At 46.1% G+C, this 144,179-nt stretch overlaps 2 protein-coding genes across 16 annotated transcripts; one reads left to right on the top strand and one right to left on the bottom strand.

Moving 5' to 3' along the window:
• The first annotated feature begins 37,885 nt into the window (after window positions 1-37,885).
• Window positions 37,886-121,204, top strand: AMPD3 (adenosine monophosphate deaminase 3). Of its 11 annotated transcripts, XM_074997403.1 has the most exons (16): window positions 37,894-47,507; window positions 61,876-62,098; window positions 66,342-66,537; window positions 69,082-69,247; window positions 76,449-76,668; window positions 83,906-84,035; window positions 91,862-92,056; window positions 92,361-92,492; window positions 95,225-95,388; window positions 100,756-100,882; window positions 102,212-102,375; window positions 110,230-110,350; window positions 112,861-113,034; window positions 114,299-114,409; window positions 116,782-116,879; window positions 119,889-121,204. In XM_074997403.1, exons 1-16 carry the CDS (start codon window positions 47,402-47,404, stop codon window positions 119,890-119,892), a joined length of 2,331 nt encoding a protein of 776 aa, XP_074853504.1. In that variant the 5' UTR covers window positions 37,894-47,401; the 3' UTR covers window positions 119,893-121,204. The 11 variants fall into 11 exon arrangements, with proteins under 11 accessions (XP_074853505.1, XP_074853504.1, XP_074853508.1 ...); XM_074997407.1 differs by having other exon boundaries at window positions 37,895-47,698; window positions 66,458-66,537; window positions 116,782-121,204; XM_074997408.1 differs by having other exon boundaries at window positions 37,895-47,698; window positions 61,873-62,098; window positions 66,458-66,537; window positions 116,782-121,204.
• Window positions 121,205-121,340: 136 nt separating this feature from the next.
• On the bottom strand, window positions 121,341-143,822 carry RNF141 (ring finger protein 141). Of its 5 annotated transcripts, none has more exons than XM_074997414.1 (6): window positions 143,658-143,822; window positions 137,765-137,967; window positions 137,128-137,236; window positions 132,172-132,353; window positions 126,957-127,064; window positions 121,341-124,825 (listed from the first exon to the last, which is right to left on the bottom strand). In XM_074997414.1, exons 2-6 carry the CDS (start codon window positions 137,905-137,907, stop codon window positions 124,675-124,677), a joined length of 693 nt encoding a protein of 230 aa, XP_074853515.1. In that variant the 5' UTR covers window positions 137,908-137,967; window positions 143,658-143,822; the 3' UTR covers window positions 121,341-124,674. The 5 variants fall into 5 exon arrangements, with proteins under 5 accessions (XP_074853515.1, XP_074853511.1, XP_074853512.1 ...); XM_074997410.1 differs by lacking the exon at window positions 143,658-143,822 and adding an exon at window positions 143,440-143,589; XM_074997411.1 differs by lacking the exon at window positions 143,658-143,822 and adding an exon at window positions 143,440-143,569 and having other exon boundaries at window positions 137,765-137,970.
• Window positions 143,823-144,179: the final 357 nt, after the last annotated feature.

Below are 144,179 nucleotides of genomic sequence, written 5' to 3'. Positions count from 1 at the left end.
CAGCCCTAAATGTATAGAAACAGACAAACATTTGTTTTGCTCTGTGTTATAAAATGATGATAAAGGAAAGTGAACATCAAGTTTCAGATCACAGAGTAGATGGTAACAGGAGTTGGGAAGGAGTTCATTGTCCTCATCATAATAAACATAGACAACTGGCCAACATTTTTTCTCTCTCTCAAACATCAGGTACTAAGACACTACCAGAGACAGAATACTGGGCTATGTAGTTCATTTTTTGTTCCAGTACAATACATCCTATGTTCCCATAAACTAGAGACTCATGGAACCAAATCAAAACCTTAGAGCTTAGCCAACCAGAAGTTTGGAAAGCTTTGTCTCAAATCTGAAGTTTGTATATTACAAGTTCCACTTTCATGGACTGTATAAGCTTGGATTGTGTGCAATCTTTTGTTATGTTTTTGTTCGGAAACTGCATAGTGTACCAGATTTCAAAAAACAGCAATTTTAAAGCTGTTTTATAGGCAATGGTCCAAGCTGGCTAACATTTTCATAGCCCTAAAACACTCAGACCGGTTTTAAGGCCATAGCCTCAATACCTCCTTTTCCAGTTTTTCTGATAAAGCCAGCTGATAACTGTTGACAGTAGTACCCATCAGGAACTGGGTTTACCCACTCCTTATACAACATTGTATATTTATATTTTAGACTTCCCAAATGCCTATGAATTGGTACACTGAGTGAGTACAACCTGAGAGTGTTATTCTGAGGTAGATGCTGTTAAGTCTCCAGTCATCACGATCCTTCAACATGTGCAGTGTTCATTCTCTCAGGACGTCTGCCCCATAGCACTGCTGCAAATTTTAGGTGTCCATTAGGCAAGATCTGCCTTCATTAATATGCTTATCTCAATTCCTTGTCCTGCAGATTAGACCAGTACAGGGAACTGCCTTCTTAAACTAGATGCATTGACAAGGCTGTATCCAGGTTCACGTGAACTTCTAATCATTTCTTGTAATTTCTGCAACTACCTTGCCAATTGTCCCTTGTGATTAGTGAATTAAAGATGCCAGTGTAAATAATATGGTATGTCCTTCACACAATTTTTCTGCTATTCCAGTACACTCATCCCTCATTATATGAGCACAATTGGTTCCCAACTTTCTGCTTGTAGGTGAAAACTCATAAGAGGGACACTAAATTCCCATTAAAATCCAGGTAAAAGTCTCTGATTGGTTCCTAGTGCTCCTAACTCAGGGAAGGAGTGGCAGCATGTGTCGCTGCTTTGGAAAGGTAAGTGAACCTTGGGGTGGCGGGGGAGGGTAAAGGCTGGGGGCAGTTTGGGGCCATGAGAGTGAGGGAGGGTTAAAACCTGGTGGTGGATTGGGCCCATGGGGTGGGCAGGGGGGTTCAGGTTGCTGCAGGTTGGGTCCATGGGGCGGGGGTTCAGGTTGCTGCAGGTTGGGCGTGCAGGCTGGGTGCGGGGGGGTGAGGCTGCTGTGGATTGGGGATGAGGGCTGGCAGGGGGCAGGCTGCCATGGTTCGGGGCTGTGGGGCTGGCAGGGGGTCAGGCTGAGGCAGATTAGGTCTGTGTGGCCAGCAGGGGGTCAGGCTGAGGCAGATTAGGTCTGCAGGGTCGGTGGGGATTCAGGCTGTCACAGATTGGGGGTGCAGGGCTGGTGGGGGAGGTCAGGCTGCAGCAGGTTGGGGCTGCAGGGCCGGGAGGGGAGGGTCAGTCTGTTGCGGGTTGTGGCTGTGGGGCCACCGGTGGAGGGGAGACCGGCTGCTGTGGGTTGGAGCTGTGGGGCCAGCTGGGGGTTCAGACTGTGGTGGGTTGGGTCTGCGGGTCTGGCGGGGGGTCAGGCTGCTGTGGGTTGGGTCTGTTGAGGCTGGCAGGGAGTTCAGAATATGACAGGCTGGAGCCGTGGGGAGGGGGTTAGGCTCGTATTAGCAGGGGAGTTCACTTGTCCAGTGAACTAATGTAAGCATATGTGTCCCTCGTTTAAGTGAGTACTTGTAAGTAAAGAGCTTGTTTAATGAGGGATGAGTATAATGGTTAACATGGTCAATAGATTTAGTTACAGCTTTTCCTGTGTAGTAATGCAATAATTTCTTTCTACAGAATTTACTTTCACCACAATATGATACCACTGAAGGCTCTCCCAAGCCCTAAATATTTTTATCTGAGTCTAAAATGAAATTGTTTTGAAACACCAGTAAGATAAATATGCAACAGTCACAAGTGTCCATTTAACTCTGCAAATGTCAAAGCACAAGAACACAAATCACACTAAACCTTCAACACATTAGCTGTGTCTACACGTGCACGCTACTTCGAAGTAGCGGCACTAACTTCAAAATAGCGCCCGTCGCGGCAACACGCGTCGGGCGCTATTTCGAAGTTAACTTCGACGTTAGGCGGCGAGACGTCGAAGTCGCTAACCTCATGAGGGGATCAGAATAGCGCCCTACTTCGACGTTCAACGTCGAAGTAGGGACCGTGTAGACGATCCGCGTCCCGCAATGTCAAAATTGTGGGGTCCTCCATGGCAGCCATCAGCTGGGGGGTTGAGAGACGCTGTCTCTCCAGCCCGTGCGGGGCTCTATGGTCACCGTGGGCAGCAGCCCTTAGCCCAGGGCTTCTGGCTGCTGCTGCTGCAGCGGGGTATTCATGCTGCATGCACAGGGTCTGCAACTCGTTGTCGGCTCTGTGTATCTTGTGCTGTTTAGTGCAAGTGTGTCTGGGAGGGGCCCTTTAAGGGAGCGGCTGGCTGTTGAGTCCGCCCTGTGACTCTGTCTGCAGCTGTGCCTGGCACCCTTATTTCGATGTGTGCTACTGTGGCGTGTAGACGTTCCCTCACTGCGCCTATTTCGATGTGGTGCTGCGCAACGTCGATGTTGAACATCGACGTTGCCAGCCCTGGAGGACGTGTAGACGTTATTCATCGAAATAGCCTATTTCGATGTCGCCACATCAAAATAGGCTACTTCGATGTAGGCTTCACGTGTAGACGTAGCCATTCTAGCTATACAAATAAATCTGGAAAGTAATGATCTTTAATAGAAGCAGAACCCCACATGACTTTTTACATCTATCTGTGATTACTCTGTATGAGATATTGAATGTGGCTGTTGAGTGGTTTCTCAAGGGATGTTCTCTGCACTGAGAGGGATTTCCTTGGGTGGAGCAATCAGCACCCTCATACGCAAACCCAGGACGCAGGATGCTGAAGAGAAATGGGAAAAGGCTGCTGCTATACTTCAGGGTGGGGTTACATGCATTTCATTTTCCATAACTGATTATTAGTGACTGATTCATTCTGTAGGTCTCTAGTCTTCCTATTGTCAACTCAACAATAGCTTAATTGTCTCTGTGTTGTCGAAGGGCCCCATTGTGCAGGGACTTATGGATATGCTTAAAATTAAGCACTGCAGTATAGAATCACAGAACACTAGAACTGGAAGGCACTTCGCGAGGTCATCGAGTCCAGTCCCCTGCACTTGTGGCAGGACCATGAACCGTCTAGACCATCCTTGATAGATGTCTGTCTAACCTGCTCCTAAATATCTCCTGTGATGGAGATTCAACTACCTCCCTAGGTAACTTATTTCAACATTTAGCCACCCTGACAGTTAGGACGTTTTTCTTTATACCCAGCCTAAACCTCCCTTGCTGCAGTTTAAGCCCATTATTTCTTGTCCTAGCCTCAGAGGCCAATAAGAAGATTTTCTTCCCCCTCCTCTTTGTCACACTCTTTTAGATACTTGTAAACTGCTATCATGTCCCCTCTCAGTCTTCTCTTGTCTAAACTAAACAAGCCCAGTTCTTTCAGCCTCACCTCATGTTCTCCAGACCTTCAGTCGAATGATTGTTGCTCTTCTCTGGACCTGCTCCAATTCCTTTACATCGTTCTTGAAACATGATGCCCAAAACTGGACACAATACTCCACTTGAGGCCTAATCAGCGCAGAGTAAAGTGGAAGAATGACTTCTCGTGTGTTGCTCAAAACACTCCTGTTAACGCATCCCAGAATCATGTTGCTTTTTTTGCAACAGCATCACACTGTTGATATTTTTAGCTTGTGGTCCACTATGACCCCTAGATCTCTGTCTGCACTACTCTCTTCTAGACCATTGCTTCCCATTCTGTATGTGTGAAACTGATTATTTGTTCCTAGGTGGTGTACTTTGCATTTGTCTTTCTTAAAGTTCATCCTGTTTACCTCAGATAATTTCTCCAATTTGTCCAGATCATTTGGAATTATGACCCTATCCTCCAAAGCAGTAAACCTACTGAAGTCATGTGAATAAGGGCTGGAGTGACAAATGTACTCAGGAGTCTCACTGCTTCTTTAGGTGCCCAAGTCCAACATTTAGGTGCTAATGACATCCTCAAGATCATTGCTCAGCGGTAGCCTAGTTCTGCTGGGCTGTGTCCACACTAGCACCCTGGTTTTGAAAGGGGGATGCTAATGAGACACTTTGGGATACACTAATGAGGCACTGCAATGAATACGCAGCACCTCATTAGCATAATGGCAGCCACGGCACTTCAAAAGTGCCGCTTTTGATCATGCATGGCGCCTCTACATGGGGTCTTTTTCGAAAGGACCCCACACGTTTCGAAATCCCCTTATTCCTATAACCAAATAGGAATAAGAGGATTTTGAAATGTGTGGGGTCCTTTCGAAAAAGACCCCGTGTAGATGAGCTGCGTGCAATTGAAAGCAGCACTTTCGAAGTGCCATGGCTCCCATTATGCTAATGAGGCACTACATATTCTTTGCAGCACCTCATTAGCATATCCTGAAGTGTCTCATTAGCATCTCCCTTTCAAAAGGGGGGTACTAGTATAGACACAGCCCTGGTGTGGAATAGCTCAAGCAGGAAAAATTGAGAATTCCAGACCAGAATGTCCAAAAGCCCAGTAGTTAAGACACTCTCCAAAGAGGCAGAAGATCTGGTTTCAAAGCCTTGTTTCACATCAAGTAAAACACAGATCTGAATCTGGATTTTTCTGTATCACAGGTGAGACCCTTAATCTTGGGCTATTGGCAATAAAGGCATCTCTGCTTTCTGTGGGAAAAAGGATGATGTAGGTCAGGTGCTTAACTTCAGTGGAGGGTTTATGTCTGAGAGCCTAGAGGTGCCTCCTTCCACCCTCATGGTCAGATGCCTCAGATCCAGATCAATGAGAGTTGGTGCTAAGTATCATTATGAATCTAGGCTCTAACCCCCAACCATTTCCTCTGCATTTGGTCTTAAGTAAATTGCTGATTAGATTGCTGGTTTCTGAGTATCCCACTCTTAGTACTTAACTCTCCCTCTTATTATATGGGGAGCCTGAGTGCTTAAACCAGGACTGAGGATTCCACTAGCTTGCAGAATGTCTAGGAGTTAGGCACTGCAATCCTAAACCCCTCTGTGGCTCTAGCTCTAAGTCTTTTCAGGATCAGCTCCCAAAACTCCAGTGCAGCTCAAGTGTTCTCTCATGGTGTCTGACATGGTGTCTGACAATTCAAAAGGATCTGGAGAAACTGGAGAAATGGGCTGAGGTAAACAGGATGAAGTTTAATAAGGACAAATGCAAAGTGCTCCACTTAGGAAGGAACAAACAGTGTCACACATACAGAATGGGAAAGGACTGCCTAGGAAGGAATACAGCAGAAAGGGATCTAGGGGTTATAGTGGACCACAAGCTAAATATGAGTCAACAGTGTGATGTTATTGCAAAAAAAGCAAACATGATTCTGGGATGCATTAACAGGTGTGTTGTGAACAAGACACGAGAGAAGTCATTCTCCCGCTCTACTCTGCGCTGGTTAGGCCTCAGCTGGAGTATTGTGTCCAGTTCTGGGCACCACAGTTCAGGAAGGATGTGGAGAAATTGAAGAGGGTCCGGAGGAGAGCAACGAGAATGATCAAAGGTCTAGAGAACATGACCTGTGAAGAAAGGCTGAAAGAATTGGGCTTGTTTAGTTTGGAAAAGAGAAGATTGAGGGGGGACATGATAGCAGTTTTCAGGTATCTAAAAGGGTGTCATAAGGCAGAGGGAGGGAACTTGTTCTTCCTTACCTCTGAGGATAGAACAAGAGGCAATGGACTTAAATTGCAGCAGGGGAGGTTCAGGTTGGACATTAGGAAAAAGTTTCTAACTGTCAGGGTGATCAAACACTGGAACGAATTGCCAAGGGAGGTGGTAGAGTCTCCATCACTGGAGATATTTAAGAAGAGGTTAGATAGATGGCTTTCAGGGATGGTCTAGAAAGTGCTTGGTCCTGCCATGAGGGCAGGGGGCTGGACTCGATGGCCTCTCGAGGTCCCTTCCAGTCCTACTCTTCTATGATTCTTGATTCTATGTCTTTATGGAAGTGCAGAAGTCAAGTGGTTTAGCTGATTCCATTTTACTTCACTTCGATTTTTATAATCAAATAGTCTATGATTTTAAAGTGCAAAATACAAGATTGGAGTTGTTTTCTTCTGAGTAAGATGTAAATATTGTGTTAGCCTTCCTTCCAGGAATAGTCCTCTTGATTCCACTAAAATTAATTGTATAAGAAAGGATTTTGTCCAAAAGGTCCTTCTTTGTTTGAGTCTCTACGATTGTTTTTTTAAAAAAATGTGAACCTTATAAGTTATAAAGGCACGTGAGAGGTGCAAAAAGCCATGCAATGAAATTATAGAGGGTTAATTTTAGGCAGCATGTCAGAAAAAATTTCTTACTATGAAATTGGTTAGGCCATGGAGTCATATCTCAGGAGAATGGATGGAAGTTCCATTGTTGGAGACACTTAAAAGTAGACTGGGGAGAACACTTGATAACAACACAGGGAGCAATCCAGATCATCAGGGACCAAAGTGTTCCCAGTGTATGGTGCCAGGAATATTTACTGATGGCTGGACACAATCTACAAGCAGTCCTGAAGCACCTTAAAGACTAACAATTTTATTTATTAGGTCTTCCCTACAAAAGCTCGTTACCTAATAAAATTGTTAATCTTTAAGGTGCTACAGGACTGCTTCTTTTTTTGTGAAGCTACAAACTAACACGGCTATCCCTCTGAGACCACTGGTCTCATGCTGTTAGCATTCCTCCTTTGGTTTTAATTTTGTTAAAATGATGCTTAATTTCATTAACATGGGTTAAACTAAATTGCTGTTGAATGGACGTAATTGTTGTTGTTGCTGTAGAGATATATGATGACAAATCAGAGGTGACAGACTACAGAATGATAAATAGCAGAGGAAGTGGTTTATGAGTCAACCAATTAAGATATGGTTTAATTATAAAAAAGCTCAAGGATTTCTAGGTTATGCTAATTTCTATTATTCAATTATTGTAGCCTTGTAGTCCCTCCACAAATATCTATTGCACTAGACCTGAACCCCTATTTAACCACAAGAGGCCTAAATCTCTTCTCATTGACACAGACATAAATCAGGAGAGTGGCTCCATGGTAATTAGTAGGCTAAAACTGGTGTAAATCAGTTTTAGGCAGAAGAGACTCAGGCCACAGGACTTTAGGTTGGGTTTTTTGTAGGATCCTAAGGAAGCAAGATGGCCAAATTCAGTTGAAAGTCAATGGGAGTTAAGTTACAGCCTTTAAACTATCCATTCTGTCTTCTGCTATTGCAACAAACTATTTTGCCTTTGCTCTGGTGTGGTTGGACTGCTTCCACCTTGACAACCTTATGCAGCTGGTGCTCAGATTTGTTAACTCTAATTTTAATCCTTTGTGGTTTTAAATTGATTGCTAACATTTTTCCATGTGTTTTGCATTTGTTTTAATTGCTGTAATGCACCTTCTGTCCTGTAGTGCTGATTTTTCTTTATACAGGTCATTGTATCAAAATGTTTCATAATAAAAATAAGCTCAGTACTTCTAGAAAATACAGCATAAATCTGTGATTTTCAGCATTGAGACTTAGATCACCGTTCCTCCAATGATACCCATCTGGAGGAGAAAAATCATGCAAGTTTCCCCCCAACTAATTAATTGGAGGGCAGTCAAGGCAGCAGTTTCATCCTCCTCACCTGCAGATATCCAGGGATTGCAAAGAACTCGAGGGATGCAAAGATCGGAGTCCTGTGTGTGCAAGGCTTGTGCCTCTGCTCTGGCTCTGGATTCTCTCTGGCAATAGCTATGCTCTAGGGGTGTCTGCAGCTGCTGCTTCAAGTCCTCATTTAGCAAGGATTTCCCTAGCACTAAATCTGTGCTACTTTTGATTCAGGAATCAGACAGCTTGCACATCTTCCACTGAGCCCAGTCTGTGCCCCCTCACCCCTGCATTGTACAGGTCACTAGCACCAAGGGAAAGGGATCCTCAGTGTCCAAGCTGCAGGTGGTGCCACAGAAGTGACTGACTCCCCTCGTGAGGGAAGGGAACATGAAAGTGGAGGGGATCCTTTGCCCTACTTCTGGTGGGTCGGATGGTTTCATAGAATCATAGCATCATAGAACACTAGAACTGGAAGGGACCTCAAGAGGTCATTGAGTCCAGTTCCCTGCTCTCTTGGCAGGACCAACCACCATCTAGATCATCCCCGATTGGTGTCTGTGTAACCTGCTCTTAAATATCTCCAGTGATGGAGATTCCACAACCTCCCTAGGTAACTTATTCCAGTGTTTAACCACCCTGACAGTTAGAAAGTTTTTCCTAATGTCTGATCTAAACCTCCCTTACTGCAGTTTAAGCCCATTGCTCCTTGTCCTATCCTCAGATGCCAAGGAGAATAATTTTGCTCTCTTCTCCTTGTAACCTTCTTTGAGGTTGATCCCAGGTGACAAACTCTGTTTTTCTGCCTCCTCTGAGAGGATCTCCCTCTTATCATTCCACCCAAGCAATTAATTTTCCTCTTCAAGGACTAAACCATTGCACTCTCCCTCTGTCCTTGTTCAAACCTCAGTTCAAAATATGCCTTTGCTTAAGAAAATAACATCATGGGACAGGCTGTGGTAACACAAACACTTATTTTGCCAGAATACATTTATACTGGATGGGTGGGTAGTTCAGATGGCCATGAACACTTAATAAAGTTCATTTTTCTAGGAATCCCCTATGGCACATTATTCTTCTTTACTAGTAAAGAGAGAGACTTTCATGCTTGGGGAAGCTTCCAGATTTAAACCAAATGTCCTGTTTTCATAGTTTTTCACCCCATTGATGATCTATGGAAGGTATTTATGTTTAAACAAGGGTTTACTCATTTCCAGCCCTTCAATCATCATTTTGGACTTTATTTTTATATCCAAAATTCTAATAGTAATCTGTAACATATTTACATACTTGTCTCTGTTTTGCTGGGTACACAGTATTTGTTCCTTTCGGAAACATTTTTTTCCCTCATTTTGACAAACAAATATTTTCAGACTGTAGTTATGCTTTAAAAAATCCCTCCCTCTGGGCATGCAGTTAAAAACGGAAGAGAAAACAAATGCAGGAGTAAAACTGTTGGAATCTAGGTTGCAAATTTCAAAGCCGTTTAAAGGAATTCACGGAGTTTAAGAGAAAAGGGATCATTCGATCACCCTGTCTATCACAGAGCCATTACTTTTCACCCTGTTTCCACTAGGTCGCCAAATGGTTTGGCTGTGGCCACACTAGGAATAAATTTCAAAAGGAGGGGAGATTTTGAAGCATGCAGCAGAGTGACTACTCACAAATCACGCCTTTTGAAGTTAATTTCAAAATAAAAAGGTGGCCATTTCAAAAGCGTTGTTCCGCTCTTGTATTGGGAACAGCGCCTCAATTTAAAGTTAATATCGAAAGGAAGTGTGTGTAGTTGCTTCCCTAGCTGCTATTTCAAAACTACAATTCCTTGATGTTGACAGCCCTCCTGGAGCACAGAGGCGCTCTGGCCAGCAAAGCAGGGTTCTATGGTTTCCAGCTCTGGCTGCCCTAAAGCTGCAGGGACCCAGAAACCCCCTGCGGGAAGCTGAGAGTGTCCTGGCAGCTACAGGCACACATGCCTGCAGCAGCACACCTTCCAACACCTCTCTGAATGCCCTGAAAGCCTCCTCCCCACCCCCCACTGGAGCCATGTCCAGCAGCCAAGACCCCTGTGAGCCCCAGGGACCTCAGGGCACTGGGTGGCAGAGCAACCAGGACCTCAGCCAGCCACATAAGAGGCAGGGCCCCATCTGGCTGGAGCCTGAGGTCTGTGACCTGCTGGCTGTCTGGGAAGATGAGGAGGTCCTTCTGCACATGGAGGGCCGGAAGTGGAATGCAGCTGCTTTCGCCCGCCTTGCGCACACCCTGACCCAAAGGGGGAACCCCTCCTGGACCCCCCGAGCAGGTGCACTCCAAAGTAAAGGAGCTGCACTAGGGAGCTATGAGAAGGCCAAGCGGAACAGTCAGGCAGTCAGGGGCAGCACCTGCCAGCTGCCCCGATACGGAAAGCTGGACCAGCTCCTCGGGGCAAAGGAGGCAGGTCCCCTGGGCACAGGCCCTGGATATGGCTGAACTAGAGAAGGAGGTCGAGGAGCCAGTGCTGGGGCTCTCTGCAACACCACCGACCCCACGTCTGGATCCCCAGCAGGAGGATGGGAACTGTGGCAGGGAGCGAGGCAGTGAGGGGACCCTCTACACTGGTGTGCCGTTGGTGTGCATGAGCTAGGCCACCTCTGGCCAGGCCTCCCCTGAGCCTCCCGAGGCACTCTCAGGTAGGACTAGGTGTGTCAGGCCACATGGCTAGCAGCGCCAGTCCAGGGGCCTCGGGATGGCTGTGGTTGCTGTCCAGGAGAGGCCCATGTGTGGGGATCTCTGCAAGAGACCATGGACAGCCATACAGGGCATGTACTTGGGAGGACAACTGAGGCCTGCACTCGTCCCACATGCAAGGACCCCTCCATGCCGGGGACGCTTCAGGGGCCCCACCCACAGGGGGAGGGAGGGATTGCTGACAGGGATGGGGCCACTGGCCCACATGGCCCGGTTGCATGACTGATGGGGTGCCCCCGTCGCCTCTTGTGTCTTCAGAGCCTTGATGTCTGGAAGCCAGCCCAGCCCCCTCAACGTCCCAGGGACCCTTGCTGCAGCTTGCAAGGGCTATAGGGTGACACCCCTGAGGACTGGGTACCACTCTGGGCAGGCACACCGATGCAGCTGCCAGGAGGACCTCAGAGCGGCATATGTCGCCACGTGGTGAGAGGAGAACTGTCTCCTGTGGAGTGCCTCTTGATGGAGCAGGTGGCTTGGGACCGGGTGGCCAGCTCCCTCGATGCCTCACCCAGGCCGTCACCACCTGCCTGGGCCAGCCACCCACTCCAGTGACAGCCCTGCCTACAGCCCCACCTACAGCCCCTCCTGCAGCCCTTCTGGCAGCCCCACCTGCAGCTCCTGCCCTTGCTGCTCTGTCCCACCCTGCCTGACCACAGCTGAATGGGAGGAAGTGGTGCAGTGGCTACCGGTGATCATGCCCACACCAGGCATGGCTCCCCCAAACCCTCTCATTGAGGCTGCGGTCGCCACATCCCAGCCATCCACGTCTGTACCTTCCCATAGTCCCGGTGCCATCCCAGCACTGCAGGGGGCACTGGACCCTGGGCGGGTGTGGCTGTCATGGGCACCATGGCTCCTGTCCCCACACCCTGTGGATAAGTAAGCCCCGCTTCCAGTGAACATAATTCTCCCCGGTCCCCATGTACAGAGTTGGAGGAAGGATCCAGAGACAGTTACATTACTGTTAACGAACAGTTATTTTATTGCTACAAGTGACCTATGTGCTGTGTGTTGGCTGGGAATGGTGAGGTATGTGTGTGCAGGCGGGGGTGATGGTGGGGCAGTGGTGAAGGGTGAGTGTGCAGGAGGGCGTTGTGGAGTGCAGGCAGGTGGCAGGTCACAGGGGCCCACAGGAAATCTTAGGATGAGCAAGGGCTTCCTGCAGATGCACCCCATCCTAGAGCACCTGGTGGCATGGGACTGCACCTGGCTGATTGTAGCGTGGCACGGCCTTGACCACCCAGTGCACCACAAAGAGCTCATGTTTGCTCTCCACTAGATTGTGGAGAGCACAACATGCACCCATGACCGCAGGCATGCTGCGGAGGCCGACCTCCAGGTGTGTCAACAAGCACCTGAAGTGCACCTTCACGTGCCTGAACACCCGCTCGACCGTGTTATGGTCCTGGTTGAGCCAGGCATTGTAGTGGTCCTGGCTCACAACAGTGCGGCCCACGTAGGGCTGCATTAGCCAGGCCTGGAACGGGTAGGCTGCATCAGTGATTATGCGCACGGGCATACTTGTGTCTCCCACTGGGAGCTCCTGTGCAGAGAGGTAGGTCCGATCAGCCAGCCTACACCTGAGCCAGCAGTTCCATAGGAGATCCTGCCCGACTAGCCCACACAAATGTCCATAGAGCACCTGCTGGCATCCACAAGGGCTGGCAGGATAACTGAATGGCAGCCCTTGTCATTGCTATACCATCTGCCACTGTGTGGCGGGGCCCGGATAGTGATATGTGTGGTGTCCAAGGCACCAAAACAGTTGGGTAACCCCAGTTGCTGGAAGCTGGCCATGGTGGCATCCACATCCCCCACATGGATGACCTGGCACAGGAGGATGCTATTGATGGCAGTGACAACCTGCATGGGGTGGAGGGCAAAAGTGCCCGTGAGCATGTGGCGGGGAGCATGGGGACACCTGGGACCCCTTCCTGTCCCCTCCCCCTGGACCCCTTCCCATCTCCCCTGCCTGGGACCCATAGTGGGTGTGTGACCCAGGAAGACTTACTTCGAGGGTGATCCCAATGGTGGCCTTCCCTACTCCAAATTAGTGGCCAACCAAGTGGTTGCTGTCTGTGATGGCCAGCTTCCACACGGCAATGGCCACCTTTTCTCAAGGGGGAGTGCAGGCCATATTCGTGTGTCCTGGTGCTGTAATCTGGGTGCCAGCCACCAGCAGAGCTCCAAGAAGGTGGCCTTGCTCATCTTAAGATTTCAGCACCACCGCTAGTCGTCCCCCTCCTGCATCACTATGTGGTTCCACCGTTCCCCACTGTTGGGGTACCACTAGAGGCGATAGCAGACCTGGGGAAGGAGATGCTTTGGTTGCAGTGTCAGGGGGCCTTCAGGATGCCAGACACATGGTGGGCCGTCTGGAGCCGCAGCTGTACAGCTGCGAATACAGCCATCAAGCTGGCCATGATCTGCAGGACGTCCTTGACCTGGAGCTGGTGCAGGTCCATGCTGCAGCGGTGTTGGGGCTGAGCAGGATCTGCTGGTGCTGGGCTGGGGGACATATGCTCCAAGCAGCCTGATCCCTCAGCATGTGCATGGGAAGGGTGTTTGGGAGGGGCTCCTTAAGGGGGCGGCTGACCTGTGCTCCAGGAAGAGCTAGTTGGCCATTCAACACTTCCTGTGCCATTTCCTGCCCCTTTATTTAGAAAGGGAGCTCTGTATTGTGCTCCATATTGAAAGGTGGCATTTAGAAATTGTTATTCAGGGTTTCCCCTTTTGAAATTAATTCCTAGTGTGGCCACAGCCTTTGTGTTGACTGAAGCATATTTTCCAAAAAGGCATCAAGAGATGGAGAATCCACCATTTCCCCAGGGAACTGGTGTCAGCAGTTAATCATCCTCACTGTTAAAAATATGTACCTTATTTTTAATTTTATCTGGCTTCAGCTTCCAGCCAATGGTTCTTCTCTGCTAGATTGAAAAACCCTTTACTACCCAACATTTTCTGCCCCAGTCAGTAATCAAGTAATGTTTTATGCTTTCATTTTTTATAAACTAAACAGATTGTGCTCTTAAAGTCTCTTTACAGAAGTGAAATCCCATTCGTTGGAGACCCCCCTAGAAACCCCGTTATTCATGTGTATTTCAAAGTCTCACATGTCTGTGTCAAGTTATGTATGTCAACCAAACTTAGCCTCAAAGAATGAAATCAGGTTTATTTGGCAAGACCTATTTTCCATAAAACCATGTTGTATTTGGCATTAATTATATTCCTATTCTTTCCTTACAAATTGAATCCTACATCAACTTTTGCATTATTTTGCTCAGGATTGTTGTCAGACTTCACCACCTACAGTTACCCAGAGATACTCCTCTTTTTTGAATGCTAGCATAACATTAGCACTCTTCTAAGTCTTCTGGTATTTTAAGATGTATTAAAGATTATCATCTGTGGGCAGGAGATATTGGCTCACTTTTGGATACAAGTTACCTGGGCCTGCTGATTGAAGAATCTTTGTCTCTAGTTGATGTTAAACACCCTCCCAGTTACTCAGGGACTGGAATTACTTCATCATCCTCATGTACTATGAGTACATCATCCTAATTCTTTCCAAATACAGAACAGGAATATTTATTAATAGAGCCTTCCCATCATTATTAGTAATTTTCTCAGTGATTTCTTTTGCTGGTATGTGCTGGTAAAGTGAACTGGCACCTCTTTTCAGAGCTCTCCCAGCTGGGGATCCTGGGGCTGGAGCTGCTGGTGGGGTTCAATGCCCTAGATGGGTCCCAGCCATGGGGCTGCAGAGTCCTCCCTGCCTCTGGCCAGGGGGTGAGCAGCGGCGGCACCTCCTTTTTTTTTCAAAACAAAAAGCACAGATTTTTCCCATCTGCACTGAGTAAAGGTCCTATAACATTAAGTTTTCTTTATTCCTAATATAACAAAAGTTCTTCTTGTTGCCCATAGCCTTGTCAGCCATAGATTTTCCACGGATGTCTTTATCATCTCCTATAAATTTTCTGCCTTTCACTACAAACTTACATCAATTGCTATGTGTTTTTCCTTGTTTCCATTTGTTATGCATGTATTTTTTATTCTATTTATTTCTAACTATTGCCTTAACTTTGCTACTGAACAAGCATAGACTTACCCCCCAAGATATTCTCTTTCCTAGTTATGGAATTTTTGCCTTTTAACCACCTAATAAACTCTTCTTATAGAAATCCCAATTTTAATTTACATTTTTCTGTCCATTCTCCTAATCAACTTTGCTCACAACTTCCACAGCTTTACAAAATTATCCCCATGATCACTGGTCCCTAGGCAACTGAGGGCCAAAATCGTTGCGTTGTGTTACAAAATCAACATCTATAATTTTTAATGATTTTACTATGACGCGGGGTCTCCAGCATATGCCACCCCCCAAATTACCCTCTTAACAGTTTCTCTTTCCATGTGTTACTTGTAACTGTTCAAGAAGCATCTTCTCTTATCTTCTGGTTTGCTTTGGTGGTCTGTAACAGTTGATGGTATCCAACTCCTGGGCTGTATTAGCTAGCACACTGTTCCCTATTAATTCAAGATCCTGTGGTTCTTAGTTATTATTATCTCTAAAACAGAAAATGGCATCTTTAATGTAGTAGAGTGCCACCCTATCCCTTGTACCCACTCTATCTTTCTTTCTTACCAAGGTTCCTAGCAGAGAAAATGTCTTCTCTTCATGTTCTTTCATCATACTGGTTGCATTTTTTCAGGATAGGCTGAATTTGAATTCTCCATATTACCAGCCTTGTCTTGCATTAGTCATTTAATTCTCGTCCTGATTGCTCCGTTTAAGAAGATTAGCCATTAAATGGAGTGTGATAGGGTGGACTAAGCCCTGATGCCATCTAAAGGAGGCCAGAGGCCTTGCCACACCCAGTGAGGAGCAAACAAGAAGTACTCCAGGGAGGAGAGAGCAGCTGTCTCAAGGGTGGCCAATCAGGGCCCTGCAAACCAATATAAAAGAAACTGCCGGGCTAGAGCCAGGAAGTTCCCTACAGGACCTTGACCTAGGGAGATGTTTGTGCTGCCTGGGAGCCCACCAATACTTGGACAGCCCAAGTGAGTGCTGAGCTTTGACTTGGGCAAGGCCCAGGCCCAGTGGCAGGAGACTGGCCACAAACTGGATAAAGAAGCTGATGGCACCCTGGGCAGGGTGTGTTGGATCCCACCCTCATGACATAGAAGACAGTGGTCAGGCCTGCATGGGATGTCCTTGGTCACAGAGGGACACCCAAGAGCAGATAAGCCCTGTTACACTGGTACCAGAAGTGGGACTCTGAACCACCCCTGTATCCGAAAGGTAATGGAGGACCTGCTTTGGGTGCTAGCCCAGCAGCAACATAATGCCACCAAAGTATAGAGGAGCTTGCAGGAAACCCAGCAAGAGGGTCAGCAAGCAGCCTTATGGCAACAGAATATACTCCTGGAGATATTCCAGATCCAGCAGGAGAGGCAGCAATGAGAGCTCCAATTTCAGAAGACTCTACTCCAGTGATTGGCAACCCCAGTCCCTGCTACCCTACCCAACTCAGGACCCAGGACACCACTGGCCAAGCTTTCGTCACATGATGACCTGAAGTTGTACCTGGTAATTTTCAAGTGCATAGCCACGACTGCTGGCTGGGCCCGAACCAGCTGGGCTGTGCGCTTGGCTCCATTCCTCTCTGGAAAGGCTCAGGCTGCCTATTGAGCTTTGGATGACAGGGCAGGAGGTGACTATAGGACAGTGACAGTGGCCATACTGAACCGCCTTGGAGTACGCCCAGACGCATATCATCACTGGTTTCGTACTGAGCCTTTCCCAGCTTGTGCCCAGCCCCAAGTGGTGGCCCAACGCCCGAAGTACCGGGCTTCCTGGTGGCTGCAGTGTGAAAGCCACATAGCTGGTGAGATTATGGACTCCATAGTCCTAGAAAAATACCTGGTGATTTTTGCCCATGCCAGCCCAGATCTGGGTGCAACGTTTTAACCTGAACTTGCCGCAGTCCAGACTACAGAGGATTTTCTTCCTGCGACTGGGCCTAGTATGCCTGCCTGGCCTTGGCCTGAAAACTGGCATGCCCAAGGTCCCAAAGATTCAACTGGGGCAAGGAAAATGGTGAGAGACCCAAATGGATGAGAAATGAAGTCTCCTGAAAGAACACCTGGAAACTGCGAGCCCTGTGAGGGTTTCCAACCCCAAGGCCGTTGTTGAGTTGCAGCCCTGATAACCTATGGGGACCACTGGTTTTCTTCCACTGTGGGAGGCCTGGACACTTCTGCCACTCCTGCCCCATGATGGAGCATGACTTTTTAGATTGTGGAGTTGTTGAAATATGTAGTGGGTTTGATGTGGAGTCTGAGTGGTGGCACAAAACCTATGTGGTGCAAGTCACTGTGGAGGGAAGAACAGTGCTTGGGCTGGTAGACTCAGGGTTCTCCCAAACCTTGGTTTGGGAGTCAGTGCTGGACCTTAGCACCCTTCAATATGATTGTCCCCTAAAATGACATGTGTACATGGGCATGTACACGCGTACCCCACAGCATGGGTCTGACTGAAGGTGATGCTAGCTGCCTTCCCTGGAATGTTATAATTAGTTGGGATTGGCAACAGTTCCCCTTGCTGGACTCTCCACTCCAGAAGATCCAACAATCCAGATGTTAGAGGATCTATTCCCCATAGTAAACTTGGACCTATGGGAGGACCTGCTCCCCCTGAGAAGGTGAGGAAGCATCAACAGCATTGGAAAGAGGATAAAATGTGGCTTCAAACTCATCTGGAAGGAGAAACTGAGTCAGAGAAGTCATCTCAGCAAGGAGATGACACCCCCTCCAAAGAAGGAGACACCCTCAGGCCCAGGGCAACCTTTGCACGAGGCTCCCTTACCTGAGTTAGATCTGGACTATTTAACCAGTCCATATGATTTTGTCCAAGGACAAAAGGAAGATGAAACCCTGAGGGAAGCATATTCCTGAATTGCAGTGATCAGTGGTGGAGCTGCCCAGGAAGCCCCAGCATCCCAATTCCTCCACTTTGAGCTGAGAAAGGATCTGCTCTATTGAGCCCACAAGAAGTCAAACTCAGGAGAAATCAGCTATCAACTCTTCGTTCCATGGGACACCTGAAGAGAGGTTCTGTGGCTGCCCATTCAGTCCTGTCTGCTGGCTATATGGGGTGGGAGGAAAATCCTAGACTGCTTGTTGGCTTGATTCTTCTGGCCAGGAATCCACAAGAAGGCTGCCAATTTCTGCGCATCATGTCCTGAATGTCAGCTAGTGGTGACAAAGGGTTCAGGGTGGGATACCCTGGTATCCTTGCCCATTGTAGGTACACCCTTTGAGAGGCTTGGGGTTGATATTGTGGGTCCCCTACAGAAAAGTGCCCAGGGCCACTAGCACATCTTGGGCATTATAGGTTATGCCACATGCTACCCAAAAGCTATCCCCTTGCACTCAACAGGGGCATGAACGGTGGCCACGGAGCTGGTATGCCTCTTCTCCCAGGTAGGCCTTCCTACAGAAATCCTGACAGATCAGGGGACAAATTTTATATCAAGACTGCTAAAAGAGGTCTGGAACCTCCTTAAAGTAAGACATCTATGGACCTCTGTGTACCAGCCTCAAATGGATGGCCTGGTTGAGAGGTTTAACAGGACCTTAAAGAATATGTTAAGAAAGTTTGTGCATACAGACCCTTGGAACTGGGATCAACTGCTGCCCCACTTGATGTTTGCTGTGTGGTAAGTGCTGTGTGGTAAGTGCTCCAGGCCTCAACAGGCTTCTCGCCCATATGTCCAATGGCCCTAAGAGATACTAGACTTGCTTAAGGAGAGCTGGGAGGAGCTAGACTCTCCATTTTGCAATGTAATCCAGTATGCAGCACAGATGCATGAATGGTTCAGGGAGGTGGCCAGGTTTGCCTGAGGAAATTTACAGAAAGCACAACAAACCCAGGCCCATCACTGTAATAAAGGAGCCCGGGAAAGGGTCTATCAACTAGGAGATTGAGTCTTGCTGCTGCTATCCAACTTGGAGAGAAACTCTTGGCCAAATGGCAGAGCCCATATGAAGTAATACAGTGGGTAGGAGACGTGGACTATGAAATCCCTTGTCTGCATAAGAAAAAGGAAAAACTAATCTTTCACTTGAATCTACTAAAACCCTGGAAAGCACAAGAAGCCCCATTGATAGATAGATGCCCTAGGAGCTACCATAGGACTTAGGCCCTGAGGTGCAACCTTCAGCAGGCCCGGCGCACGGACCAATTGCTGACTACTTACCTCCATGGTTGCAATGACAGGCCTGGAACCTGCTGGAACATTTCAAGAACCTGTTTTCTTCACAGCCAGATGAAACCCATCTTGTGGCATGAGATTCGAAACTCTCCGACAGCTAAACCCCAACACAAACTTACAGAGTACCTAAAAAGCTCCAGGAGGCCCTAGAACAAGAGGTTTGGGCCATGTTAGACTTGGGAGTTACTGAAGAGTCCCAAAGCCACTGGTGCAGTGCAGTAGTCCTGACCCCTAAACCTGATGGCACCCTTCATTTCTGTGTGGATTTCAGAACACTAAATGCCATCTCATAGTTTGATGCTTATCTTATGCCCCAGGTAGATGAATTCTTGGACCAGCTTGGGAAAGCATGCTACATCACCACGTTGGACCTAACTAAAGGCTACTGGCAAATACCATTCATGATGGACTCCAAATTAAAAACACATTCTCCACACATCTGGGTCTCTTCCAATTTACAGATATGCCCTTTGGGCTCCCTGGAAAACCCGCCACCTTTCAGCACGTGGTGGACCAGGTGATGCAACACTGTGGCCAATATTCAGTGGCCTATATAGAGGATGTAGTAGTCTTTAGCAAGGACTGGAAATCACACCTGACCCATGTCGCATTTGTCCGGCAAGCCTTGAGGGAAGCTGGGCTCACAGCGTACCCCAAGAAATGCAAATTAGGAATGCAAGAGACCAGATATTTGGGCTATCTGGCAGGGAGTGGGAAACTACAACCCTTACAAGATAAAACTAAAGCCCTAAATAAAACCCCAGTACCAACAACGAAAAAGCAAGTGTAGGCCTTCTTGGGACTAGCCAGTTATCACCGGTTCATTCCCAATTTTGCTACTCTGGCAGCCCCACTGTCAGACCTCACCAAGGCATTGGCCCCAATATGGTAGTTTGGACACAGGATTGCCTAGAAGTATTCCAGACTATAAAAGACATCCTGGGGAGTCAACCAGTTCTGTGCTGACCTGATTTTTCTTTCCCATTTATTTTACACACCTATGCTTCCACAGTAGGTCTAGGAGCTGAATTCTCCCAGAACTTCCAAGGGGTAAAGCACCCCATCCTCTATTTGACCTGATACTCCACAACACAGTGGGAATGCTTAGCCACCTGATGGGCAGTAGTGCCATGACTCTACTACCTACTAGGAGCCCCATTCCAGCCTGCTTACAGACCATGCCCTTTGAAATGGCTGCATGAAATGAAGGATACCAATCCCCGGATCACCTGGTGGTACCTAGCTCTGCAGCCTTATGCATTCACAGTTGGACATTGTCCTGGGGCAAAACATGGCAATATGGATTTCTTCTCCTGAGCAGGGATGACCCTGACCAGAACTCTTCTTTGTTGGGGGTCGGGGGGGAAGGAGTGTGATAGGGTGGACTAAGCTCTGATGCCATCTAGAGGAGGCCAGAGTCCTTGCCACACCCAACAAAGAGCAGACAAGAAGTACTCCAGGGAACGATAGAGCACCTGTCTCACTGGCAGCCAATCAGGGCCTAGCAGGCCAATATAAAAGAAGCTGCCGAGCTAGAACCAAGCAGTTCCCTACAGGAGCTTGACCTAGGGAGATGCCTATGCTGCCTGGGAGCCCAGCAATACTTGGACAGCCCAAGTGAGTGCTGAGCTTTGGCCTGGGCAAGGGAAACTGGCCACAAATTTGATAAAGGAGCTGACGGCAACCCAGGCAGGATGTGTCGGATCCCACCTTCGGGACTTAGGAGACAGTGCTCAGGACCGCATGTGGTGCTCTTGGCCACAGAGAGACACCCGAGAGCAAGCCAACCTTGTTATATGGAGACACTTACCTGCCATTAAAATTCAAGGAAGACATATGACAAAATCCTGTCTCCCAAACAGCTTTGAAAAATAAATTCTAACGTGTTTCCAAACGACTTCCATCTTCTCCGGGGCAGTAGCTAGCTGTTACATGTGGAATACTAGAGCAAACAAACGATGACCAATGATGCTTGTCTTAGAGAGAGGAAAGATGGGCATGTGATAAGGGACCATCAAAAGATCTGGGTTTGATTTGTGGCTGTGGCACATTGAGACTGTCCAAATGACTCTACATAATTCATTTAATCACTCTATGCCTCAGTTTTCCACCTGTGTAATCATTATGATGTTTCCTCCCTGCTACCTTTTGTCTGTTTTCTCCTTTTAAATCGTAAGCTCCCCAGGGTGGGGACTCCGTTACTACATTTGTGAACAGTACCTAGTTTGTTGGGGCCCCCTAGGCACTACTGTAATAGACAGGTGATAAAACTACCAGAGTTAAGCACAGTGTGTCCGTGATGGGCAACCTAAGGTAGTGAGTGAGCCTATGAGTGGCCCTCTTTCATCTCAGTGGGCGGAAAAATTCTAACCAAGATGTTCTCTGGGTATTGAGTAGTTTGCATACCTAGAATTTGTGGGGTGGACTGCCTGAACCGTAGCAGTGCTTTGATTGGATGCAGAGAGAGTGAACAGCTCTCACAAAGTTGTGTGCAATCAGCATACACCTCACGTCATGTGCCCTCGCTCTGTGTGTGTGTGTGAGAGAGAGAGAGAGAGAGAGAGAGAGAGAGAGAGAGAGAGAGAGACGACTGGTAGAAAAATAAAAATAAAGGGGATAAAACCCAGCAGAATCTGGCAACCCTGCACATGGGCAGGGGGTACACAAAATGTCTCACAGGCCACACACAGAACCCCAATGGGCTGCAGGTTGCCCACCACTGCCCGAAGTTATTGCTTATTCCTAAAATATACTCATTATCCATCACAAAACAGATTAAAATGGAACCACCAATTTATCGTTTAAGCCACATTTACACGTGCTGGCCACTTCGAAGTAGCCGCGCCAACTTCGAAATAGCGCCCGCCACGTCTACACGGGGCGACCGCTATTTCGAAGTTGACATCGATGTAAGGCGGAGAGACGTTGAAGTTGGTGTCCCCATCAGGGGATGGGAATAGCACCCTACTTCGACGTTGAACGTCGAAGTAGGGCACTGTAGCTGATCCGCGTCCCGCAACATCGAAAGAGCGGGGTCCGCCATGGCGGCCATCAGCTGAGGGGTTGAGAGACGCTCTCTCCAGCCCCTGAGCTCTATGGTTGCTGCGTGCAGCAGCCCCTTAAAGCTCCCCACCCCCTGCCTTCCTGTGCAGGAAGCTGAGAGCATGTGCAGGCAGCAGCAGTAACACGTGGCTAGCCAGCACGCCACCCTGCAGCCCCAAGACACCCCCCCTGCTGCGATGGCCGCCCGCCAGCCCACCAAGCGCCCCCAGGGCACCCCCCCCTGCAAGGGAAGCCAGGGCTCCCAGCCTGGCAGCCAGCCTGGGAAAAGGCAGCGAGGCCCCTCCTGGACGGAGGCCGAGATCCGGGACCTGCTGGGGCTCTGGAGCGAGGAGGAGGTGCTACAGGTAATGGGGAGCAAGAGGCGGAACGTGGATGCATCCGCTCGGCTGGCCGAGGGCCTGGCCGCCCGGGGTCACCCTGCCCGCACTCCTGATCATGTGAGGAGTAAGGTGAAGGAGCTGCGGCAGGGTTACGCCCGGGCCCGGGATGCGGCCAGCCGATCTGGGGCCGCCCCCGCCACTTGCCCCTTTTACAGGGAGCTCAGGGAAATCCTGGGCCCCTGGTACACCTCCTCTCCGCTGGCCACTCTTGACACCTTGGCTGATGAGCCCCAGCAGGCCCCGGAGGCGGAGTCTGCCCCGGAGGCAAGCCCTGCACCGCAGGGGGCCCCCCCCCAAGAGCCCACCCCTGGGACGCCGGAGGAGGAGGAGGAGGGGGAATCCTCCTCCAACGATGGGGGGCTCCAAATAATCCTGCTGTCCCGGAGCTCCAGCAGGACATCTGCCCAGAGGGTGTCCCCCGACCGTGGGAGCAGATCATCAGGTACGTATCCCCCATGGTGCACACCCCCGGGGTTGAGGGGCGGGGACAAGAGACATGACCAGGGCCCTCCACATGCCCAGATGACCATGGCCCCAAGGACAGCAGTGGCATGTCCCTCAGAAGAGTGCATCAGCCCCTGCCCCCGCAGCAGGACAGTGCCATGCCCCATCCCTGGGGATGGGGGGAGTGGAACCTAGGGTCCCCCGGGGGGGAGGGTGGTACACCCAGCAGCAGCAGCAGCATCTCCCGGGGATGGGGATGGGGAACCAGCAGCAGAGGGGTGGGGGGACAAGGGCCACGGCTCAGGGGCCACGCTAACAGCTGTCTCCAGTCTTCTTCCCCCCCCGTGTTCCACAGCTACACCATCGGAGGGCCCGGAGAGCGCCGGCGAGGTGTCAGCGGTTCTGGACAACCCACCGGGGCCATTGCTGAAGGCCAGCCCCTTGGTGGAACACCAACCAGCCCCAGGGCGGGGCCGACGATGGAGCCACCACCAGCAGAGGACGGCGACGGACCCCAGCTGCTCGCGACCCTCCAGTGGTAGCTTGAGGTGTTGGAGCGGCGCCTGCGGGTGGACGAGCGGTGGCTGCAATTGCAGGAGCGGGCGCTGGCCTGGCGCCAGGAAGCATGGGGGACCTTTATGCGCACTTTTGAGCGCATAGCGGACTACCTGGCCCCTCATGCCGCGCCGCCTGCCGCTCTGCCCGCCGCTCCACCTGCTGCTCCACCCGCTGCTCCGACCGCCGTCCCACCGCCGTCCGCCACCCCTGGGCCTTCCACCGACGGGGACCTGGGGCCTGCTGACACCTGCCGGCCGTATCTGCCGGTTCGCCCAGCCCCCAGCCAGCCTCGGCCAGGGCTGAGGCAGAGGTGAGAGTCGCGCCTGCCAACCCCAAGCGCTGGACAGTAGGGGGTGCGGGGCCCAGGACACGCCCCCCCCCCTTTGTACATATCTCCCATTGTATTTGTATATAGTTTGTGTTAGACCCCTGTTCTTTTATGGTACCTGCTCCCCCATGTAAATAGTTCCCCCCCTTTTGTTCCACTGTGTATATATATATATATATAGTATTAATAAGAGAATTCATTGTTTTTTGGTTTGAAAAACAACAGGTCTATTTTTATTTGCAAGAAAAGTGGGGGGGGGTGTGCTCTTGGGTGCTCTGTGGTGTGGGCGTGGGGGCAGGGATTGTTGTGGAGGATGTGGGGGGTGCAGTGGGGGGCCTGCCAGTGTTCACCCCGTGGCCTGGTCGAAATGGGCCCGCAGGGCCTCCCGGACCCAGAACCCCTCGGGGTCCACCTGGCGACTGGGGGCAGCGGGTGGCTGCACGTCAGCCCTGCCAGCCTCCACAGCCCAGCCCTGAAAGAATGCCTCCCCCTTGCTCTCGACCAGGTTGTGGAGTGCGCTACATGTGCCCACAGCCTGGGGGATGTTGGTGGGGCCTGCATCCAGGCGGGTGAGGAGACACCTTCAGCGCCCTTTGAGACAGCCAAAAGTGCGCTCAATCACCTGGTGCGCATGGTTCAGGAGCGTGTTGAAGCACTCCTGGCTGGCTGAGAGATAGCCCGTGTAAGGGTGCATGAGCCAGGGCTGGAGGGGGTACGCCGTGTCTGCGATGACACAGAGGGGCATGGTGGTGTCCCCCACAGGGATCTCCCGCTGGGGGATGTAGGTCCCCGCCTCTTGCCAGCGGCACAGGCCTGAATTCCTGAACACCCGGGTGTCGTGGGTGCTGCCAGGCCAGCCAACATAAATGTCCAGGAAGTGGCCCCGGCTGTCCACCAAGGCCTGGAGGACCACCGAGTGGTAGCCCTTCCTGTTCAGGAAGCGTCCTCCGCTGTGCTCCGGAGCTCGGATGGGGATATGGGTCCCATCCAGAGCCCCAAAGCAATTTGGGAAGCCCAGGCTGGCAAACCCCGTGATGGCGGCATCCGGGTCCCCAAGCCGCACGAGCCTGTGGAGGAGCAGGGTGTTGATGGCGCAGACGACCTGCAGGGGAAGGACATGGGAGAGCACCAGTGAGTGGTGTGCAGGGTGTGTCTGGCCCCACCCCCCAGGGCTTCCCTCGCTCCCCCAGGGCTGCCCTCCACCCCCAGGGCTCCCGCCCCCCCCCATGGGTCCTCTTACTTCCACGAGGACAGCCCCGACGGTGGCCTTGCCCACGCCAAACTGCTGCCCCATGGATCAGTAGCTGTCTGGAGTGGCCAGCTTCCAGACAGCGAGGCCGACCCATTTCTCGACCGTGAGGGCACGCCGCATGAAGGTGTCCTGGTGCCTCAGTGCAGGGGGTGAGCCACTGGCAGAGCTCCAGGAATGTCTGCCGGCTCATGTGAAAGTTCTGGAGCCAGCGGTCGTTGTCCCACTCGCCAAGCACCAGCCGCTCCCACCAGTCGGTGCTCATGGGGTAGTTCCACAGCTGGCGGCGTGTGCGGTGGAGGGGGTGGGGGGGAGGCGGGGCGGAGGACAGCAGGGTCTGGAGCTGCTTCCTTCTCCCCTGGGGGCAGCTCCTCTTCTGTGACTAAAAGGTGATCAGCTGCCTCCTGCATAGCATTGAGCAGGGCAATCACTGCTCCTGCGGGGGCGGCTGTGTGGACCTCTGGCTGCTGCTGCTGCTGCTGCTGGGGGTCCATACTGCTTCACCGAGGTGTGCGTGCCTATGGCTCTGCAGATGGCGTGCTGTGCAGGCTGCATGTGTCTGAGAGGGGCCCTTTAAGGGAGCGGCTAGCTGTTGCCCCGGAAGTGCTAGTCCACCCTGTGACCCTGTCTGCATCTGTTCCTGGCACCCTGATTTCGATGTGTGCTACTTTGGTGTGTAGACATTCCCTCGCTGCGCCTATTTCGATGTGGTGCTGCGCAACGTCGATGTTGAACGTCGACGGCACCAGCCCTGGAGGACGTGTAGATGCTACTCATCGAAATAGCTTATTTTGATGTCGCTACATCGAAATAAGCTATTTCGAAGTCGCATACACGTGTAGACGTAGCTTTAGTGGAACATATGCAGCTTAAGTAATAACAGGCATGCTTTAAGGAATTATTTCCCAGAGTCTTTGTTCATTTCGCTTGTACATGCACCTCCTCTAAACAGTCTTCAGTAGTTCAGAACAAAAAGAGTTTTTCTGGAGTTCCACCAAGAACGAGATAATGATCAGACACCTTCTTCAATGAAACCATTTATACAATTGGAGTTGTTGCTTTTCTCAATGTTTTTAACAAATCTCTAGACCCCTCCGGCATCAGCAGAGTAAATACTTCACCAACCATTCCGCCAATAATGGACTAGCTGTACCTATAATGGTACTAGCTGCCAATAATGGGCTAGTTGATAAGTGATGGTCACATAAATACCACCCTATACCGAAAACCCACGGACCGCTATGCTTATCTACCCGCCTCCAGTTTCCATCCAGGGCACCCTACACGATCCATTGTATACTTAACTTCAGTGCCAGGAAAGATAATGGAGCAGGTAATTAAAGAAATCATCTGCAAGCACTTGGAAGGTGGTAAAGTGATAGGGAACAGCCAGCATGGATGTGTAAAGAACAAATCATGTCAAACCAATCTGATAGCTTTCTTTGATAGGATAACGAGGCTTGTGGATAGGGAAGATGCGGTAGATGTGGTACATCTAGACTTTAGTAAGGCATTTGACACGGTCTCGCATGATACTCTTATAAAAAAACTACTCAAATACAATTTAGATGAGGCCACTATGAGGTGGGTGCATAACTGGCTGGATAACCGTACCCAGAGAGTAGTTCTTAATGGTTCTCAATCCTGCTGGAAAAGTATAACAAGTGGGGTTCCGCAGGGGTCTGTGTTAGGACTGGTTCTGTTCAATGTTTTCATCAATGATTTAGATATTGGCATAGAAAGTACGCTTATTAAGTTTGCAGATGATACCGAGCTGGGAGGGGTTGCAACTGCTTTGGAGGATAGGGTCATAATTCAAAATGATCTGGATAAATTGGAGAAATGGTCTGAGGTAAACAGGATGAAATTTAATAATGAGAAATGCAAAGTGCTCCACTTGGGAAGGAACAATCAGTTTCACACATACAGAATGGGGAGAAACTGTCTAGGAATGACTACAGCAGAAAGGGATCTAGGGGTTATAGTGGACCACAAGCTAAATATGAGTAACAGTGTACTGCTGTTGCAAAAAAAAGCAAACATGATTCTGGGATGCATTAACAGGTGTGTTGTGAACTAGACACGAGAGAAGTCATTCTTCCGCTCTACTCTGCACTGGTTAGGCCTCAGCTGGAGTATTGTGTCCAGTTCTGGGCACCGCAGTTCAAGAAAGATGTGGAGAAATTAGACAGGGTCCAGAAAAGAGTGACAAGAATGATTAAAGGTCTAGAGTTGTGTTGGCCGGGCTGGACAGACTCTACATGGAAGAGTGGATGGGCATAGGTCAGACATTGGGAATGGTAGTGTACGGAGGCCTGTGGGGGAGCACTTTGGTCTCCCTGGACACTCAGTGGTGGATTTGGAAGTGGCAGTCCTAAAACAAAAACTTCAAAAATCAAATGGGGAAAGGAATCTCTGAGCTTCAGTTTATTTGCTGGTTTGACACTATTGGCCAGGGATTGGGTGGAGACTGGGAGTGGCTCGCCCCTTGCAGGGGGCCTTCTCTGCCCTGGGTGTTAACATCTCCACCATGGACTCTGACGGTGGGCCATATCTCCCCTGTCTTATCTGACTCGTTTTTACCTCTTTTGATACATACTACTGATGGTGGGTGTTTTCCACCCTGACTGGGTGGGCCTTGTCAGCTCTGGCCCTCCCTTTTACTTAGACCCCACTCTTTAAGTACCCCTCTGAACCAACCCCAGACTCATGCATCTGGTGGGGAGGGTCTTTGCCCGTGAGGGCTTGTGCTCCAAAATATCTGTTAGTCTATAAGGTGCCACTGGACTTCTTGTTGTTATTCAGTATTTATGACTCTGTACTGTTGATTGGCTCCACCTGGGATGAAGTTTCTAGCCGCCTAATGAACCATTCTTGGAACAAAATGTGTCCTGCTGCAATCCATACCTTCCTTGGCCTTGATGACACATGAGGTGTTCATGATGAAATAGTGAAACTGGCAAAGGAAGCAGGCTTCCATGAAGTGGAAGCTGATGATGTTAATGAGTTGTTGGAGTTGCATGGTTTGCCTCTGAGCAATGATGATCTGTTAAGAGTTGGGCATACATCATTTTGAAGAAGAAACTACATCTGATCGTGAAGAAGAAGGCAATGCCAAACAGAAAGCAGTCTTCACAATTCAGTCTCCAAAGGAAATATTTGACCATGTTGAATGAGCAATAGAAATCATGCAAAGATGTGACAATTTTTTTTGACTGCTTGTCAATGGTGGCTAGAAGTATTGGAGAATCTATGGCTTGCTACCAAGAAATATTAAAAGCAAAGCAAAGTGCAGGAAAGCAGACAACACTTGAATCTTTCTTTAAAAAGAAAACAAAGCAAACTCTTCCTGATGAACTTGAAGCAGGACCCTCTGGCTACGTCTACACGTGAAGCCTACTTTGAAGTAGCCTATTTCGATGTGGAGACATCGAAATAGGCTATTTCAACGAATAACGTCTACATATCCTCCAGGGCTGGCAACGTCGATGTTCAACATTGACGTTGCACAGCACCACATCGAAATAGGCGCAGCGAGGGAACGTCTACACGCCACAGTAGCACACATCGAAATAAGGGTGCCAGGCACAGCTGCAGACAGGGTCACAGGGCGGACTCAACAGCAAGCCGCTCCCTTAAAGGGCCCCTCCCAGACACACTTGCACTAAACAGCACAAGATACACAGAGCCGACAACGAGTTGCAGACCCTGTGCATGCAGCATGAATACCCCGCTGCAGCAGCAGCAGCCAGAAGCCCTGGGCTAAGGGCTGCTGCACACGGTGACCATAGAGCCCTGCATGGGCTGGAGAGACAGCGTCTCTCAACCCCCCAGCTGATGGCCGCCATGGAGGACCCCACAATTTCGATGTTGCGGGACACGCAACGACTACACAGTCCCTACTTCGACGTTGAATGTCGAAGTAGGGCGCTATTCCCATCCCCTCATGGGGTTAGCGGCTTCGACGTCTCGCCGCCTAACGTCGATGTTAACATCGAAATAGCGCCCAACACGTGTAGCCGTGACGGGCGCTATTTCGAAGTTCGTGCCGCTACTTCGAAGTAGCGTGCACGTGTAGACACAGCTTCTGGGTGCTAAGGATAAAATCAATGTTTGGTTCAATGATTTCTTACATTCAAAATGTTTTAATTCATACTGAAGCAGGACCCTCTGTGTCTTAAGGTTAAAACTAATTTTTGGCTTTTAGGAAGTTTTACATTAAAATATTTTAATGCATACTGAAGCAGAACCTTCTGGGTTTTAAGGTTAAAATCCTTTATGTTTGACTTATGAATTTTTACATTAAAATATTTTAATGCATATTTTATGTGTTCCGTTACTACAAGCCTTAAAAAAAGAAGACAACTTAAAGGACTCGGTCTCTATCCCAATATATTTACACGCATTCTTATCGAAGAAAATTCCCCTTTATAAGTTGCTTGGGCACTCTTACCGCATGTGAGGTCCCTAATTCCTTGTATTTACGTGTATTCCTATGGGGGAAAATTCCCCTTTATACATCATTTCGCTATACATCGCAGCTTAGCAGTCCCTAACCACAACTTATAAAGGGGATCCCCTGTATCATAATCTCCTCTTAGCCTCCTCTTTTCTAAAATGAAAAGTCCCAGTTTTTTTAATCTCTCTCATATGGCAGCTGTTCCAAATCTCTAATAATTTTTGTTACCCTTTTCTGAACTTTTTCCAGTTTGTGGTTATAGGATATATTTAGATGACATTTGTGCTCATTCATCTTGTCTTCTCTACACCATGCAATATATGTAAAGGCGGAGACAAAATACTTTTTCTTCAGTTTGTCTTTATCAATAGTAGTTAATGCTGAAGAATATTAATAATGTACAGCTCTTCTGTCATTTGTGACTGAAACAAGCAGCACCTGGCCTCAAGGTCAAGGCAGAAAGAAAATTGCAGTCCTATCAGGACCCATATAGACTGAGGCATCCTAATAGTTGACTTTCAGCTAGTCTGAATAACTAAACCAGTGAGTTAAAATTGTGACTGATCAAACATTTGTATGTACTGGGGAGAACACTGCAATGTAACCGAAATTTGGATGACATAACTCTCCAGAGATGTGCAAAGTCACTCTACAGAGAAGGATGAATGCCATTTTAATGACTGTCTAAATTTATATCTTTACAGTTCTACAAGTCTAGTTGGACAACTATAAACAGTGACATATTGAGTCATAGGAGGTGTTGCTGCAAGGATTGATATCAAATACTATCTTAAGGCTCTGATTCTGCAAATATACTTAGCTTTAAGCACACAAATATTGGGTGACCACCTGGCCCGTACTGGGCAGGACGGTCCGATACCTGGGATGCCAAAAAGTCACCCCGACTTATTTTCTGAAAGGGACTAATTGTCCTGTATTTGGGCCCTCCCCCAGCTGACCTTTTCTGCCAGTAGCTGCTGGTGGGAGTCACTTCTCTGAGCCTCGGGGAAACAGGGGGAGCCTGGGCAGCTGCCACTTCCTCAGAACTTGGGGACCACTGGGGGCTGCCACTTCCCAGGGGCTCCCAGGGAGCACTGGCAGCTGCGGTTTCTCTGGGGCAGGGCCAGCAGCTGCTGCTTTCCCGGGGCTCCTGGGGATCACTGATGGCTGCCGCTTCCCCAGGCTTCTGGGGAGCACTGGCAGCTGCCGCCACCTTCCTGGCTCCCTGGGGCTTGGTGGAGCCAGAATGAGACACTCCACGCCCCCATACCTCCCTGTCTCGTATTTGGGACAGGGAGACACGATCACCCTACAGAAATACTTCCCCTGACTTCAATGGAACTACTCATGTAAAACGTCACGTGTGCATGTTTTCCGTCAGGGACTTTATTTGACCTCTTTGTTAGTGAACGGTAAGAGGGAGGAGTAAGCAATATTAATGACATTTTCAGAGGAGGCTGAACTTAGTTAAATAAGATAAAGAAATAATCTTCATCTTTTGCATCAGTTTAGTGTCTTTCATCAGATTTCCATGCACTTTGAAAACATTAGTTTAGGTTCACAACATTCCTGTAGAGCAGACAAAATATAAGCTATTCAATTTTACTGAGAAGGAAAATGAAATGGAGTAGTTTAGTGACTGATCTAAGATCACATAAGAAAGATGTAGGTGTAGAGAACAGGACACTTGGCCTGTAGTTTATCTACAAGATCATCTTTTCTTCCCTTTGGAGGCTGTCAGTATGGAAAGAAAATATTTAACTTGGAAAAAACCCAACAAAAACAGTCATAAACAGATACATAAAAGCCATAATGCTTTAAGAAACCACTGATGACAATAGCTGAGAAATTAGTTTGCAATGTTACAGGGGCTAGCAAGGCTCATCTAATTTGGCTTACACATGTGGGCACTGTATTACAGCAGTGAGATAATAGCTATTGAAGTAGTGGAGAAGCTTAGACTTTTTTTGATAGAAAATTTAGGAAAACGTGTTTTGTTAATGTGTTTTCTATATTTTGACCAAATACACTGATCATTCTCTCTCTGGGCCTTGTCTGTCCAGCCTTAGAAAACTGCATTCAGTTCTGCGTCACGGACTGCCAGAAAAAGAGGGATAAAAAAGAGGGGATTCACAGAATAGTTGCAAAAATGGCGGGTTGTTGGAACTTACTTTTGAAGGAAAAATGAATTCAGTAGAGCTTGGTACAGCTATATGAAGGGTTTAAATACCAAGCATAGAGAGCAGAGGGTAACTTGGTTTGAGCAGAGGATAAAACCAAGTGAAATAGGATGCAATAAAAAGATTCATACCAGAGAGAAGTTCTTGACTACTTCTGGTACAGTGTCTCAGGAGATATGGTAGCAGGCTGCATCAGATGACACACTTAAAATGAAAAGTTATCACAATCATTTATACATGCACAATTTGGAGCTCCCTATTGTCAGGGATTTGGATTAAAAGACAGAAGAGATTTCTTCTTTAAGTTGTATGATTCCATTATAAACTTGTCTGTGCTTTTTATTTAAAATCAAACAAACAAAAAACCCCAAACCAAAAAATGCAGTGCACTTAATGAAGTAGGCCATTCTTAGAATTAAACAGTAGGTGGCTCTGCAGGATTTCTTACCACATGGGCAATTCACCCAGGGCTGACTAAACTGGCTTTATGATAGCTTTATGCTGGTTGATGGGTGCAACACAGCCCTAGCACAGGAGAGAATATGATTCATTGTCTCGTAGCAAAATTAACTCCCCTATAGCTGTCTAGGGTAATAGTTTTGCGTTGTTTTCCTGATGCCATTAGGCATCTATTTTTCCCCTAATGACCTTAGAAAATGGTATATTGCGGCAACCTTCCTCCTGGTGGAAAATGACTGAATGTGGCTCTGTTCACAGCCGCTCATTGCTGCAACAGGCAGGGCCACTCCCAATGGATCATGGGGCCCAGGGCTATCCTCCCATTCTCCTAGTGGGTACCTGGGGAAGTCCTGCTCCCACTGCAGTCGTTCCCCCAAGCCCTGCCCCTGCTCTGTCTCCTCTCACTGCCATTGCACCTCTTTCCCCAAGCAATGCCAGCTGGGGTACTACCAGGGAGATGGCGCAGGGTGGCAGCAGGGGTCTGGACCTCCTGCACTCACCTCGGCAGTGGGAGCTGGAGAGACCCAGCAGACAGCTCCACCCTGCTGCTCATCCCTTAGCTGTGTGGCTCCACTTCACTGCAGTGATGGTAAGTGGAGCTCCCAGGCCACAGCTTGCTCCTTTGATCCCTGCATCACTTGGGGGAATGGAGTAGAGTGGGCTGGGACCAAGGCTGGGGCACTCTGCGTCCCACTGCTGCCTGCTGCTACCCCGCACCAGACCCACTGATAGTCCCCCAGGCTGCCCTGGGGCCTGCCACCATGGCCAAGATGGGAGACCATCCCATTGTCCCTAAGACAGTTGAGGTGGTCACTACAGGCTCCCCCAGAGCACAGGTCCTGCGGTGATTTCTCTGAACTGTCCTATGGATGGGATGGCTCTGACCCTGGGTTGACATGTTAGCTCTTTAAACTTTTCTCTGCATCTAGGGTCCTCAACCTTTTTCTTTCTGAGTTCCTCCTAGTACGCTATAAAACTTCCACAGCCCGCTGCGTCACAACTGTTTTTCTGCATATAAAAACCAGAGCCAACATTAAGAAGAAGCAAGTAGGGCAGCTGCTTGAGGCTCCAAGCCAGAGAGCCCCCGAAAAGGCTTCATCCCTGAGTGGTCGGACTCAGAGTGAGGCTTTGTCTTTCTGCCTTGAGTCCCCGAGTATACTGATGGCCCTGGTTGGTGGATTCTCTGAAACCTGCTTGTAGCGTCCCCGGGGTGGCGGGGGGGACCCAGACCTCTAGCTGAGAACCACTGCTGCAAAACAGGCTTCTGTGGGATGCATGCTCAGCTAGAGAACCCGTCACTGGAATATTCCTTGCAGATATTATTCCAGTAGCTGTTACATTTTGTATGATAATTTTCAGTAACTTGTAAATTGTTAAAGCACAGCAAATTGACCCAGCATTGCTTGGGTATTTAAGTGAAATAAGGTTATTTTCTGTTTGGAAAATAAAAGGAAAAAGGGTGTGGTTTATGCATATAGTTGGGGAGCTAATTGTGTGGGAGAATTCTGGGGAGGCAACAGGGCTTCCCCTGCATGGCACTGTGGCTGAGCGGTTGGGGAGAGGGTGAAAGCGGGAGGTTGGGTAGAAGAGCATTCACAGCTCCCAGCAGGGTGGAAAGCCCTGTCTCCACATGGCCAGTTTTCTTTCTGTGGCTGCCCCAGTGGTCACTCTGCAGTATGGCTGTTCCCTGTGCTTGCTGCCCCTAGTGGCAAGTGTGAATTATGTCATCCCTCCCATTGGTGCCCTTCCCTTTCCACGTTCTGGGAAATACTGGAATTTCAGGCATTTCCCACTTTCCAGGTGGGAAACCGAACCCTGACCTTAGGTTGAGTTGGGGTAAAAGGAATCTATATACCAAAATCTGTGGTGGTAACATTTACCATTTAAGAGGAGTTCTTGAACAAATATAGCACCAACAGACAGATGCACCGAAATATATGTTTAGAACCCTTGTCAAATTTTACTGTTGCCTTGATTAAAAAAACAAAACAAAACAAAAAACCCTACGTGCCCAATAGTGACATTACAGGTCTGGTGAGTAAGTTTTTGCAGCCATGCAATTGTTCTCCCCTGTTTTTATATGGTACCATATGCCATTCTAATATTTCAAAATGAAGATGTGCAATAAAAATACTGGGTTTGGAGAGAGACGAAATTGATATGAAACGTTAAAGAAATATAATCTCTACAGTAACTGTCTCATAATTTATTTGCCACTGCCATCTCTAAACACTCCAGTTTGTTTAGAAACAAAATGTTCACAAAAACTAATTATTCAAATACCTATCTCAAAGAATTAGCCCTAGTGTTGACATGAAAACAGCCCAGATTAAAAATACTTTAGCAACATTGCCATACAGCTTATTACATTATTAAATTGCAGTCCTCAGGATGAGTCACACATCTACAGAATGATACTGAGGATTTAATTCCCTCCCTGTGGATCTGTGATTTACATGGCATTGTGGGGGAACTAAAAGGTGTCCTGTGTAGGGCTCTACCAAATTCATGGACATCAAAAAATGCACCATGGAACATGAAATCTAGTCTTTTATGTGCTTTTACCCACACAACACAGATTTCACAGGGGAAAGCACTGGTTCTTATGCAGGGGGTGGGAGAGAAAGAGCCTGATCCAAAGGGGAGCTGCAGGGAGTTTGTGGGATTATTTCTGGGAGAGGACAGGGTCAGTGTTCCCTTTAATTTTCCCACCCAGCGTGGAAGGAATTTTGTTATAACACGAATGTAGAGGTGAGGTGCAATATGCCACCTTCATCTTGTTGCTCATAACAAAACTCATATGGCATGAGGTGGGACCAAGGGGTTTTGAGGGTGGGAAGGGGCTCAGAGCTGGAGCCTAGGGTTTGGGTGCTAGAGCGTGAGGGCTCTCTCTGAGGGTGCAGACTGGGGGGTGAGGCTAAGGGGGTCAGGGCTGGAACAAACAGGGAGAAAGGCTTCTGTCTGGGGATGCAAGCTCTGGGGTGGACCCAGGGTTGAGGGGCTCAAGGCTGGGAGAAAGGGTTAAAGTGAAAGAGCTCTGTCTAGGGTTATGGGCTCTGGCATAGCGTTCGGGGTGTGACAGGGGGCTCTGGGCCAGGCTGTGGCAAGGGGGCTCCAGAGCTGGGGGCTCTGGGGCTGGGCTGCTCTGGCTGCAGCAGGGGATGTTCTGGCTTTCCTGGGTCACAGCAGGTGGGGGACTGGGCTGCCTCACCTACAGCCGGTGGGGGGCTGGGCTGCTGTGGCTCAGCAGGGAAAGGTCTGTGAATGGACTCCAGCAGGGGTTGAGGTGGGCTGGGAACAGGCTGCAACAGGGTGGTAGTCCAAGAACAGGCCACAGTGTGTGTGGATGGGGTGGTGGTGGTGCTCCAGAAATGGGCCACAAAGGTGCGGGATCTGGGGCCAGGCTGTACGAGGTGGGGTTCCAGGGCCAGGCTGCTCCTTCTACAGCATGGGGGTTGGTCCATGGCTGCCTTCAGGCTGGAGGAAGAGGTCTGGTTCAGGCTGCCCCTGCTGGGGTGCAAGTGGCACCCTGAGCACCTGTGAGGTGTTATCTCAGCAGCTGCACAGTCATACAGCTAAACTTGGGTCACAGTATTGTCACCGTTACCTCTGCACTGGTGACAGAGCTCAGCAGACTGAGAGTGGCAGCTGGCCAAGGGCCCAGCTCTGCAGATAGCAGCACTGCCAGCAACTGTGCAGAAATAGGGGTAACAGTGTCACAGCCCCCCTTGCAATAGCTTTGTGACCCCCCAATTCTTTTTGGGTCAGGCCCCCTACCATTACAACACTGAAATTTCAGATTTAAATATCTGAAATCATGAAATTTATGATTTTAAAATGCCTTTGACGAACAAATTTACCAAAAAGGACTGGATAGCTCCTGAATGCCAAAGCATTATTCTAATGTCTTCCCCTCCTAGAGCATCACGCCACTAGGGCTGACTCTGTGGGTGATGGAACATCCACAGAGAAAAATTGGTGGGTGCTCAGCACCTACCAGCAGCCAAGCTCCCCTCCTCTAGTCTCTCACCCACTTATGGCTCCACTGAGCAACTTCTCCCCTCCCTCCCAGCACCCCCTCCCACTGTGAGCAGTTCCGGGAGGGGAGAGGAGGAGTAAAATATGGTTTGTGTGGGGGGAAGAGGAGAGGAAGAGATGGGTTGGGAGGAGGGCATGTTGGAGAGGGGCAGGAAAGGGAAGAGATGGGGCTTGGGGAAAGGGCACAATGGGGTGTGGCCAGGGTGGAGAAGGGGGTTGAGAACCCCCCAGCTAAAGGAGACCTTGGTGCCTGTGGCACCAGAGATCCCCAGTAGTGTACAAGTGCTCTTTTCTCAGTGACTGTGCCCCAATTTAGAGCCAAAGACTCTGTGTTTTTTGTGCTCCACGTTGAAAGCAGGTCTCATCTTAAAGCTTCTTCTGAGTGTACAATGCTAACGCTTAATGGTTAGAGAAATAAACGAGCACAGCTTCTCTCAGATCTAAAGCATCGATACAAGCTCCAAGAGTCTCAAGGACCAACTACTTGTCAGAAGAAGCTACTGCTTTAGTAGGGGGAAAGAACAGGTTTACATTGAAATAGGGGATATGGGCAGGGAGTGAGGACAAGAGAAAAAGGAAGAATTACAGGCAAACTGTAACAACAACGAAGGGTCCTGTGGCACCTTATAGACTAACAGCAAAGTTTTGAGCAAACACTGATGAGTGACTTGTCAATCTCACAAACCACAATTAAACATTTTACCCCCAAAACAGACTAAATTCTGCACAGGCAGCCTCCTCTTCCCCTACTCTACCTTGGATATAAAGTGGCTGCAACTCCAGACTATTCCCACAGCTCCTAATTGTAAATATATATCTATTGCACTTGGTACTGCAGCTTTTACAAAAGGTTACTTTGTTTTAAAGTTAAATTACTGTGTCAGGCTGGGCTTTTATTTGTGTGTGGGGTGGTGCTGACAGGCTCTTACAATCCCACGAACGCACACCCTGGCTACGTCTACACTAGCCCCTTTCGGAAGGGGCTTGGTAATGAGCGAGTTGGGAAGATGCTAATGAGGAGCTTCCGTGAATATGCAGCCCCTCATTAGCATAATAGCAACTGTGCGCAATTCAAAAGTGCTGCTTTTGAATCGCGCACCACCCATGTAGACGGGGGGCCTTTCGAAAGGACCCCCTGGACTTCGAAAGCCCCTTCTTCTTAAAACCAAATAGTGTGGGGCCTCTGACACCAGACAAGCTGGAGGGCGACCACGACCACTGCTGCCAGCAGGCCAACAAGGGCATCGAGGAGGTCCAGATCCAGGAGTTGCTGTGGGTCCATGGCACTCAAAAGTGGGCTTCAGGACCGCGCACATGCTCTGCTGTGTGCAGCAAGGCAGGCCTCAGCAGGGACAGTGTGCTTGGGAGGGGCTCTTTAAGGGAGTGGTTGGCTGGCTCCCAGCAGGGCTTGCCGGCCATGCAATCCCGTCTGTGGCATTTCCAGCCCCGTTCTTTCGAAAGAGTGGCTGGGGCTGTGCGGGCGCTCTCTTTCAAAAGGGTGGCTTGAACTTTTGATCCGCTTTTTGTGTGTAGACGGGATCTTTCAAAAGAAGATTTTCTGGAGCTGATCTTCCAGAAGATCTTCTTTGAAAAGATCGCTGTAGTGTAGACTTAGGCCCAGTTGTGGGGAGAATAGGCCTACATGAAATTTCAAAAATAAAAAATACTGCAATGGCACATAGCTCTGACCCAGTCATATTAGAAGCTGGGATACACGCCTTTAATAAAATGAGGGGTGTTCCCCTCTGTCCCCAGCTTTTTACTTTATGTGGAACATTGGTAGGAATAAAGGAAGCTCCAATAGCAAGCAACTATGTTATGTAATGTAAAATCTGCAAGGCACTGAGCAGCTTTCTTTCCTCGCATAACTACTGTTTATGTAATATCAACAAGGTCATAACAGACAAGGAGACATTAAACCAAATCTGAGCAGTATGAAAATGGTAAAAGGTGCAACAGAACTTTCAGTCATGACATAAGGAGCCCTTTGACAAAATAAATTAAACATCTGGCAAAACTGAAATAGTCCCTGTCATGTAGCTGGATGGCATGAGCATATTTTAAAATGCTAGTCCTGGTTTTCCCTCCCAGCAGAGAGTGTTCACAATGAATAAAACAGCATTTTCTTTAATTCCATTATTTACATAATAAGAAATAATATTGAGAGAATCAACAGGATACAGATCCCATTGGAAATATTTTAGAGAAGCAAGAGAGGATCTCACATCCTTATTCTGCATGTGAGTATAGGCCAGTGGTGGGCAGCCTGAGGCTCAGAGGTGATATGCAGACCATGGGGGCTCCACCCCTGGCTGCCACATGCCTCTTGTGCACTGGGGTGCTGGAGCCCCACATGTCTTTGCTCCTTCCCCTCCTTCATAGCACTTTCAGAACATGGGAGGTGCCCTATTTGTGCTCCGTCCCTGCTCCTCCCATCCCTCCCATAGCTGTAATACCATGAAGCAGCTGTTTGTGGTGTTCAAGCTCTGGGAAGGAGGGGGATGAGCAAGGAAGTGGGGGGCTCAGGTTTGTGACAAGGTGTGGATCCCACTGGGGTGAATGAGGGTCGCACATGTGGTCCACCCACTAGTGGAGGTTGCCCATCACTGCTATCGGCATAGCCCTTTCCCACCTAAACAGGCTGGAAACAAGACAATGTAAAATCAATATGATATTCAGGGGAGAACTCAGACATATACACTGAAAAACAAATACATCTGGGGATGGATTCTCTGCTCCGTTGTGGAAGTTTGGCATTGCTCAGATGCATTCTAAATGGCCAAATTCTGTCTGCAGGTGACTGGTACAGAATCGCCTTGTGTAGCAGAACTCTCTCCTATTGGAGCAGACAGAGCCACTTCCAGCATGAGCCACTCCCCTCACCTCAGGCATGGGGTGGTGGAGAAGGGTGGGTTGGGGCATTCTGGGGCAAGTAGGAATCTGGAGTGCATCATCTTCAATGCCATTGCAATAAAGGTGTCTCAACCAACCAATCTCATAAATTACACCTGCTAATTAATTTAATACTTCCATTTTGTTCTGGGGCTGGGTGGTGTAGGATCAGAGAGTCATAAGTAGTTGTCTGGTGGCCCCCATCCTCTCTGTGCTCAGCTGAGCTTTGCCCAGGTACAGGTGGGAATCTGTACCTTTGAGTTTAGTTGATACAGACAGGCAGGGAAAAAAACAGATTTTTGCATTTTTTTGGTTTAAAATATTCTTGGAATTAGTGAGTGTACATCAGTTGCATCTTCCCATTTGTTTGTCTTGTTTTTTCAGGGGTCCAGATGTCATGTGAAGGGGAGTAGCACGTCCAGAAAGTTAGTAGCCACTGCTGGTTGGTGAAAGACAGCTGTGAATATCTAGACCCTTTATTAACAATCTACCTTAAAACATGCAAGAGTCCATTCAGTACTCAAGGTGTCAGCCTACAACCTCTCTCTCCTTAGGAAGGTAACTAAGAGACAGCTTGTTGTCCTTTTCCAGCATCACTCGATGTCTTCCAATAGCTTTGATTCTTCTCAATCAGGCTTTAGATATGGGAACTCCACTGGCTGTATTTGCTGGATGATGGTAAAACATCTGTCCTCCTGGTTGTGGACCACCACATGCTGTTTGCCACTGTGGATTGAGGTGCTGTTGGCTCTTCCAAGAGAACTAGCAGTGGCAGCACTGTCAGATGGTTTTGCTCCTTCTGCCCAAACTATAGGCAAGAAGGTCATATTGGGCAACTTCACCACTGCAACCAGAGCTCTGATCCTTGGATGAGAAACAGTTAGTTGAAATTATGTCTGTACAAGGGGAGACAGGCTTTTGGCAGCTTGCTCATACCAGACGATCACATTCAACTGAGGGCATTTGTCCTTTCCTCAGGAAACACTGTATATCTTCCTTCATGATACTAGACACCCAAACAGGAACAAAACAGCAGCTTTTTGAACTTTCAACTAGTAAGGGGAGAACAAATATCATTGCCTCCAATCCAGACTCTTTCAGGCCTTATGAAAAATTGGGCCTGATATCTATAATAAATTGATCTAGTTGAACTCAAACCCATCTTACTGTCCAAGTTGCTGTTGATGTAACAGATTACTCATTGTACATGCTGTCTTGTGGGCAGGCATGGGCACAGCAAGCTCCCTTGTGTCTTGGCCTGGTTGTTAGCCACTCCTGCCTCTTGTGGCTTAGTGCTCTAGATAGGTCATGGACCCAATAGCAGGCAAGACCATTTTGTGGGTATATAAAGACTCTAGCCTTACTGGATAAGGAAGACCTGCCCTGGGACAAGATCTCAGGGTCCCAAGACTTTTATTTTCTTGTCCTTCTTTCCTCCTAGATTTCCCTTATAGAGATAAGCTTTCTTCATTCTGCTCTGTCAAACGGCCAGGAAGGGAGCCCAGACCTACTCTCTCAACTAGGTTCTGGTCCAGGGCTCTATAGTAAGCATTAAATCCTGCACCCAAACATGATATTCTGTGATCTCCCTGAAACACTTTCTTCTAGGGGAAAAAGGAACTGCTAGTAAAAGTGTAAATATTAGACAACTGAAATTAAAAAACAATAATAATAAAATAAGCCTCTCAACTCTGTGTCGCAAGTCTCTTTTCTACAGGTTTTGGCAAAAATTCACAACAGCCTGTAATCTGCATTTTTAGAGTTACTATACCAAACTATTAGCTGCTCAGCATTGGCTTAGGAGATGGCTACAACGTTACATTATTTACCAAGTATTGACAGTGTCTACCATATTAGATTGTTGCTTGCCAAATATTTTCCCTTGTATATATGCTGGGTTTTGGTATGTCAAAATTTGGGAGGTGTGGGTTAAAAAGAGAACTGGATTTGATATTTTACTACAACAAATGTGGAACTTGACTTTCTGGAAATCCTGCTCTGTTTGATCAGATTAAAAGATGATTCAGCTCTAAACATGAGTGATCCATTGGCTTGTTCAATAATGTGGTCTGATCTTTTCTGCTTAGGAAAGATTCAGAATTTCAGATATATAATTTATAATGTCAAAGAGAAACTACCATTAAGAACAAATGCTTGCAAAGCCCAAACTAAACACATTTAAAATAAACTGATTACCTAATAAATTATTCTTTAAAGAGCTACACGGCAGCTTCTATGTTTTGTGATTTTGAAATAGTATTTCACAAGAGCTGCTGTAACAAATAGAATTTCACTAACAAAGCCTATAGGTAGATTCCATCTGGAGAGCTGATGTGCGGTTAGAAGCAAACTTTTTCAATAATACAAAACTGATATTTTCCCATGGCTTAGAGCTCCAAGCCTTTCATTGGGTTTTAAAAGCTTCCTTGTGTATTGAATTTACAGCTTTTCCATTTATAAATTGAAGATAAAGTATTGGTATGGTATTTGTGATTGAGATTATTATGAATACCTACTTTAGTTTTAAGTGGTGATTCAACACTCAGAGCCTTGGTGTGGTTTCTGAGGTTCTCTTGCACTTTAATTATCCACGTACAATAAACTGTCAGATTCTGATTAATGCATTGTACTTATTTTAGTTTACAATAATGTGCTGTAGGAAAAATATCTGGAGAGACTCTTCTGGAAAGGCTAGACCCAAAGGAATGGTATCAATAAGAATCTAGGTCTAAAATTAACAGAAAGAAACCTCTGAGCAAAGGATTCTGTGTAAAATTCCCATGTAAGTTTTGTGAGCAGCAGTCTCAGCAAAAGTACTAAGACTAAAAAGCGTATGAATTCAAACACTAGGTTTGGACCATCTGAAAGTGATACCAGCATATGATTGGGCTAAATTTCATTTTTACTCGAATGAATGAAATGACGCTGAATGAAATGACTCTGTCAATGAAGTCACTGAGAATTACACAGGATAATCAAGAGTTTGAATAGGATTGACAGGTATAACATTTACTGAAGTCTAAGATCTAGTTGGCAAGAAAACATGTTTCTCTAAGATATTGTCTAAGTATCTCACGTGAAAAAGATCCATCTAGCACTTTTCCTCTGGACATTCCAATAACACTTTTGACTGATACCACAGGCAAAATAATAATATAATAAATGGTTTTATTTCATTACCCAACTCTCTCTCTCTTCCTGAATCCCATCAACACAAACACCTTCTCCTCAAAACCAGGAAAGAAGATTTAATGGCTGTAAATCCTGAGCGGACATGAGTGCTTCCCACAACTCAGAGTTAGGTGACTAAGTCCCTTTGAGGGGCAGGGCCTCATTCCCAAATACACACACTCCCACACATCTCCTTGGCATTTCCTACCAACTAGCTTAGGCAGCTCCTGGCTCAGTGTGCTGGCTTCTCTGCATTTGTTTCTTAGGCACCTAACTCTCCCACTGCATACTGTGGGAAAATCCACATAGGATGCATTTGTCTAGTGGGATATAAATACCTGCATAGGGAAAAGACCTAGTCCAGGAACAGCTAAAATCTCAGCTTCTGAACTACTTTACTTACTTGCATGCATGTCAATCAGTTACTCTGTCTTTTACATTCTTGAAGGAAACAAGGCATAATCCTCCCCTTTTAATGCATGTACACACTGTGCCTGTAGAGAAACCTAAAACCAGATTTCACTCTTGTGTTTTATATCATCACAAACACTCCAAGAAATACTTTCCTTACTTCGTAATTCACTACAATTTTATCTTTATTAACATGTCCTAAAAACGCCTGCTGGATTGCATGTTTCTTCTGATAGAAAAAATATAATGTATAATTTAACATTTATAAATATCATTCAATTACATTGAGTACCACTCTCCTCTCCCAGCTTTTCAAAATTATTTCTAATCACTTCTATTCCTAATGTTTCAGTATGACTAGCTCCAACAAAATGATTTATTTGGTGATGAGCTTTTGTGGGACAGACCCACTTCTTCAGATCAATTTGAATGAATGAAAGCTCATCACCAAATAAATCATTTTGTTAGTCTTTAAAGTGCTACATTTCTGCAGCTTTGTTTTGCTGGAGTACAGACTAACACGGCTACCTCTCTGTTACTAGCTCCAACAGTTAAAGATATACATGCCAGTTAGAACACTAACTAAACACAAGAGTAAGAAGAGTATATAACATTATGTCTTTGGATACTGGAAGTAGGTCCATTACAAAGCAAAGTATGTAAAAGAGTCCTGATAATGAGCTAGAAAATTGCCATCCCAGTTCAAACCATGTGTTAATGTGTCAAATTTGAATATAAAAGAGAGTTCAACAGCCTCTCTTTCCAAATGGCTGTTAAAGTTCGTTTTCAGTAAAACACAGACTTTCAGATCATTCACAGAATGGCCCACTCCATTAAAGTGCTGGCTGACAGGATTGTGAATCAGGAGTGTTTTATGTCAGTTTTATGCCCAATAATTCTTTGTCTAAGAGAGTTTGAAGTCTGTCCAATATACAAAGCGTGGGCATTGTTGGCACATGATGGCATATATGATGTTAGTTGAGGAACATGAGAACACGCCCGTGAGCCCGTGATTCTGTGAATAACCTGGTTAGGTCCAGTAATGGTATCTCCATAATAGATATGTGGACAAAGTTGGCAAAGGTGCTTGTTACAAAGAAAAGTTTCAGGATTGGTACTCTTGTGGTATATATGTGGTTGTTGGTGAGAATCCTCATAAGGTTGGGAGGCTGTCTGTAGGAGAAAACAGGCCTGTCAGCTAGGACCTTCTGGAGTGTGGCATCCTGATTAAGGAGAAGTTGTAGGTCTTTAATAATGTGTTGTAGTGGTTTGAGTTGGGGGCTTTAGGTAATGGCCAGTGGTGTTTTGTTCTTGGCTTTTTTGGGCCTGTCTTGGAGTAGCTAGTCTTTGGGTATTTGTCTGACCCTGTCGATTTGTTTTATTTCTCCTGGTGGGTAATTCAGGTTTCGTAAGTAAAGGAGGGGTAATAGCGGACGAGAGCTGAGGACTCGTTGTTCCAGGTCAGCCACAAATATATTAGCATATTGTGGGGCCATGCGGGTGCCCGTAGCAGTTCCACTAATAACTGTTATAAAAACTAATTTTGTTAATGACCTGAAAGTCTGTTATCTAATTCTTGCCTCCCCTCCCCGCTTTCTGTCCCTCTGCTCTCTGATTTGCTCACCTTGATAATAATTTTTCTGATTTGTCAACCCTAATTACTATTTTTGGTTCTCTGTGCCTTAAATATAGAGTCTGTTCTAGTATGGCTATGATCTGAAGAAGTGAGTATGTCCCACGAAAGCTCATCACCTAATAAATTATTTTGTTAGTGTTTAAAGTGCTATTGGACTGCATTTTTGTTTTGATAGTATATAGACTAGCACGGCTCCCTCTCTGTTACTATTCAACATGCAAGGCACTACATTCAGCCGTTTGGAATGGAGATCCATCAACTACATGAAAAAACTCGCCCAAATCTAGACAGACATCATCTTTCTCTCCAAATACAAGAAAATGAACATTGTACCCAAGGGACTGACAGTGAAAAACCCATTACAATCAACGTACTACACTGACGACAGCGATCATCTATGTCACACACTCTCTAAGAAACTGAGGAACCACTTTATCAAAATTCTTTACAATAAACAAAAGACGATTAAAAATGAACTCTCTGAACTTGAAACTCTCATTGACAATCAGGCATCCATGCAAGATCCCACAGAATGAGACTTTACTTATACTAAACAAGAAATTTATAAAACACACTTCCACTTCCTACAAAAAAGAAAAGACAATAAATTTTGTAAATTACTTCATAGCACAGTATACTACAACTTTGCTTTATCTAATTCTTGACTCCCCGCCCCGACTTCTGCCCCTCTATTCTCTGATTTGCTCACCTTGATAATAATTTTTCTGATTTGTCAACCCTGATTACTATTTTTGGTTCCGCGTGCCTTAAACATTGAGTCTGTTCTGGTATGGCTATGATCTGAAGAAGTGGGTCTGTCCCACGAAAGCTCATCAACTAATAAATTATTTTGTTAATCTTTGAAGTGCTACTGGACTGCTTCTTTGTTTTAACTTCCACTGAAGTTAATGGAAGTAATTGGGCATAATAAACTGCAGGGTCACTCCCTACATATCAGAACAAAGGTGGGGAGGGTGAATCTTTCACAAACTGGGAAGACAACTGGACATTTTTACAGCAGGCAACTTGTGTCCCATATGTGGTCTTTTTCATCTCTGATACAAGGAACTTGCAATAGCAATGTGTACGTTGGTAATAAGCATTTCACTTATGGATCTCAAATCACTAGAAACAAAAGCAAGAAAAAAGGTGGAATTGCAAGAAATCCAAACACCAACATTTGAGAAATCCTTGACACTTTGCAGTTCTCTGTCAACGTGGGCCACAGTCTCTACTGACACAAAAACAACAAGAAGTCCTGTGGCACCTTATAGACCAACAGATATTTTGGAGCATGTCTTCTTCTTCCCAGATGCTGATCAAGACGTTATGAAAGTCTTCCAGTGACACTGGTCCTGCCACTTTGAAAATTTCAACAGGGATACCATCCATCCCAGGGGCTTTCCCAGAGCTGGTCTGGCTGATTGCCTTTTTGACCTCATCAATTGTAGGGGGCAGGTCAAGGCTGTCTATTGTGGGTTTCTGAGGGACCTGGTCTAGGGCCACAGGGTCGACAATGGAGGGTCTGTTGAGAAGGTTGCTGAAGTTCTCTCTCCACCTATTGTTGATGCTGTTCTTTCATGCCATCTGCAGAGAGGAGAGGTGTAGTACTTGGCTTTGAAGGTCCATATATAGCTTTGATAGGACTGAAGAACATCTTGGAGTTCTTGGTGTCTGCGTAGTATTGGACTTCATCAGCTTTACTTTCCCACCACTCATCTTGCATTTTGCAAAATGCCATTTGCACCTGGCTCTGAAGGTGTTTGAAATGATCACATTTGGAGATTGAGGACTGATTGTTTTGCCATGGCAGAAATGCGTTCTGTTTTTCCTCTAAGATCTTCATGATGGGCTCGTCATTTTCATCAAACCAGTCTTGGTGAACTCCCTTTTTCAGTCCTAGTGTTGACTTGGCTGACTCCATCACCAGGTTTTTGAACTGGTCCCACTTTTGCGTTGGGTCTCCAGTCAGAGATCCATGGGACGTCAAGCACTTCGTCAAGGCAGGCTGCAAATTTCTCACAATGACCAGTATGTTGCAGCTTTCCGATGTTGAAGGAGGGTGTGACAACCTTGAGCTTCTTGCATGCAGTAGTGTGATGTGCAGCATAAGGACTGATCTGACTTTAAGGATGCCACAATCATCTCGCTTTTCAAGAACAAGGACAACAAAGCTGACTGTGGAAATTACTGGGGCATCTCCCTTCCCTGTACAGCTGGGAAGATCTTGGCTCGAGTTATCCTCAACTGTCTGATCACCAGCATCCAGCTACCAACTCAGCCCAGCACAAGTGTCTCTCTTATCCCGGGGTCTTTCTTTCTGCCCCACTTCCTCCATGAACTTAATACAATTCTGTGGTGACCCTGAAGCCTTCTTTCACCACCTCCATCTGAAGGAATTCTACCAACACACCTATGAACAGTCTGACTCCCTTGACCTCTGCTACCAACACCAACAGAAGAAGATCTCTATGTGGACTCCTCCCAATGGTGGTACTGAAAGTCTGGATTTCTACATACAGTGCTTCTGCAATTCTTGACTCTGCCCCTTTCTGCCCCTCTACTCTCTGATTTGCTCACCTTGATAATAATTTTTCTGGTTTGTCAACCTTAATTACTATTTTTGGTTCTCTGTGCCTTAAACATTGAATCTGTTCTGGTGTGGCTATGATCTGACAAAGTGGGTCTGTCCCACCAAAGCTCATCACCTAATAAATTATTTTGATAGTCTTTAAAGTGCTACTGGACTGCTTTTTTGTTTTGATAGTATATAGACTAGCACAGCTATCTCTCTGTAACTATTCAGTGGAAGTTGTGTGCACTGCAGCATTGGGCTGATCCTACTTTACCTCTTTTACTCAGCCATAAAAATTTGAAAGCAAAATACAATGTTGAGTGACTTAAGGCAGCCCAGGGGATTCTTAGTGGTGACCCACGGTTATTCCTGAGCTTGCAAAGTGCTGTATCAGGAAGGGGAGTTTCCTCTGTCAGCAAGAACCGCCAAGGAGAAGGATTATACGCACTGTGCTGGGTTATACATTAAGTCCCCTCCCGCGCGTTTACCATATAGTACACCGGCGAAAAGGCGCCCAACTGCTGTGCGCCGCCAGCACCTTCCGCCGCACTGCGGGCGCGGACCCTGGGGGCTTTCCGAAAAGGACCGCACGTGGCCGATGCTTGTAGCTGCGGCCTCCGGAAGTTTTCACCCGCTCGCCCCAGAACGACGCGGGGCAGCCGGCGGGCTGCCCGGGCTTAGAAGCCGAGGCGGCGCTGAACGAGGTGCGGTAACACGCCGTGCCAGCCAGCTACCGGCTCGGGAAGGAGGCGGGGCTGATCCAGAGGCCGCTGCCGCCCGGGGGAAACTCCGCACCGGCCGTCGCAGGCTGGGGCTGAAGCTCCGGGGGGAGCCACGCGCCGGGAGAGGCGGCCCGTCGCCTGCGCCAGCCCGGCAGGGGAGCGGGGGCGGACAGGTGAGGCTGCGCTGCGGGATAGCGGGTAGGCCAGCTCTGGCTCCCCTTGTGGCACAGCCGCCGGCCCCCGCAGCGGCCTCCGCCGCCCAGGCCAGCGCTGCTGCTTCACCTCTGCGGCGCGAGGCCAAGGTCGGGGCCGCCCCCCAGCCCAGCTGACGGCACCTAAAGACAGCCCCGGAGCAGGCGGCTGCTGGGGAGCGCGCGGCGCGGGCTGGTCCAGGCGCGGCGCCCGGCATGGCTTCCCTCCGGCCGCTAGGTGAGTCCTTCCCGGCGGCTCGGGCCGCTGCTGTAGCGCGCTGAGCCAAGGGCCCCCGCCGCCCGCGCCCAGTCCAGTCCAGTCCACTCCCCTACCGCTGGGAGGTGGGCGCGCCAGACCCCCGTGCGGTCCCTGCTTGGCGCAGCCCAATTGGCTGCCTGGGGGAGGACGCTCTGGTGTATGGGTGGGATCCCACCTACACCAATACCCCGGCCTCGGAGGCGGTGGCCCTGAGCCTTTTCCGCCTGCGCCTCCCGGCTCTGCGGAGCCTGAGTGCTCTTCCCTCGCCCACAGCTCCTCTCAGCGCTGCCAGCTGGGTCCTGCGCGCGAGCCTACCAAAAAGTCACTGCGCGCGCTGGTGCCTTGCTCCTTTGGCCCATGCAATCGGGCAATAAGCCCATTAGCGCCCGTTGGGCTTACAGGGCCGCAGCTCCGACCTAGAGCAGTAAAAAGTTGGCTGTAGGAAATTTGAGTTTGTGCTGGTTTTGCTAGTGATTTGTGTAACCTGTTGTTAAACTAGGCAAATGGCTAGATGAGTTGATATGCCGGCTGGGAATCCTCTGCATATCCCCAGGGATAACCCAACCCCTGGCTGAGAACCACTGCTCTTTCTGATCAGTCAGTCACGCTCTCTGAAAATAATTAAGCTGTCAGGTAGCTGTCCAACCTGTCAGCAAGGTCCTGGGTTATTTCCAGGGAGTTGAATGAAGGCATCCCTGGGATAGCAGAAAAAGACACCGGGAAACAAGAGTTTTCCGAATACTGCAGGATATTCAGCCTCTCCTTCTAGAGTGGATAAATGTGATTTTGGGAAACAATGGAGTGAATTGTTTTTTCTTTGGGAGATGAAGAATTTCTAAGTGTGGGAATTCAATTTCCAGAAAAGGTGTATGCTAAATATTGAAGTGTGTCCACTTGTCAGCCCAGCCCAAGGAGATTAGAAAGTGCATGAATAGCATGTGAAGTGTCACTTGGCTCATTTTACTCTAGTGAACTCAAGCAGTTAAGGTGGGCAGTGCTGACTCTGGTGGCCAGCAGGGCCAACAGCTGCTAGGGACCCCGGACAAGGTGTGGGGGCAGCACCCCCTGCTCCCAGAAGAAGTGTGGCCTTGGATAGAAAAGGCAGGGTAGAAGGCTCAGCCCTTAGCACCACCCAGACTGTGGTGTGCTCCACCCCCCAGCCCTCAGAGCTGCGCAGAACAGCACTCCAGCAGCAATTCAAAGGGGCTCAGAGCTCCAGCTGCCACCACTGTTCCTTTTGCCTCCCTTGTTGGCAGGCCTGCTGCTGGCTCTCTTTCTTAGCTCCCACAGGCCACATTCAGCTGCTGCTCATCCAGTGTGAGAGTGGGGGATCTGAGGTTGGGGGTGATGGTTGGGGCTGGGCATGTAGTTAAGAATGGAGCACTGGGCAGTGGCTAGGAACCCACATAAAATGTGGGCTGCTACCACACCCCTGCCCAGTTCTTGTGCCTATGTCCAGTGCCTTGCTCCTATCCCCACATCCCTGACTGCAGACACACTATGTAGCAGCCACACTACCCCCAGCTAGGGCACATAAGGCCCTGAGAACTGTCTTTAATGAGCTGATTTGGTCACACATTCATTCATTACCACCTGAGGCAGCCTAGAAGTTCTTTTTGCTGACCACCATGGCTATGGAAGTCAATAGAAATAGCTGTATCTGGGCCTGTAGCTGTTGTCAGATGCACAAGCTGGGTAAGGCAGCATTTTTATTGGACCAACTTCTATTTGTGTAAGACAAGCTCTGTGTGGCTCAAAAGCTTCTCTCTTTCACAAAGAGAAGTTGGGCCAAGAAAAGATATTACTTCACCCATCTTGTGTCTAATATCCTGGGGCTGACACAGCTGCAACAACACAGTATGTAACTGTTGCTGACAACCATGGCTATGGAGGTCAATGGAAAGATTCTTAGAACTTTAAATGAGACTTGGGCGTGAGAAACTGTAATTAGAAACTCAGGCTGCATCAGAGGTATCCAAACTATTGCCTTGTCATACATTATAAGGGCAACCCTGTGTATATCACAGAATCACAGGGCTGTAAGGGACCTCAGGAGGTCATCTAGTCCAGCCCCCTGCTTCAGGCAGGATCAACCCCTACTAAGTCATCCCAGCCAGGACCTTGTCAAGCCAGGACTTAAAAACCTCAAGGGATGGAGAATCCACCACCTCTCTAGGCAACGCATTCCAGTGCTTCACCACCCGCCTGGTGAAGAAGTTTTTCCCAATATCTAACCTACACCTTTCCCTCTTCAACTTCTGACCATTACTCCTTGTTTTGCCACCTGACATAACTGAGAACAGTTTCTCACCCTCCTCTTTAGAGCTCCCCTTCAGGAAGTTGAAGGCTGCTATTAAATCACCTCTAAGTCTTCTCTTCTGTAAACTAAACAAGCCCAAATCCCTCAGCCTATCCTCATGGGTCTGGTGCTCCAGACCCTTAATCATTTTTGTTGCCCTTCGCTGAACCTGCTCTAGCAAATCCACATCCTTGTTATACTGGGGGGCCCAAAACTGGACACAATGTTCCAGATGTGGCCTCACCAGTGCCGAATAAAGAGGAATAACTACTTCTCTAGATCTGCTCGAAATGCGCCTCCTAATGCACCCCAGTATGCCGTTAGCTTTCTTGGCTACAAGGGCACACTGTTTACTCATATCCAGCCTTTCATCCACCATAACCCCTAGGTCCCTTTCCATCATACTGCTGCTGAGCCAGTCGGTCCCCAGCCTGTAACAATATTTGGGATTCTTCCGCCCCAGGTGCAGGACTCTACACTTCTCCTTATTGAACTGCATCAGATTTCTTTTGGCCCAGTCCTCCAATTTATCCAGGTCCCTCTGGATTCTCTCTCTACCCTCCAGCGTATCTACCTCTCCCCCTAGTTTTGTGTCATCTGCAAACTTGCTGAGGGTGCAACCCAGTCCCTCATCCAGGTCATTAATAAAGATGTTGAATAACACCGGCCCCAGAACCGAGCCTTGCGGCACTCTGCTTGAAACAGACCGCCATCCAGATATTGAGCCATTGACCACTACCCATTGGGCCCGACCATCAAGCCAGCATTCTATCCATCTTATAGTCCAAGGATCCAATCCATATTTCCTTAACTTATGGACAAGAATGTTGTTGGAGACCATATCAAAAGCCTTGCTGAAGTCAAGGTATATCACATCCACTGACTTCCTCATGTCCACAGAGCTTGTTACGTCGTCATAGAAGCTGATCAGATTGGTGAGGCAGGACTTGCCCCTGGTGAATCCATGTTGGCTACTTTTGATCACTTTCCCCTCTTCCAAGTGCTTCAAAATGGATTCCTTGAGGATTCCCTCCATTATTTTCCCAGGGATTGAGGTAAGGCTGACTCGTCTATAGTTCCCTGAATTGTCCTTCTTTCCTTTTTTAAAGATGGGCACTACGTTTGCTTTCTTCCAGTCATCCGGTATCTCCCCCGATTTCTAAGAGTCTTCAAGGATAATGGCCAAAGGTTCAGCAATGACCTCTGCCAATTCCCTCAGTACCCTGGGGTGCATTAAATCCAGACCCATGGACTTGTGCACATCTAGTTTTTCTAGATAGCTCAGAACTTGTTCCTTCCCCACAGATGGCTGCCCTCCACCTTCCCGTACTGCATCATCTAGGACCATCATTGGGAAGTTGACTTTGTCTGTGAAGACTGAGGCAAAAAAAGCATTGAGTACTTCAGCTTTTCTAGCATCATCTGTCACTAGGTTACCTCCCTCATCCAGTAATGGCCCCACACCTTCTCTGATAACCCGTTTATTGTTCACATGCCTGTAGAAACCCTTCTTGTTACTCTTCACATCCCTTGCTAGCTGCAGTTCCAATTGTGCTTTCGCTTTCCTGATTACTGTCCGGCATTCTCCAGCCGTATGTTTATACTGCTCCTTAGTCCACTGTCCTCGTTTCCATTTCTTGTATGCATCCTTTTTGAATTTAAGCTGACTAAGGATTTCCCTGTTAAGACAAGCTGGTTGCCTACCATGTTTGCATTTCTTACTACACAGCGGGATTGTTTGTTCCTGTGCCTTCAGTAAGACTTCTTTAAAATACTTCCAGTTCTCTTCAGCTCTTTTCCCCTTCATCTTCGTTTCCCAAGGGATCCTGCTCACCCGGTCTCTTAGGGAGTCAAAGTCTGCTCTTCTGAAATCAAGGATCTGTATGTTACTGCTCACCCTTCTTCCTTTTGTCCAGATCCTGAAATCTACAATCTCATGGTTGCGGCAGCCCAGGCTCCCCCCCAGTTCTATATCTTCTACTAGTTCTTCCCTGTTTGTGAGCAACAGGTCAAGTTGCGCACGGCCCCTGGTCAGTTCCTTCAGCACTTGTACCAAGAAGTTATCCCCAATAGTTTCCAAAAACTTCCTGGATTGTCTGTGTGCTGCTGTATTGGTCTCCCAACAAATGTCTGGATGATTAAAGTCTCCCATGAGAACCAGGGCCTGTGATTTGGAAGCTTCACTAAGCTGCCTGAAGAAAGCCTCATCCATCTCCTCTCCCTGATCTGGCGGCCTATGACAGACACCAACTACAACATCACCTCTGTTACTTCCACCTCTAAGCTTAACCCAAAGACACTTAACTGGATTTTCTCCGTCCTCATACTGGAGCTCTGAGCAATCATACCGCTCCCTCACATAGAGCACAACTCCTCCTCCTTTTCTCCCCATCTGTTCTTCCTAAACAATTTATAACCGTCCATGACCGTGCTCCAGTTATGCAAATTGTCCCACCAAGTCTCCGTATAGAAGTTATTCTGTGATTATACTAATATTGAGTCTGTTCTGGTCTGGCTATGGTCTGAAGAAGTGGGTCTGTCCCACGAAAGCTCACCTAATAAATTATTTTGTTAGTCTTTAAAGTGCTACTTTACTGCTTTTTTGTTTTGATAGTGTATAGACTAGCATGGCTTTCTCTCTGTTACTGTAATTATACTGGATTTTGTATAAGTTTAGTATTTGATGTTATCATATTGCAGCTAATCAGAACAGCTTAATAAGTGCCAGATCCAAAGACAACAGGAACCTTCCACTTGACTTAACTGAGCTTTGGATCAGATATAAAGTATTAAAATATCCTGTAAATCACCATTAATTTCTGCATTTTGGAAAAAAAAAAAAAAGCCAAGGAGAGAAACCTCCAAGGAGAGAGACAATTCTTGATTTAGCACTTACTGGAGTTCAAGATCTGGTTTTGCAACATTTGGGGAAAATGGCCATTATGTAATTGAATTAACTTCAGAAAGGGGAACTACATAAAACATGAGGTAGCCTGAAATTAAAAGGCAAAAACCTCACAAGAGTGATATATCTGCATGGAAAATGTTATTATGGTACTTAGAGGTTCAAGTTATATGCATACCCCACCCTCAAAAATAATGAGGACAAAAATGCCACCACAGTTAAATGGAATGGAAAGAGGCAGTGAGAGGCAAAAGTAATGCTTTAACAACTGGAAGTCATATCTTTTGGAGGAAAGAAATCAAAACAAATTGTCAAGTCAAACGTAAAAGTGTCAGCCCCTATAGCAGAGGTCTGAAGGGTAGACAAAGTAATGCCATTTTTTAAAAAAAGGTTCAGAGGTAGTCTTGCCAATTACAAGTGAGTAAGCCTAACTTCAGTACTAGGATAATTGGTTGAAACAGAATTACATTAAAAGTAGCATTATCTGGCACTTGGATAACCAGCAAGTTCTGTTATCTGGCACTGTGGCGCACGGGGCCATTTGGCTGGCACTGTGTGGTCAGCATCCCCTCTGGGGCTGGAGCTCAAATAACTAGGAGATTTGATTATTGGGCAATCCTTGTTCTCTGGGGGTGCTATATAGTACAGCTTGTACTGTATTAGATACAGATGAACACAGCTTGTGAGGAAAGAGTCAACATGGCTTTTCTAAAGGCAAATCATGCCTCACCAGCCTGTTAGAATTCTGAGGGTATCAGCAAACCTGTGGTCCAGGGTGATCCAGTTGACAGTTTATTGGATTTCTAGAAAGCTATTGACAAGGTCCCTCTCCAAAGGCTCTTTGTCGAACAAAGAAATCCCAGAATAAGAGGGGAGGTCCTGTCATGGATCAGTAACTAGTTAGAAGATATGAAACAAAATAGTAGGACTAAAAGGTCAGTTTTCACAGTGGAGAAAAGTGAGTAGCAGGATCCCCAAGGATTTATACAGTGACTCTATATTCGTAAATGATCTGGGGAAAAGGGTAAATAGTGAGGTGGCAAAGTTTGTAGATAATCTGAAACTATTCAAGAGTTAAGTCCAGCGCCAACTGCAGTGAGAGTTACAAGGGGATCTAACTAAACTGGGTGACTGAGCAACAAAATAGCAGATGAAATTTACTTGGAAAACAATCCCAACCCTACACACAGTATGATGAGGTTAAAACTATTATTTGAAAGAGATACTGAAGTCATCATGGATAGTTCTCTGAAAGCATCTGCTACTGAACTTTGAGCAGTCAAAAACCCACAAAAGAACAAAATACCCAGTCCATAAAACCATCCAACCTCCGCCCCTCCGGTGCTAAAAGCTAACAATGTCAGAAACCATTAGGAAAGAGAGACAGAAAGTGTCATAATGCCACTATATAAGTCACATCGTAGAATTCTAGGGCTGGAAATAACCTCAGGAGGTCATCTTGTCCAGCCGCCTGCCTAAAGCTGGATCAACCCCAACTAAATCATCCCAGCCGTGATTATGTCAAGCTGGGACTTCAGACTGAGGTTCCACCACCTCTCTCAGTAATGCATTCCAGTGCTTCACTACCCTTCTGGTGAAATAGCTTTTCCTAATATCTAAGCTACGTCTCCCTCTAACGTCAGACCATTGCTCCTTGTTCTGCCATCCATCATTACTGATAATAGTCTCCCTCCATCCTCTTTAGAGCCCCCTTTCAGGATGTTGAAGGCTGCTATCGTATGCCCATCTCCTGGAACGCTGAATGCTAGGGTTTCCCAAACTTTATATAGTTGGGACCCATTTTTTTTCAGTACCCTTTTTGCAGCCCAAAAATATAAATGCATAAAAAAAGTGAAAAATGAATAAATGTTCACTGTTTATTATTTATTCATGATAGTAATAGCACATAACAATAATTTGTATATTTTCTAGAGACCGGTATTTTTTTTCCCCAAGGACAGGTACTGGGCCAGGGACCACACTTTGGGAAATGCTGACAGTGTATGTAATCCTGGTTGCGAAAGATATTAGATATATTAGAATTGGAAGACATACAGAGAAGGGCAACAAGAACTACTGGAAGAGTGGAAAAGCTGCCCTATGAAGAGAGATTAAACACCACTGGGATTGTTCAATTTGGAAAGGAGATTACTGAGGAGGCATATGATAGAGGGACAATAGAAATCATGATTGTTGTGGAGAACATGCACAAGAGTTATTTTGTCCTTCATAGAAACCCAGTCAAGCTAACAGGAAGCAAGTTTAAAACAAACATAAGGAAAAACTTCCTCACACAAGCGCATAGCAGGGATGTAGCCATAAGTCGGTCTAGGTGTGCTGCAGCCCATCCATTTAGCATCCACGCCATCCAAATCAGAGCAGGGGTGAAGTGCGGCCGCAGTGGCCCAGAGCATCACTTGGGCACCTGAAATCTAGCATGGAGTTATGTGCCTGCCCTTTAGAGAGCTATGCCCCAGCAGCTTGTCCTTTCTGTTTTCTGAGCCGCCCCAGGCATGTGCCCAGCTTAGCAGGTGATGCTCTGTATCTGGAGCAGTGGTGGCAAGGTATCCGAAAAGTTACTTGAGTAAAAGTGCAGCTACCTGGGGTGGGGGGAGCATGGAATGTATTTAAATATAAGTTATCAGTGTCCCTCTGAAAAACTGCTTGAGTAAAGTACACACCTCACATCTAGATTGTACTCAAGTATCCAGAAGTGAAAGCAGCTGCACTTTTACTCAAACAACTTTTTGCCACCTCTGGTCTGGAGTACCACTTGGAAAATCTGAGCTAGCACAGCCTGGCATTGCCCATCCACCTGAAAGTCAGGGCACGCCCAAATTTTCATTCCTAGCTGTGCTACCGGTGCATAGTTAGCCTGTGGAACCGTTAGGGGGTAGTTTGTTCCGAGTCCTCCCCCTCCCTTTTTCCAGATCAGTGTAAGCCAGAGACAATGCAAGGCCTTTCTCACCGGGCAGTATAGCCTAGCAACCAGTATCTACACAGGGAGGCCCCTCTCACAGGAAGGGCCCCAGGGTTTGGGAAGGGGGCCCACTGTTACACCAGGCCCCATCCCAGGGCCCTGCCAGTGGCAGGGTGGCTCACCACTGACTTGGCAGGAACTTCCACCAAAATATACCAAGTAACCAGGGTGCATTTTCCTCCCTGGCCATGATTATGTCAAGCCAGGACTTGGGATGGAGATTCCACCACCTCTGTCAGTAACACATTCCAGTGCTTCACCACCCTTCTGGTGAAATAGTTTTTCCTAATATCCAACCTACACCTGCTTCCTACCTGTCTTCTGGGTCATCTTCTGCAGCATCCCTCTCTGACTTGCAGTGTTCTCCAGTCATCCCTGGCAGACTGGTCTGGTCTGGAGGCTGCTCCCCAGCTAGAAATCTACAGGCCCCTCTATCCCCAGCAGCATCCAGTCCAGACTACTGCCTCCACAGGCCTGTGTAGCAGACCTAGAGCTGAAGCATGCCCAGCAAGGTCACAGTGGTGGGGCCTCCTTGGCCAGGTGAGCCAGATTAGCCTGCTCTGATTTGGTGCAGCGTTAAGATACCCCATCACAGGAACTCATTAGCAGGGGCTGTTGTGAAGGGCAGAAGTATAACTTGATGCAAAAAGAATTAGACAAGCTCATGGAGGACAGGTCTTTCAGTGCCTAATAGCCAGGGTAGTCAGGAACACAACCCCATGCTCTTGGTATCCCTAAAGCTCTGCCTGTTAGAAGCTAAGACTGGACGACAGGAAATAGGTCACTTAATAAATCACCCTGTTCTGTTCATTTCCTCTGAAGCATCTGGCACTGGCCAATGTTGGAAGACAGGATATTAGGCTAGATGGCCTGTTGGTCTGACCCAGTATGGCTGTTCTTATTTATAAATTTACTACTTTCTCAATCTACAGCGGCTTTTTAGAATAAAAGCAAAAACAAACCTCAAAACAACTGTGGAAACAGGTGGACATTAGTTAGAAGAATCTTTTAGACTGAGAAAACAGGCTGACGTATCAGAAGGATCATATATCAACATTGGAAGCCTGCAGCATGCAAGGAGAAACATTGTAATATGGACGCTGACAAATCATGCCACGCCGTCATGACTCAGTCTGGTTTACAGCATAAAACAACCCTGTAAAATAAACACCCCAGTAATTGAATATACATTTAAAAAAGCTAAAGAGGGGTCTGAAATACAGAGGTCAGATCCAGACTTTCTATAGGTTTGGTGGTATTTGGATACAGTATTTCTGGTTCATGCTCACATCTATTTTTAAACCCAAAATAAACAGAATGGAATCTAACTTAAAATAGCTCCCATCATAGCCAAGGTATTTAAAAGTGCTTTACAAACTAACACTGCTGAGCAGTCGTTTGCCAGCACTTTCCCCTGAATTGCTATTATAAGTATCACGTTCCAGACTGGAGATAGTGTGTGCGCGCAGGCATTCAGGAAGCATGGCTAGGAGTTTCAGAAGATCCTCATCTGTAGTGGTACAGTTATAACAAAGGTGAAGCATTTTTTGATGGAAGGGTATTCAAATAGACACACTAAACATAAAACCAGCTTTAATTTAAAAAAAATACTACACTAGAAACTACCATCCATATCCCGTCTCCCTCTCACCTGCAGAGCAAAGGCAGAATATGAGCTGTTAGAAAACTAATTTAAAATGTTTGCAGAGCCAAACAGTACTTCAGTTTCCACTACATGCCCACCTCCACTTCACGAGAGCTCCAAGACAAACAAAAGATAAAGAGATACAAATGCAACTCTGAATTTAAAATCAGTTTTCAACTTGTCTGCAGTTCTGGAACTGGTTTAAAAACAGTGAGTAGAGTGGGAGGCAGGAAACAGGAAAGAACTCTACTAATACGTCTTCTGTCTTTAATAATGTTATTTGTTCAGAAGGAGTTCTTCTCCACTGAATATAAATTGCTATACAAAAACTCTGCTTGCAGGAATGCAGGGAATTTGTATAATTTCTGGTGTCAAGTCTCAAAAAGTTCACATGTATATGGCTACGTCTATACTACAGCGATCTGTTGACAGAAGTGTCTGTTGGAAGGGATGTCCCAACAAAACTTCTGTCGACACATACCGGTGGATCGAAAAAGCGGTCTGCTCTGTCAATAGAGAGTGACCTCACCTGGCTGTGAAACCCCAGAAGACAGGGTCACATGGATGCCAAGCCCTTCCAGGACCTCCAGCAAGGCTCGCCTTTAAAGAACCTCCCTGACCCACGTTCCCTGCCCATGCTGAGGCTTGCCTATCTCCTTGGGGAAAGCAAAGCTGCTGCAGGGCTCCCCAGCTGCCTTCCCAGTTCTCCTAACTGCAAGCATGCCAGAGCAGCTCTCGGGCTCGCCTTGGGCCGACGAACAGCTGCTGCTGGTGCTGCTACCCATCCTGATGCCTTCTTCCAATATATCTGCGGGGACGAGCCTGCCAACTGGCCCACAGAGCTCACCCACGGTGCCCCAAATGCCCTGCCTGCCCTTGCCCTCTCGGGTGCGCAGGTGGGTCTGGAGGTACCCCACCAGCTCTGACTGGTGGGACTGGCTGGTCATGGGGCAATGGGACAACCAGCAGTGGCTCCAGAATTTCCAGATGCACAAAGAGACCTTCATGGAGCCCTGAACCTGGCTTGCCCCCACCCTCTGGCAACAGAACACTCCCATGTGGCCCACCCTCCCCTTTGAGAAGCAGGTCTCCGTTGCCTTGTGGAAGCGGGCTACCATTCCAATGCTCCACCACCCTCCTCGTGAAAAAGTTTTTCCTAATGTTCAACCTGAACCTTCCCAACTGCAACTTGAAACCATTGTTCTGTGTTCCGCCATCCATGACCACTGTGAACAGCCTCCAATAGCTACCTCTCCATGGGCAACCAATTTGCTGTTGGGGCTGTACACATGTATGTAAGGCACTCCCAGGCCACAGGCCCTGCCCGGTGAAGGAGAGAGCGGCGACAAGAAAGGGAGGAGGGGCTGGGGGAAGTGTGTGTGCAGGGAAAAGCCCCATCCCTGGCGGCTCATGGTTGCTGCAGGGGGTGTGGGGGTGGCCTCCCAGGACAGGGCCCTGGAGAGCTCGGGGAGGGGAGAGGACAGGAAGGAGCAGGGGAGCCCAGTGGGGCCCAGGGGCACTCTATCCCCCAGTCTGTCAGAGTTAGGCTTAATGGGGGGAACGGGGCAGGGCCTGGGGAGCAGGGGGGAGGGCAGAGCAGGGTGGGGGGACTTGCAGGGTGGGGAACCTGGGGGAGAAGGGTGCCAGTCATGGCCATTGCCCACTGCAGGGCCTGTAGCAGCTCCTGGGGCCTGGAGGTGTGGGGAAGAGCAACGGTGGCAGGGGGAAGTGGTTGGTGGGGGCCCCGGGCATGGAGGCCTCGGCTGCCCTGGCTTCCCGGTTGGCAAGGAGACAGTCAGTTCTGGCCAACCACTGGTCTAAGGCCTGCATCCACTCCCATCACCACTCCCTGGCCTCCCACAGCCATTGAGGTAGTTTTGCCTATGGAGGGCAGCTATGTGTGCCCACAGGGTGTTGTTGTGGTGCTGGCAATGGCCTCTCCAGCTGCAGGCCCACCCTGGTGGTGGTGGGGTGCCACTCCTGTGGGCTGGCCAGCTCTGGGACCAGGAGGGGGCTGGCTAGCCCTGGCAGGATGGTGGGGCTGGCTCGGCCCTCAGATGGGGCAGCTGTAGGGAGAAGAGGGGAAGACGGTGAGTCCTTCCCACAGTAGAGCCCCCAAGGACCTGGTCCCCACCCCCAAGGAGCAGCAACCCCCACGCCTGGGCTGTGGGACAGGGCTGTCCCAGGAGCATATGGCAGGCCCTACTGCACAGGGATTCTGTGGCGTCTTGGGGACTGGGCTGACTGCGTCCCCCACCAGCCCCCAGACCGATGGGGTAGAGGTCCGGGGAGGCAGCCACAGAGGAGATGTCAGGGTAATTAAAGTCCCCCATGATAACAAGAGCCTGTGATCCGGAAACTTCTCTCAGTTGTCCAAAAAATATTATGTTAAGATGCTTTTGGGTGTGTGTTATTGTCTCTAGCAGGATGAGGGACGCTTGTCTCTAGCAGGATGAGGGACGCTCTGCCTTTGAGGTGCCTTTCCCCGGAGAGGTGCACATATATTAGTTCAAACTGGATTCTCCAGGGACCTACAGACAAAAATAAAAATATTTTTGGGTAAATAGCCCAGGCTTTAAAACAGACTCAGGACATTTTTCTTCACCAAAATTCATACAGGACCTGTGTGGGGGGCCCTACTTCTTTTGAAAAGGGGTGAGGCATCCCTGGTCTACGGTCCAGATCCGGCCCAATCCCCAGCCAGCTCCTGCACACTCCCTCCTGCTTCGATCCCACAGTCCTGGTCATCATACAGTTTTTGCTTCTCACTTGATCTGTCTAAGGGTCAGTGGCCCCCCCGACCCAAAAGGGTTCCCTACCTTCTCTTAGTAGAAGAGGGGCCTAGTGAGGTGGCATAAGACTTTGTGTTTGTTCTGAGCTAAAGCTGTGAGGAATCTGTAGTGACAATAAAAAACTCATAGAGTAAGGTAGGACTGCTCCTGACAGAGCCCATATCAGAATTGGGTTGATGCATGGGAAGCTTATTAGCATGTGTGTATGTTATTTTACTGTTTTCAGTAAGGTTTCTTTGTAGTAGTGTACAGCATAATCAGGAGTCTGTGCAAAATGGAAACACTTGGGTTAGAAAGGAATGAGGTAGGTATCAGCTCAAGCAAGGCAATGGTTGGGGCTCTGGAAGCCTGAGGCTATGTCTATACTAGACATAGCAATTGACTGCTGATACGCAATTTTAGCTATGCCACTTGTGTAGCTAAAATCGACATCAGTGGTCAACTACAACAGCTGTCTACATGGAAGAAGGTGGACATGAGCATTTCTTCCATCGACCTTCCTTAATCTTCACCACTCGCAAAGAGTTCCAGGGTTAACTTTGACCCCAGAAAGCACCCTTTTACGCGTGCACAAAACAAGCCATGGAAGATTGGCCCTGAGTGAGTTGATCTTCTGCAATAGTGTGGCTTTAGCTGTGAGTGGGTGCCCTTTCTGGACCACTGAGAGGAAACACAAGTGTAGTTGCCCTGAACTGTGATGGTAGGTTGTGACTTACATTAAAGAGTTAGTGCAAGTGAACATCTTTATGAATCATAGTATTTTCCTCCTCTATGTCTTCATATTCAAGAAAATCAATACAGGATTATCTTTCAGACCAAGCAGCTTTACTCATCAGTGGGAATATCTTAAGTGCTACCACATGATCAGCTGACACAGAGAATGGCTGTTCATTCAATCTCATTCTTTTCAGACAGCCTAAATGCAGTGGTGTTCTTGTCTGAGTCAACGTGTACCTTAGAAAAGTAACTTTCTGATGGAAGTAAAACATTTAACCTCTAAAATTGGTTTAAAAATATTCTAATTCACAAATTGAACCAAGCTCCAAAACAAACATGCTCAAAGGATGTGCTTGTTTCTTATGACAGATTAGTTTCTTTAAGTACTATTGACTATTGTTAAATTCCTTTATGGCTATTGTGCTGTTAATCGCATGCATACATATTTTTTTCTCTCATTTTCAACGCTTTTAGTTTCAGTAGAAATGCTATGAAAAATAATTACATTTAGTCAGTTTTTATTTACAATTTTATGAACTGGTTTGCTTTTTCTTATTAGCAGAGATGCCTAGGCAATTTCCAAAGCTGAACATTTCTGAGGATGACGAGCATGTGCGGCTTCTAGCAGAAGAGGTATTTGCCAAAGTTCTCAGAGAAGAAGACAGCAAGGATGCCTTGTCACTATTTACTGTGCCTGAAGACTGCCCTATTGGGCAGAAAGAGGCTAAAGAGAGGGAACTACAGAAGGAGCTGGCAGAACAGCATTCTGTGGAGACAGCTAAGAGGTTTGTTCAGTAGCTGTTGTTTTCATGGGAAAATTGTTTAAAGTGTGTATTAGAATTACATACACAAGTACATCAAGGCTGGTATGATGCCCATACAAATTACCTGAACACAGAAGTCATCAACATGCACTGTATGAATTAGGGTGTGCTGTTTCATTGGATTTGTTTGTGTAAGTTGTAACACTGAATGCTTATTTCATCTATATTTGTTTCAACTGGTCCTTATTTATATGTTGCTCTGAAGCCCTCTGCATGACTATTTATCGTACAGATACATATTACAGAACAGAAAGAAATAGCATTGAGACATACCAAGGGTCAAATTCTGGCAGCTGCTTTGCTTTGTTGCCGTGAAAAGGAAACATATGATGCAATGTTAGATATGGCTTGCATTCAGAACATGACAAGCACAACACACATCATCACCTCACAAACCTATTGCTGTGGGGCCAGATCCCAAGAATTGCTCTTCACCTGCAGTTCTCTTTAAAATAAATCATTGTGAAATTGCAGGTTCTTAGCACCTGCTTGTTCTGATCTATTAAAGATGGGAGTAATCTGCCCTGGGATTGTTCATAGATTCTTTTTCAAGATCAGGGAACATAGTCACATTAATAGGTGACTTACTCCTTATAATGCCTCTTTGGCCGTGTCTGCACTAGCCAAAAACTTCGAAATGGCCATGCAAATAGCGATTTCGAAGTTTACTAATGAAGCGCTGAAATACATATTCAGCGCCTCATTAGCATGCGGGCGGCCGTAGCACTTCGAAATTGATGCGACTCACTGCCGTGCAGCTTGTTCAGATGGGGCTCCTTTTAGAAAGGACCCCGGCTACTTCAAAGTCCCCTTATTTCCATGAGCAGATAGGAATAAGGGGACTTCAAAGTAGCCGGGGTCCTTTCTAAAAGGAGCCCCATCTGGACAAGCCGCGCGGCGCCAAGCCGCGTCAATTTTGAAGTGCTGCGGCCACCCACATGCTAATGAGGCACTGAATATGTATTTCAGCACTTCATTAGTAAACTTCAAAATGGCCATTTGCATGGCCGTTTTGAAGTTTTTGGCTAGTGTAGACGTAGCCTTTGTTGCAGGTGACCTGCACTATGGTTACACTAGCAAGTTTTGCCAACAAAACTCGGGTTTTGTTGACAAAACTGGTGGGGCATCCGTACACAAATGCATTTTGTCAACAGTTTGTCGACAAAACTCAGCACTTTCACTGGCAGCGTCTTGCCTCTCAGTCATGAGGCGCAATGCTGCTCTCGACAGATTCTGTCAACAAAAAGCCATGCCTCCTCCCTCGACAGACAGGGCATCCAGAACACTGGGCAGTCCCATCTGCTATGCTTCCAAGTGCCTGTTTTGTCAAGAGAGCAGCCAGACAATCTAGCCGCTCTCTGTTGACAGAGCGCTCTTCCTATTAGCTTTTGTGTGCGGCCCCACTCTGTTGGCAGACGTTTTGTCGGGAAGTTTCTTCCGACAGTGACTTCTGTCAACAGATTGCTGTGGTACAAGTGTAGCCCTGAGGGGCAGCCTTTGACCGAGTTACGGAAGGATTCTGGGTTGGTGAGGTCACCCCTGACATCTACTCCCATTAATATCATAGGAACAAACAAGTTGAACAACCAGCATTGCTAGTGAGAGGCAAATACACTCATCCCTCGTTAAATGAGTACTTTTACTAATGAGTACTCACTTAAACGAGGGACATGCTTACCTACCTTAGTTCACTCTACAAGTGAACTTCCCCCGCTCATATGAGCCTTACCCCCTTCCCCGCGGCTCCAGCCCCTCTAGTCTGGCCCCTCCACCCGCCAGACCCACAGCCCCAAACCGCAGCAGCCCGATGTCCCTGCCGGTCCCACAGCCAGACTCCCCCGCTGCCTGCCATCCCCCTCAACCCTAAACCGCAGCAGCCAGACCCCCTTACCAGCCCCACAGCCTGAACCCCTCACCGCCTGAACCCCCTGCGGGCCCCGAAGCCTGACTCTGCCACCGTCTATACGCCACGCGGCCCTGCAGCCTGACACCCCTGCCAGCCCTGCAGCCAGACCCTGCTGCCACCAGTACCCCCTGCAGCCCAGTGGCCAGACCCCACCCGCCACCTGTAACCCCTGCGTCCAGACCCCCTGCAGCCTCTGCTTGTACCCCCCGCGGCCAGACCCTCCCGCGGCTGCCTGTGCCCCCTGTGGCCACCAGATCCCCCCTGTGGCCACCTGCACCCCACACGGCCAGACCCCCCCCCCGCCACCTGTAACCCACATGGCCAGACCTCCCCCCTTGGCCAGACTGCTCCACGGCCGCCTGTACCCCCCTGCGGCCTGACCCCCACCCCCTCCTGTAACCCCCGCAGCCTGACCCTCCTGCTGCCTGTATCCCCTGCAGCCTGACACCTCCGCCACAACCTGTAAACCCCACGGCCCCATGGCCAGACCCTCCTCTACCTGTAACCCTTGTGGCCCCAAACCACAGCAGCCAGACCCCCTTACTGGCCTGCAGCCTGAACCCCGCAGCCTGAGCCCCTCCCAACCCGCTATTCATTAACCCTCCCTCCTGCTCACAGCCCCAAACTACCCCCAGCCTTTAACCCTCCCCAACCCAAGGTTCACTCACCTTTCAAAAGCAGTGCCAGCGGCTGCCACTCCTTCCTCGATTTGGGAGCCCTAGGAACTAGTCAGAGGCTTTTACGTGTAATTTAATAAGAATTTAGTGTCCCTCTTATGAGTTTCTGCCTACGAGCAGAAAGTTGGGAACCAGTTGTGCTTGTAAAGCGAGGGATGAGAGTACACACTTTGGAATTATTTCAGAGTAAATAATCAGCAACACACTTACGGAATCTGTGTTTTTTGATTTTTGAAAAATCGATTTAAAATCTCACAATGTTAATTTCCACTGGCTGCAATTCATATTGTGTGAAATTTTGAGAGAAGCATCTATATTGACCTTGCGGGGTATTACACCTGTGGAAGTGAAGGTAGGATTTGGCTCTTGTGTATGACTTATACCACATTTTTGAGGAATTAAATAAAGCGTGCATAGAATTAGTAAAAAGCCCCAGATTCCAGTGGGAATAGCTCTTATTAATACTAGATTGTAGAGGTTCTTGAATTAGGCACCAAATTTTACCCTTGGTCGCTCTTACTAAGCAATGGTGGAAGGTGGCTCTGTATTTGCATTACTATTCAAGTATTCCCGTAAAGTAATTTTAATATTTTGGCAATTTGTCTGTAAAATTATGAAATGGGAGAAGTTTACAGCACAAAAGTTACAGATAATTCATTATTTGAAGTATATTTACGTATGTTCAGAAAAATAAATAGCAAGTAAGCTTTATAAGGGAAATTTAATTTAGCAGTATACAAATATATCTTGCAAAACTGATCGCTAATCAAGTCATTATACACAGCCATCATTCAGTTAAACTTGTCTTGAGCAAAGGCTCAGCAAAAAGTTTGTCTGAGGAGGTGAGCTTTACTTTTGTACTGGAATCCTTGTAAGATATATTGAAGTGGATCATTTAGAATAGGGGGTTGATTTTGTAGTACAAGCCCACTCCTGCTCTCAGTGAAGCAAAAGGGCCAAATTCTGATTGACTTCAATAGGAGTGGCCTCTTTATATTCAGTCAACTGAAGCATTTTTCCTAATATGGCCAGAATATGCCTTCGCTGTATACAATAACCACTTGAAACATCTGTGTTTTAATTGAAACCATGCCTCTCAACTTGATATGCTTCTAAACCCTGCAGCTGCTGCTGTGAATCAGAAACCATTGTGATTTTTGGTGGTACATAACCACTTCCCTTATTGAGAATGCACCCCCTCACATTACTAGCTGCCAATTTATTAAGTTCTGGTGCAACAATGTTTTAAGAATGTCATAAATTTCTCGACACCTGCTCCATAAAGCTCAGGTATAGTGAACATATTTGCTCTCATTGTAGTGATAACAATCTGTCACTTGTAAGAAGTGCTGGTGTAGCAACATAAAGTAACTGAAAGCTGGTGTGAAAATTGTATTTATTTATTTGCTAAATAATGGGGGCCTATTGTGTGTGTTGTACATAAATTGCAGGCAGCGTGCTACAAGTATCAGAAATGTCACTGGACTGAACATATCAAAACTCAGTGGTTGAGTAATCTGAAGTCTTTATCATGCTACAGATAAAGCCTTTTAGAATGTAGTAGTTCCTTACTCTATGTACTGGTTTCTGATATACAACTTTTTATACCATGAATTCCTAGGAAGAAAAGTTTCAAGATGATTCGGTCCCAGTCCTTGTCATTACAAATTCCAACCCAAGAGTGGAAGACTCCACCTATCAGTTCACTTCCTTCTCCTGCAACTCTCATTCTTCCAGGTGCTGTTCAGCCAATGCAAGTGCCGTATACAGTTCCAGAGTTTCAGAGAGTTACAATCAGTGGGGATTACTGTGCTGGGGTAAGAAATGCATCAGTGTTTTCTGTTAGTCTTCTGTGTATGAAGCGAGGCAGGGAGGAGGGGGAACAAAGGGAGAGAACTTGTGTGGGGGAATGATCATATGTTATGGCCTTCCTGTTACACTTTACTACGCAGTTGGGTTAAACAGGTGTAATGAGAGAATTTACCCCACGTTATTTCTTACTGTGTATATTAATTGGTTAAAAAAGTAAAATATAACAAGGCATTAAATATGTGCTCACAGATGTACCCAGTGCATCTGAGAGGAGGAGTGAAGTCTGCTTTGCTGCTGTAGCTAACAGGCAGTTGGCTTTTAGCTCATGCAGAAGAGGCACATGGCTTTAGCTCCCCAGGTCCCAGGGTCAGTCCTGCATGCCCAGGACATGTACCTGCCAGCCTTACACAGAGATGGGAGGAAGAATGCTCTTGCAGCTAAGGTGGCGGATTGGATTTAAGTCTTGATTTAACTTCTGGCTGTTTCACCAACTTATTCTGTAACCATGGGCAAAGTCCTTGAGTACCTTTGTGAATTGGAGCTTAAGTCTCAGGCACATGTGTCTATGTCCCAGTTTAAGGCTCCATTGGTACACCATGCATAAATAGGAGGAGAAGGGGAGGGAGAATGAATGAATGACTGTAGTCCAGTTGTTAAGGCATCCACTGCAGAGGTGTGAGACCCGGGGTGCAGTCCCAGTGCTCCACTCACTCCTTATTTCTGTACAGTGCAAGAGTTCCGGAAGGAGAGATGTAGGATGCTCTATGTCAGAACATCCCATAGCCCAGTGCCTAGAGCAGGCTCCCAGGTTGTTCACATCCTTTCTCTCTTTTTGCCAGAGAGAGGGTGATTGAACGGGGGTCCCCTGTGAGAGTGCTCAAACCAATGGACTACAAGTTAGTAGATGGGAAGCAGCAGAACAGCCTCTCTCCTGTTTTGTGTGGAGTGAGGGCAGGAACCTATGCAAGGGGACTGTGGGTCCCTTACTAGAACTCAGTGAAGGTTTTCGGCTGGCTGGTTCCCATGCAGAAAGAAGGGGAGGGGTCGATGAGAAATTAGGACCCTGAGACTGACAGTCCCTAGGATCAATGAAAAGAGGCCCAGGTTTCAGGTCAGCCTGATTGACAGGGCAGGCAGGCTAATGAGGGGGGTCAGGAGGCCAGTGTGTGTGTGTGTGTGTGTGTGTGTGTGTGGGCGGGTGGGTGGGTGGGTGGGTGTGTCCCATCCTTGATGTGAGTTGGACTTACCTGAGTCCAATGGAGGGTAGCCAAGCTAAGGAGAGCAGGAGCCTGAGCTGAGCTGAGTTGAGCTGAGCTGAGTTGAGCTGAGGAGCAGAGCTATGCAAGCCAGAAACACAGCACAGAGAGGGGATCTATGCGGGGAGGAGAGTTGCAGCCACAGAGCCAGAGGGGCCAGGTAAGCAACCTGGGATCTGGCAGTGGAGCAGTAGAGAGTGGAGCAGGGGCTGGGAGAGTGGAGCTGGAACTGGGGCTAGAGCAGCTTGGGGCTGGATGCATCAGGGCTCTCCCAAGGCAATGCCCCCCCACCTCAGGCCCTGCCCGGCCTCTTCTCACCCTTCCCCCCAACTCAGCCCTTTCCCCAAGCCCCCACTCTGCCCTGCCTTTTTCTGCCCCTACTCCACCACTCCCTGGAGCTAGATGACCTGTGTTTTCTTTTAACTTTTCCCATATTTCTTTATTAAAAATTAATTTCTATTTATTACATTGTGTTTCATTTGACCTGTATGCAATGAGCATTGGGTCAGGAAAATGTGCAGTGCAGAGACAACACCCCGGAGTGGGGACACCCTAGTCCCTGCCCTAGTGGGGCCATGGTGGGGAGGGGTTGAACCCCTAGGAATCCTGGGCCTAGCCATGTTGGGATTACAAGGTCTCTGCCACACAGGATAGCGGCCAAGGTACCTACGAGGTCAGGGAGGCCTTTTGGTAGAGGAATTGGGAGCAGGGACGTAGGTCCTTTCACTAACCCATTTCATGAGGGTAGCGTAAAATCCAGGAAAGTTCTCCCCAGTAGCAAGAGAGTTCCCCCATTTACACCTAACTCATTGCCACAGGAGGTGACTTAGCCATCTGACTACAGGTGGTGGATTCCAATTCATGGATTGCTAGAAGAGTTTGACACCTCTGTGCAGCCTGGACTTAGGCTTCTAACTCCATCGCAGTGACTGGATTTAGGATACATTCCTCTTGTAGGCACTGCCCATTGGCTAACTTAGTTTCCTGCATCACATGCTATCTTTTACGAATCACATGTTATGGCTCCTATTTCTTCCAATTCATTGTCTGGGGAACCTAGGCAACTAACTCAGCTTTATGTATCAAAATATTGTTCCTGTGATTTCCTAGACACCTAGAAATATGTGCAACAATGCTGAGCATTGCAATGTCCAAGTCAATTTGTGGATCCATATCCTACAAATCTTACACTTCCGGAAAGAAAGATTTTATTATTTCCTAATTGGTTTCAAATGGGTGACAAAAACTGACTTATAGCTGCTCCATTGGTAGTTGTACAGTCCCTCTTTTCAGGTTACAGTTGATGACTATGAACAGGCTGCGAAGGGCCTGGTGAAAGCTCTGCTAATTCGAGAGAAGTATTCACGCCTTGCTTACCATCGCTTTCCAAGAACAACAGCACGATATTTGTGCACTATGCAAGATGAAAAGTGGAAGATGCAAGATGAAGTATGTCCAGGTATGATAGGTTTCCCTTTTTAAAAAACAACAACAAAACAAACATGGGATATGGGAGATGCAGGAGTTCAGGAATCACCCCCTAGAGCAAGAGCAGAGAACCCTGTTGCCCCCAAGGCTGGGAGGTCTGGTGCCACCACTACCAGGAAGAAAAGCAGGGTAGTGGTTGTTGGAGACTCTCTTCTGAGGGGTACGGAAGCACCCATCTGTCACCTTGACGTCATCCCAGAAGATGTGCCACCTGCCAGGAGCCAGTATCCGAGACATTGCAGAGGTGTTGTCGAGGATTATCCAGCCTACTGACTACTACCCCATGCTGCTCATCCATGTGGGCACGAATGTACAGCAAGGTGTAACCTTGAGCAGATCAAGTGTGACTAGAGGGTTCTGGGAGTACAGGTGAAGGATTTGGGGGTGCAGGTAGTATTCTCCTCAATCTTTCCTATCCAGGGCAGGGGCCCAGGCAGAGACAGGTGTATCCTGGAGGTGAATGGCTGGCTGCGAGGATGATGTCGCCAGGAGCACTTCGGCTTCCTCGATTCCAGGATGCTGTTCCATGAAGGACTGCTAAGTGGGGATGGGGTTCACCTGTCGAGGAATGGGAAGGATGTATTTGCATTGAGACTGACTAACTTAGAGAGGAGGACTTTAAACTAGGTTCCAAAGCACACAAATAAGTAAAAAACCTGGAGATCTGGGAGTTGGGTTGGAAATGGAGGGATCATGGGGTATAATAGCAGAGAAAAAAGAGGGACTAACTGGGAGGCAAAAGCAAATCAGTATTTTATATGCATGTATACAAATGCAAGAAGTACAGGTAATAAGCAGGAAGAACTTGAAGTCCTAATAAATAAATATAACTGTGACATAATTGGTATTACAGAGACTTGGGGGGATAGTACACATGGTTGGAATATTGGTATAGAAGAGTACAACTTACTCAGGAAGGATAGGCAGGGTCAAAGGGAGGAGGTGTTGCCTTATATATTAAAAATGTGCACACCTGGACTGAGGTGGAGATGGATGCAGGAGGCAGACGCATTGACAGTCTCTGGACTAGGTTAAAAGGGGTAAATAACAAGGGTGATGTCATGCTAGGGGTCTACTACAGACCACCTAGCCAGGTAGAAAAGGTGGATGAGGCTTTTTCTAAACAACTAACAAAATCATCCAAAGTGCAGAATTTGGTGATGATGGGGGACTTCAACCATCATGACATATGTTGGCACAGGCTATCCAGCGAGGCACAGACTATCCAGAAAGTTGTTGGACTGCATGGATGGCAATATTTTATTTCAGAGAGTGGAAAAAGTTACTGGGGGGAAGCAGTTTTAGATTTGATTTTAACAAATAGGGAGGAACTGGTTGAGAATTTGAAAGTAGAAAGTAGCTTGGGAGAATGTGACCATGTCATCACAGAGTTCGTGATTTTAAGAAATAGTGAAAGGGAAAACAGCAAAATAGAGACAATGTATTTCACGAAAGCAAATTTTGCTAACCTCAGAGAGCTGGTAGGTAAGATCCCATGGAAGCAAGACTAAGAGAAAAAACAACTGAAGAGAGTTGGCAGTTTTTCAAAGGGATATTTTTAAGGGCCCAAAAGCACGCTATATTGCTGCATAGGAAAGATAGAAAGTATGGTAAAAGACCACCTGGGCTTAGCCAGGGGATCTGGCATAATCTCAAAATCAAAAAGGAGTCATACAAAAAAGCAGAAATTTGGAGAAATTACAAAAGATGAATATAAGCAAACACTACATGTATGTAGGGGCAAGATTAGAAAGGCCAAGGCACAAAACGAGCTCAAACTAGCTAGAGACATAAAAGCTAACAAGAAGTCATGCTGTAAACATATTAGAAGCAAGAGGAAGACCAAGGACAGGGTAGGCCCACTAGTGAGTGAGGAGGGAGAAACAATAGCAGGAAACTTGGAAATGGTTGAGGTGCTTAGTGACTTCTTTGCTTCGGTCTTTACCAAGAAGGCCAATGCAGAAATGCCTAACATAATGTGTGCTAGTGAGAAGGGGTTAGATTTAGAGGATAAAATTAAAAAAAAAAAAAAAACAAGTTAAATATTACTTAGAAAAGTTACATATCTGCAAGTCACCAGGGCCTGAAGAAATGCATCCTAGACTATTTAAGGAGCTGTTAGAGGAGATTTATGAATCTTTAGCTATCATCTTTGAAAAGTTGTAGAAGTCGAGAGAGAGTCCAGAAAACTGGAAAAGGGCAAACATAGTGTCCAGGAAAAGACAGACCAGTCAGTTTAACTTCTGTGCCAGGAAAGGTAATGGAGCAAATAATTAAGGAATTCATTGGCAAACATCTGGAAGAAAATAAGGTGATAGGTAACAGCCGGCATGGATTTGTAAAGAACAAATCTTGCCAGACCAGTTTGACAGCTTTTTTCCACAGGATAATAAGTCTTGTGGATAAGGGAAAAGCCATGGATGTGGTATAACTAGGCAGCTTCTCCACTTGCTCTCTCCCATTGGAGGGGACATATTAATGAGGCAATTCAAAGCAGGCTAATGAGGCGCTAGTCTGCATATTCAGCACTTCATTAATATAATGGCGGCCATGTGAATTTCAAAGTGCAGACTTCAAATTGCAGATTGAGAGTGAAGAAGGGGGCGGCTTCGAAATAAGCACCCTACTTTGACATTCCCTTAACTCCGATCTAGTTTGATGGGAGTAAGGGAATGTCGAAGTGGAGCACTTATTTTGAAGCTGCCCCCATCTACACTGTCAATCTGCAATTCGAAGTCTGCACTTTGAAATTTGCGTGGCTGCCATTATGCTAATGAGGTACTGAATATGCATGTTGACGCCTCTTTAGCCTGCTTCAAATTGCCTCATTACCACGCCCCCTCTGACAGGAGCGGGTGAGTGCAGAAGCAGCCCTAGACTTTAATAAGGCATTTGACATGGTCTCACATGATTTTTTTATCAATAAACTAAACAAATATAACTTAGATGGGGCCACTGTAGTGTTGGTGCATAACTGGTGGGATAACCATTCTCAGAGAGTAGTTATTAATGGTTCGCAGTCATGCTGGGAGGGCATAACAAGTGGGGTTCCACAATGATCTGTTCTGGGACCAGTTCTATTCAATATTTTATCAACAATTTAGATATTGGCATATAGAGTATGCTTATTAAGTTTGTAGACGATACCAAGCTGGGAGGGGTTGCAACTACTTTGGTGGTTATGGTCATAATTCAAAATGATCTGGACAAACCGGAGAAACGGTCTGAGGTAAACAGGATGAAATTTAATAAGGACAAATGCAAAGTACTCCACTTAAGAAGGAACAATCAGTTTCATACATATAGAATGGGAAACAACTGTCTCGGAAGGAGGACTGCAGAAAGGGATTTAGGTGTCATAATGGGCCACAAGCTAAATATGAGTTAACAAGATGATGCTGTTGCAAAAAAAGCAAAGAAGATTCTGGGATGCATTAACAGGAGTGTTGCGAGTAAGACATGAAAAGTCATTCTTCTGCTCTACTCAGTGTTGATTAGATCTCAATTGGAGTATTGTGTCCAGTTCCGGGCACCGCATTTCAAGAAAGTTGTGGAGAAATTGGAGAAGGTCCAGAGAAGAGCAACAAGAATGATTAAAAGTCTAGAGAACATGAGCTGTGAGGGAAGACTGAAAGAACTGGCCTTGTTTAGTTCAGAAAAGAGAAGACTTAGAGGGGACATGATAGCAGTTTTCAAGTACCTTAAAGAGGATTACAAAGAGGAGGGAGAAAAATTGTTCTCCTTGGCCTCCAAGGATAGGATAAGGAGCAATGGGCTTAAACTGCAGCAAGGGAGGTTTAGGTCAGGTATTAGGAAAAACTTCCTAACTGTCAGGGTGGTTAAACACTGGAATAAATTACCTAGGGAGGTTGTGGAATCTCCATCACTGGAGATACTTAAGAGCAGGTTAGATAGACATCTATCAGGGATGGTTTAGACAGTGCTTGGTCCGGCTGAGAGAGCAGGGGACTGAACTTCTCAAGGTCCCTTCCAGTTCTAGTGTTCTTTGATTCTATGAAACAAAAGCACCAGCATACTGTAGACAATATCATCTGATTTCTGTGGTTGTTTCTATTTAGTGTAAAAAGACTACATTCTAAAATTTATTTTCCAGTCTGAGTTCACAAACACCTGATAGAGACCGAAGTTAATTCTGAATTAAATTTTCCTGAGGTTCAGGCAGGCTAGGATGTGGTTGGATCAGTCTGGTCTGGTGTCAGCATGGAAAAGGCAAGTCTAAAGACAAACTGGAATTCCCTAATGTTAGTATTTGCAGCAAACAGGAAACAAAGTAATCTAAATCACATTTTAACACAAGTAATGAGGGGAAAACGTGTAGCTAATTTGTTATAGGGTTGTGAAGAAGGAGACCAGTCCTTTGGAACTGCCAAAACTGATTTTAGGGGCCACATATTTATTTTACAACCCTGGAAATATAAGAGTGTAAACAGACTTAAATATATGAGACTTAGTTTCTATGTCGGCATAGCCACATCCTCAGCCGTGAACTGGGCTGGAAAGAGATGTTATTTAAATGGTTCTCTCTGCTGTGGTAAGGAAGAGGAAGTTTACGTGTTCTCAAGTAGGAGGTTTTCTGGGAAGAGTAGAAACATGCTCAAACTGTCAGAGAAGGTAGATGATATTTATGAGAATTTCTAGGCTAGTTGGTGAGACATCATGGTTATCAAGATGCGAGACAGAAATCTTATTGGAAAACAAGTTTCCCATTGTTATTTCAAAGATATTAGAAATTAAGCAATAAGATGACTTTAAGGTTGCGTTTGAAGTTGTCAGTGTGTCATTAAAATAAAGGTGTGTGTCTAAGTTGTATCTGGGTGGTTGTGAATTTGAATACCGATTTACTGTTGTGACCCTCCTGGATCAATTCAGAACACGTATCTTGAGGTGCTGTAGCTTCAAAAAGGAATAGCAAGGATGGGGTAACTTCCCTTCTTACCTAGTCTGTTAAGCAAAGACTGACTGAATGATCTTGTTATCATTCAGACTATTTAGTAGTAAGTCCAGGCATAGTTTAAGTGATCTAGTTAGGTAGAGCTGAGGCTGCAATACAATACAATACAATACGGCAGTATCCCAAAATTGCTGCCCATGTCTAAGAAATGCCCCCGTTGTCTCAAAACAGTTTTTGTGATAATGGGTGCATTATTTTGAGGCATCTCTGTACTCCTCATGCTTTGAGGTGCATAGCACAAATTGTGTAGCTTATTTTGAGGTTAAGCTTCGTGTAGACACAGCCTTAGAGAGGGTGTGATCTGATCATTAATTAGTGATGGGCAAAGGCTTGTGAAGTTCACTTTAGATAAGCACCCATGGGTTAGTTTAGCTGACTTGTCTCCACATTATTCAAACCTTGAGGAATTGTAAAATGGGACTAAAAATCTCATTAAATCAGGTCTTCTCACTAAATTTTTGGTGATTCCTGATTCTAGTTATACTGGAATAACTGGAGTAATGAAAAGGAAAACTTATGATTTCTGCATCTCCTGGTTCTTACCAAAAGCAGAGAAAGCTGAAAATAAGGATTGTTTTAGCAAAATAAAAGCAGTTTTGTTTGAATATGTGGAATACATTTGGTCTATGCTGTAAAGTTTAGGAAGCATTTTGGATCTTGGTTATTGCCTCGTTTTACCAAGTATGGAGCATATTCATTCCAGGGTGAAAGTTTATGGCCCCTACACACTTATCTCACTGCATGACATCGTGTGGAAGGTGCAAGTATCCTATTCCTTTCTGATTGGTGTATAGGTATGGGAACTGTTGATTGGCTGGTGAAGCATGTCCAGAACCTCTGTAACAAGAAGGTGAAAGTGGACTAGTAGTCGTGGAACGGGAGTCAGTACTCAAAGATCTCAACTGCAGTTTCCTTCCCAATCTTTTTCTGAAGTTGTACTGAACTAGGTATACCTTGAGCTATAATATGGTGGTGATAATGCATAGCATTTCAAGTCCAATTGTATATGGGATCAGAGGACTTAAAATAGTATACTGGAACTCGGAGAGAAACTTTAATAGCTTATAATAAGGGGCTTACCAAATTCATGGCCACAAAAAAACATATCACAAAATGTGAAATCTGACTATCGTAAGGGAGTCACCCATACTTCTGCATTTGGGCCTGCCGATGGAGGTGGGCTGAGGAGGGGGACGCCTTGGCAGTGGCCGAAGTTCTGGGCCTGTTTGAAATTCTGCAACAGCACTGTGCCACTGCTCTGCATGCAGCTCTGAGGGAATGTGGTGGGGAAGGGCTGACTGCCCCAAGCCCTGCCCCTTCCACCCTTGTCCTGCCCCTTCTGTATGGGTGCCCAGCTCTGAAGGCAGTGCCACTCCCTGGAGCAGGGTGGAGATGGTAGTGGCATGGTATGGGAAGGTTGTCACTTTTTGGGGTAGGGCTAGCTTTATGTGTGTGTGCCTGAGGAGGGATGTGACTGCCCCTTCCCTAGCCCAGGCTAGTCTAGGACCCAGGTCAGACCCACTGTTGGTTATCATTCCTGATGTCAGGAAGCTCTGCAGCTGCTGCCTAGGAGACCAGCTCTGGAGGCAGCCTCACCTCCAGCAACAGCACAGACATCAAAGTAGCATGGAATGGTATTGTTACATGACTTCTGTGCTGCTGGGGAGAGTGCTGCTGCCTTCAGAGCCGTGTGCCCAGTTAGCGGCTGCCACTCTATGGCCGCCCAGCTCTGAAGGCAGAGCTGGTGCCAACAGGAATGCAGAAGTAATGGATGCAATACCCCTCCCCGACAGTAGTGTTGAGAACCCTTCCCACAAACATTTTTGGGGTGGGACTCCAGTGGACGCAACATTGTGAAATTTCAGATTTAAGTACCTGAATCCATGAAATTTCAGACTTAAAATTCTATGACTGTGAAATTTAACGAAGTGGACTGTGAATTTGGTAGGGACCTATTTACAAAAAAAATAAATAAAATAAAAAAAAACCTGTAGTTAATTTTAATGAAGCTGGTCAGAGCAAAGCTGAGCAGTACTTTAGAACAACTAGCAACATGCTTGTAATGAATTAACAAATTGATTCCAAATCAATCTTTCTTTATAGAGCAGAAACTAAAATACTAATTTCTTTCTGTAACTATTTTGCCTTTCAAAATGGATTACTTCTCTGACATAGTTCTGACACCAAGTTTGTTTTACAGATTTCCATCCACCCCCAGGAAAACTAGAGGATCCTTGCAATCTTGACAATGCTCCAGGCAATTTGAATTATCTTGTCAGAATGCAAGGAGGCATTCCCTTTGTTTACAGCAACAAGGAAATGATGGAACATAATAAGCCCCGCAGTCTGCCATATCCTGATCTGGAGACCTATACGGTTGACCTCAGCCATGTTCTTGCTCTCATTGCAGATGGTCCAACGTACGTATGTTTACTACCAGGCTTTTCCAAGAAGCTGGTAATACAGTTTGTCAGCTCATGTCCAGAACAGTTGCTTTATATCCACTGAGTATCTTTCCATCCATGGGTGAGAAATACAGTGAAATGTTAATGTTTTACAATGAAGAAGAGAAACCTAAAAAGAGAAAGCAGTGTACATCTAAATTCTAAAGGTGTATTTTTAGCCTCTTGGTGCTAGGCATGGAGAAGGATGAACATTTCAGGCCAAATCTGACCTAGACCTTTTGGAAGATGGAGACCAGAAATCTCATGTCTCCACTACTGTAAAATTAGATAAACTTACTTGTTAAATAATGAAGATTTGTTCATTAACTGTAGAAAAAAAAGAAAAAAAAAAGATTGCAGCAGTTAAATCTTCAGTCTGGCAGCAGGATGACTAACATTAGCCTCACCATGCTTCAGTATTAAGAAAAGTGGGGCATAACAGTGAATACTGGTTCCTGGAGTCCCAGACTTGGACCGTGAGACAAAGCAGATGTTGAGGTTATCCTATCAAGCTGTTTGCCTTCTTCACAACCATTGCATACCCTAGATCCTCTCCCTTTAAAGCAGGTGGGTCTGTCCCCCAGGAGCTCATCACCTAGTGGGTTGTTTTGTTGGTCTTTGGAGTGCTACATGACGGCTGTTTTGTTTTGTTAGTATACAGACTAAGATGGCTACCTCTCTGTTTCTGTTGGATCAAAATAACTTCAGGCTATTTTGATCTGATCCTCAGCTAGACAAGTCTTTTTTCCTTCATTTTCCCACACCCCCCCGCCTCAAGATTATAAACAGTATAGCATTTGCGGGAATGCTGTTACTTATTTTGTGGTAGGTCCAAAAATATTCATGTTTGGGACTCGGTATGCTAACAATCTTCCAAGACTTACTAGTGGGAATGAAAATAACAAGATTTCTTAAAAAACCCTGAAGACAAAAACAAATGGCCTATGGCACCAGACAATACATTTCATGTCCGGATTCAGTGGTGCTCTGGTTTTCAGGAAGTATGTAGACTATATTTATTACATATATTGCCTAGGCATTTCAGAAGTTTGTAAAGCCTAGCTGTGTCATCTGTGCTGCGACCAGCTTAAGCATTGGCAATTAAACTTTGCATGGGACTTGGCTAGCTCAGAGGATCATAATTGAAAATGGTTCCAGGGTCACTACTAGTGTGGCTATTGTTGATAGTGAACTCAACTTTTAGCATTGATTGGCTACTTGAGTGGGAGACTAAAGAACCTGAACTCTTTTCTTCCCTCTGGGGGTAGGCTTTCCATTTTAGAATTAACAGAGGGTTGTGCTGCCTGTCCATACGCTGTATGTGTTCTGTGGATAAATGGGGGACTGCAGTCTCAACAATATCAAGCTGGTCCATTACACAGGCACTAAAATTCTTTTTTTTTTCTTAAAAGTTCATGACTCCTAATTTATATAGGAGAAATAGTATCATATAGTGACAGTACTGCTTTAGGTTGCCCCACTGCCTTGTGGGTTATCCTGGGAAGGAGCAAGGCTAAGGGAGCAAACCCTGACAGAAAATCCGTAGGGGAGTCCTAAGGCGGTTTTGTGCCAACTTCTGGCATTGACCTGGCAACTCCTGCAGCTGAGCTGGTACCAGACTTAGAGGTTATCCTCTCCTTTGGACTATACCAGTAAAGCCGAGAGGGGGACACTGGCATCTGGGCAGCCCAGGGTCCCAAAAAAAAAAAATTGCCCAGGCTCGTGCCTGGAGAGGTACTCCATCATGATCCATAGTCTACGTAGACTGAAGGATGCCTACTACTACTACTAAAGGAGGTCAAATCCTTCACAAGTGACAAGCTAGTTTAGTGTCTCTTTGAGAGAGAGTCCAAGGCATTCATGAAGTAGAAAAAGTTAAAATAAGCCTAGTTCTAAACCCTCTCCACTGGTAGGGCACATGTCACTTTAAGCAAGCCAAAGAGAGAGACATAAGCTGTGTCTACATGTAAGCACCCTTTCGAAAGGGAAAGAATTGAAAGAGGGCATTCGAAAGAGCGGCTTTCGAAAGCTAGTGACCACACATAAGAAGCAAATCAAACCGTCAATCCACCCTTTTGCAGGACCGCTGCATTCTTTTGAAAGGTAGTGTCTATGTGGCTCCAGGAACCCTTTCGAAAGAAGGGGGCCAGAAATGCCACGGATGGGGTCGCATGGTTGATAAGCCCTTCCAGGGCTTCAGCCAACTGCTGCCTTAGAAGGCCCCCCCTCAATACCCCCAGCCTGCACAAGCTGAGTGCTGCCCAGTTGCCTCCAGCCAAGCAGAGCTCAGCGTGCACCAGCATGGAGTCCCAGCTGCTGCTCCTGGCTGAGGACACATTGCTCTTGGAGACTGTGCTGGCACTGCTGTGCACAATCATTGCGGCCGCCCCCCATCTACTTGAGGGGCTGAGCAGCCCTCCTGGGGCTGTGGTGCCCTCCTGCCCAGGACCTCGCCAGTCCCTGCCCCTCCAGGTGCCCTGGCACCTCTGAAGCCACCTCAGCAGCACTAACTGGTGGGAGCGCCTGGTGCTGGGGGAGTGGGATGATGCCTGATGGATCCAGAAGTTCTGCTTGAGCAAGCAGATCTTTCGCAAGCTCTGCCACTGGTTCACCCTGCAGTCAGGCACAAGGACACCTGCATGTGCCCACTCTCTCCCTTGAGAAACAGGTCGCCATAGCCATCTGGAACCTGGCCACTCCGGACTCTTATCACTCTGTGGGATGCCAGTTTGGGGTGGGCAAGGCCACCATTGTGGCCATACTCATGGAGGTAAGTTGGGCTCGAGTCACGTGTTTTCCATGGGGCAGGGCGGGGGGGGGAGTGTGGGGCAAAGGAGGCCCTCAGCTGCAGGGGAACAGGAGGGGCTGGGAGGTGGTAGGGGGTCGGGAACACCCTGCCACCTCCTCACTGGAGTGCATGTCCTCCCTCCTGTGCAGATCATCTGAGCCGTAAACGCCATGCTGCTGCACAGGGTCAGCCACCTGGGGTATCCAGATGCTGCTGTCACAGGATTCGCTGTACTTGGCTTCCAGAACTGTTTTGGTGCCCTGGATGGGATGCACATCCCCATCCGCACCCCAGCACTCAGCACCAGTATGTGAACAGCAAGGGCAACCATTTGGTGGTCCTCCAGGCCCTGGTGGACTCTAGGGGCCAGTGCATGGATGTCTATGTGGGCTGTGCCAGCTGGACACATGATGTCTGTATTTTCTGGAACTCTGGCCTCTGTTGGTGTATAGGGGCCGGCACCTTTGTCCCCCAGTGGGAGATTCTGGTCAGTGGGGGGAGGAGGGTGTCACAGTGTTGCTCTGCATGGTGGCAGATGCTGCCTACCCCTTGCAGTCTTGGCTAATACACCACCTTGACCAACCCACGAGACAGTCAATGTCCACCTCAACCAGGCCTGCATGTTGTTGAGCAGGCCCTTGGGCGCCTTAAGGGGCAGTGGCTGTACCTCCTATCATGGCTGGAGGTCAGGGTGGTGAATGGGCCCCAGGTGGCGGGTGCTTGCTGCGCCCTCCACAATACTGTATAGGACAAGGGGGATGCCTATGTCTGGTGGGCAGCAGCACCAGGCCTGTCCCAGGTACAAGCAGCCTGGCACTGCTCCCATTTGCAAGACCCACCAGTATGGCCTCTGAATCAGGGAAGCGGTCTGATGAAACTTTGCTGATGGGCTCCAGTGACCCCCACTCATGTACGGAGGAGGTGGGAGGGCTCTTAACCTGGAGGGGAGGTAGGAGGGATCAGTCCAGGGCAGGAGTGGAAGGCCATGAGCCCTGTTGGCCCCGGGATCCCCTGCGCCACCCGGGTCCAGGGTCTTCACCAGGGTGGGGATTGGGCTGGGAGCACTGGCAGGTATGGCTATGGGAGGGGCTCAGCAGGGGGCTTAGCTGCAGGGCAGCAGTGACAGGAATGTTGGAGGGGCAAGGAGGTGGGCCACACTGGCCATGTGCTCCTGCAAGATGCCCCCAGTGTTTTCCAGATTGTCCAGGAGTCTGTCCCAGGCTGCACTCTGCCACTACATCGGCCTCAGCAAGGCGTAGGTGCCGCTCAGCTACTTTGGCCTGGCTGTGGCTGGCCAGGTCCTCCTCTGCCCACTGAGGGGCTCTCTGGCTGCGGAGCTGATGGTGTGCTGTGTGGGTGGGTATCTGGGTGCTCTCCAGCTCCGCCGGGGGGGCCTCTGGGACGATGGAGGCTGCAGAGCTCTCCCAGCCCTCGGATGTGCGGCTGTATGGAGAGAAGGGGAGCGTGTAGGTACCGTATTATTGCCCTTAGGGCTTTGACTGTGGGGCAGCTTCCCTCCTCCTTGGGTTACCATCCCCCCCCGGGGGCTACGTGTCGTATCCGATGGCATGGCAGCCAGGGGCATCTCAAGCAGGTGGGGGTTCCCGGCCCATGTGGAATGGTCCCTGGGTGCAGTCCAGCCCCAACTACCCATTGTCATACACGCGGCTCACGGCGCTGTCCACTGATGGCAGATGTTGGCTTTTGCTGGCAGCCGTCATGGGGTGCACTGATCTACACCAGGCCAAGAAGTGTGTGGCCTGGGACCACTGGTCCTATGCATGGTCAGCTGGCAGATGTGTCACCCCCGCCCTGCAGGCCAGGGTGCATGCCCCGTCATGTACATACCTGAGGGTCCCTTGATGATGTCTTGCAGTGCCCAGCTCGTGATCACCTGGCTGGATGAGTGGGAGGGGATGTGGATGGTCGGGTCTCCCTCCTTCCTCAACCAGTCTGTGGTCACATCTGGTTCCTGGCTCCCCGGTCTGGGCTGCCCCTCCACGGAGGTGTAGAGGACAGCTGGTGGTGGGGAGCTGAAGAAGGGGCAGGCAAACGGAGCAGCCCTGGAGTGGCTTTCCTTGTCCCAGGCACAGGCGTAGCCCTGCCGTAGCTCCTTTACTTTACTGCAGACCTGGTCTGCAGTGAGCTCCAGGTGCCCATGGGTGAAGAGGCCCTGTGCCAGGTGGGCGAAGGCAGTGACATTGTGCCTCTTGACTTCCATCTCCCTGAGGAGCTCCTCTCCTTCCAGAGGCCAAGAAGGTCTGTCAGCTCCCACTCCATCCAGGAGGGGGCCTTTTTCTGCTCTCTGTCCTAGGCCCCTGTGATGCCTATGAGAGCTCTGAGGGGGGCCCTGGGGCTCTGGGGGCAGGTGGCTGCAGGCCATTGCTTGGTTTTTGATGATTGTGGGTAAGTAGGAGGGCACGCTGCAGTCAGGTTGTGACTGTGCTGCTAGCATGCTCTCAGCTTCCTGCCACGGGGTTTCTGGGTCCATGTTACTTTAAGGGCAGCTGGACACAGGGATCATAGAGCCCTGCTCTTGCAGGCTAGAGCGTCCCCATGCTGCAGCTAGCTGGCGCCACGGCCGACTCCTCTTTCGAATGAGCGGGCTGTGGAGTGTCTACATGTGTACTTTTTCAAAATAGTATTTCGAAAGGGCATGCTCTTCCTGATATGGGATGGGAGTTAGGATTTCGATATCTTCACCATGTTCCTTCGATTTCCTTTTGAAAGAATGTGTTTCTTGTGTAGATGCTCCTCATGTTCTTTCAAAAGAGGGCCAAATATTTCAAAGTTTCTTGCATGTGGAGACACAGCTACAGACTTCAGACTTCTAGAGTACGCTGAAAACCTCATTTACCTGACTGAAATCAGGAATGAGCTATCCAGGGCTTTTACATTTCTTTAGACTAACCTTTCCCAAGCTGACACCCAGCCCAGACTGATCAGAAACCAACAACAAGGAAGTCTTTTTAGTAATTTATCAGCATAAACTGTGCCTTTGCCTAACCACACCAAACTATATCTGCACTCCAGGCTTCTGCCTCGCTGTCACTTATATGCATTCCAGGTTGGGCTTTGCAGGATGACAACTCCAGTGGGCTAAGCCTGTTCTTTAGCTCTTGCTACGTCACCTTACATTCCTGCTATCACAAGCCCCTGAGAGCGGGCAAATTTGTTCTGCTTAGTATTGAATTCATTCAGACATCATGGATTCACTGCTTACAACACTTAGGCTGTGTCTACACTACCTCCCTACTTCGAAGGGAGGATAGCAAGTAGGGTGTTGGGAGTTTATTAATGGAGTGCTGTGCTGCATATGCAGCGCTTCATTAAGCAAATCCCATCCCCCTCCCCCCGGCGGCAACTTCGAAGTTTTAAACTTCAGAGTGCTGGCTCGCGTCTAGCTGTGGCTCACCCACCAGTACTTTGAAGTGCCAGGGGTACTTCAAAGTCCCTTTACTCCTCAAATTTCAAAGTACCGGTGGGTGAGCCGCAGCTAGACGCAAGCTAGCACTCCAAAGTTTAAAACTTTGAAGTTGCCGCGGGGGGAACTTGCTTAATGAAGTGCTGTATATGTACCACAGCACGTCATTAATAAACTCCCAGCACCCTACTTACCATCCTCCCTTTGAAGCAGGGAGGTAGTGTAGACGCAGCCTTAGATTTGTGTTCCACTGAGAACAGAATGTGAGAAGAATAACACAGAAGAAATGTCATGGGGTGGAGACCCCCCCACCCTGACTGTGAGAATTTTGAGGGAACTGACAGGCTCCTTCCCTGTTAGGAAAGGCCTAAGAAAGGCTTTGTGGACCCAATTGGCCCTGCTCCACTCACTGGCAGGAAATGTGAGCTGTGGAGAGGGTAGATAAGAGGAGAGGGTCTAGCCTACTTCAGGCCTGCCAAGGAAGAAGAACAGAGCTTTGGTTCTTCTGGTGGTAGTGTATAGATGCCCTGATTTTGTCGACAAAACCTTCTTGTGTAGATGTAGCCTCTACTTTTTTCCCCAATCATGTAGCAAAACTGAAAGAACTGGAAATTCCATAGAGGTACTGCACTGAGGCAAAATGTTATGAGTGAAAAACAGAACATGCAAATAAGGGGTAAATCATGGCCAGATGTATTTCTGCATTATCCCTTGTAATTCTCTTTGCTATATGAAAAACGCTTCCCAGCAAATTCTGTTAGTATTTTTTTAACTTGGTTCATATTTGGTAGCAAATAAAATTTAGGGCATAATTCGTAATCACAAAAGTCAAGATTTATAGTAATACTTAGCCTTTTCCTCCATAGCTCTTTGATAAATCACAGGTCTGGGACTTATTAAAATAGGGATAAATCTAATGACAGCTTCATTTAATGTACAGTCATAAAAATTTAAAATATGAGTAGTTGGATCATAATTAAAGCATCGTCTCTCTTCTGCAGAAAAACATATTGCCACAGACGACTTAACTTTTTAGAATCTAAATTCAGTTTACACGAGATGCTAAATGAAATGTCTGAATTTAAGGAACTGAAGAGCAATCCCCATCGAGACTTTTATAACGTGAGGAAGGTAAGTAGAAAAGGGTTCATTAGCATGCATTAGTCTTTGGGATGGAATTTTCAGCTGTCTCCCGTTAGTTTATATCATGCACTAAAATCTGTGTGGAATAAATTGGATGCTGTATAAACACCACACACGCTAAGCCTTAGATTACAGGTTAATATTCCCATTTAAAAATGCTAAACACATTTTGTTTATATATTTAACCCTTCGTTAATGGGTCAGTTACAGCCTTAGCTCAGAAACCTTCTTGCCTTAGGAAAGTGACACACAAAACCACGAAGGCCAGACTCTGAGCTCAGTGCTCACTTGAGGTTCCACTCGGTGCAGTTTGTTCTCTGCCACATTTCCACTCTCCTGACCCCAGGCTAACCAGGAGCTCAGACAGCTCTTGGTGTGATGTACATCCACTAACAATCTGATGGAGTAATGGGCACTTTGCCTCTGTCCCTCCTGCTCACGGCACACTGCCTCGCCAGTACTCTGCCCTACAATAGTCCTGTGTGGACAGAACCAATTAGACTGGCTTTGAACCTCCTGAGAATTCTTACGTCAGAGGGAATCCTTGACTGCTCCTATAAGACAGCTTCCTGTCTACTTGACACAACTTCAGCAATGCAAAGCAGGCAGAACTGGGACCAAGGTCTGTGCCATCAGTTTTCCACATTGGTCTCATGGAATTTAATGGGAGTCTTTTCCTATTATCAACTAGAACCGTGTTTCTGACACTATGTTCTGTGGAATACTAGTGTTCTGTGAACAGCTCGCAGGTGTGCTGTGAGCATCTGACACTTTTTTTTATATCATACACTGATGGTCTATATTTTCTGTTATTAAAACCAGATGTAGTGTTACTTCTTCATTGCCATGATACCTGCCTAAATTATGTCATTTTTTTTTTTTGCGCTTTATGTTGCTGTGTTTTTGTTTTTTGTTTTTTTTTTGTCTGATAATTTCTTTGTGAAGAAAATTTTCGTAGGTGTTTTGCATAGAAATGTTATTGTTTGGTGCTCAGTGGTCTCAAAAACTGTAAGAAACACTGAATTAGAGAGTTTAATCTAACGAATTAAACAGGAGCTACCCGGGCATATCCGTTTGTAGGATTTGGCCCAAAAATACTGTGAGAGGTTACTTTAATGCAGCCATTGAATGTACATTAACACAGTAAAACAAGTTTCTTTGCTACAACAGCTAACAATACTCGTTATCTTTTTATTATGGTTTTCTAAATTCTGTAACCTCTGTCCTCCGGTCTAACTTGCATGTTAGGTCTCTAGGTTCATAACAGTTTAGTTTTTAGCATTTTCTCTCAGGTTGTATTTTGGTTCTCCTATAGGACATGAATGGGTTTACTATAGATACTCAGAAAAATTCTAAAAATCCAGGCCTAGTTCTTGTTTTTAGCCCTGCTGACAGACTGCACACACTCCATTGCTGTGTAGGACTGCTAAAGGCTGAAGAAAATGAGCCGCCCTGAGAAGGACACTAGTAACTTTGATCAGTGTCATATGTTCATTTCATTCTATGCCACTGATAGAGCAAAACTCCTAGTCAACTGAAGTCCACATGTTAGTGTAGGCAAGGCACAAGAGGAAGGAAAGCATATTGAAATGCAGAGATGTGGTGTGGGACTTACAGCTGAATTCACTTAAATTAATTTTTATTGAAGTACTGCCCCTGTTGTGAAGCATACCTGCCACTTCGCGTAATTGGGTGCATTTCAAAGATAAATGCGCTGTTCACAAGTATGTTTGTGAACAGAAGTTGGGATGATCTTCATCAAAGGCAAGGAAATCCCCCCTTTAAATTCAAAGAATGACAGTTGTCTTATTAGACAGCCTGGAAGTATTTACAGAATGGCTTGTTTACTGCAGAGTAGTAAGAAAGTGTTTCAGAGCTGTGTGACGTAGTAGACTATCATTTTTTAAGTTAAATGCATAAGCTCAGAACTCAGAGATACTCTAAATATCTGAACACCTCACAATCACCAATGGATTTTATCTTCACAAGACCTGTGCTGGCGTGATGGAGCATACAGATCCCTTCTTAAGACTAAAAACGCAATGGAGCAGTATTTGGCCTAGAAGGACCTGCCCTCATCAGCTGCAGACCAATGCTCTAAATGGAGGGCATGTTAAAAAGGAGAGTCTGACAGGCAAGCAGGGGGAGAGTGTGTGGAGACTGGCCACAGTGTCTGTGACACAGGAGAGTCTGAACTGGGCATAAGACTCAGCAGGGAATTCCAGGGTCTGAGCTTTTTCTCCCTGCCAATCACACTTCTGGGAGCGGGGAGTAAGAGGTGGATAGAAAGTGATCTGGGAAGACCCAACTGGCTGCTAGGATTGTCAAGATTGAGGGACTAATCCTCCGCTGAGTGGGAAATCAAGTACTGGGGCTCTGCCCCAAACTGGAGACAGACAGAGGGAAGTAGAAGTGTCAAAGGGAAAGCTGGCCTGTTGCAACAGCTCAGGGAACTGAGACTCTCCTTACCTTGTCCCCTGGGGCCCTAGGCATTGTGAAGAGGGAGGCCTGGATCTCCCTATCCTTTTCGTAGTCCTCAGCAAAACCCAAGTGGACTGGTAGTGGCAGTGCAGATCTGAACTCACTGGGGACCACTAGGTGGCCTATAACTTGCCTGCTAAGCCTTCAGAACTTGGTCCCCAGCCACAGAACTTGGCTCGCAGCCACCCCCAGTGCCCCACCAACTTGAGCCCAGAGGGCACCATTCACTCCTTAGCAGGGGCGAGGCCGGGCTGGTCCTGCTCCATGCTGTGCCCACCTTGTCTGCAGTGGGGACATGTTGTGCTGGATGTCCAGCAGCAGCAACTCCATGCTCAGCACCGCCAGTGCCACCAGGCTCAGCACCAGCAGTGCCTGCCCCCCAACATCACCCCCCCCACACCACCAACACACTCACCCTGGCTGGCTCAACTACTGACAGTGGGCTGGGTGCCACTCAGCCCTCCTGCCTGCTGCATGCAGACTGTGCATGCGGCGGGCTGGCTTCAACCACTGCCCTAGCCCTGTGCTCCGGCCAGGGCCGCATGGCTGGGGCTCCAGCCTTGGCCTTGCACTCCAGCGTGGGCACTGCGTGTGGGCCTCTGTCCCTGACTCAGTGCTCCAGCAGGTGCTGCCAAAGAAGGGACTGCCATGGCAGGGCTCTGGCCCCAGCCCCAAGGTGGGGGCCTTTGTGACAGGGGCTCTGGCCCTGGCCCTGGCCCCCTCCCATGATGCATGGGGGAGGAGGGGCAGGACTGAGCTCCTGCCACGTGCTGTTTAAAATTGACTCACATGCCAACAGTGGCACACCTGCCAGGGATTCCTGACCCCTGCCGTCGAGGCTTTACATGATCCTCTAAAATCATGCATACATTGTTCAGAGAAAAAAATTGTTTCATGAGTAGTGATTTTAAAGAATCTTCAACTACTGATCAGCTCCTTTGCCTCTGACATTGTGATGGACCCCCCCCCCATGCTTTATGGAAAGTGGATTATGCATGTAAATATGCATAACCCAGAAATGCTTTGGGCAAGATGTGGCTTGTAACCTTCCATTTTCAATCGTATAATCAACTGGATCTGTAAATCCTATTTTTGTGCATGTGTCATTTTCATAGTTGAAGTATTGTCTACAATATTTGTGTTCCAAATAGTTGTCTCTGTGAAGGCCTCCACAGGAGGTGTGGTTACCCAATTGTGAGAATATGGCTTGTGAGGGGATCGCAGTAGTAAGCCAACAAAGGGCCTTTATTGGGTGTCAAGCTACATCCAAAGAACTTTGCTGTCTGCATTCAAACCCATTGGCAGGCAGTAGCTGATTAGCTAAAGAAGGACAGGGACAGCTGATTTCACTCATGCAACAATCTCCACCTTGGTGTATACTTTCACATAAAAAGAGCAATGGAATTTCCTTCACAGGGTCTTGGGGTTCCTCCATCTTTTGTCCTCAGGCTGCTGACACACCCGAAGAAAGATGGTGAACTGTACTGGAGACCCAGGTCAGGATAAGATCATTTCTTACCTGAAGATTTCACCTTATATAAAGGCAGCTGTTTAGGTAGGAACTCACAAGTAATTAGATTTTTAGGGGAGCAGAATTAGCTATGCGTTTTCTCTCTTCCATTTGGTAACTTACTTTGATCTGCCTGTTTTCTTAGAGACACTTAAATCCTGCTGTTTTGCTCAATAAAAACCTCTAGTTTTTAATCAAGCCCTCTGTAAATTGTTATTACCTGGGGAAGGTTACCACTGTGCATGTCTCCCTTTCATTGATAAAGGGGCTTACCTAATGAGCCCTCCCTCTGCGAATCTTTTGCACAGAAAAGGAAGGATATTTTGGGGGGCTTGATCCCTCAGGGGGTGGAGTTCCTGGGTGCTGTGCCCTGGAACTGGATCCACCCAGAACTGTGGTTAAACATTGTCGGCATGCTCTGTAGGGGTGAGGGCAGTAACTCAAATGTCAGAGGATTTAGCTCAGCTGGACAGGGTTTTGGGGAGCCCCCGAGAGCAAGAGGTGTGGATCAGTGGCATGATCAGTACACCAGTGAGCATCCCAAGGATGGACCCATGGATGCCAAGGGGAGATGTGGCTGCTCAGTGTCTCTGGAAAGCAAACCCGTTGAGCATATTTGTTTCTGTAACCCAAACAAAGACATTGCAAAACTCCCAGGGAAAGTTAGGGCCTCAGGATGGAAGGGACATTCCCTGGCGCAAGCTCCCAGATCCTCTGTACTTTCTCTCACTGCATGAGGATGTTAAAGTTGTAGCCCAGTGGTTCCCAAACTTTTAAGCATCACGCCCCCTTTTTGATTTTTGATAAACACTCACACCTCTACCTCTTCTTTACCATCATCCAACCCTGCTTTTAACAAAAAATATATATATTTATAATTTAAAATATAAAATAAACACAAAAACAAAAATTTTATTTAAAATTAAAAATAAGCCCCAAAAATGTCTACAGCAGTGTTCGCCAATCTTTTTACACCTCAGATCACTTCTTAAATGTCAGGGCAAGCCCCAAGACCCCGCCCCTTTCTTGAGGCCCTGCTCTCTCCCTTCCCCTCCTCTCGATCATTTGCTGTCCCCAGCCCTTACTCACACTCACTCCTGTTGAGACAGGAGGTATGGGCTCTGGGGTAGGAATGAGGGATTTGTGTGTGGGAAGGGGTGAAAAGTGTAAGCTCTGGGAGGAAATCTGGGTGCAGGAAGAGGTGGAGAAGGTGCTGCTGGCTCAGAGAAGGGGCTTCAGGCTGGAGAGTGATGGGGTCAAGTGGAGTGTTGGGGTGCTGAGCAAACCACAGGCTTGTGGATGTTAGGGTGCAGGAGTTCAGGACGGGGTGTATGAGCCTCTCTGGCTAGCAGGGTTAGGAGTATGATGGGCTCAGGACACAGACCGGCAGTGTGCAGATTGTGCAGTAGTGTTGTGGCAGAAGACTGGGGATGTGACAAGCTCAGGACAGGGGGTTCCGGTGTGTGATAGGCTCAGGATTGAGGTGTGAAGGGAGTGCAAGGGTGTTGTGATACTGTGGCCAGATGGCAGCTTGGCCCTGACTGGGGCCTTGTTGTTCAGGCTTCATTTTTTAGTAAAATGTGCCAAACAAACATTTCAGCGTTGTAACGGCAGCACGGGCTCTTTCTTGGGAAGCAGGGGGAGGGGGAAGGGGATTGTGCCCCCCCTGAAATTTCTTCACACCCCCCAAGTTTGGAAACCTATGTTCTAGCCCTACAGTTAGGCCAACAGCAGCACTGCATTAAAGTGAAGCTGGGAAAACTGAGTAATTCTGAATAAAGTGCCTGGTATGTATTTTTGCGTATGTGGCGTATCTGAGGCATATCAGAGTTACTGCTTGTTTGCAAACAGCTCAGGACCACATGTCTCTTCAAGTCAGAAGAAAATCCACAGCAACCCTAGTAGTTTACTCAGAGACATCAGTGGTTCGTAAAAGGATCCAATATCATAGGGGTAGATACCTTACAAAATGGATGCTCAGAAGATGAGACAGTTTTCTTAATATCAGTTATGAGTGAAATTCACTGATATACCAAGCTCTGTTGTGATGATGAAGGTCCCTGTAAACAGTAGAATTGTCATTCCACTGTCTTGAGAGGGAAGGGATTCCAGAAATGAAGCACAGAGGCTAGGGTTAAACTAGTGAGTTTTGCTGACAAAGCCCTTTGTTTTTGTCGACAAAACTGGTGGAATGTCCACACACAAAATGCGTTTTGTCAACAATTTTTGATGAAATTCAGCACTTTCACCAGCAGCGTTCTGCCTCTCAGCCATGAGGCATAACACTGCTCTCGCCATATTCTGTCAACAAAAAAGGTGTGTAGATGCTCGGGGGGGCCTTCTCTTGACAGAAGCCGTGTCTACACGTGCACGCTACTTCGAAGTAGAGGCACTAACTTCGAAATAGCGCCCGTCGCGGCTACACGCGCCGGGCGCTATTTCGAAGTTAACTTCGACGTTAGGCGGCGAGACATCAAAGTCGCTAACCCCATGAGGGGATAGGAATAGCGCCCTACTTCGACGTTCAACGTCGAAGTAGGGACCGTGTAGTCGTTGCGCGTCCCGCAACTTCGAAATAGCGGGGTCCTCCATGGCGGCCATCAGCTGGGGGGTTGAGAGATGCTCTCTCTCCAGCCCCTGCGGGGCTCTATGGTCACCGTGGGCAGCAGCCCTTAGCCCAGGGCTTCTGGCTGCTGCTGCGGCAGCTGGGGATCCATGCTGCAGGCACAGGGTCTGCAACCAGTTGTCGGCTCTGTGTATCTTGTGTTGTTTAGTGCAACTGTGTCTGGGAGGGGCCCTTTAAGGGAGCGGCTTGCTGTTGAGTCCGCCCTGTGACCCTGTCTGCAGCTGTGCCTGGCACCCTTATTTCGATGTGTGCTACTTTGGCATGTAGACGTTCCCTCGCAGCGCCTATTTCGATGTGGTGCCGAGCGACGTCGAAGTTGAACATCGACGTTGCCAGCCCTGGAGGACGTGTAGACGTTACTCATCGAAATAGCCTATTTTGATGTTGCTACATCGAAATAAGCTATTTTGATGTAGGCTTCACGTGTAGACATAGCCAGACAGGCCATCCAGAGCAGACAGGGCTGCCCATTGTTGTGCTTCCGGGTGCCTGTTTTGTCAAGAGAGCAGCCAGGCAGTCCGGCTGCTCTGTTGACAGAGCGGGGTGCTCTTCTGATTGGCTTTTGTGGGTGGCTGCACTCTTTTGACAGAAGTTTTGTTGTGAAATCTCTTCTGGTAGTGACTTCTGTTGACAAATCGTTGTAGTATTACCGTAGTTACAGAGGCTGGGCTGGTGTGGAATAGACGAACAGATGAGGAAGGAGGATATGTATAGCTATGCAAATTCAGCAGCTATTCTACAGAGACGGAGAAGGAATACAGTACTGAACTGGCTGCAGCATGCCTGATTACACAAAGTGCCTGTGGAGCAGCAACCTGAGGGAAAGGATTCTATTCAGCGCCTGAAAGACAGCGTTCATGTAGACGCCCATTACTCAATCTCTCTATTGGGAAGTGGGAGAGAGGGAAGAGGAGGATGTTGTCTTCAGCTTTTTTTATCAATGGATTTTATGGTCTGGTTTAAAGCTATGGAAAAACAGAATACCATTTAAAAATATTCACTGAGCAGTGTTAATTTAGTGTAACCGTTCCCCATCTCCCGCACCTTTTAGGACCCAGCAATTAAACATTTTGATGGACATAAAATCTCGTGTCATATGAGTCCCAAAGAAAGCTATTGTAACTTTTCGTAATTATTTTGTATTACACAGAGGTACTTGGGTAACAAAAATGCATGTACTGTATTTTTCCCCCCCAGGTTGATACGCATATCCATGCAGCTGCCTGCATGAATCAGAAGCATTTGCTGAAATTTATTAAGCACACTTACCAAACAGAGTCAAATAGGATTGTTGCAGAGAAAAAAGGCAAGAAGATGACTTTAAAGCAGCTGTTTGAGAGCCTTCACATGGATCCTTATGACCTCACCGTGGACTCGTTAGATGTACATGCTGTAAGTCTATTCCATCAACAAATGAAATAGAGAAAAATCAGAGCTCCATGAGTGCAAACTGTTTGGGGGGAAGGGAATGAATGTGTTGCTGTATCTGTTGAATAATATTTAAAAAAAAATCTATCCAAAACCACTGCTTAAATTATTTGTCAGTCTATTGTAACAAGGATTTTGTTAGGCAGTTTCTTTCCTAAGCAGTTTTGTATCTAAAAATCAAGCTTAGCAGAAAACAAATAAATACATTTGTTCTGTGACTCTACCACTGCTATTTGGTTGCCTCTACTTCAATGGTCTTTTCCTCCAGGGTCGCCAAACATTTCATCGGTTTGATAAATTTAACTCCAAGTACAATCCAGTTGGTGCCAGTGAGCTCCGGGACTTGTACCTAAAAACTGAAAACTACCTTGGTGGTGAATACTTTGCTCGCATGGTCAAGGTAAACAAGATCTGTACCAGAAAAAAAAACCTGGAGAAGAGAGGGGAAAGTTGTATAAGCAGATAGAAACATAAAATAAGTCTGAATGTGTGGTGGGGAGAGGGGAAGACGTAATGGAGCATATATACCTATGAAAAGTTGGGAGCAATGGGAGTGCCCAGCATGTCTCCTGATGCCCCTTACTGGTTTCTGTGCAGTGTAAGGGCACGCTATTTTGCAGAAGTAATTAATCTGTCATGGAAGGTATGTTTACACTATCTAAAGTCATAGATGCTGTCTTTATGAGTTGCTGGGGGTTCTCCACCCCCTACCTCTCAGGCTCTGCTCCTACTCCATCCTTTCCCCCAAAGCCTCCACCCCCCCTTCCCACCTTTGCTCTGCCATGTTCCACCTCCTTCCTCGAGCGTGCTCCACACTTGCTTCTCCCCTTTTCTCCAGTGACTCCAGCACACTGCTAAGCAGCTGATCCCTGATGGGAAAGAGGCACTGGGAGGGTGGGGGACAAGCTGGTCAGGCAGGGTTGCCAGCAGGAAGGGTTGCTGGAAGTGTGGGGAGCAGCTGACTGGTGGAGCCACCAGCAGGCAGGAGGCACTGTGGGGAGGGAATGGGGATGTGCTGATCTGAAGGGCTGCTGAATACCTGCTATATTTTCCCATGGGTGCTCCACCCCCGGAGCACATATGGAGGTGGTGCCCATGTGAAGCATGGTTCAGAGATTCCTAAAAGTTTCAGGCTCTTGTACCAACTTACCAGACAGACCTCTCTGCTGAGCCAGTCACTCACAGCCTGCTGTTTCCTGTGTAACTGTGTGCTCTAACCTGCAGGAGGCCTTGGGCTGTTCCCAGCCTCAAACTTGTGCAATTACAGATTAATGGAAAGTAGCTAGTGGTAGACCTGCATGGCTCAGGACACAGGCTTAGCATTAGAAAGTGATAGGAGCCCTCAGAACGAATAGTTAAAGGCTGAGGCTGTGTTTACACTAGCCCAAAACTTTGAAATGGCCGGCGCCTCATTAGAATGCCGGCCACGGCACTTCGAGATTGATGCGGCTTGCAGTCACGTGGCTCGTCCAGACAGGGCTCCTTTTCGAAAGGACCCTGGCAACTTCAAAATCCCCTTATTCCTATCTGCTGTTAGGAATAAGGGGATTTCGAAGTTAGTGGGGTCTTTTTGAAAAGGAGCCCCATCTGGACGAGCTGCGGGGCTGCAAGTCGCGTCAATTTCGAAGTTGTGCGGCTGCCAGCATTCTAATGAGGCGCTGAATATGCATGACCATTTCAAAGTTTTGGGCTAGTGTAGACACAGCCTGAGGATGTAGGGATGTCATACATACACGAGTGCAGAAAAAGTCCTCTTGTAACTAATGAGCATGGAAGAGGCCTGCTGCCATATGCATTACTCAGTTTTTTATCTACACTTACACTGGGGTTTGACTCAAATTAACAGTATAACCTTTCAGGAGGCAATTGACACAGATTCTGGGCCTGATTCTCCACTGCCTGGCACACTGTGTAGTCATGTACAATAGTGTAAAGCGAGTGCGAAGTGCTGCTGTTCTAATTACCTGTGCTATGTGCTGGTGGTGTGAGTGACTCCCCAAGATGCAGGACTGACCCTCGGAAGCCAAAGGGTGCATCAAAACAGCGTGTATTTAAAAGATTTCAAGGTTAGGCACATAATGACATCCCTTCCTGTGTGCTAAATGTGATAGTTCAGCCGGAATAACTAAAGATTCCTTCTTTTACGTTTAACAGTTGCCAGACAGAGCTCAGCTGCACTGCACTGTGTGTTGGGTCTGAGAAAAAAAAAGTGTGGTAGACAAAAAGAACACTAACTGTGCATGGTTTGTGTAGTGAGCCTGCATTACCGGCGTGGTGTTCAGATGTCCGTTCTGCTCCCTTTCTATGTTGCTGCATGTGTGTACTCTGAGAAAGCCAGTGCAGGCTCTGTACAGTCAGCCGGCACTGCAGACTTCGGAGAGCCCCCAATAACCACAGATTGAGTGATGAAGAAATTGGAGCCAGGTTTATTCCCAATAGCACATGGGCTTGAGCCCCCTGTGAATCTTCAGTATGATTCACCAGTTTAGACTGATACATGCATGCGTGTGACAATGGACGCAGCCCTGATGCACGGCTAGGATTTTCCGTGGTCCCCTTAGCTGGTTGATGCAGTCCTGATAACATACACTTTTATATCTAGTTACGTGTCCATTACGTATCCCACATATAACCCTTTAATTGTAATAAGTCAGCCCCCTTAATGTAACCAGATCTTACCCATAACTTGGAGATGGTGGTAGTACCATCAAAACAACACTATCCATCATGCTGTCATTCCAACCCTGTCCTGAACTTGGGTCAGAATGTCCTGGTACTTCGCTGTTATTTGGGGGGAGAGTCCTGATATAATACAACATGTCCTACCTTACTAGAATGTGTTTTTGTGTCTCACTGACTGCCTGGTGCTGGGTGCTGCTAGGTTCTTTTATGTGCTTTTAGGCCCTGTGACTTATCAGCACTCTGTCTCTTGCTGCATTCCTGCGAGCAGAATCTACCTAGCTCACCATTTTTGCTTTAAACCTATTTTGTTCAGGCTTGAGGTGCTTTAGCTAGGCATTGACCACTGTTTAGGCATTTAGCTTTACACCAAGCCTGATTGTCAGGCCCTCTCATTACTACATTTTGTTGTGCCCTAACATAAGCAAATGCTAATGAGTTCTTCTCCAACAGGAAGTAGCTTGTGAGCTAGAAGAAAATAAATACCAGTATATAGAACCTCGACTATCAATTTATGGGCGGTGTCCAGATGAATGGAAGAATTTGGCAATATGGTTCATTAAACACAAGGTTTATTCACCCAAAATGCGCTGGATTATTCAGATTCCCAGAATTTAGTAAGTAACCAAGAGCCATTGGTAATGAGAACAGATTAACATCTTGCAGAAGGACCTGTTTTCTTTTCTACTGTCCCGTCAGCTGCATTACCAGCTGTCCTGTACCATTTTTTATTTAGATAAAAATGTCAGGGAATTTTCCTTGTGGTTAATTGCATTGCTGCATCAGTGCTGTAGGCCTTCTTTGTGGGACTAAAGTTCATACTTGTTTAAGCCTTACAGAACTAGGGGTTTCCTCCAAACATATGTACAGCCATCAGTTCAAATTACTCCCCCACTCTACTCCATGTTGGAAAAACAAAACAAAACAAAACAAAAAAACAATCAAAAACAAGCCAAAATACCACTTACACTTTTGCTTACTGAAATGGTTAGAATCTGACTTCAAAAATGCTGCATAAGGAGGGGGAAATGCTTTATAAACTTCTAGTGGCTGAGGGTTTCTGCAATATCATGACTAATTGATTCATTTAACATAGTACTTGAAGCAAAACAAACTATGAATTGCAAAATTAAATCAACATCAGTTTTCTCTCAGTCTTTTAACATCCTTAGGGATTACTATGCTAAGTGCTGTGTGCTGTAACAAATGAGTTCTGCCATGGATATTTCTCATACTAGATGGTGGCTGAATTGCATGTTTTTTAATGTAGGCAATTGGAAAATTAGTATGAGGACTTGTCTGCATAGCACAGCTACCCTAGGGCATATTGCTCATTGAAGAGGGAGCACTCTCCTTTAACTTTCCTGCAGAGCATTATAACTCAGGGGATGAACCCATTGCCTTAGTCATGAAAACTGGGACTATCAAAGAGAAATTTTACTGTTACAACAAGTGACAGAACATCTTACTTTCCTTTGGAATAGCTTCATTTGGAAAACTGAATCGCACAATTAATTAGCTACGTCTACACGGGGATGCTACATCGAAATAGCTTATTTCGATGTAGCGACATCGAAATAAGCTATTTCGATGAATAGCGTCTACACATCCTCCAGGGCTGGTGCCGTTGACGTTCAATGTCGACGTTGGGCAGCACCACATCGAAGTAGGCGCTGCAGGGGAGCGTCTACACACCAAAGTGGCCCACATCGAAATAAGGGTGCCAGGAACAGCTGCAGACAGGGTCACAGGGCGGACTAGCACTTCCGGGGCAACAGCTAGCCGCTGCCTTAAAGGGCCCCTCCCAGACACACTCAGTCTGCACAGCACGCGGTCTGCAGAGCCACAGGCACGCACACCCCGTCGAGGCAGTATGGACCCCCAGCAGCAGCAGCAGCAGCAGCAGCAGCCAGAGGTCCACACAGCTGCCCCTGCAGGAGCAGTGCTTGCCCTGCTCAATGCTATGCAGGAGGCAGCTGACCACCTTCTATTTGCAGAAGAGGAGCTGCCCCCAGGGGAGGAGAGAGCAGCCCCAGACCTTGCCGCACACGCTGCCGGCTGTGGAGCTACCCCACGAGCACCGACTGGTGGGAGCGGCTGGTGCTCGGCGAGTGGGACAACGAGCGCTGGCTCCAGAACTTTTGCATGAGCTGGCAGACATTCCTGGAGCTCTGCCAGTGGCTCACCCCTGCACTGAGGCACCAGGACACCTCCATGCGGCGAGCCCTCACGGTCGAGAAACGGGTCGGCATTGCTGTCTGGAAGCTGGCCACTCCAGACAGCTACAGATCCGTGGGGCAGCAGTTTGGCGTGGGCAAGGCCAACGTCGGGGCTGTCCTCATGGAGGTAAGAGGACCCAGGGAGGAGGGAGGCCTGGGGGGGCAGCCCTGGGGTGGAGGGCAGCACTGGGGGAGGGCAGCCATGGGGTGGAGGGCAGCCCTAGGGGAGGGAGACCTGGGGTGGAGGGCAGCCCTGGGGTGGAGGGCCAGACACACCCTGCACACCCCTCACTGGTGCTCTCCCATGTCCTTCCCCTGCAGGTCGTCCACTCCATCAATGCCCTGCTCCTCCACAGGCTCGTGTGGCTTGGGGACCCGGATGCCACCATCGTGGGGTTTGGCAGCCTGGGCTTCCCAAATTGCTTTGGGGCTCTGGATGGGACCCATATCCCCATCCGTGCTCCAGAGCACAGCAGAGGATGCTTCCTGAACAGGAAGGGCTACCATTCGGTGGTCCTCCAGGCCTTGGTGGACAGCCGGGGCCGCTTCCTGGACATTTATGTTGGCTGGCCTGGCAGCACCCACGACGCCTGGGTGTTCAGGAATTCGGGCCTGTGCCGTCGGCTGGAGACGGGGACCTACATCCCCCAGCGGAAGATCCCTGTGGGGGACACCACCATGCCCCTCTGCATCGTCACAGACGCGGCGTACCCCCTCCGGCCCTGGCTCATGCACCCTTACACGGGCCATCTCTCAGCCAGCCAGGAGCGCTTCAACACGCACTTGAACCATGTGCGCCAGGTAGTTGAGCACACTTTTGGCTGCCTCAAAGGGTGCTGGAGATGTCTCCTCACCTGCCTTGATGCAGGCCCCACCAACATCCCCCAGGTTGTGGGCGTATGCAGCGCACTCCACAACCTGGTGGAGAGCAAAGGGGAGGCCTTCTTCCAGGGCTGGGCTGTGGAGGCTGGCAGGGCTGACATGCAGCCACCCGCTGCCCCCAGTCGCCGGTGGACCCCGAGGGGATCTGGGTCGGGGAGGCCCTGCGGGCCCATTTCAACCAGGCCGCGGGATGAACGCTGGCAGGACCCCACTGCACCCACCCATCCTCCACAACACTCCCTGCCCCCACGCCCACACCACAGAGCACCCAAGAGCACCCCCCCCCACACACTTTTCTTGCAAATAAAAATGGACCTGTTGTTTTTGAAACCAAAAAACAGTGAATTCTCTTATTATTAATACTACAAATATATATATATATATATATATATATATGTATAACAAAAGCGGGGAGCTATTTACATGGGGGGGCAGGTACCATAAAAGAACAGGGGTCTAACACAAACTATATACAAATATATGATGGGGGATATGTACAAAGGGGGGGGGGGCACGTCCTCTGCCCCGCACCCCTCTACTGTCCGGCGCCCGGGGTTGGAGGGCGCGACCCTCTCCTCGGCCTGAGCCCTGGCTGAGGCTGGGTGGGGGCCGGGCGAACTGGCAGGTATGGCCGGCGGGTGTCAGCAGGCCCCAGGTCCCCCTCGGCGGAAGGCCCCCCTCGGTGGAAGGCCCCAGGGTGGCAGACGGCGGTGGGACCGCGGTCGGAGTGGCGGGTGGAGCGGCGGGCAGGGCGGGCAGAGCGGCGGGCGGCGCGGCATGGGGGCCAGGTATTCCACTATGCGCTTGAATGTGCGCATGAAGGCCCCCCATGCCTCCTGGCGCCAGGCCAGCGCTCGCTCCTGGAGCTCCAGGCTCCGCTCCTCCACCCGCAGGCGCTGCTCCGACACCTCCAGCTGCCGCCGGAGGGTCGCGAGCAGCTGGGGGTCTGGGGCCGTCCTCGGGTGGTGGCTCTGCCATCGGCCCCGTCCTGGGGCTGGTCGGTGCTCCGCCGAGGGGCTGGCCTGCAGCGATGGCCCCGGTGGGCTCTCTGGGACCACGGAGACCTCACTGGTGCTCTCCGGGCCCTCCGATGGTGCAGCTGCGGAACACAGGGGGGGAAGAAGAGAGGAGACAGCCGTTAGTGTGGGCCCCGAGCCGTGGCCCTTGTCCCTCCACCCCTCTGCTGCTGGTTCCCCATCCCCATCCCTGGGAGATGCTGCTGCTGCTGAGGGGTGTCCCACCCCACCAATGGGGGACCCTAGGTTCCGCTCCCCCCATACCCAGGAATGGGACATGGCGCTCTCCTGCTGGCGGGGCAGGGGCTGATGCACTCTTCTGAGGGACATGTCACTGCTGTCCTTGGGGCCATGGTCATCTGGGCATGTCGAGGGCCCTGGTCATGTCTGTTGTCCCCGCCCCTTAACCCCGGGGGTGTGCACCGGGGGGGTACATACCTGACGGTCCGCTCCCACGGTCGGGGGACACCCTCTGGGCGGACGCCCTGCTGGAGCTCCGGGATGGGATGGCGATGTGGAACCCCCCGTCACTGGAGGAGGATTCCCCCTCCTCCTCCTCCTCCGGTGTCCCAGGGGTGGGCTCCTGGAGGGGCCCCTGGGGTGCTGGGCTTGCCTCCGGGGCGGACTCCGCCTCCGGAGCGGACTCCACCTCCGGGGCCTGCTGGGGCTCGTCGGCTGAGGTGTCAAGAGTGGCCGGTGGGGAGGAGGTGTACCGGGGGCCCAGGATGGACCTTAGCTCCCTGTAAAAGGGGCAAGTGGTGGAGGGAGCCCCAGATCGGCCGGCCACATCCCGGGCCTGGGCGTAACCCTGCCGCAGCTCCTTAACCTTATTCCTGACGTGGTCAGGAGTGCGGGCAGGGTGACCCCGGGCAGCCAGGCCCTCGGCCAGCTGAGCGAATACATCCGTGTTCCGCCTCTTGCTCCCCATTACCTGAAGCAGCTCCTCCTTGCCCCAGAGCCCCAGCAGGTCCCGGATCTCGGCCTCCGTCCAGGCGGGGCCCCGCTGCCTTTTCCCAGGATGGCTGGCTGCCTGGGAGCCCTGGCTCCCCTTGGGGGGGGTGCCCTGGGGCGCTTGGGGGGCTGCCTAGCAGCCATCGCTGCGGGGGTGGTGGCTTGGGGCTGCAGGGAGGCATGCAGGCTGGCTGCGTGGCTGTGCTGCTGCCTGCACGCGCTCTCAGCTTCCTGCACAGGAACGCAGGGGGCGGGGAGCTTTAAGGGGCCACTGCACGCGGCAACCATAGAGCTCAGGGGCTGGAGAGAGCGTCTCTCAACCCCTCAGCTGATGGCCGCCATGGCGGACCCCGCTCTTTCGATGTTGCGGGATGCGGATCGGCTACATGTGCCCTACTTCAACATTCAACGTCAAAGTAGGGCACTATTCCCATCTCCTGATGGGGATAGCGACTTCGATGTCTCACCGCCTTATGCCGATTTCAACTTCGAAATAGCGCTTGCCATGTGTAGACGTGGCGGGCGCTATTTTGAAGTTGGCGCGGCTACTTCGAAGTAGCCGGCACGTGTAGACGCGGCTATTACCTCTCTTTTCCATTTTCAGTGCTTGGTTTCCTTTAAGGAATCAATTGTTCTCTGAATTGATACATGGCACTGACATTTACTATTATTAATTACATGTGTATTACAATTTTTACAGTAGCATCTAGGGCCCCATTGTGTTAAGTGCTTTATAGACACACAAAAAGACAGCCCTGGTCCCAAAATACATACTTATATAGCCTTAGACCCTCAGATAGATGCTTTGGATTACTGAATCCAGACAGACCACAACACTAAAATGTTCTCTTGGGATGGAGGGAGGAAGAAAATTGATGAATGAAAAGTAACAACAGTTCTATCTCTGCTTTTTCAGTGACATATTTAGGTCCAAAAATCTTCTGCCTAATTTTGGGAAGATGTTAGAGAATGTCTTCTTACCTCTGTTTGAGGCAACTGTCAATCCCACAGATCACAGAGAGTTGCACCTTTTCCTCAAATATGTAAGTATGTATGGCTTTCAGCTGTCTTAATTCAAATGGATCCTCTCTTCACAATTAGAGTTTTAGTTTCTGTGACTCTGTCTACACTAGCCCAAAACTTGGAAATGGCCATTTTGAAGTGCACTAATGAAGTGCTGAAATACATATACATATTTGGCGCCTCATTAGCATGCCAGCAGCCGTGGCACTTTGAAATTGCTGCGACTCGCTGCTGCGCAGCTTGTCCAGACGGGGCTCCTTTTTGAAAGGATCCTGGCAACTTCGAAATCCCCTTATTCCTAACAGCAATTTCGAAGTGCTGCAGCTGCCGGCATGCTAATGAGGCGCTGAATATGTATTTCAGTGCTTCGTTAGTAAACTTCAAAATGGCCATTTGCATGACCATTTCAAAATTTTGGGCTAGTATAGATGTAGCCTGTATGGGGGAGATGGAGAAAGCTGCACACATGGTTGTTAAAAAACCTCCTGAAAGACAGCTATTAATGTTTTTTAAACACTCATATGCCTCAGTAAGGATATGGGTAAGACTGTGTTAGCAAACAATCACCATATATTTACTCTGGGAGCAGCACAGGGCTCCTTCAGGTAGTCTTGCCTGTAGAAAAGAGCAGTGATTTTACATTCGTTTCTGTTTAGAAAGCAAGAACAAACTCTGGTGAGCACCACAAATGTTCCCGTAGAATGAAGTGTTCTTTGAAAAAAAACTCAGTTCCTTAAATAATAAAAGGATTCCATCATGGTCCTCAACAATATATCTCCTTATCACCCCATGCTCTTAATTCATCCAGCCAGTTGCCTTCTTTCATAAAGATGAACCTCCGATTTATGAACACACAAAAAGCTAGCAATTTGGATTATGTAAAGCTACATAATTGCATTAACAACAAGAAGTCCTGTGGCACCTAATAGACTAACAGATATTTTGGAGCATAAGCTTTTGTGGGCAAAATATCTGTTAGTCTATAAAGTGCCACAGGACTTCTTGTTGTTCTTGAAGATACAGACTAACAGGGTTATCTCTCTGATAGTTGCATTAATTTAATTGTGAAAGCTGCCGCTGATCAATTCCCACATTTCCAGCAAAGTGCTTTTAGTTATGGAATAGAATTCAGTTGCTATGACATACATCATGGAAGAACTGCTTTCTGCATCCTGTGCATCTTGGAGTGATGCTGTAGAATAGTAGCGTGGAGGGCTTGTTGACTTAAGAAGGGCAAGTACTTACAGGTGGAGGTGCATAATTTAATAGCAGCACAGCCTGAAGCTGGAGTTGATCATTCTGAAACTTGCTTATTTAAAAAAGTGGTTTCTATGAATCCCTTTTTCTAGGTGACTGGATTTGACAGTGTTGATGATGAGTCCAAACATACAGACCACATGTTCTCTAACCGAAGTCCTAACCCTGATGCCTGGATCAGTGAAAAGAATCCTCCATATAGTTATTATTTGTATTACATGTATGCCAACATCATGGTACTCAACAACCTTAGAAAGTAAGTAGTAATTTTTCTCCATACAATTCTGCTTTCACCAGTGTTTATCTGTGGGGTGAAATCTGTGGTAGAGAGGATTAAAATAAATTTAGATACGCTCTAATTTTTTTTCCAGTTTTGATTATTATTTTAAATCTAAGAACATTTTTAGGTTCAGTTTTGAAGTCAAATAAAATATTCAGTACAGTAAACCCCCCACTTTGTACGGATTCGAATTATGCATTTTTAAATTCATGCAAGGTGAGTCTGGGGGCACCCTACTTTCTTGTACCCCCGCCTCACTGCTTACTTCTGTGCTGCCAGGCAGCTCAGGGGCTCCTTAGGAGGCAGCTCCTGCCTTGTGGCTGTCTGGTACTGTAACGCCGGGGGCGGAGAGGGGCAGGCATGGCTGGAGCTGCCTGGGGCCAAGTCACACTGTGTCTGGAGCTGCCCAGGGCTCCAGCGCCGTGGCTGGAGCTGCTGCCACTCGAGCAGCCTTTGGGCCAAGCCGTGATGTGGCAGGGGTGCCATGGCTGCTCCGCATGCCTGGCAGCTGGAGCTGCCAGGAGCCAGAACCTGGTGCCCCACTCTGCCCCAACCCAGCCCCTGCCCACCTGCATGGGGAGCCAGAGCAACCGGCTGGAGCAGAGGCTTCAGCTGCCCACTTCTCCCAGTCAGGAGAATTCCAGGGATCTTCCTCCCGGCTCCCATTTACACAAAATTTGATTTAAGCAGTGGTTGCCGAGGACGCAGACTCTGTGTAAACTGGGGGTTTACTGTATTGTATCTGGGATTGCTGAGGTGACAGACAAACACTTAAATTATAACACTGACACTTAGTTACCTTTACCAAACAAAACAAGTGTAAGTTTTTGTTTCAACAGCCAACGTGTACTTAACATATTTGGGCTCCCTGGCTCACCTCGCCTGTATTCATGGTGTATTTCTGCATCTAGGGTGCTCGAGACAGCTTCTCTGGGAAGCAGTAGCACAGGTTTGTCAGCACTTCCCTGTTTTCCAGGGGTTTTAAAATGTATTTTACACTTCACCAGTGTTGTAAATTATTTCCACCAGGTATTTCAGAGACACTGTTTTGTTCAAATGAAAACATAGACCTCTTAATTCAACCACAGCCCTTCATCAAAAATATGTGAAATCCTAATTGTTGATTAATGTGTAGCCAGTTGATTAAATATTCTCAATGAACTACAAGTGTAGTCAGAGTACCAACTAACTAAATTTAGCTAAATTTAGCTAAATTCATGGTCTAAAGATGAAACCGTACAATGAGACATACATACCCTTAGATTTTCAAAGACACAAATTGGAGTTAGGTCCTAAGAGGGTCTGGACAATTCTTTATCATTCTCGAACTCATGGAGGACAGGTGAGATCCCGGAGTACTCACAGGTGCTGTATTTGCCCTGCCTCTAAAAAGACGAATCAGGACAAGCCAGGGAATTGTAGACCAATTAGTTTGATTTTCAGTACCTGGAAAGACAATGGAACAAGTAATCAAACAATTTGTAAGCTCCAAGATGATACAAGGGATAAGTAACAGTCAACATGTGTTTATCAAGAACAAATCTCATCAAACCAACACTCTAGTAGTCTCTTTTGACAGGGTAACAAAACATGTGGATGGGGAGAAGTACAGAATCATGGAATCACAGAAACCTAGGGCGGGAAGGGACCTCAGCAGGTGATCAAGTCCAGCTCTATGCTTCAAGAAGGATCAACCGCAACTAAGTCATCCCAGCCAGGACTCTGTCAAGTGGGGACTTAGAAACCTCTAGGGATGGAGATTCCACCACCTATCTAGGCAACGCATTCCAGTGCTTCACCACCCTTGTGGTGAAGCAGGTTTTCCTAATAGCCAACCTACTTCTCTCTTTCTGTAACTTCAGACCATTGCACCTTGTTTTGCTGTCTGTCACCACTGAGAACAGTTTCTCTCCATCCTCTTTTGAGCTCCTCTTCAGGAAGTTGAAGGCTGCTATTAAATCACGCATCAGTCTTCTCTTTTGCAAACTAAATAAGCCCAAATCCCTCAGCCTCTCCTCATAGGCCATGTGCTGCAGCCCATTAATCATTTTCATTGCCCTCTGTTGAACCTGCTCCAGCACATCCACATCCTTTCAATACTGGAGGGGCCCAAAACTGGACGCCATACTCCAGATGTGGCCTCAGCAGTGTCGAATAGAGAGGAACAACAACTTCTCTAGATCTGCTTGAAATGCTCCCCAATATGTCATTAGCCTTTTTGGCTACAAGGGTACACTGTTAACTCATATCCAGCCTTTCATCCACCATAATCCCTAGTACCCTTTCCACTCTACTGCTGCTTAGTAAGTTGGTCCCCAGCCGATAACGATGCTTGGCATTCTTCCATCTCAAGTGCAGGACCCTACACTTCTTCTTGTTGAACCGCATCAGATGTATTTTGACCAATCCTCCAATTTATCCAGAGCACTCTGGATCCTATCTCTACCCTCCAACATCTTTACCTCTGCCCCTAGTTTGGTGTTATCCGCAAACTTGCTGAAGGTCCCATCCAGTCCCTCATCCAGGTCGTTAATAAAGATGTTGTTGATCAACACTGGCTCCAGAACTGAGCCTTGGGGCACTCCACTTGAAATTGACCATCATCCAGATGTTGAGCTATTGACTGCTACCCGGTGGGCCTGACCGTCAAGCTAGCTTTCTATCCATCTTGGATCCAATCCATACTTCCTTAACTTGTGGGCAAGATTGTTGTGGAAGACTGTATCAAAAACTTTGCTGAAGTCAAGGTATATCACATACACTGACTTCCCCATGTCCACAGATCCAGCTACCTCATCATAGAAGCTAATCAGATTGGTCAGGCAGGACTTGCCCGTGGTGAATCCATGTTGACTACTTTTGATCACTTCCCCCTCTTCCAAGTGCTCCAAAATGGATTTCTGGAAGATTCTGTCAATTATTTTCCCAGAGACTGAGGTAAGGCTGACCAGTCTATAGTTCCCTGGATTGCCATTCTTTTCTTTTTTAAAGATGGGCACAACGTTTGCCTTTTTCCAGTCTCTCCCAACCTGCAAGAGTCTTCAGAGATATTGGCCAAAGGCTCAGCAATGACATCTGCCAATTCCCTCAACACCCTTGGATGCATTAAATCCAGACCCATGGGTCTGTGTGCGTCTAGTTTTCTATATAGCTCTTAACTTGTTCCTTCCCTACTGAGGGCTGCCCTCCATCTTCCCATACTTCGTTGTCTAGCACTGTATTGTGGGAGCTGTCCTTGCCCATGAAGACTGAGGCAAAAAAGCATTAAGTACTTCAGCTTTTCTTACTTAATCTGCCACTAGGTTACCTCCCTCATCCAGTAAAGGCCCCACACCTTCTGTCATAACCCCCTTGTTAACATGCCTGTAGAAACCCTTCTTGTTACTCTTCACATCCCTTGCCAACTGCAGTTCCAGTTGTGTTTTTGCTTTCCTGATTACTGCCCGGCATTCTCCAGTGGTATATTTTTACTCCTCCTTAGTCATCTGTCCAAGTCTCCACTTCTTATACGCATCCTTTTTGAGTTTAAGCTGACTAAGGATTTCCCTTTTAAGCCAAGCTGGTTGTCTACCATAATTGCGTTTCTTACTATGCAGCAGTATGGTTTGTTCCTGTGCCTTCAGTAAGACTTCCTTAAAATACTGCCAGTTCTCCTGAATGCTTTTCCACTTCATCTTCATTTCCCAAGGGATCCTGCCGATCGGTTCTCTCAGGGAGCTGAAGTCTGTTCTTTTGAAATCAAGGGTCTGTATATTACTGATCACCTTTCTTCCTTTTGTGTGGATCCTGAAATCTACCATCTCATGGTTGCTACAGCCCGGTTGCCACCCACTTCTATTTTTCCCACTAGTTCTTCCCTGCTTGTGAGCAGCAGGTCAAGTTGTGCATGGCCCCTGGTTGGTTCCTTCAGCACTTGTACCAGGAAGTTATCTCCAACATTCTCCAAAATCTTCCTGGATTGTCTGTGTGCTGCTGTATTGGTCTCCCAACAAATGTCTGGATGATTAAAGTCTCCCATGAGAACCAGGGCCTGTGATTTGGAAGCTTCTCTTAGCTGTCTGAAGAAATCCTCATGTACCGCATCTCCCTGATCTGGCGGTCTATAGCAGACACCAACTACAACATCACCTCTGTTGCTTCCGCCTCTAAGCTTAACCCAAAGACACTCAACTGGCTTTTCTCCCTTCTTATACTGGAGCTGATGTGATATGTTGATTTTAGTTGACTTTTGATACTGTTTCATGTGACCGCATAAACAAATTGGGAACTATTGCCTAAACTAACTTACTGTAGGCAACTGTCTGAAAACCAGACTTGAGTAGTTATCAGTAGTTCACAGTCATGTTAAAACGGCCTGTTCGGTGGCACTCCACAGGATCTGTCTTGAGTCCAGTTCTATTTGATATCTTCAGAAATTATTTTGAAAATAGCACAGAAAATACATTAATAAAGTTTGTGAATGATGCCAAGCTAGGAGGGGTTTCAAGTACTTTGGAGGAAAGAATTAGAATCCAATATAGTCTCAACAAACTGGAGAAACAGTTGAGAAGAAGATGAAATCCTTCAGGACAGGGAGAGAGGGGCAACAGAAATGAGGGATCATTGCCATAAAAATAGTTATTTTAAATATATGTGACTTATCTAAGTAATGGGTTATTGTGAATGCCTTAAAATATAACTTGCAGAATTAGGCAAGTAAGCGTTTAGGTCAGAATTTGACCCTTAGTGTAGAAGGCTTACTCTAAGGGTAAACATTTGGTGTGTTTGTCCCATGAGAGAAAAAGAGTACATAGTTTTGTCTGTGAAAGGGCACTGCAGCCTTTAGCTAGTTCATACTGATATGCTCACAGACTAGTTCACTTTACCTCATAAGGTTAGTAAAATATAGCTAGGCAATTAATACAGGGATAATTGGGGTCAGAAATGAAATTCTGACCCTTCTGAAGCGAATGAGAATTTTGCCATTCATTTCAATGGTGCCAGGAAGTCACCCCAAGATTCTATTCTGGAATCACCATGGCTGTGGCTCTAGTTACCAAAAACTTCCAAATAGCCATGAATATTGAATATTCAGCGCCTCATTAGCATTCGCATGCTGCTGGCCAGGGAGCTTTGAAAGCGTTGCTTTCGAACACGTGTAGCTCGGCGTGGCTACACGGGTGTCCCTTTCGAAAGGACCCCACACATTTCGAAATCCCCTCATTCCCCTCAGCTGATTAAATTCAATATTCAATTCAGCGCTTCATTAGTATTCTTCGATTTGGCCATTAGCATGGCCATTTCAAAGTTTTTGGTAAGTGTAGGCACAGCTCATATGACATGGGGCAAGTGTGATGACAGAGTTGCTAGTTAGATTTTTAAAGCAGAAATCCAACAGATTAGATTTCTCAATTGAATAGATGCTATATCCAATAACAGAATGGAATTTAGTAGCATAAACTCTTTTTCACTGAGTTCAGGAAACATCAGTTTACTAATTTAATGGTAGGTTTTGCTTAGATTAGCTTTTTCTCCTGGTCAGTATTTCTTAAATCATAACACTTCATTATTTTGAATTAGTCAACACTTTATTCAGGCAGGACCACATCAGTATGCGATCAGTTCATATATCTACAATACACAAAATGTTCTTGGCATGCACTCTACACAACAATACAATCCTGCAAGCATTTTCATACACTGTAGTTGAGATTCAGCAGCAGTTATACCAAGAAAACATGGAAGTCACCAATACTGATCTCCAGTTAGTTATTTAATATCTAGCATTTATTACATACACTTCCATTATTTCCCCAAGCACTTGCCTTTAAGTTCATTTCAGAGTGTGTTCCCTGCTATTTCAGTGGTTTTGTTTGAAAGAGGTAAGTTTAGAACAAGGGTGGGGAGCCTGTTTTGAGTTAGGGGCTATACACATGAGATGCAAACAACAAGAAGTCTGACATTCTCCCCCCATACCTCCCAGAAACGAAAAAGACACTAACGTCACTCCACTCGGACTCCAGCACCAAAGAATGGGGGTGGGAAGGGAGGACCAAGGTTCAAGGCTTCCACTCAGGCCAAATGAACACTTCTGGGGGCCCAGGTCTAGTACATTTTGCCCCCCCCCCAGGCTCTGGGGTGGTACCAGAAGTAATGGTTCAGTTTATGGGATGGGGGCACTTCCAAGAAACAGGCTGAGGATGTAGGATCCAGGAGCGGGACGGCAGTATGGGGGGATGGCAGTATGGGGCCTGATAGGGTGCAGGAGAGGTCTGGGGGCAGGGGGCCTGGGCAAGATGTAAAATGCAGTAACGGGCTGGGGTTGGTGGGATCAGGGCAGGAGGTCTGGGTGGAGAGAGAGGGTGCAGGAGTCTGGGTTGGGGATCTGGATGGGAGAAGGTCCTTCCCCCAGATGTCTTGGAGTGGGGGAAGGAGCACACAGAACCACTTCCTCCCCTTGCCAGGCAGAGACTGTGGTCTGAATCTCGCCCCAGCTTGGCTGGATTGGGCCCACGAGGCTCGAGGCTCCTCTCCCTTGCTTTGGTGTCCCGCACTGGCTCTCTGGTCTCTCAGGATGGGGCCACTGGCTGAAGTGCCAGTTCAGGCTCCCTGATGCAGGATTGCGGGGCGTGGGGGGGAGGGCAGGTTCCCCACACCTGGTTTAGAATATCAAAAGCAATTGTTCCAAGTTATTTACTTAGTTTAGGCCAACTTACTGTGACTTCTAGACAGCATGCACGTAGCATTAGGTAGACTCTAAAATATTGTTGTGAGGTTTCATTAAAGAGTATACACACAACAAGATAACCTTTATGAAAAAACTGATAGGGAAATACAGGCTTAGTAATGAAATCTCACCATTGGTTGTCCTATTAACTCTGGAATAAGTGAGTCCTTTCTACATAGCTGACATAGATGTTGATCACAGTGGGGATTCTGCATTTTCTGTGTGAGGTCAGTCACCTTTTGGTCTTGTGACCTGAGATGAAGAATGGAGACTCTTATGCATAGAAGGGGTTCAAGGAGACCCACTTAATGGAAAAAAACTCGGGGGGTCCCACACAGGGCCCTTAGTTGTGTATACCCTGATTTCAGGGCTCTTCAGATAGGGCTACTTTGTGTTCTGTTGGTCAGTTGCCCAAGGGCTCTCAGAATGACTTGTAATTAAAATGCCATTCCAGAGCTGCTTTATACTCAGCCAATCAAAACTGGTATGTTTTAAATCCTTGTCTTGTTTTGAGCATCTACTAAAATTATCAGGTAATTTCAGACTCTGCAGGGTTTGTTATGGCTTATAACAGTGGTCAGCAACCACTAGCACAGGTGCCGAGAGTGGCATGCAAGTCGATTTTCATTGGCACATGAGGCAGGAGTTCAGCCCTGCTCCTCTTCCCTCATGCATCTGGGAGCTTGCTCAAAGCCATGCTGCTTGTGGATAAACAAAAGACCAGCTAATGCTACCAACCACCACCTACATGGTAAAGCTCTGCATCTTAATTTTGTTAATGAAGCTGTTGTAAGTAGGACTGTTAGTGACTTTAAAAAGTATCACTGGCACTTGGATCGTACACAGAGTTCAAAGGGTCAAATTTTGGCACTCTGCCTTGGAAAGGTTGCTGACCTCTCGTTTATAAAAATATTAGAAATGGTGCCAGGTTAAGAAATAAGCAATTGTAATTTAAACACATCTGAGTCCAGCAAAGTAAATAATAACTCTTGATCTGATTTCCCATTGATGTGTATAGTTATTTTCATGGATATTTTTCCATAGATATTAGTGGGATTTGCATGCAAAATGGGTGAAAAGACACCACTTATTTTTGTGATTGCACTTACTTTTCATTTCTACAGAGAAAGAGGAATGAGTACCTTCCTATTTCGCCCGCATTGTGGTGAAGCTGGATCTATCACTCACCTGGTGTCAGCCTTTCTGACAGCTGACAACATTTCACATGGATTACTCCTGAAAAAGGTATTTGTTCTTGTTGTTCGCCAGTCATGGTCTTAGTTTACTGAAGAGAACTCAACGACATCAGAATTGTCAATTAATAAAAACAGCGCTCTGCATCCTCTTGAGGAATCTAGGCAAATAGAGAAGATGAAAATCTGGGCACATTGGAGTAAATGGCAAAATTTCCACTGACTTCAGTGGAGGCCAGGATTTCATCTAGCAAGATAATGTTCAGGAAAATGATTGGCCACTGGGTGGCATATTTGTATCGAGTCTGTAGTCCTGGTAAAAATACATCTTTTATAAATGGTAATTTACTTTGGAAGAGTGAAATAAAAATCTCTTCATAATTTGTGTGTACATTCTTTGAATTAAAATTAATCTACAACTATTCTAAGATTAGGAATAATTTCTTTGATGCCCCCACAAAATGGTTACTTAAGGCTGATTGAACATTTTTGAACGAAATGGATTTTTGGTGAAAATTGGGTTTTTGACAAAATATACTTTTTTAATGTGCAAAGTTTAAATTTTCTGTGGATATTTCAACTTTTTGTTGGAAGAATGAGTTGACAGCTTTCAGCGTGGAAATGGCACTGTAATGCTTCATGCGAGTTGTGGTTTAGGTGCTTCATGCTTCCAGTCATTTTTGAGGTAAGTTCCCAAGCCAAATCACAACTCCTGTGAATCAGGTCAGCCAGTGATTTTGGTGACACTCTGCAGTGGCTCAGCAAGGTGGGTGCCGTGGTGTAGCATGGGAAATATAGCCCAGCCAGCGAATCTGGCCTATATTAATATGGTGACTGTATTTACCAAGCCCAAATATGCAACATCCGGGGCTGGGGGTGGCTCCCGGGCTGTCAAATGCCTCCGGGTGCTGGGAGCAGGGCTGCTGCCCCTGCGCAGGACCTCCCTGGCTATCCCATGCCTTGTGGTGCTGGGAATGGGGCTGTCACTCCGCGGTGGACCTCTCTGGCTGCCCCACACCTCGGGGCACTGGGAACAGGGTGGCAGCTGTGCAGGTGCTCCTCTCGGCTCCCCCAAGCTGTGGGGAGCCAGGAACCAGGTGGCAGCCACACTAGTGCATTCCCAGCTTCCCCAAGCCATGGGAAGCCAGGAACTGCGTGGCAGCCACGCTGGTGCAGGTTCCTCAGCTGTGGGGAGCTAAGAACTGGGCAGCAGTCACACCCGTGTGCCTCCTGGCTCCCCCAAGCTGTGGGGAGTTGGGAATTGGGCAGCAGCTACCCCGCAACAGCAGGAACCCATGCTGGCTCCCTCCCCTGCATGGCTGGAGAGCATATGAGTATGTGATCTCTGGCCAGCAGCTGCACCTGAGCAGGGGGCCTGAATATGGAGCAATTAGCCCCTTTGTTAAAATAAATCAGGGTGCCTTCCTGGCACCTGAAATACAGGGCTGTCCTGGCCAAAACGGGATGCACGGTCACCTTTCATATTAAAGAACGTAGGTGTGAGGCACCATGGTGAAATATTGGAATCTTTTTTTTTGTTTGGGCCCAAAATTTTCTGTATATAATAATTTTTGCTGAAATATTGGCATTTTGCATGACAAATCACTTCTTATCATCACCCTGCTGCCCTGTTCTCCTGTAGTCTGACATCTTAAAAAATATTTTTTAAATAAATTCAAAACACAGTTGATGTCACTTGGAACTACTAGAGCTTAGGCCCTGTGAAAATCAAGCCCCTAGTTTAGATGCGTGAGTATGGATTTGGGTGTCTAATGTTAGGCACCCAAAACTGAAAATATTGTCCTGAAGTCATACCGCTGTTAAGTCTCTGTTAAGACCGACAGTCCTAAACTTAAACCCAGGCAGTGTGCTATAGCTTGTATACAGCCACAACATTATGCTGGTTCTTTTCTTTAGCCTGTCAACTCTGTTCTTGCACAACCAAGTACAGAATAAACCTGGCACAGCTGATGAGTGTGGTGCAGGCTAGTGTCATGTGCATGAGTGAGCTTGCAAATCAAAAATAGCCATGGATACAGATGAGAATGCTTTTCCTGGTCTGAATATGTGTGCACCCATAGTTATGCTCACAGTTAAATGTAAGCAACTTCTTTTAACACACATCTCCACCCCAAGTGAGCTATTCTGTGAAGTGTCTTGACCATAATCAATGTTCTGTAATGCACCCTGTTGCATCTGAGTTTGTGCTCTTTTGAGTGAGGACTCTGTTAGTATGGAACGTAGCTCACCTACAGAAACATGTACATTTACTAGGCAATTAATAACAATTAGTAATTTTTTTGAAAAACTCTCTCAGTGCATCCAAAATGTGGAATAAGGAAATTATGGCATTTAAATTTGCATTTCGAAAATATTGAAAAAAAATTGTGCAAAAATTCAGTCCACAAAAGGCAGTTCAGTTCAGACTTCAGTTTTTCTAGGCATAATCCTTCCACAGTCACATTTAATGAGACTATTCTCATTTCCTCTGATGGAAAATCTTCTTTCCTGTTATTTTTCAGCTCCATTGAATAATGAATATCTGTATTGTTTTTTGTACAGAGTCCAGTTCTTCAGTATCTTTATTATCTTGCACAAATTCCTATTGCCATGTCTCCACTTAGCAACAATAGCCTATTCCTTGAGTATTCAAAAAATCCACTACGGGAATTTCTTCATAAGGGACTTCACATTTCTCTCTCCACAGATGATCCTATGCAATTCCATTATACAAAGGTAAGCATAACTTAAGACTTTTCTCTTTATGGTGAATTTGTTACTAGTGCCAAAGTGACCTTACATAATTTGGCTATGTCTACATGTGCCCCCTTCTTCCAAGGGGGGATGGTAATCAGGGTGATGAAAGATTACTAATGAAGTGCTGCAGTGCATATGCAGCACTTCATTAGGCAAATTTTCCTCTGTGGCAACTTGGAAGTGTCAGACTTCGAAGTGCTGGCATGCCGCGTAGCCATGGCCACTTTGAAGTGCCCGTGCTACTTCGAAGTGCCTTTACTCCTCAAAATTTTGTGTAGACATAGCCTTCATGTCACATTGTGACACACACATCTTTACTTGCCTTTCAGGCAATGTCCCCCCACATTCCCACTCCCCTGAGAACTGTTGGATTTCTTGGGAAAATGACTAATTGCCGAGTGACATTTTGTTTGTACTCCTGCCTCTTCCAGCCACTGGCTCCTCGAGTACGGAGGAAGAAGGGGATGAGAGCTCTCATGTTAATGACTTGATAAGCTATAAGGCAGAGGTGGGATGCCTGGGAAGGCCTGTTTCTTTTCTAATAAATGTGGTAAAGCTTCCTGGAAAAAAAAAAAGGGTCATGTGAGGTCTCTTGGGATAAACTACAAACTGTTCATTCAACATTATGGGCTTGATGCTCTCCTGCCCCCATGTTACACTGAGCCCCAGGAAACTCGCTACGGTTCCCTTGTTTTGTGGGCTGGTCTATTCTGACCCCAGCCCCAATTTGATTTGGAGCAGCATCTGGGCAGCTCTAACTTTTGCTCTCATCTGCTCCACTCTGCCCTGCCCTGCCCCTTCCCATTCACAATGTGCCTACAGTAGGGAGCAGTTTGTACGGGAGCTTACTGCACAGACATCACACCAGTAGAGAGCTACCCGCTGCTGAAGGAATTTTAAGATGGTCAGTTTCTGCCTCCTTCATGTGTCCAAAAGGGTCAGATCAGAAGGGAAAAACTTTGATGGATTCATTAAGCATTTGGATTGCAACTCACAAAGCAACCTAAGCAATCTGGATGCCTAGTTCCCATCAATTTGAATTAGTTTAACTTTCTCAGGCATCTTGAAATAGACACTTATAGTCAGTCTCTAGTAACTGTTTACAGCCTAAAACTTGAAAATTGTGTCTATCTAACAAAGATGTTCATTAAACATAACAATTTCCTTACGTGGAAATGATTACCTATCAAATAGAATTACTAAATAGGGTATAGCCTAACTAATCATATTTTTGATGGTATAGGAAGCACTTATGGAGGAATATGCCATAGCAGCTCAAGTGTGGAAACTAAGCACGTGTGACTCGTGTGAACTAGCAAGAAACAGTGTACTACAGAGTGGCTTATCACATAAGGTAAATTTGTTTTGTTGCAAGAAACACTTGCACACCCTCATGTAACTGGAATTTTGCATAAATTGGGGTGGGGGGAGCTTTTCCCCGTCAGAATGCACGTTCTGCAGCTGGGGAAGCAACAGGAGCACCTGGAGCTCCTTTCGGAAGGTAAGTCCTGGGGTTGGGGAGGGCAGTTGGGGAGAGTTAAGCCTGGCGGTAGGCTGGGGTTGTAGGTGGAGGGCAGGGGAGTTAAGCATGGGGTGAGTTGGGGCTGCAGGGAGGGCAGGGGTTGATGAGCTGGGGTTGCGTGGCCCTTTGAGGGGGTTGAGCCAGGACCACAGGGGGTGGGGTAAACTGGAGCTCCTTTCGGAAGGTAAGTCCTGGGGTTGGGGAGGGCAGTTGGGGAGAGTTAAGCCTGGCGGTAGGCTGGGGTTGTAGGTGGAGGGCAGGGGAGTTAAGCATGGGGTGAGTTGGGGCTGCAGGGAGGGCAGGGGTTGATGAGCTGGGGTTGTGTGGCCCTTTGAGGGGGTTGAGCCAGGACCACAGGGGGTGGGGTAAACTGGAGCCGGGAATGGGGAGGGGGTGAGCCAGAGCCCCACGGGGTGGGGGGTGAACCAGGGCTGTGGGGGGGTTTGAGGAGGGGGCTGGTTGAACCGGAGTCGCGCGGGGCTGGGGTGGGGTTGAATTGGGGCTGGTGGGGAGTGGGATTTTGAGTTGCACTTAACTTGTGTTAATGCAACTTAAGCACAACTGGAAATTACACATTCCAAGGGTTTACTGTACTCTCTTCCTCTTTCTTGATTTTTCTTTTAGTTTTAATGTAATAGTCACCGATTTGACTTTCGGTCTTTACTAATCTGTGCTGAGTTCACTACAATCTGAAATGACTAGCTGGGTATGTGAAATGTATTTGATCTCAGTCCAGGGCTTCATAACAGAGGTGACCATAACTGCAGAAACCACTCTGCTAAAATTTGCAACCTTGTTTGTAATTTGGAGACCATATGAGAACTGAGATCTTCAGAAAAAGTTAACCCCAGTTATGTGTGCTGGGCTCTTGTAAATCTGATGCTGTCTAAAACAATCCTACACCATTTCTGTTTAGGTTTTTAAAAAAGATTATCAGGGATAAAAAGCATCTTATTAAAAACCTTTCTGAGGGGGAATCTACACTTACCCAATGATTGACTGTACTGAGGTCAGTTTTCAGGAGTTTGATTTTGCCATGCGTGTTATGACACAGCCAAATTGATCTCTCTGGCTCAGCCATCACCCTGGTATGCCATGCTACTGCATGGAGTAAGGAACATGAGTGCAAGCCTGAAGAGCCCTGATCTACAGTAGATAAGAAAGTAAATTGTGATAAGTTGATTCTAACTATGCTAATGGTGTGGCTAGAATTGCTTATCAGAAATCGACTTTATACCCTAGTGTAGACCTAGCCTATCCTTAAACTCCTGAGGCAGTATGTTCCTGATGCAAAGTCCAGCAAAACCAGGGGGTCTTTCTATTAATTTCAGGGGCTTTTGGGTCAGTCTGTAACAGAACAGCTTTGCTATCACAGCTAACAGAACAAACAAATACACCTATGAGCACATCATATATTCTGCTGTGACAGTTTTATTGGGCAAACCAGCTCATACACACCCAAAAAAGCCAAGGCTACTCCTTAACTCTTTAAGACTGTGTCTACACGAGCCAAAAACTTTAAAATAGCCAAGCAAATGGCCATTTCAAAGTTTACTAATGAAGCACTGAAATACATATTCAGCGCCTCATTAGCATGCGGGCGGCTGCGGCACTTCAAAATTGACGCGGCTCGCCGCCATGCGGCTCATCCAGACGGGGCTCCTTTTCTAAAGGACCCCGTCAACATCGAAGTCCCCTTATTCCTATGAGCAGATGGGAATAAGGGGACTTTGAAGTAGACGGGGTCCTTTCAAAAAGGAGCCCTGTCTGGATGAGCCGCATGGCAGTGAGCTGCGTCAATTTTGAAGTGCCGCAGCCACCCGCATGCTAACGAGGCGCTGAATATGTATTTCAGCACTTCATTAGTAAATTCAAAATGGCCATTTGCATGGCCATTTCGAAGTTTTTGGCTAGTGTAGACGTAGCCTAAATGAGTAATTTTAAGTAAAAGGTAACTAGGGAGAAGTGGAAAAAAACAGAAAAAGAGACTCTCTTGGTTGACCCAACCAACACTGAACAGCAAAGTCAATGCAACTCAACAGAATCAAGCTACCTACATAAAGAGGGTGGATGGCCAGTTCATTGTGGTTTCTTATAATTTATCCTCAGTGCCATTCACTTAAAAGTGCTTTTATTTGCAGAAAAAAACAAAGTAATTTAAAACTGACTTTTTCATAATGCTTTAAACTTTATTTTGCCCACAGGAAAAACAAAAATTCATAGGGGTAAATTATTATAAAGAAGGGCCTGAAGGAAATGACATTCGAAAGACAAACGTGGCACAGATACGAATGGCTTTCAGGTATGAGACCCTATGTAATGAGCTCAGCTTCCTGTCTGATGCAATGAAATCAGAAGAGATTACTGCTCTATCAAAAGAGGCACAGCACAAAGAAGCAAGCCAGTCTTCCTCCTGACCATTTGCATTTACCATCTGCTTTTAAATAATTAATCTTTTCTGACGGACAGTTGCCTAGATACAACAGCTCGAACAAGCACAGAGGGGAAAAAAAGTATCTATAGGAGATGGAGTTGAACAGTGTGAAGTTACTTCTGTTTCATTACTTAATGCAATATCAGTTTGCACATAAATAAGGCTACGTAAGACTGCAGTAAACATCAGATAGCAGCTCAGAACTGTGCATCATTTATGCTGGGTACTGCATGTTAACTGCTTTGCACTGTACTTTAAAAACCACTCATAATATTAACAATGCTTGCAGGTGTGAAGTAATCTAATGCGTACACAGCATGTATGACAACTGTAGATGCTGGTAGTACACATGCACTTACTTTTTATCCTGCCAGGTGTCAGTGAAAATCATAGCAAACAGCATTTTCAAATTTAGCCCTTGGTTTATTAGGAGACTGTATCATGCACACTGTTTAGGAGCGCTTACTTTCATTATGGGGGGAAAAAAAAACCTATTTGGGGACACTTTCCTACCTGTACATAAAATATTTAGCAATGATCATAGAAAAAAGGTGTTAATATATTATAGCATCACTTGTTCATGATTATGAATCGGTTAAAACAATTCCGTGTTTTTCTTACCACCCAGTATTTGGGGGTGAGTCAGAAAAATAGATGTTTATACCTTTTTACTACTGAAAATAGAAATTTGTGTGAATTGACAACTGTATCTTGAACATAAAATATAAAATGACTTTTCAAAAATTTTAGCTTCATTATGAAAGCACTACCTTGAAAATGAACAGGTTTTGATTAGTTGTAACTGGACAGAGAAGGTGGACATGCCCATACTAAATTATTTGGCAACTCACATGAACAACTTGGATAAACTCTAAAAGAGAAACAATTGACCTGAAGGGGAAGAAAAAGTGCCTAATAGCGGTAGAAGTTTGTCTCATTCCTAACCAAATTTTTGTTGCTATTTTAATCAAAATGGGTGGTATCATCAACTGTATACATTTGTATAGAAGTTATTCCACTCTGAGATACACAAGTTGATTATATGCTAACAATATTTGTAAAAGAGGTGGCTTAGAAAAAGTTACTGTAATATTTGTGGTTTCTTCTCTATTCTGCTTCTTTATGCCATAGAATTGACAGGCCAATTGGGATGATTAAACATACATGTAACACTTCATCCACTGTGTATAATTGTACCTGGTGCCATTAAAAAAATGAAAATTTGCTGTTCCCCATCAAGGGCCAGATTTTGCTGACCTAAAATTCCCAGTGACAACATTAATTATTAAGCTAACAAATAGATTTGATACTATAAGAAAATTGCACATCCAGCCCTGTGTGTGCACTAATTTTGGTTTAATACTTAAAATAAAACGAGGCAAGCTAAATGACCATTAAAATCAATTCTTATAAAGAGCCCCATCCTGGAGCTGTAGCTTGGACTATTACTGGCATATTCAAAGTGAGAGTTTCGACAAGGTGCCACAGGACTGCTTGTTGTTTGTGAAGCTACAGACATGGCTACCCTCTAAGACTATTAATCTGTTCTTAGTGGTTGTGTGTACACTAGCATGTTCTTCCAGACTAGCCAGGGCTCTTCTGGAGTGTCCACACACAAAACGAGCCCTTTCAAATTGCTGCTGGAAGAATGCAGTGCCTCTTCTGGAGTCCTTGCGTCTTTCCTGAACCAGGAAGAACACCTTCTTCCAGAAGATTCTTCCAGAAGAAAGCATGTGTAGATGCTCTGTGACCCCCCTTTTTTCTGAAAGCATGGTCCTCTGTGGTACTGGCCAGCCTGAATGCAGAGATGCCCCTGCCAGCACCAGCAGGGCTCTACGCTCTCTCCTTCTAGCTGCCCTTAAAGCTGCAGTGACCTAGAAATCCCGTGGTAGAAAGCTGAGAATGTGGAGACAGCAGGCACACGCACCTCTACCATATACGCTCCTCAAGCACTCCTGCAGCAACCAGAGGCACCATGGCCAGCAGCCAGCCACCCCAAGACAACAGGGGCATCCTCAGGGAGCCAGTGGCAGGCAGCCAGGAGCCCACCCAGGGTACGAAGCGCAGGGCCCCCTCCTGGATGGAGTCAGAGCTCCAGGACTTCCTGCCACCCAAACAGGGACTCCCCTGTGCCCAGACACATCTCCCCCTGCCCGCTAGCCCATTCCTTGGGTGGGCTGAGGGCCCCATCATGGCCAGCACTACCCCCAGGGTGTGACGGGCCATGTGCAGCATGGCTAACAGTGCAGGGAAACTATACCACTGCCCTGTGGCATGCCAGTCTGTCAGCTCATGGGCAGGGCAGCTGTCCATGGTGGGTGTGAGGCATGGTATCCCCCCTCCTTTTCTCCCCTCCTCCATCTCTTTCAGCTGTGGCAGCTGAGGAGCAGCAGAGCCCTGGCATATCCCCAGCACAGCTTGGCGATGCCAAGGAATCCTGGCCTGACGGTGGACCTAGCTAGCCCTAGGGTGGCACAGCAGGGACTGGGCTGCGTTGAGGCCTCAGGAGCTGAGTCTCCAGCACGGCAGGAGGTGGACAGTGGCCATCGGGGTAGTGAAAGGCATATCAGGCTGATGATGTGGGTCTGCAGCTACTGGGGGTCCATGATTTTGAAGGGTGAAGGTCAGAAAGAGGGCATGGCCTCAGCAGCACATGCAGTGACGAGTGGGGCCCTTTAAGACAGCGCCAGGCCAGCACTCCCCGAAAGGCTTTCTGGCCCTGTGACCCCATCCACCGTGGTTTCTGGGCTGTTCTTTTGAACGGGCGCATGGGGCTGCGTAGACATGATCTTCTGGAAGATCACTGTAGTGAAGAAATGACCAGTAAGATTAAATGTCTGCTAGTCACCTTACACGCGCCGTTGCTTTAACTTACAGGTAGGAAGTTCTCCCTCATCGCTACCCTGCTGCTTCCTTGCTTCACAATGACCTTTTACTTCAAGAAGAAGAAAACACACCACTCGTTTGCATTACTGCGTAATTTATCATTTCTTACCCCTGCCATTCAAAATGGGTTTGTAGAATATGGCTGGTTGCTTTATTTTCAGTGCAACACAGCCAAGATGGCAGAAGAGGGAGTATGAGATTAATGCAGAACATTCTTCTGCTGCACATGGCGGTTTTCAATACTGTTTTTCCCCACTATTTTTATTATTGCTCCAAATAAACATTTTTTACTCAAAACATCCTCTTATGCCAAAGTACCACATCCTTTTACTGTTTTACGTATGCTGCTCCTAATAAAGTCATTAAGCAAACAATTTTTTTAAACCCAACAGCCTGGTAAATCACAGAAGAGAGGAAGAGAGCTGTAGCACTAGCTAGAGAAATCTCAGACAGTAGGTTCATTTATTACACACTAACAAAAAGCTGTCAGCATGAGCTAGGCTAGCACCTTCAGGGAGATACTTGTTTTCAAACTCAGCAAGTTATTGCATGTAATTCCACCTATTACATACATCGCTTAGCACTCCTGCCCTTTGTGTCAGTGTACTTATTTCCTCTTAAATATTTTTCTTCTCCCACTTAATTTGCTGTGTAAAGGGCTCAGATCAACACCAACCAGGGCTATGTCTATACGACAGCATTATTCCTGCATAAAACTATTCCAGAAGAGGTATTCCAGAATAGTTGATTTGAAAATAGCGCAGCTACATGTAAAATGCACTTGGAAATAGCAGCTAGAGCATCTACACCTAATAGAGCCTATTTTGACACAGAGCTATTGGATGCACTATAGCTTGTTTCGAAATAGACTCTATTTCCTATCTAAACAGCCCCTATTTCGAAATAGGGGCTACTTATAAAATGAGGTTTGCAAGCTTTGAAAGAGCATCCGCTTCAAAATAATTTCAAAGTAACAGCAGTTGTGTTGTGTATTTTTGTGCATAGTTATTTCAAAATAATGGCTGCTATTTCAAAATAGCTTGGCTGTGTAGACATACCTTCAATGACTAGAGGGGGAAACAGTGACAATGCATGCAAATCCTGCTAAACACAGCAGACAACCTGAAAAAGCAGGAAAAAATATTCTAATCTCTCCAACATAGTAGTTTTAAGTGTTACTTTTGTAATACTAGAGGCTAAACTTTCTGAAAAGTCTGATTTTTAAATTGACCATATTCCTGTAATAAAGAGTTTTAGAAATGTCTTTGGTGCAAGAAACTTCAACTGCAGTGTTTCTTTTCTGGATTGGAGGTGAGGCATAAGCAACAGCTTCCGCACACACAGGGGTAACTTGCTTACTCACATCACACTTTTAAAGTTTAAACTACATCCTACTCATGAACAGCATATGTTCTTGTTAAGCATACCATCTGCATGATAGAATTTAATTGAATTTAAAGCTTTATTTTTCCAGTGTATCATATCAGAGAAGCTAGGAAAACCCTTAAATTTGGAATTTCTTTAACACGGTGTAGTTATTGCACAATTCATATACAAATTACAATACAGTGGAACGCCTTTAAGCTTTCAATACAATCAATAGCATGTAAGTTGCATCCTCATATCAAACCTTTAAGAAATCTTCACTTTAATGCTAGACTAGAGTATAAAACAGCAAATTCACATTCCCTCCACACTATTTACACTAATTCACATTCACATTTTTGAAACCCACTACCACAAATAACTTCTTGAGCTTTTTCCTATTAGCATTTATCTAAATGTAGTAAATATTGCTACTACTGAACTATATTTCAGTGATCGTACACTTTTATAACATACAGTACATACTTACAAGGCACACATTAAAATACCTACATCACAGCAGTATGCCAAAGAGGAGCTTAAGTTAAAAAGATGTAAAGAAAATAAAGTTTACATTTTCACTTTTAAGCAAATTTACAGTTTTGGCATTAGTTAATGCTGTCAGTATTGTTACTATGTTGCAGTTATCAACCCATCTACATTATTTAGCCCTCAAGAAAGAATGAAAATACAAAAAACCTCACTGAACAAGAACAAGAAGTCCTGTGGCAACTTAAACTAACAGATTTTTTTGGAGCATAAGCTTTCATGGGCAAAGACCCACTTTTTCTGCTTCTGAGTGTTCGGGGAGATTACACAGGGCATAAATTCTTCTACTTAAAAGAATAAATGGACACAGATCAGATATCAGGAATGGTAACATACAAAAGCCTGTAGGAAAACACTTCAGTCTCCCTAGACACCCAGTAACAGAGTTAAAAGTAGCCATCCTGCAACAAAAAAACTTCAAAAACAAAAGTCAAAGAAAAACTACAGAGCTACAATTCATTTGCAAATTTGACACCATCAATCAAGGTTTGAACAAAGACTGGGAATATGACTGGTCAATTACAAAAGCAGTTTCTCCTCTCATGGTATTCGCACATCAGCTGCTGGAAGTGGGCCACATCCTCCCTGAATGAACTGACCTCATCAGCTCTGGCCTTCCTCTTGATTGGTACTCCCTTCTTTTCATGAGGTCTGTATATTTACACCTGCATCTGGAATCTCCACCACATACATCTGATGAAGCGGGTCTTTGCCTACAAAAGCTCATGCTCCAAAATATCTGTTTGTCTATAAGGTGCCACAGGACCTCTCATTGTTTTTGCGGCTACAGACTGACATGGCTACCCCTCCAATACTTGTCACTGAACAAGTTAATTTCTTCTAATAAATTGGAAAAAAAGCCAAACTAGAGGATTAAGTGAATGCAAATGTTTACTTGTGGTCAAATGTAAAAATAGCTTAATTTAAAGGTTATTTTAACCTCTTTGAATGCAGACTCAGGCAGGGCAGAAAGGAATAAAAGTTTAGTGGTTTGTGGCTACAAATATTACTATTTTAGGGGGCACAAAAACATGCATTTCTAGCACAGGTGTTCACAGTATTCAGTGCAGCCAAGTAATCCAAAATATTTAGTGCAAACAAGTAACCCAGTTTTCCTGAAGAATCCAGGGCTCACTGACATGATTAGATTAAGAGGACAAATCAGTTGTTTCAGAGCTATGAATTCAGATTTTTCATGTTGCCTAAATACACACTTACACAATGAGTTGCACAGGATATCAGTGTTACTTGGCTTGCTCTGCTGTGAGTCTTGACGCTTCTGGAGGAAGTCAAATGAAATGTTTGTTGCATTCCGTACAAGTTCCCAAGTACAAAAGTTAGACAGGTATACACGTATGATTCCCAGGGTTTGGTCCCTGAGTACTGTTATTCCTTCACGTGTGCCCAGTTTTACAAAAAACTGCATATCTGTAAGTGCAGACCCCATCCATGACAGAGTTTTGGGTTTAGTAGGTATGGCACATTAAATCATAATTTAATATACAATAATTTGTCGTCATTTTTATTCAACGGAGCAGCTGCATGAAAGTGTATCTGTATGACTACAGTCAGAGGTCAAAACAGTTCACTTTGTTAATTGCGAATGAGAACAATTATATTGACTCAGTGTGTCATTTATGTGTGACAGAGTTCAAAGCTTGTTTCCACCGCAGTTGTACTTGCAAGCTATTTTTTAATATAGACAAACAAATTTCAGTCCAAAAACTCTACAGAAGTATGTTGGTGAATTCCTCTTTGCTGCTTTTTGCAGATTTTCAGAACTGTACATTTTCTTACAAGCAAAAGGAAGCTATAGGTATCAAAACAGAAGTTTCTCCCTGCTGCAGAAAGACATATTGCATTTGTAGAAATAAAATACAGCACCAGATTAGCTCATCTTTTTTTTAGAAGTATACATCATGTTGTAACTTAGAAAATTTTGGAAAATAGAGAAGGTCAAAAGTATCAAGAATAAACAAAACCACGACAGATACTACACAATACCTTTCAGAAAGTGAAGTTTTTTCAGATATGCGTAATATGCAAGAGACAATTTTTGGCTGGCCATCAAAAAGCCATGGAAATATATTGTTTTAACCTTCAGGATTGCATAAGAATCTGCTTATTACAGCTTCATTTGCTATGAAACTTTAGAATATAAAATAAATAGCCTTCTAAAAGGTTTACTTTGCTAGGAAAAAGGAACGCACACACAAATTGACAGAGCTGTTTTATACCATCTCTAAGAATAGATTTAAACAGTTTTCTATGCTAAACATTACTACTGGTTTAACTCAATACATATAAACAGCAACAAATGACTATCGATGAGGGAAGGTGCAAAAGATGCTTCTTAAATTTTAGCAACAGAATGTCAGTTTGTTAATGAGTGAGGATTACACAATGACCAATCTTTATTCGTGAGAGTCATCCCATTCAAATTGGAGGCACGGGGTGAACTAACTGTGTGAATAAGGATTACTTAAGAAAAAGACTACAGGGCAGGCCCTTCAGTAAAAGTTCCATCTGTAGTGTTTTAAAAGCTGGGCAGCAATGCTCTTATGTAATAATTCCAGTATAATAAAATGATTCCAATGGCTCTTAGTCAGGTCCAAAAAGGCATTGTTAAAGTAACCTTCAGAAGCATTAGTGATTCAAGAGTACAGAGTATTAAATGAAGCAAAATACTAAGTGTTAAGAATGCACTGAGAAGTATTGGCTCATATACCCTATGTTTTAAAAGAACACTGTAGACTTATCTTACAACCAAAGACACACCTAAATGATGATGTGTGGATGAGTGGGAAAAGGGTACGTTCATGACAATGAAACCTTTGAGCATTTTAATCAGTAGTCTCCAATATCATGGTCTGTGAGGATGGCCTGCCTCATCTACCATATTGAGTATATAGCTAGCAACATCATCTTCTGTAGGTGCATCTGACACCACCCAAGAATCATTTGCACCAGTCACTTGTAGACGACAAATGGGGCAGTTCCTGTGGCGATCACTCCTGTTTAGGAAACCAGAGAAACCATTGGTTAACAAAACAAAACACCCCCCTGCCCCATGCACACTTCTGAGATGCAAGTATTACACAGCTTGGCCATGTCTCCGCTACAAAAATTTGAAGTTGCTTTCTTGGAAGCACAAATTCAAAGCAATAGACTTCGAAGCTGAGCGTCTACATACACCCTACTTTGAAGTTAAACTCTGAAGTAGGGCACTACTCCAATCCTGGGAATGGAGTAAGGACTTCAAAGTAGCCTGCAGAGCATCTACACGCATTTTCCCCTTTTTTCCCCAAAGTTAACTTTAAAGTAAGGGAGCCCAACTTTGAAGTAGTGCCTAACTTAGAAGTTAACCTTGATGTTCGTTCCTAGTGTAGACACGCTCCTTATGATTTTGCTGTCACCCTTTGCCTACTCTGTACATATTTGGATTAGGTGACTGCAGGCATAACTGAAAATCCAATCACTTGAATAGTGCCTTTATAGTCAGTCTTTGTGATCAACATTACCCAACAAATTCTGATTGCAGCAATATTGTTAAGCAACAAAAATGGTATAAAAGAAAGTTTTAGTGACAATCGCATTTTCCGAACTTAAAAGGTTTTTCCAGCTCTACTCACATGAGATTACTCTGGGATCTAGACAATTTTTTTTTGACATATACAACAATAAAGATTATGGCAGTGAAACCCCTTAATATTATCAGTCACCATAATGGAAACTAACTCTTTCACACAGCAAAGAAACGGGACTCTGCAATGCTAACAGGCACAGAGACCTAATTGTCCAAAGCTAGTAGTTAAGGTTGATGATATACAGGGACCCAGTGTCTTCAGTAAGATTCAAGCTGTAAGTTCAGTGTAAAAGTCTGTCTCCTCATCAAGGAATTTGAAATAACCAGAAAATTAAATGAAAAGGACCAAATTTGGCCAAGGGGTAACTGGCCAACTCCCATTTATATTAATATGAAATGGACCCAAATAAAGCAAAGTTGAATTTGGCTCTGATTTTTCTCTATAGCTAGGCTTGCACTAGAGAGTTTTGTTGACAAGACTGGGGTTTTGCTGAGATATCGCGGAACATCTACACACAAAATGCGTTTTGTCAACAGAAAATGTCGACTAAAAAGCCGTGTAGACGCTCCAGGGGCCCCTTTTGTCGACAGAGCGAACTGAAAGATCAATCCGCTTTTATGTGTAGACGTGGTTTGACGACAGAAGTTTTGTCAGAATCTCTCTTCCAAACAGTAACTTCTGTCAACAGATGCTTTTAGGGTAGACATAGCACATGATTCTAAAAACTAGCATGTTAATTAACAGCATGACCACAGCTCTAACTTTTGAGTAAAACAGAGTGGCTAAAGGCAATGTTACTTGTATTGTGTCTAGCTTGATGCTATAATAAAATAAAGTTAGGCATACAATTCAAAATAAAATATTGTAATAATTAAAAATCTTTCCCATGAAAATTACTGTACTGGAGTTTTATCAACTAAGCAAAAATCTACCGTGTGATTAGTGAAGAGACTTCACTGTAATGTCTAAAATATTGTCTTTGCAATGGTTATTCACAAAAGTCATAACTGGGCATTCCATTTTGCTGTATACTTGTAAAGAGACATTTTGTGGAACTTCTGACCTAAACAGGTCAAGAGGCCAGATTCAATGTGTTTCCCCTTTCCCTCTTCTTGAGCACTTAATGTACTCATTTACAATGTTTTAAAGGAATTAACAACATGGGCAGAAAATTATAAAAAAAATACTCAAGATATTTCTAAGTTAATATATCCTGTTTTCCTATACTTCTAATTAACTTGCTTTACATCTAATTATGCATTTATCACCTACTTTCACTATTACTACCACCACAAGTGAATTGCCTGTTAGTCATCACTTAGCATTAGACCTTTTTGGGAACAAATTTTTAATCAAATGCTGCAAAATCTGAAGTGACCCCTCACTGCCCTGCTGCAAACCTGGTATTTGATCAAGGTTCCAATCCATCATATGTACACTACTCAAAATCTTTAACTATTAGAGCATATTGACACACAGGAATTCTTCACCCCAAAACCAGACACATTAGAAGCCTAACTGATAAGAAAGAAATTAGCTCCCTTGTTAAATATTTTACCATTTATCAATACACTTCTGACAAAAGCTGTGAGCACATGGTAGGATCAAATCAGCACGTCCATCCATGCAGATGCAACATTCCTCCTCCTCAGTCAGTTGTTTAACCCTACATTTGGGAGGGGGGAAAAAAAAAAAAGTATGTCAGTCAAAACAGAAATTCAACATTTTTTTCCTACCTTAAAATATTCCTTCTGTGTATGTGCATTTATATCTAAATTATATTTAGATATAAATGTTCAGATTAGTGAAAAACAGAAGGAGCTTACAAACATATTTCTGATGATTAACTTTCTCTTGTTAGTGGGTACGGTAGTAAGATGAACATCCATTATGCAATGTGTCTGTGGCAACAATTATTGTTGCAAGTCATCAATGAAAGTTGAAAGGGAAATGGGGCTTCAACAGAATTACATAGCCTATTTTTTTATCTTGATATCTCATTTGGTCTCACAAAGTGTTATTACTAATCACTTTCCATAGCAACAAGTGAAGTCTGCAAAGTTCTTATTCTAAACAACTATATTTTGCGCCTTTTGACCAAATAAGTGACATTAAGTTTTACAATAAGGGTAGGTACAGAATCTGGCTTCAAAGGCCAAAATGCCACCTGAAAGCAGCTGTAGCTTGTAGATAAATTAAGCTTTAAGACAAATTTTTGTTTATTGGCTGAAACAGTCAATGATGGATATTTAAACAAAATAAAGTCTTGATCACTGACAGAGTGCTCTTTCCATAATATTGCAGATGATTTCAGAGACCAGCAGCTTAAAGATCTCCTAGGAGACCAATTGAAATATCTGTTCAAAATACTGTGCTAGGGTAACTGTAGAGTAAATGCCCTGATTTGTGACTCTAGCAAAAGCTAGAAACTAATTTGGATGGTCATTCAGTTAGATGTTTTGTGGACTATTTTAATGTAGAATGGATGTCAGCTAATGTAATAGCTAGTATTTCAAGTGTTCTTGTTCTGGTTCTCAACGCCTTTCTGAGCCAGGCACATGGCTGGAATTTTGTTTCCAAATTACAGATTTTTCTTATTTTTGTAGTTTATTTCAGGCTATTGTCAAAAGAGAAGACATTATTTACAAATATAGGTAGGCTGTGTCTAGATTCAGTGCAGCTGCTGGCAGCTGGATGCAAATGAGGGCTCACAAAAAAATGCAAAATGACCACTCAGTTGCATAGTCTCATGACTCATTTGCATATTCACAGCAGAAAAGCAGTGTTGATGTGGTTCTGCCAGCAAAACCACATCGCCAGTACTTCTTCCTTTGGGGGGGGGGGGGGGGGGGGAGAAGAAGGGAAATCAGGGATAAGGGGCTGGCGACAGAGGGGGTTTTTGCTGGCAGAACCATGTCTACGCTGCTTGTGTTCTGCTGTGAATATGCAAATGAGCCACACACATATGCAACTGAGTGGCCATTTGCAACTTTGTGAGCCCTCATTTGCATCATGCTGCCACAGATCTTCTAAATTACCTCCCCTTCATCCAAAAGGCCAATGACGGGGGCCAGGATTGCTTTTTCAGTTTGCTACAAAAGAAACCTTGAAAATTTTCCCCATTCTCACCAAAATACAGCAAAAAAAAGGTTGAAAAACATATGCTCTGCTATTATGGGACTGCATTCTGTATTAAGAGTTGGACTCTTCTGTGACCCTCATTCAACATATGAAAGATTTATGCGTACATGCATACTTGTGTATCTGCTTGACACACCTTTTTCAGCAAGTTTCAAGAGGATGGTATTCAGAATCATGGAAAAAGTATGCAACCAGTTTATAAATGAACCATAGAATGGGGTATTGGATAAAGTCGACAATTTTGTAAGGTGTACAAGTTTGGATAAGCTACAAATGAAATACCTTAAATTGTAAGGATGACAAACATTCTCTTATTTTTCACTAGTATCAGATAACAAAATTAACAGAAGCAATAAAGATACTTTAGTGTTCTTTGTATAGGAAAGCAGATGTAACATAAGAGCAGGACATTGTTCACCCTGAAGTTAAGATGAAGGGGAAAATGAAGTAAATAATATTTGCTATTTTTTCTCAGTGACCTTGAGCTCTTGCAGAGCTGAGTTTAGGCAAGAGCATTTCATACAAAAAACAGATTAACTGCATAGAACACCACTTGAAGGAGTATTATTGTTTGTTTTTCAGTATCTTTAGGAATAGAGGGATGTGCAAAATTAGAAGATGCTATCTAACTTTACTAAAGCCCATTACAAATAGCATTTCAAAATCTAACTTCCATTCGGCAGGCATACTGACACAAGTAATTTACATCAAACAGCTTGTTTAAACCAAGAGGACATTATTCTTGACCTCTCCCTGCTACAAACATTTAAAAAAATAGAGGCTTATTTTTCCTAGCCCCCCTTCTTATTGCCTGACACTATAACCAGGTTCAATTATGAGGTATCAAGAGTCCGAAAAAAGCCTCTTACAGCAATTACACAAATGGGAACACATCTAAGAGTGTAACTAAAAAGCAGGAAATTCTCTTTCCCAAATGTATCTATAATATGTTTGCTAGACAGAGTTATTGCGTCAATAAATCAATCAATACACCCAAAAACAAAACTGAGTGTTCCTAGGCAAGACCAACAGGAAATTAAATCAGAGGAGTGTGGCTTGCAAAACTGTCCCATCCAAGCTTAGTCTATCGTTCTTTGTAAGATGATGTTGCAGTCTTTCCTCACAATGGGTTAGCTGTATAAGCAGGAATTTCAGACATAGTACTCTTCCTACTGCTATTTTTAAAATCCTTTTTGCACTCCAGCTTATAGAACAGCATATCTGGTGGGATTTCCTTGAGTTCCTGACTGAGGTGGGAGCACAGATCTCACATAAGATTTGTGATAAGTTGGTTGCAATTTTCACTCAACATTTCTTTTCAGCATTACTGAAAGAATACATTTCAGAAAGTGCAATAAAGATTATTAAAGTAATAGTAAAAGGTCATTCAAAACTGAAGAAATGAAATTATGTTTATAGCAGTCACTCATGAACAAGGGACATATTTGGGCTCAGGAAGGAATTTTCCCCAAGGTCAGACTGGCAAAGATCCTGCAGGGTTTTTCCCACCTTCCACAACAGCTTGGGCACCAATCACCTGCAAGGTTAAACTAGTATGAAGAGTGAATTCTCTGTAACTTGGGAGTATTTAAATAATGATGTAAAGATGCCAGTAACTCAGATCCCTTACTTCTAGCTACTTGAGATTCTATGGCCTGAAACATATAGGGGGTCAGACTAGATGATCATGATGGCCCCTTCTGATCTTAAAGTGTACATCTGACTATATTTTTCTCTTTTTTAATAACAAATACTACCCACAGTTTCATCCAGGCAACTCCAGTATTGCATGGCTCAGAGTTCGTATCTTATCTGAGTTTGTGTTGCTAAATGCCATTTTTTTAAAAACAAAATGCTGGCATGTAGTGAACCATCTTCATGGCTCTGTATTATAGATCAATTTAAAAGGTACTTTTCCTACTAGTGTTTTCTAAAGCCATACCAAAAAACACTAAAAGATTACTCCTGCAAAACAAACCGTGTAACACATTAAAGTGAACAGTAAACCAACAGTGTAAGGCTACGCCTACACCTTCTGGGAATGTTGACAGCTGCTATGCAATTTTAGGTATGCCAATTGCCTACCTAAAATCAATTTTGCAACTGTCGACATTAATCCATCTTCACTGCGGAATGTCAATAGGACCACTCTTCCTGCCAACATCCCTTAATCCTTGCGGCTCAACATTGATGCTGGAACGTGCCATTTTGCGCATGCGCAAAACAGTGCCCTAGAAGATCAAACTTAAGTGTTCTATCTTCCGTAGCTAGTGCAGACCTCACCTAAGGTCCCGAAGCTTTGTATCTAATAGCGAGAACAATTTTCCTCAGAATCCTGAAGAGCAAGTTACATGTTTAAGAAAGAAGATACAAAAGAATGCAAACTTACACTAATGAACCACAGAAGACTCAGGGACAGGGCCAAAATATCCCCCTGCCAATGAGTCAACAATAGCATAAAGTGTTTTTTTTCCCTAGGCATTGATAAAACTGCACAAGTGAGTCAGTTTTAAAACACTGTACTGTAAAAGCCATGATATCTGCACTTCGTTAACCAGCAAGTTCTTTTAACTGATATCTGAGAGGCCAGCAGAAGCGGGACTGGCTGCCTGCCTGAGCTCAGCTAACTGGTACAGTTGATTTATCCAGCAAACCCTGTTCCCCAGGGATGCCAGATAATCAAGCTTATACTATACTACCTTTATTTGGAATAATTTCCCTTTTTCTTGCTCCCTCACATTGGAGCTTACACAGATACTTAACTGGCTTAGTAACTTGTTTATGATTTGCAAAATTCTTGATTGCTAGCTTTGCTGTAGTTTTTATGTCTTTGCCTGTCACTCAGGAACATAACATTATAAAACAATGAATGATTCCATTTAGTAATCATTGTTTAAGACTTCATCCTACTCTATTTCATCTTTCACATATAACTTTCAAGGCAATACAAAACTTTACATTTAAAGAGTGATCAACACCAATCTTTCAATGTGGAGCAAAAGAGGTGAAGATTCATGCCACTATGTTCACATGTGACCATTTTTACATATTGTAAACTAAAAAGGACTGCACATACCGATCTTAGTCTGTTGCTTTTCCCCCTAGCTAACAAAGCAGGATGTCACCACCTATGAACCAGTATGTATTTTTCCAGTCTTACAGGTTAAATTATGGTTAGAAGTGATGACTTTCAAATGACAACAGATGGGAATTTTCACATGCCAAAATGTAAGAGGAGGAACAATAACATTGTCTGTGTAAACAAACATCACTGAAAACAGTTTTGTAGCCACAGCTGATTTGACTTCCTTCTGTTTCCTCACTCAGAAGAGGCAACACAATCTAGTATACTAGCATAAACTAGACTATATCACTGAAAAAGCTATTCCATACCTATTGTGTATAGGCACCAATGGTAATTCAGTCTCCTATGTGGTTCACAAGGAGTTAGCAAAAATGATGTGGTATAACATGCTGGCAGACAAAATATGCTCTACTTACATTTATCAGTAAAAGTTTTGGGGATTTTGATGGTAAAAGTTCAGTTTGAATACCATTTTGGAGGGTGTATATTTATTACAAAAAACACACACACACACACACACACAAAAACCTGTAATATATTGAACTACCTTCCCATCCATAAGCTGGCCTGGCAAGATGACACAGATGACAGATTTGCAGCAGTCCCTTCAGAGGCACTGCTCTGTGCAGTAACTCCTGCTGCTTGACTTGTGATGTCTTTATAAAGCTGAATAAACTGATATAAGTTCATAATTCTTGAAGCTTCTACAATGCCACTTGTTTTGTTTATCTAAAGATAAAAGTTTATAAATAAATTTGTATTATGTAACAAATATTAACTTTATGTGCCATCATTTCTGAACAGAGGTAGGTAAATGTGATTCAATGCATTGGAAAATACAAGATTAAGTGTGACATTTGTATCTCACTAGATTACCATGGTATTCAACTATAATGACCCGCCATTAATTAGAAAGGTTTATATCTAGTAACCTGACGCATAAACAAAACCTTTGACAGAAACAATTGTTTCATTTTCAGTTATTAGTTTAGGCTAGCCAGTATCTACATTATACAGTACCAAAAATCATGTATACAGTTATGGATCTCTTGAGGAAAGTCATCACGAAAATGTTGTTCTTCAAAGTACCCCTCCCCATTTTTATAAACTAAAATTAAAAAGCTAAAGCTTTATTAAAAGTTATTAGCTTCAGATACTATTTTCTCATGAGCTATGTTAGATTTCAACTCTAAAGAATTCAAGAGAGTTTTGTTAAGGTTCTGAATGAGTCAATTGGCAAGCTAAAGTGTAAAAGAATTAAAACAAGTAGTAGAAAAGTCACATTATCAAGTGAGTTATTTAAAAATGCAGTAGCTGCTGTCTTTAAAGGATATTACTATAAACAGATTAAGAGAAGAAGAGATCACAATCATCTACTCTGACTTCCTGTACTTCGCAAACCACAGAATTTCAACCAGTGATTCCTATTTCCAGGAAATAGCTTCTGAAGGAATTAACAAGTGTTGCTTGGACCGAGGCCTGGTCTACACTAAGAGATAACATTGCATTTACGGCTCTATGGTTGATTTTTATAAACTCTCCATCTACACCTCAGCAGTGAATAAGTTAATTCTAAGCAACTGTAACGCCAACTTCTGCCTGCTGACTTCCCCATGAAGTTACTTGAAAAAACTGAATTTGCAATGTTGAACTAAAGCAGAAAATACTAAGATCAATTTTATTAGCCCTGGAAACAGTTTCACCATGCCCCTCAAGATATCCTTTCACATCATCACGCCAGATGAGCAGGAAGCAAGAAGCCTGGCATTGTTATTACATTTATTAGTGTGTTGATCACATGTAGCTAGTTTACAGAGCTGCAGCATGGAGTCATCAGGAGAGCCAGGGACTCATTTCATCTTGTGGGCTAGCACATGCCCCAACACAGCACACGGTGGGTTGGCTGTAACAGTGATGCTTGTATGAGAGACTGAGAAACTTCTCATCTGCAGGTCACATTTGTACAGGAGCAACCCCAGTCCCTTACAGATGCCATGCAGTCGGGGGTCTATCCCCCACCCAACCATACCATGTGGCTACTATGAGAGGCCAAGAAATTTCTTTTCTGCAGGTTACATTTGTACAGGTATCAGAGGGGTAGCTGTGCCAGTCTATATCTGCAAAAACAATGAAAAGCCCTGCGGCACCTTACAGACTAGCAGATTTTTTGGACCATAAGCTTTTGTGGGCAAAGACATGCATCTGACATAACTCACATCTTTACCCACGAAAGCTTATGCTCCAAAAAATCTGTTAAGTCTATAAGGTGCCACAGGATTTCTCGGTTTTTTGTATGGGGGCAGTCCCCCTCCCTTACAGGTGCCACGCAGTCAGAGATTTATCCCACATTCAACCATACCACTGGCTAGCCTCCCACCCAATAAAAACACGTGCCTCCTGCACTCCATGTATGCAGTGACATCTTCAAAAGCGGGAAAGATTTGGGGGCTGGCTCTCGCTAGGGGGAAGTCTCCACTTGTGGCAAAGATTTTTGGTGGCCAACTGGCTGTCGCAAGGGAGTAGTCTTCCCCCGTGGCAAAGATTTTCAGGGGCTAGCTGTTGCCAGGGGCCCCTAGACCCTGGTGCATGCACCATACTAACAGGAGCCTCCCTTGTGAACCCCTTGCTCCCCATGGCTCTGTAGAATTGTGGGCTGGCTCTCCTAGACCCTGGTGCCTGCAGCATGCTAAAAGGAGTCTCTGAAGGGCCCCCAGTTCCCGAGGTACAGGGGCTGGCCCTGCAAATAGCAGTATTGTGGTTTGTGCCCCCTCCCCCATCTTGTCCCAAAGCGCATGGCTTGGGGGAGCCGCATAGTCTCTGCGGTGTCCTGTTTGCTGCATTTTCACAGGGAGGAAAACAGGTCCCTGACCTGCTGCCCTTCCCTGCGAAATGTGTTCCTTCCCCAGGGGAGAGCTGAGGTATCTGTTAGCATGGCACAGTCAGGCACCATCTCTATTCACTGGCAAAATATTCCTTGGGGGGAAAACACAGGTGCACAACCATACCGAACACAGAAAACTTAGTTGTTCTTTCCCCAGGTGGGCTGATATTCTGCCTGGCACAGACACCTGGAGAACTGATACCCTAATACGTGGGACTGACAATGCCCTGACTTGTTTTGAGGGGAATGCAGTATGGGAAGATGGCATCACAATCCCACAACCACCTACACTGCATTTTTTTCCATAATGCAGCAGCTAAAAAAACCCAGTATGCAACAGGGCTCAGCGAAATGTAGGATAGGTTCCCACAATGTACTGCTGCAATAGTTGAACTTTGGTGATTAGTGGGGACATGTTAAGTAGACTTTGTGGGCAGGTGAGGACACAACTTCGACTTTATAAAATCCAGTATTACAAATTCAATTTTATTTCTAATTTCCTGAGGGTTGGGAGTTGCAAGTGACACTTTAATGTCTCTCCTGTAGCTCTTTGCAGCAACGGGCATTAAAACACTGATTTAAATATTTATTAAGCTAAGTTATTAGCCAGGATGTTTTGGCCATGATCTTAACCATGTGTACTTGATTAAATACTTGGTTAGTCACTTTCCTGGAAGAATTTTATTTACATATGAATAGAATAGAAAAATTAAACAGTGACACTGAGCTAGAGTGCCTCTTTTAAAAAAAAGGTCATGCAATTTTGATTTCAAAGACTTTGAGATGGAATGTAATTAAAAACATGGACCCTGATTTGCTTAGTTTCAAGTTCTAGTCATTTGACCATGTTGTGCTTTTGTTTGGTACATTAAACAGCCTTCCAATACTAGAAATCTCTTCCCCAAGTAGCTGTTTATACATCATACTCATCTCTTAAAATGTCTTTATGGCCAGATACATGTATTATATTTTTAAGTCTCTCACTGAAAAGCAGATTTTGCAGAATTTAAATTATTTCTGCATCTCATCAGGTTTCTTGCCCTCCCAAAATCCTTTATGAAACATTGACATTATAATGGGACACAATATACCAGCAGTCTCACTAATGCCATGTACAATAGTAATACCACTCTCCAACCCTACCTTATATTCCCCTGAAGCAGATTCGTGTTTTTAGCTTCACACCAACAAGCTGACTAATCAAACTGGCCTTTTAATGAATCATCTCTATCCAGGATAAGAGAGGGAACTGTGTTACTTACATATTTGTACCTAGATGTACAACCTTGCACTTGACAACATTTAAAATTACATTGGCTTTTGCCCAGTTTAGCCAGGGATCAAAGATCACTATTTACCACTTCCCAAATTTCTCCATCATATGCAAACTTTAAGAATAATGATTTTATTTTTTGTGCCAGATCATTAACATTAGATCAAGAACAGATCTCTATAGGACCCTGACTACAAGCCACCCTGATTCCTCCAACTCAGAACAGTTACTTAGTTTTTAGTTCACGTAGAAATAATTACACTGAAATTGAAAATTAGCAATACATAAAATCAATGTTAAATTTGATTCTGTAGGATGAATATCAACTGCAAAACTAAATTCAACAGTTCAAAGTAGCCCTATCTGCTTTCTTAGGACAAAGCATCATTGAAAAGTGTTTATTATGAGTGTTAGTATAGCAGAGAACAAAAGATAAAGTCCTGCATTTAAAATTATATTGAAGATATGCACATTCATTGCTGTACATGTGTATGATTTATAGCTGCATTCACTTTTAACAGGCCTAAACCAACACCATTAAAAATCAAAGCTTAAATTTAATAAAAAAAAAAAAAAAAAAAAAAAGATTCACTCTTTAAGAATGTACGAATTTCATCTCCTAATGAAGTCCTCAGTTGAAACTTTAAAGGGCGCAATCCATAGTCTATGCAGACTGAAGGATGCCTACTGGGGCTGGCTATAAATGTTCTTTATTACAATGTAACTTGTATCAGGTTTGAGACTATAAAAACTAGTTTGGTTTCCTTTGTTTCCATATTCTGTTTTTGATATACCAGAAAGATGTTCCAAGATGTTGATACATTAGAAAGACTTTCCAATTAGAGAGTTTAAAATCAGTCATGGAAACACCATGGTTGATGCTGACACTTAGGCTTAACTGCATGTATACGAATACCTCAAAATATATTGAATATATTGTACAGGCTGAACCTTTCTAATGTGGAACTCTCCTCCAGCAACATCTGTAACCCAAAATTATTTTAATTAGCTGGATGACCACTTATGGGTGTGGCCAAGATTCCTGTGGTCCCATAAAGTTTTACATCCACCAGCCCAGGCTCTCAGTGTTCTGTACTGTTATTTAGCTGCAATTTACCCCTAAATGTCTTCTAAGAGCCCCATAAACAAAGGAAGTGTTGGTAATACTACCAGACAATATGACCTCCCATGGTCCTTCAAATTCTCTCACCTGGCACTGGTCAGGTACCAATGGTGCCTGATTAGAGAGGTTTAACCTGTACTGAACAATTAGATTTTCACTGAAAAACCACTTGTTCTCAGTTAGCAACAGAGTAGAACTCTGGAGTTAAAGATTCTGATAATCTCACCTTAGTACAGACTACCCGAACCACCACCTTCCAAAGAGCAGTGGAATCAGAACCTGGCTGTACTTCAAACAGCAGATGTTTTTCTTGGCCAGAAGCTAACTTTGTGGTGCTGAAACAGTCACATTAATCCAACGTTAATATATGAGACAAGCAATGCTTAGTGAAATCACCTTTGAAAGGAAACCTGGACACTGGCATTATTTACCCACTGCTTTTAAACCTGAACTGTTATATCAATGCAACAGAAATCAACAGGACTACTTGTATACCTAAAATTACTCACATGCATATATGCAGACACAGGACCACAATAAGCTAACTGCTAAGTATTATACATCTCACCCCAAACAGGGATAAACAAAACATCAATAGATAACCCTCCAATTCCAGACTTAATATGCAAGCGTTAAAGATTTCTTATACACAAAGACTTTAAAAGGACAAATGAGGGCAAACACACAACATTAATAGACTTGGTTGAGCCAATACAATTTTCAATTTCTACAGAGCTTTCTGAATTTAAGGACATTGTAGAAAACTTGATAGGTTTATTATCCAAGATAATAAACTATTACTATCCAAGATACTAGTCTGTACAACATGAGAATGGGAAAGAATAAAGAACATGCAACCTTACACATCGTTAAGTTCAGCTACTCTCCCCAGAAATTCTTCATAAGTCAGAAAGCCACTTTCTCGAAGCAAAGATGCATGTTTTACTACTTTTTCTGGCAACTTGTTAATAACAGTTTGTGTCTGGTTTGAAATCTGTTGACCCATGATGAAGTTCTTCAGCTCAATGTCACAGAAGAAAGGAGGCTTCAGTCATCTGAGGAGTTTCTGCTAAATACATGTTAAAAAGTTACATTAAAAGGTAAGAGTCACTGCTACCTATTTTCCTTATCTTTTTAAGCACAGCAACCTACCTACTCACTAAGGAATCTGGAAAATCACCCTTTGATTACTATAGACACAGACTTGGATAAGAAACACACCCATAACATAACTCAGGAACAAAGCACAACACTTCTGGGAGTGTTAAGTTAAAAGCTATCAACTCATATGAACAAAAACTCTATGAACTGATTGTATATTAAACTGTATAATTACACTGATATGTACAGAACAAATATTTTCCATATGCTTGTCCCCACATCGAAGGTGGATATAATTAACCTGGTTTCTAAGTTGACTTAGTTTTATCAGTGCATTCATAAATTGATAAGCAGCCTTAAACTGACTGCAAAGCACCTACCCTAGTGGTTTGCACTGATAAAACTAAAACGCAGTCAAGTAGCACTTTATAGACTAACAAAATAATTTATTAGGTGATGGGCTTTCGTGGGACAGACCCACTTCTTCAGATCTGGAGACAGTGGTAGTGCATGTGACATCTGGTGGCCTGGCCAGAGCCCCATGGACTGTGGCTGGAGTGCTGCTGCAGCCAGCAGCAGGAGGCTGCAGCCTGTGGCAGTCAGGTGGGGGCTAGCAGGGGAAGAGGGCTGGGGCTGGAATCAAAGCAGCAGCAAGCTGAGGGGCTGGTGGCAGGAGACCTCCCCTGGTCTGGGAAATCCCGTTGTGTTAAATCCCCTTCAGGTCTGAAGAAGTGGGTCTGCCCCACAAAAGCTCATCCTCTAAATAAGTTATTTTGTTGGTCTTTAAAGTGCTAAATGACTGCCTTTTTCTTTTGTGAAGATACGAATAACACGGCAACCTCTCTGTAATTATACAACCAATGCTGCTTCTACACATGCCACCGCCCAGCGGCAGTGTCATGGTACTGAGGCAATTCAAAGCAGGCTAATGGAGGTGCTAACATGCACATTCAGCACCTCATTAGTATAATGGCAGCTGCAGGAATTTCAAAGTGCAGACTGACAGTGAAGATGGGGGCAGCTTCGAAATAAGCACCTCACTTCCACATTCCCTTACTCTGATCTAATTTTGTGGGTGTACGAATGTGGAAGTGAGGTGCTTATTTTGAAGCTGCCCCCATCTTCACTGTCAGTCTGCAATTCAAAGTCTGCACTTTGAAATCTGTGCAGCTGCCATTATGTTAATGAGGTGCTGATTGTGCACGTTAGCACATCATTAGCCTGCTTCAAATTGCCTCATTACTGTGACATCTCTGACGGGAGGTGGCATGTGTAGAAGCAGCCTATGTCAAACTGCACCAACCTACACAAGGCTTTTGAATATTAAACACAAGCCACAGAAGATACCAACCAGATGGTACAGAACAGCAAGAAGTTAAGATTCATGATTACATTAAGGATTTGACACAGCACATTATTTTTCACTTTCCAGCCTCTAATAACCCTCTAGCTAACCATTTGTTTGATTCAAGTCAAAGTTTTCTTCATTCAGACAACCATGTACAGACTTGTTCCAGTTTCTCCTCACTTTTCTCAGTTCAACCAGCACAGGCTTCCTCTGCATTCCTCCACAATTTCTCCCACTTTGGGAAAGCAAGATTATTCTCTACACCAGCATTTCTCAACCACTGGGACATGTACCCTTGGACGGCACATCAACCCATCTAGATATTCGCCTAGTTTTACAACAGGCTCCATAAAAAACCACTAGTAGCGTCAGTACAAAAGTTCATTCAGCCAAGGACTTGTTTCTACTGCTTCATATGCCTTACCCTGAAATGTTAAGTAAAATATTTCTATTCCAATTTGATAATAAGATGGGACAGTCAGCAAGCTTTCAGTAATAGACTTCTATGATATTTTTGTAAGTATGCAGTTTATAAATGAGGTGTTAAGTTGGTGGTTTGCAAAACAAATCTGAGTCCTGAAAAGCTGAATGGCACTTGTGTGCTTGTTTCAAGACATCAGATTACCGATGAAGTGAGTCTGTGCTCACGAAAGCTCATGCTCAAAACTTTTCTGTTAGTCTATAAGGTGCCACAGGACCCTTCGTTGCTGTTACAGATCCAGACTAACACAGCTACCCCTCTGATACTTAGGACCATGTTTCTCAACCAGTGGTAGGTGTATCCTTAGGGGAATGCAACAGAAGTTGGTGGGCCTTTTAATTAAAAAGAGGTGCTTTATAAAAAAAAAAAAAAAGTGGAGAAACACTGCTTTACATAGTCTGATCCCCATACCCAGAAGACTCTTCATACCTTCATTTCAAGTTTGCCAAACATCTTTAATTAAAAATTGTAAGGAAAAGCAGATGAATATCTAAGAGGAAGACAAATTAAAATTGCTAGGAATGTGTGGTGCTGCCTGTAGGACTCAACTCACTTTAATGGGTCTCTACCAGCACTGAGGTCTGAGATGGCAGATTCTGTATTTACAGTTGCACTCCTAGTTTGGCATTAGGCACTTTATGACAAGATTTATAGTGACACTGTACAAGACCTTGAGCCAGCAAACGTTTGTGTTTGCTGTAAATAGATGATTACAACTACGTAAAAGCTGGAACAAGGAAAACAGACAAAACAGGTGACAATTGTAAAAAGTACATTTTTCTCTCAGGCCTCTACTATGAAATATCTCAGGAACCTACAACAGGATGAACCGCTCTAGTTTGGCACCCTCTGCATCCAAATGGTGCTGAACCAGAGAATTTGCCAAGCCATGGGAAATCAACATGGTCTAGAAGCATTACAAACACTTCCACTGCTTCCTGGGCTCTTAAAAGATATTTAGAGATAAAATAGAGCTAAATAACAGCACAGAACACTGAGCGCCAGGACGGGGTGGCTGTAAACAAACTTTAGGGGACTACATGAAGCTTAGCCAGTGTCGACTTATCATAGGTGTGGCAAACTAAAGCGATGCCGGGGCACAGATGTTGCCGGAGCATGGATGTTGCTGGAGCAGTGAGTGCTGAACTAAAGAGGTTCAATCTGTACATAATTTTAGAGGGTTTATCTGTTTGATCAATAACTCCTTCTAAACAGTAAGAGCTAAGACCACCAAATTCAGTATACAGCTTCTTATCATAACTCAAAAGCAGCGTAAAGGAGTTGGTTGTGCCAGGAAAGTGAAATGTGCCAGGAAGGGGATTGTTTTTTAGAAAGCCAAACAAAAAGAGAATTACCATATCAAGTATAGGTTGGACCTCCCTGGTCCAGCACCCTCAGGACATGATTGGTCCCGAACAAACGGATTTGCCAGACCAGGAGAGGCCTCCTGACACCGGCCCCTCAGATTGCTGCTGCCTTGATTCCAGCCCCAGGCCCCATCTGCCCCAACCTAGCTCCCATAGACTGTGTCCTCCTGCTTCTGGCTGTAGCAGCAGTCCAGCCACAGCGCAGGGCCCCAGCCAGACCACCAGATGCCAGCCCCACTACCACCTTCTCCAGCCCAGGGCACTCTGGTCCAGCAGAGAGTGACCAGAAGAGGAAAGACGAGGTGGGGGGAAGACTGGGAAGAGAAAAAAAATCCAGTTTAAGAGGCACAACCTACATAAAGGCCTCAAAACTGACATAAATGAGCAAATGCTGAAAGAGACAAACAAGATGAGCCAGAAAAACAGAATGAATCTGGAAGAGGACTGCTTCTCAATAAAGCTTACAGAAAAGAGATAAACAGATAAATTTGGAGTAGTGTTCTGTTTCAGCACAGATAGATCAATTTGAAAATTAGAAGTAAATGTTAATGGAAACAAAATTCACTACAGCCCTTTTTTGTGAAAACATAGCAAAGGATAAGAATTTATAGGGATTAAGAAAAAGACATTTGATGGAATTCCCACTTAAAAAATTCAACACATTTTAACAATTTCTCTCTACAGAAATCCAAAATAAAAATTAATGTAATAAAAATAACACTTTTGCTCTTATATTTTTGCATAGAGACCAAAGAACATAATCCACCTTTAGCTAGAAAAAATTTAACTGAAGTTAAAATATTGACAATGGTAAACTGCTTTCAATTACGGAACTCCTGGATTGTTTTGTAAGATACTTTAAAGGCCAGGATAAGACCACAAGTATCTTTCAACCTAATGAATTTTACAGCTGAGTTAAGCCATCTAAAAAATAAGGATTTAAAATGTTATAGCTGAAACACCAAAATTATGGTGAGTAGGTTACCTAATAGGTATTTTCTTTTTTCAGTTGGTCTGAAATTATATAGCTGTGACAAGTAACATTATAATCAAGTTAAAGGCTTCATCTACAAATTAAAGTTTAAAGTGCTGGGTTTGGCAGCGTGGTCAAGGCAAAAGCACAGTGACAGAGCACCCAGAGCACTCTAGTTAAGCCACCTCCATGAAGGGAGTAGCTAACAGCTGTAGAACTGTCCACCGGGGTACTTAACAGTTCCCTACTTGCTGTGTTTGAGGGGGGTGGCTCAAGCCACTGAGTGAGAAAACAGCAGTCCAGTAACTTGCCAACAGACAAGCCCATAACCTATATTCTTGATTTTCCATTCCTGTTTTACACTCAAGTATTTTTTTCTATTTTAACTCAGTGCTCCACAAAGAAGGAACAGCCTTCTGCTTCAGCAAACCATTATGCAACCTAGCCGTTAACACTGCATTGTTCAGTACCCAGAAGTCTTTTCTGTCCCACAAAAGCTCACCTAAAACTCTTTTGCTAGCCTTTAAAGTGCGCCTTGACTGCTTTTTGTTTTAAAACTCTTTAGTTTGTAAGCAAGCAAGCCTGTCCATTCCATTCCATTCTACAGTTACTGAATGGAGAGGGGATAAGCTACTCCTGCACTTCACCTTCGGCACACCCAACTCGGCAGATGGTGAGTGAACCCTGACACTGTTTCCTGGGAGGGTTTATGGGGCAAAGCCCCAGAATACTGACATAAGCGCTGAAACGACTAACACTCCCTGACTTGAAGTGGTTTCCGTTATAGCCAGTTTGGTTCAATGGCTCTCAGCACATTACAGCGCACTAGTACCATCACAGGAACTATATTTCCTAGGATGTCTTCCCCAACTCAGAGCGCTGCCCTCCTGCATACCGGTGCTGCTGCGGCCTAGGCACTACACTCGGAAAGCACAACTCCCCACCACTGGCCCATGCCACACGCAACCTGCACAGTGTCTCTGCACCGGCAGGCCCGGGCCGGACAAAGGCCGCGACTGCTGGCGGCCGGAGAAACTCGGGCAAGGCGACTCCCCAGGCCGTGCTCCCGGGACTGCCGCCCTCCCGCTGACCGGACGCTACAGCCACGTTGCCGCCCAACTCCCAGCCCGGGGCGGGCATCAACCGCAGCTCTGGGCAAACGCCCTGCCCCCGAGCCCGGGGTGGCGCGAGCGGCCGTAGGGGGAGGCGTTCCGGTCTCCGAGCAGCCTTTCACCCGGGCCCTGGCCCGACCCTAGCGGCGGCCTCACCCCAGTGCCCAGCATCCTGTCCCCGCCGGTCCGGCCCGCTGGGGGGCGGGGGGGGAGTTGACGGTGGCCCCGCACGCCCCAACCGCCAGCGCGTAAAATGGAGCCCGCTGACGCGCCCCTGCACACGCCCCTCACTAGCAACTGCTAGGAGACCGAGAGGAACCGCCCCTTGGCCCCGCCCCGCCCCGCCCCTTCCTCCTCCTCGCCCCGCCCCTCACCTGTCGGCGAGAGACTGCCGGGATAGCGGGGCTGCTCCCGGCGCGGGCTTCTCTCTGCCCCGCTCGGCCTGCTCCGAGAGGTGTTCGCGGCCTCGCTGTCGCGGTGGAGCGCCGGGGGCGGGGCCTGTGGGGCTGCGCCGCGGGGCAAGCACGAGGGCGACGGGATTGGAGGGTGACAGGGGCCCGGAGGCCCTGCCCCGAGTCGTTAACGTGGCCTCTGGCCGGAGGGGGGCGCACGCGAAGGAGAGGCCTGACGGGCCTTCTCTATCGCTACTGGTTTCTGCGCCCCCCCAGGCACGAGTTGGGAGCCGCTGGCATGAAGCAGGTGCTGGCCGGACGGAAGTGCTTACACAAGTGTGTGCATTGCCTTGCACTACTTCCCTGTCCTCTGTCTCACCATACCTGGTGCGCCCTACCGATTGTGTAGTGGAGGCCAGCCGCTTCCAGCCATGCTGGCACAGGGAGTGCAATGGCTGGCAGTGGGAAGTGGTTAAGAAAGTTACTGGCTGGTGTGGTTCATCA

The sequence above is a fragment of the Carettochelys insculpta genome, chromosome 6 (genome assembly GCF_033958435.1).
Source record: "Carettochelys insculpta isolate YL-2023 chromosome 6, ASM3395843v1, whole genome shotgun sequence".
Classification (NCBI taxonomy): Eukaryota; Metazoa; Chordata; order Testudines; family Carettochelyidae; genus Carettochelys; species Carettochelys insculpta.
This window is presented reverse-complemented; position numbering and strand designations above follow the sequence as displayed.

Bases quoted from the DNA above. Each gene is read 5' to 3' on its own strand.
- AMPD3 (XM_074997397.1), top strand. From the start codon at position 47,402: ATGCTTGTAGCTGCGGCCTCCGGAAGTTTTCACCCGCTCGCCCCAGAA. The intron at 66,538-69,081 runs GTAAGAAATGCA...CCCTCTTTTCAG, and splicing joins GTGGGGATTACTGTGCTGGG to GTTACAGTTGATGACTATGA. The intron at 110,351-112,860 runs GTATTTGTTCTT...TTTTTTGTACAG, and splicing joins ATGGATTACTCCTGAAAAAG to AGTCCAGTTCTTCAGTATCT.
- RNF141 (XM_074997414.1), bottom strand. From the start codon at position 137,907: ATGGGTCAACAGATTTCAAACCAGACACAAACTGTTATTAACAAGTTG. The intron at 132,354-137,127 runs GTGAGATTATCA...TTTTATCTTTAG, and splicing joins TTCGGGTAGTCTGTACTAAG to ATAAACAAAACAAGTGGCAT. The intron at 127,065-132,171 runs GTAGTTCAATAT...TCCCAAATGTAG, and splicing joins GCCAGCTTATGGATGGGAAG to GGTTAAACAACTGACTGAGG.